General features: G+C 37.0%; 6 protein-coding genes across 11 annotated transcripts; 1 reads left to right on the top strand and 5 right to left on the bottom strand.

The window, feature by feature from the left end:
- Positions 1–5322: 5322 nt before the first annotated feature.
- Positions 5323–39260, bottom strand: LOC135693794 (uncharacterized). 3 transcript variants are annotated; one of them, XM_065212366.2, is made up of 19 exons: positions 36670–39260; positions 34906–35068; positions 32473–32578; positions 32029–32143; positions 30897–30965; positions 29616–29831; positions 28579–28690; positions 27479–27651; positions 26139–26270; positions 25819–25974; positions 24931–24957; positions 23866–24120; positions 22896–23155; positions 21256–21514; positions 20748–20996; positions 19363–19626; positions 18669–18962; positions 17146–18081; positions 5323–15675 (listed from the first exon to the last, which is right to left on the bottom strand). In XM_065212366.2, exons 1-19 carry the CDS (start codon positions 36767–36769, stop codon positions 7853–7855), a joined length of 11709 nt encoding a protein of 3902 aa, XP_065068438.2. In that variant the 5' UTR covers positions 36770–39260; the 3' UTR covers positions 5323–7852. The 3 variants fall into 3 exon arrangements, with proteins under 3 accessions (XP_065068438.2, XP_065068437.2, XP_065068439.2); XM_065212365.2 differs by having other exon boundaries at positions 5324–15675; positions 20748–20999; positions 36670–39259; XM_065212367.2 differs by having other exon boundaries at positions 5324–15675; positions 18037–18081; positions 20748–20999; positions 36670–39259.
- A 1595-nt stretch (positions 39261–40855) lies between these two features.
- On the top strand, positions 40856–41842 carry LOC135693801 (trace amine-associated receptor 9-like). The gene has a single exon (XM_065212373.2). The coding sequence runs from the start codon at positions 40856–40858 to the stop codon at positions 41840–41842; it is 987 nt and encodes a 328-aa protein (XP_065068445.2).
- A 1311-nt stretch (positions 41843–43153) lies between these two features.
- On the bottom strand, positions 43154–64481 carry LOC135693795 (DNA-directed RNA polymerase, mitochondrial). The gene is made up of 18 exons (XM_065212368.2): positions 64160–64481; positions 62181–62548; positions 61589–61840; positions 60556–60823; positions 60208–60384; positions 58765–58964; positions 57348–57509; positions 55608–55890; positions 53937–54168; positions 53209–53417; positions 52619–52809; positions 48901–49085; positions 47959–48080; positions 46928–47130; positions 46122–46460; positions 45041–45129; positions 44601–44665; positions 43154–43355 (listed from the first exon to the last, which is right to left on the bottom strand). The coding sequence occupies exons 1-18, from the start codon at positions 64320–64322 to the stop codon at positions 43306–43308; spliced, it is 3558 nt and encodes a 1185-aa protein (XP_065068440.2). The 5' UTR covers positions 64323–64481; the 3' UTR covers positions 43154–43305.
- A 3935-nt stretch (positions 64482–68416) lies between these two features.
- On the bottom strand, positions 68417–72820 carry LOC135693805 (uncharacterized). 4 transcript variants are annotated; one of them, XM_089111206.1, is made up of 3 exons: positions 72459–72820; positions 70103–70241; positions 68417–69870 (listed from the first exon to the last, which is right to left on the bottom strand). In XM_089111206.1, the coding sequence occupies exon 3, from the start codon at positions 69826–69828 to the stop codon at positions 69052–69054; it is 777 nt and encodes a 258-aa protein (XP_088967332.1). In that variant the 5' UTR covers positions 69829–69870; positions 70103–70241; positions 72459–72820; the 3' UTR covers positions 68417–69051. The 4 variants fall into 4 exon arrangements, with proteins under 4 accessions (XP_088967332.1, XP_088967331.1, XP_088967330.1 ...); XM_089111205.1 differs by having other exon boundaries at positions 70107–70241; positions 72459–72819; XM_089111204.1 differs by lacking the exon at positions 70103–70241 and having other exon boundaries at positions 72459–72819.
- Positions 72821–80511: 7691 nt separating this feature from the next.
- On the bottom strand, positions 80512–93519 carry LOC135693807 (cell division cycle 7-related protein kinase). The gene is made up of 10 exons (XM_065212379.2): positions 93005–93519; positions 90247–90339; positions 89605–89734; positions 88886–88979; positions 86688–86830; positions 86318–86379; positions 83850–84099; positions 83447–83529; positions 82480–82629; positions 80512–82033 (listed from the first exon to the last, which is right to left on the bottom strand). Exons 1-10 carry the CDS (start codon positions 93147–93149, stop codon positions 81501–81503), a joined length of 1683 nt encoding a protein of 560 aa, XP_065068451.2. The 5' UTR covers positions 93150–93519; the 3' UTR covers positions 80512–81500.
- A 3072-nt stretch (positions 93520–96591) lies between these two features.
- Positions 96592–112042, bottom strand: LOC135693764 (WD repeat-containing protein 31). Its single transcript, XM_065212335.2, has 11 exons — positions 111368–112042; positions 110299–110373; positions 108960–109101; positions 107654–107754; positions 106643–106710; positions 105465–105525; positions 104838–104918; positions 101925–102034; positions 100882–100937; positions 98821–98890; positions 96592–97524 (listed from the first exon to the last, which is right to left on the bottom strand). Exons 1-11 carry the CDS (start codon positions 111563–111565, stop codon positions 97431–97433), a joined length of 1056 nt encoding a protein of 351 aa, XP_065068407.1. The 5' UTR covers positions 111566–112042; the 3' UTR covers positions 96592–97430.
- Between the last annotated feature and the right edge of the window lie 1594 nt (positions 112043–113636).

Below are 113636 nucleotides of genomic sequence, written 5' to 3'. Positions count from 1 at the left end.
ATATTTTCTGTGGACGGATTTTGAGCTGCAAAACCTTGCGCAGTGTTGAGTTTCATGCCTTTTACTGCCCCTTGGTGCTGTACGCAGTGAAATAAAACCGACAAATTCTTTCCCCTTTAACATCAAATTTATTTTGGTCGACAACTTGTCGGTTTCTTTACTACTGTAACATTCTCGAGAAATCTTTTTTGATTTACCGCAGCTGTTGTGTAGCTGCATTTAACTTGGTCAACATTTTTTTCAAAATTAAAGACCACTTCCCCGTAAATGTTTTATAGCGACTCGCCTCTCATTTGACGATTTTGTTTCCTCAGGCATGGTCTACATTTTTTCAAACAATGATGTTTTTCCGTAAAATTTACATTTCTAACTAGGTTTTCTATGGCGTCAGCAAAATTTGCAAACTTTTCCCGCCGAAATTTGATATAAAATATGCCTATTCCACCCAATTCATACATTCAAATGTTTTGCATTGTAAAAAAGTCGACAAAAAGTGCCGCCATTTTGAGCAGGGTGGTGCAATACTTTTGATACCCTAGTGTATAATTCTTTCTCGCTGAGCCGAAATGCTAGCTATGGCGAAATGCTATCCAAAAGGTTTGGGTTGTACAAATATGTTTTTCGGCTACCAGTGGTGGTTTGGTTTAAAAACCATTATCAATTGTGTTTCGAGATTTTAAAGTTTCATCATTTTTAGTCGAGATAGAAGAAAGATACCAATAAGAAAAGGCAAAATTCTTATTTCAATCTTCATATAAGGCAATCCTCTTTCAGAGACTTATTAGAGTGAAGTGAACCTTGCTACCATGAGTACCAGTACCAGAGGCTCAGCGATTAGTCAGAGAAGAAGGCAAAATTCAAATTCAGTCTCGTAAGTGTCTTTAAACCACATATCAGTTTTCGAGGCTTGCAGTATTTAGCATGCTGCATTTTTATCACACATGAATGAACCCTAGTTTTATGCACTTTTGCGCCTAAACAGTTCTATTTTTCACTATAACGACTTGGAGCAAGAAGACATTTTTGTTTCAGAAATTCAAAAGTCTTTCGCAGGACATTGTATGGTATAGGCACGACATTCAATTTGGGTCCAAAACAGGGAAAAGTTGAATTTATGTTACTTGCCACCTCTAATAGTCTTTAAAAAATAGATACGTTTAATGAATGTTTATGCATAAATTACACCTCTTTTTGGAGGCTGCGCAAGCAGAATGGCTGGAGGAGCTTTGCCTCCTAAATGTTTTTTAGAGTGTTTGACGCTTTTCTTATCATAATGATCGTTTTTCCACCTTACATGATTTTGTTGATCTGTTAACCTATTTTTGTTTCTATGGGTCTTTAACATAAATATATAATAACCTACCTTTAAAATTGATTTGAAATAGACAAGGGAAGCTTATTTGAAAACGAGATCAAACTTTGGTAATTCATGCTCTGGCTCTATTTAATATACGATTGATGAAATTGAAATCATTACGTTGACCTTGGATAAACATTTAGCACGTACCATCAGTGTGGTGCAGAGAATGCAGGGTTTGTTGTGATGATCGTGCATACCATATCGATATCTCGCTAAGCACAAAAGGCAACATGAATAGAAATTTGCTACCCAAGCATAAGCTATGGTTCTTCTCTAACTGGCACCAAGGCACGGTGACGACAAGCAGAGATACAGTTCTACTTAGGCAGACATTTTTCGATAAAATTTTGTAAAATTTATTAACTTCGCCTCTTTCCCAGAAATTTGGCAGATCATATTATTTTTGGCAACCGTGAACCATAGTAACAAATGGCAAACAATTCAAGAAAAGGACAAACACAAATTGTCAGGTAAGTGGTAAGTATCTTTTGTAAATTACAAAAATAAGATTGATATGATATATCAAAATACAAAAATATTAGCTATATGGTTTTTCATGTCTTTGCCAAGACCGACAAATCTACAGATGCATCAATAAATAGTACCAAAAAAAGGAAATAAGACATAATACGATAGGAATTCTATTAAAAAATTCAAAGTTTACCTGATCTGGAGATTTATGGAAAAGGTCCATGAAATAGGTAGAGATGCTAGAAAAGTATTGGCATAGGGAAAATTCTTTTCCTGATTCTCTGGAAGCAACGTCTGTTTGAAATTCTTGCTTGTGGCGGTCTTTGATTTTTCAACTAACGATGTAACATGGCTTAATTAGATGCCTTAGGATTTGTATGTTTGGCTTGATAAACCTACTCTAATATAATCTACTTTTCTAAGAAAATAATACAGCAGCAGGATTTCTTTTATGGTACATTTGGGAAGATCACTATGAGCTACGAAATCGTACCTGATTCCAAAGATCATTGAAACTTCTAAGAGGCATTTTGGTATTTGACGAAAACATGTACCATATGAACGATGTTTTAAAGCGTCTGCATGCAATTAATTGTATTTAATCATATTGTCATTTATATCTGTATTGCATCAGATATAACTCAATTCGCTTGACAAAATCTATTTGCCTATCCAGATATATTTCTGGATCCCAGTTCAAGAAGATGTGGTACTGTTCATTGCCTGGTAGCGACCTGAAAAAGCGAATTTGCATTACTTTTAAAATACATAACGTCTGAATGATAATCGGAAATTCAAAGCAAAAAATTTATACACCACTACTGGGTTGAAATGACCAATCAGAATTGAGAGCGCATAAAAGATATGGATGATGCTGCACCCATATTAAATTATCACTGGAGTCCAAAAAACTGTATCTCCGTATAATTGCTTACTGTATACACAATTACTAGTTTTAGTACGTCGAAGGTTTTACATATATTTATTTGAATTATGATTTTTTTTTGCACAAAGGGAGCTAAGATTGGTTTTTTTAGCTCTTAGTTCTTCTAAAAATTAATGTAAATGTTCTGGGTAGGGATGGGTCAATATTTAGGTTAAAGGTATAATACTCTAAAATATTTTGAAACAATCTGTTCATGCTGGACAGGTTCTGCAATGCATTCATGATTGACAACTCGTTTAGAATTAGTCGCTTGTTGTCGATTGTGAAAGGTAACAATAGCATATTATATGATAAAACCAACAGGAATTTACCCGATCGCCGATACTCAACTACTCACAAAGGCATTGATCCCTATTGTAATCATTTTTGAAATGTTTACATTACTAGTTACCTGTCTATACACATAATCCCCATTTTCTGTCCTTATCGTAATTAGTGGTTGTCGAGCACCAGCTGTCCGTGGCATCTGCGAAGGTGCATTGATGATGTAAAACACCTTTATATATGAACGGGAATTTGCAGCAGTCTCCTCTCCCATTTCCTCCTAGGGTGGGTACTCCTCCGCCACAAGCTGCAATAAAAATAGCTTATACAATACACAAAAATTAAAGCACAACTTTGCTTTAGAACCATTATACTTTTGCCTTAATAACTCTCTGCAAATGTTTTGACTGAACAGTTATTGCTTCTTAAAAGGAGTGAATCATAGTTTTGCAGAAAATGTGTCCATAGAAGGCCATAACATGTGTTGGTTCATAACTTTATGAACCAGGCCTGAAATCTTTCATCAGCCATATCTCGCTCAGTTTTGAACATATCTGACTGATTTTGCCTACCAAGTAATATTTTATGCCGTTCTTTCAGATCATATGGTCAAAATTGAGTATCAAAAGTAGGTTCGCTCTAGGACACTACCTTTAAAATATTACAAGTCTTGATAAGATTCGCTGGTGTAAGAAACTACATACGCTTGAGTAAGCTTTGTCTCATCTGCGTTCTCTTGCGAAATGGCAAGCGAAGTTTAGCTCGGGCCACTTTATGCCGTTGGTATGCATATTGATTGAAGGCATTCGTTCGTGCATAATTTGAAGGATAGCCACTGCAGCAATGTGGAGGACAATTGTAAGTGCATCGGTTCATGCAGTAAGATGGACAGGGTGTGTTGATATTGTATGAATAAGAGCTGACATATGATGAAGGTCTGGCATAGCCAGAAGTAGGGTAGTAAGGACGTGCGTATGCTGGAGGAGATGCAGCTTGGTATGCAGGTGGAGGTGGCGGTGGCGGTGGCGGTGGAGGTGGAGGAGGAGGTGGTGGTGGTGGTGGTAGTGGGAATTGTGGCATGGGAGGTGGCGGTACGGGTATTGACAATACTGGAGGTGGTGGTGGTGGTGAAGCAATTGCTATATATGGTTGTGGAGGAGAAGGAGGTGGTGGCGGCGGTGGCGGTGGTGGTGGAGGAGGTGGCGGTGGTGGTGGTGGTGGTGGAGGAGGAGGTGGTGGAGGAGGTGGCGGTGGTGGAGCAGCAACATTTACTACATGAGGTGCAGGGGCCTGTGGCACAGAAACTGTTTGAGTAGATTGATCACTGCAACAACCGTCTGGGCAAATTGGCAAGCAATGGTGTGAGCACAGGGGCGGGCAGGAAGGCGCTTGATCAGGAATAGTTGATATCAACAACTCAACAGGCTGTGGAGGAGGAGGTGGTGGTGGTGCTGGCGGAGTGTACATAATTGCTGGAAAAGAAATATTCGTTTCTTAAGATCAGTTATTGTTGAATTAGGCTTAATTTGGCAGAGTAAATGGAATAAAACGGTGAAGTCAGCTTAAAAAACATTGTTTAATTCCTTTGAAAAACATCAACATAGCAAAATAGCAAAAGTAACTATCATCATATCAATACACCTTTAATATTATATCGAAAAATATTTAACAATCCTTTGCGTGGTACATTTTATCATATTCGCAACTGTACAGTAAGTATTGGATGACATCACAGAGCTTGATGCGTTGCGCTATGTTTTTTATTCCGTAGCTTGTGTTTCCGTGTTATTCCGTTGACGTTGCTCAGTATATAGCATTTCTTTAGCTTTAAAATTACAGTGTAAGTGGCTTTATGATATTTTATAGCACTCCAGTTATGTACCTTGTAAAACGTTATAACCTTTTCTATTAGATGATATCAAATGGTCATTTTGAAAAGCGATGATGAAATCAATACTTCGGATTCTGATACTCTGTCATATTAAGAATCATAAGCAAGATACCAATTTTGCGGATGATACTTACAAAGGCAATTGCCCCACTCGTTATCTAAATCATAATTGGAGGTTGTAGCACACCAATGTCTGTTACTATCATGCTTTGTGCATTTATCGTACAATGTGTCCTTGTAAATGAATGGGAAAACACAGCAAGCACCATTAGCGTTGCCGCCTGTAGTTGGGCTGTCGCAGTCTGCAAAGAAAAAGAAATAACAATTCAATATATTTCTTGCATAACCGATAATATCCGCCAGATACTCAGAAATAGGTTTTAAGCAGAAGTTGGCCTTTAAAAAGGGGGTCAAATAATCCTCCTCATCTCACGCTTATAAACAATATATTTCATTTCTAACCTTTTGAATAGGAGGGCTAGTATGCTTCAATAGGTGGCTCTCATTTCCTTAAAGCATTTCAAGCATAGCTTTCTGGTGCATTCCTGGCAAGAAATAACTTCAGTGGGGCTATGGCATCATAAACAACAAGCGGAGCCCTTGTAGTTTTCTTTGGAACCCTAACGTTCGGTTTTTTGTTCTACTGTCAGCCATTAAGAACTAAAACTGTCTTTGGGATACTAAAAATGTATAAGCTTAACAAGCCATTGTACACCTGACCGAACTTGGTCACAAGCTGCAAGGATTGATACAAAACTGTTGGGGAAAGTTCACATTGATACTTATGTGAATACCAATAGTTCCATAAAGCAACAAACATCAAAGACCTTATCATAATCATAAAGGGCTTCTAACGAGCGCTTTTGTGTGTGAAGCTCCCAGTCTTCTTCACATTGGTTGGCGAAAGACGTTAGTTGTCACTGAAATCGCCAGAGTATTAGCAAAAAGGAACAATGATTATTTCAGCATAGCTTATAGCACTAGCCACCCTTCCCCTCCCATTCTACCATTGATCGTAACAATCATCTTGTTACTCAACTCGATTAGCCTTTCGTGCGTAGCCTGCGTGCGACACAACTATCAGAAAAGTAGATTTAACGTTGGAGTCTACAGGCAGGCTTTTAGGGTGTAGCAGCTGATGGATTAACAAAGTTTGCTTTAGTAAATTTGGAAAGAGCTTTTTATCATGAGTGGAGGGAGGGGGGGATATGTTCCAAGTAGAGTACCGAATCTACTGATACACTCTGTCGGGAAAGTAATGGGATTTATTTTCCCATTTCCAGCAACCTTGAATACGTTATCAATAATGTTCGACCGTAGCTTTCAAAATCCTATCTCATTCTACAGACAAAAACATATTTAACTAATAGCTAATTTTAAGGGTAGCATCTCTGAATTTACAGCCTTTCAAAAGTTGATGTGGCAGACGCTTGGAGATTGAAAAATAAAGAACTACACAATCAACAGCTTAAACGTTTACACGAGGATTTCGAACACATTTCAGACAAGACAGTGTTATCACCTCGTGTAATCACGGTATGAATCGAATGCGGTTTAAGTATCAACTCTGGTGGTTTTTAATGCTTTTAAGTATCAACGTGGTGAAAAGGATAAAAAAATGAGACAACGATGCTAGTGCTAAGCCTAATATTTGATACAATCTCTTCTAAAGCTATCGACATTCATCACTACTAAAAGTACATATTATTTTGAATGATTAATATTACTATTAAATTGTGGGTTTAGTTAATAATCTTGTCAATTGTTAAGCCTTGCGTTTCAATGCCTACCAATGACGCAAAGGAGCTTTTACTACCCATGATGCATTGCGATATCCATAAAATTTATGATCACATTTCAAATGAAGTTAGTACGAAACGCATGAACATGTTTTTACCTACAAAACTAGGCCCAATTTTTCATGCAAGAAAAATTGTTTATCAAGTCAGACCATTAATGTTCTTCTGGAGGACACAAATTTCCCAGACTAGATTACACCGACTAGCTTATATTTGAAAACAAGAGAGGATCGATAATCGAAAATAGTCATTGCTTTTGCCAACTAAACCTAGATGCTTTGGCATTGAAGAAGTAGAAGGCATGCGGGCACTATGCTATGAAATCTTTGATGCTCTGGCAGGAAGTCACATTGGTCTATAGCAGGAAATCGATTGGTGGCTTTCGATGGTTAGATATAAAAAAGGAATAAATATTGCATCTACCGAGCTGAATCAGCATCTAGACTGGCAAATGTATCGAAGCTAAATTGTTTTGATAAAAAAATACCTATCTTTCCAAAATTTGCATTTAGAACGACGTTTTTATTCGTTCTAGGAATATTATTAACTCCAAAGATACTCATAAGATATCACCTCGAGAAGATATCACGGTCTAAAATGGTATTGGAGTGAAAATGGTCATATCACAAGCCACATGCTAAACTTTCCACCTCAAAAATCCTCTTTAAGACGTTACTTACTTCATAGACAAACAACTAGCTCTAAATCTTCTAATTTTACCTAAATATAAGGGTTTTTTTCAAAGGCAAATTACGCGTTATACTAAAGCATTAAAGCGCATGATACTCGGTGTATAACTACAAACCTGTTTTAAACATAAGAAACATGCAATGTTTAAATGTTAAACTGATTAAATCAGAAAATTATACTTCTTGCTTAGCAAAAATTAGAATAGTGCATAAATTTGATAATACCGAATCGAAACAAGAGCATTTTCAATCGATATGCAAAAGGAGGGTAATGCCATCTAATGCGAGCATCAAAATCTCAAACTTGAAATACGAGCCCCATTTGGCAGGAATTTACTAATTTTAGCTACATCATCTTTCAAGATGTGAATGAGGTGTAATGCTAACATTAGAGAAAAAAAGGTCCCTCTGTTGAAAGCCTAGTTTCACCCGTTAGTCGTCGCTGTCCGAGTCTTTTTCAGAATCTTCGTCATCGCTTGTCTCGTCATCGGGAGGTTCTTCATCGTCGTCCATGTCCTCGTCTTCCTTACCCACATCAGCCTCGTTGTTTTCCGTCATGTCTCGTATTCGCTCGTTGTCTTGCGATTCAAGTTCATTGTCATTGTCATCGGAATCCATTCGCAGACCTTCTTCTTGATCTTCATCATCCGACGCATCATCAGGCAAATCTGCACCTAATTCTGTGATGTCATCTTTCTGTACAATAACTGGGCGCGAATCGTCTTCTTCAGGACTGTTTTCGGCTTCAATCATGTTCGAAGCTTTAGGCCCATCGACTTGTTCATCGTTCAATAAGTCTGTCAGCTTACTTAATGGGATATCATTCTCTGCCTCCTTATCACTGTCGTTCTGCACAACTGACGCAGGCGCATGATCGGTTTCTTCATCGCCCGCGGATTGTGATGGGGAGTAGTAGTCTTTCTCGTACTTATCAGCTATCTTTTTTATAAAAGCTTGCTGCCTGCCCATCGACAATTTCAATATATCATTCATTGATTTTGACTGAATATCCTTGACTCTGTTAACAGCATTGTCTGCCTCGTATTTCTGCATCTGTAGCAATGCTTTCGCCTGTTTCAGTCTGTGGAAATGATCTTTCGAGTACATGTCATTAAGTACATCTGACTTCAGTTTCCTTTCTGTCAGATACGGACTCGGAAATGCCGGCCTGGGCTTCCAGTTTTGATTATTTATAGCAGTTGCGGATACTCCGGGTGTGTCAGCACCATATTCTGGGAGCAGACTTTTAAGTGTTATGGATTCAGTGGGGGACACAGTTAATGTTGATGGCTCGTTGTTCTTCAAGGGGTCTTCCGAATCGGTGATTTTTGCCAACTCTGTAGATGGCTCTTCGTTTACAACTGCAGAATCTGGTTTTGCAAGTTCCTTATCGATCTGCATTTCCATCTCATCAATCACGTTTAAAGAATCATTCAATCTCTTTATCTTCTGAGCCTTTGCTCTGCCTTTAGGATTGCTTTCCTTAAGGGCTTGCTTTATTAGCTTAGCAAGTTTTGAACCATTCGTCTTAAGATTGCGATTGGTATAGACATTTTTAGAAGATTTTTCAGATGATTTCCCAGAAGGATTACCTTTCGGTTGCTGTTGCAGCAGATTTGGAGCAATAGGTTTTCCATTAGGCTTATTTACAGGTTTGGGTTTTACATTGTTAACTTTCTTTGTAAAGCCTGTGAAGGGTTTATTTAGAAGATTCAATCTTTTATTATCCTTGACTTTGTTTGGCGATACAACACTTAGGCCGCTCTTTTGATTTACCTTCTTCATGCCATTTGCAAGGACAGCTTGCCTCGCCTTAGCTGCTTCACTTTTCAGATACTTTGGAATCGGGTTCAGGAACTCATCGCCACCATCAAAATCACTTTCCTCTACGCCAACGTGTTTGGAATCACCCGAGTGTTTTGTCGTTTGTTTACGTGCAGCTGATGGGATTGCATGCTTGACATCACCATTGCTTTCCTCGTATGACTGCTTTTCTGGATAATAGGACAAACTTTGCTCATCCTCAACCCCGTTAGCACTCTTAACTTCAGCCTCTATTTCTTCTTCTGGAAGCTTCTGTCTAAGAAAATTGGAATTTACTACATCATCTGGGAAGGAATTCTTATTCTCCACCATATTTTCCATTTTTAGCGTCTGGGCAATTTTATTCATGGTCTGTGAAGTGCTCTGTTTTACTTGATTCGCAACGTCATCTCTCTCGTCAGGAAGATCGAACAGATTCGATTCTAAGTGCTTGCTTCCAGGCTCGAACTGAACATCGTCATCACTCACCAACGCCTTATTTATAGACTTCATTTGTTCGTCATACAGCGGTTCATCGAGACTTGAAACCTGTGTTATAAAGCTTTCTTTTGCTTTTTTTACTTCCTCCGGTGCATCAGTATCCTTCCCCTGTGCATCAACATTCAGATCATCAGTATCAGAATTTCCTTCAAACATTGCTTGGCCATCTTCCGTTTCCAAATCGTAGCCCAGTCTTTCCTTTCTAGGTGGTGTGTGCTTTCCTTTAAGATGACTGCCCGCTGGTTTCTTAATAACCTTTTCAAACCAATCATTCTTACTAGAGTCTGCATCTTTTGTGAACATAATAACATCGTTAGGCTCGACTACTTCAACTGCTTGATCCGCAGCTTGACCGTCATCTACAGCCGTGACAAAGTCATCATCATTGTCATTGCTCTTCGCTTTGTTTGAATTAGAATCATCTTTTATACTCTGTGTTTCCTTTGTGGTGCCATCATTCTTGCTATGTACCTGTTTTACCTCGTTTAATCCCTTATCTGGTTTCACAGCTTTCAGTTTCCCTTTTTCTTCTTTGTCACTCAATTTTTGCTTTTTATCAGAATCAATAACCTTTCCAGCTTTCGCTATAAGTTTGTTTGTCTTCCTTTTATTGTTATTGTTATCGGTGTTGTGTTTCGGCCTAGCAGATTGGCTCTGATTTACGTTAATACCTTTCACTTGTTTTGGCTTCTTGAGATTCATTTTTAGAGCCTTTATCTGCTTTTGTCTGTTTACTCCAGCAGCCTTACTTTGCTTTGATTTACTCTGGTCAACTTCATCAGACTCCGTTTTTTTCCCTTTTTTGCCTTCTCGATTTCCAGCCTTTTTATCATCCTTCGATCTATTTGAACCTCTTTTATCATTAATCGATGAATCCTTCCCTTTCTTTCCATCATTTTCATCCTTGACAAACTTATCCACTGTCATATTCCTTGGCTTGATCGAATCGACACTCTTATCTAGATCATCCAGTATTTTTGCAAGCGAATCGAGACTCATCTCATCATTGTTCTGTTCACTAGTGTACGATTCCACGGCCTCTTTGTCGGCATCTAAACCATCCTCGGTTTCAGATAGTGCAGAGTGAACAGGTCTACCCCACAGGCGATTAGCCACTTCTTTTACTTCATCTTCTTCACTATCCGACCCAAGTTCATGCCTAGCATCTCCATTCTCTAGACCTTCCCGATTATCGCCACCTGCATCCTCACCCATAGCTTCTTGATCAACCGTCATTGTGACTATTGAACCAGTCGGATCATCCTTTTCTACCTCCACTAAGTCACCATTGCTATCAACATCTGTAAAAACATTTACTGGACTGAAGTTTGTTGTACTTTCATCTCCATCTGAAGTATCACCAGAGCCAATTTCTCTATAAGCTGACTCCAATTTCTCAGATTTATCAACTTTATTAGCCTTTTCTTTTTCTGCTGAATTCTTGCTTTCTTTGTAAGATTCCTTATTGCTTTGACTTTTTGTTTCGTTTGTTTCTTTCTTCTCTCCTTCCTTTCTATTTTTTTCTTTATCTTTTTTCTTTTCTTTCTCCTTCTTCTTTTCTTCCTCCTTCTTCTTTTCTTCCTCTTTCTTCTTTTCTTCCTCTTTCTTCTTTTCTTTTTCCTTCTTCCTTTCTTCCTCTTTCTTCCTTTCTTCCTCTTTCTTCTTTTCTTCTTCCTTCTTCTTTTCTTCCTCTTTCTTCTTTTCTTCCTTCTTTTTCGTTTCTTCCTCTTTCTTCTTTTCTTCCTCTTTTTCCGTTTCTTCCTTTTTGTCATCATCTTTAATCTTGGAGTCAGAAGTATTCGTATCAGTCTTCACTATGCTCTCTATCCCAATTCTCTGCTCCCCAGTACTTTCATCTTCCTTGCTCGTACTCTTCTCGGCATTTTCTCCAGAATGAAGTTTCTTCTCATCATCACTGATTTTATTTTGACTGCTGGACGTTACATTAAGGTCATCAACTGCAGTCATTGACTCACCATCTGCTACGTTATCATCCCTTGTTTCCCCGTTGAAAGGCGTTATTTGCTTACTTTCACCTACAAACTCCATGTTGCTGTCGTTGCTACCTCGGGGTGGTACATCATTAGAAGTTAAACCATGGTTCACTTCCATCTTATCATTTGAGCCATCATCACGAGATGTCTCATTTCCAAAATCATTCTTTTCTGGTGCTGTTGCTGTTATCACTGCACTATCCTCAGAATCTTCTACATTTTCGTGAATAGTTACTTCATCCGGTCTCTTGTCGTCAGTTTTGAAATCTTTCAAAGTTATTGGCGGCGTCGGCTGAAAGCCTTTGAAATCATTGAGCGTTTTATCATTTGCAGAAGTAGCATTCAAATTCTGTACATTTGTTAGCAATGTAGGTTCAGTTGGTTTGACGTATGTTGTATCATCTCCACTGCTACTCTGATCAGGTGACTTATCAATATTCACATCTTGTTTTCCTGTGATATTTGCCATCTTATTTGAATCCGTCACGACTTCCTTTTCTGCCATCGTTTCCTTTTCCGTTGTTTCAATCTTTTTATCCTCAGGTCGTTTCTCGGCACTTTTACCAAGATTTGCCGACTCGTGATTTGATGTCCCATCCATAAAAAACCCTGTATCTGACGTAACACCGCCTGTTTTAAAATTCTGCAAGATTGAAGTAGGTCGGGTGATTTGTTCACTATTTTTCAAAGATTTAGCTAATGCAGCGCTTGAATCGTCCCCGCGAATTGATGCGGTTTCGTTGGTAATTATTTTTTCAATAGACTTGGATTTATCATTTTCCAAAGCTCCACTTTTCTCTATCTTTTCTTCTGGATCCTTTTTAGATAAAAACTTTTTCTCATAATCACCAGTACTATCAAATGTACCAATATCAGCATAAACACTCTGCAATGATTTCTGAATACTGTCTGATGAACTACCTGGCTTTTCTTCCTTACTTGAAACACCAGATTCCTGTTTAGGAATCTGTTTGCTGTCTGTTTTCAGATTGGCTTTCTCTGATTCTTTAGCTTTTGTATGCTTAGACTTTTCCTGTGGTAATTCACTGTTGGTAGACAGTGCTTTCTGTGAAACAACATTTTTGACTGCCTGCGTGTTATTCTCTAAATTCTTTACCGGTAGAATTTTTGAAGTTGCACTATGCCATTTACTTTTGCTGCTTTTTGCCCCTTTTTGCTTGGCGTTCTCATCAGTTCTGTGTTTATTTTCATTTGCAGCAATGGATAATGGTTGCTCAACGTTGATCGAAATGAGTTCGGGTTTTTCTTTTGAACCCTCCTCCTTGTCATTGCTTGCTCCTTCACCACTGCTTGCTCCTTCACCACTGCTGGCTCCTTTATCATTACTTGTTCCTTTATCACTGCTGCTTCCTTCATCGGTTTTCTTTTCCACCTTCAATTGACTGGCATTTTCAGAATCTTTCTTGCTGTCTTGATTAGACTCTTTGTCTTTACTGTCATATTTATCATCTTCTTTGTAATCTTTATCATCGACCTTTGAATCCTTTTTATTATCTTTCGAATCTTTCTTTGTGTCTTCAAGCTCCTTATTCACGTTGTTTGAATCTTTGACAGCATTTGCCTTATTTTCCGTAGGATATGTACTCTCTTCAGTTTTGCCCTTCAAGCTGCCAATCTTAGCTTCTTCTTTTCGAGAAGACTTACTTTCTTCCTCGTGATTATTCTTATCTTCTCGACCTTTCTTCTTATTTGCTACACGAGTAACTGACTGGCCTGATTTGAAGATAAGATCATCATCTTGACTAGATTCATCTTCGGAAAAGTGTTCTGAATCTTCAATTATATCATCTTCTACCAATTTTGATTTTTCTCCATCTTCAGATTCTACATCTTTACTTTCTTTTTTACTTTTATTTGAATTAAGTTTTGAAAATTCGCTTTCCTTTTGGTCGCTGTCGTTCTCATCTCCATCAACGATCTCAACTTTTTCTTCAACACTATCTGCATTGGTAAAATTATAATGGACAGCATTATCATCTGAAGATTTGAACTCCTTTGTTTCAACTGTTTTTTCCAATGTTTTCTCGCCTTCTTTTATCGTTTCGTCGTCACTGTCATCCAGGATTTCAGCTTCCTCAAATTCTTTAAATTTTTCTTCATTCTCATTAGAACCTTTCAAAGACTTTTTATGACCTGATGTGTCGGAACCTTTCACAGAATTTAAGTTTTTCTTATACTTGTTACCATCTGAATTCTCATGTGCTTCACTATTCTTCTTGTCGTTCATAAGCTCAACTTCATGTTCTTCATCCTTAACAAGTTCTTCACCTTGTTTTTCATTCTCAGGGGCATCTTCTATCTCTTCTTCTTCATCTACCATTTTTTGGCTAAGCGAGTCGCCAAATTCAGAACTATCAATATCTTCTTTCTTCGCATCACTTTCCTCTTTTTTCTTTCCTTTCTCTAAAGATGCTCTATCACTTTGTTCCTTTGGTTTTTCTATTTTGACATTTGACCTCTCTTTCTTATCTTCCACTCTTTGGCCTCTAGCCTTTTTCATTTGACCCAGAGTAGCTTTTTTGACATCATCTTCTTTATATTCGGAAGAGGTCCTTCTGTTTGTTTCCTTTGACTTTGACGGCAAACTCTTCTTTGTGCCTGTCACATCTTTTGTCACATGATCATCATCTTCATTGACGTAATCAACGAGCTCTTCTTCTTCGTCAGCATTGTCAGTAACTGTGTCAATCAAACTATCTTCTGATACAGCTTGACGGTCAGTATTCTGTGCTAAGCTATTTTTCCGATACTTTTCATAGCCATTCGGACAGCCTACACATTTCGTCACACATCCGTCATCACCTGGGGTAGTAATGCCACTCTTTTTGCAAACTGTCTGGCATTCACAAGAGCGACGATATCGATGCTTGATCTTACCAGATTGCATTTTACGTTTTCTTTTATTGCTCGACCGGAAATTTTTCTTTGGCTTTTTGGATTTTCTTTTTGCCTTACTCTTGTATTTTCCCTTGCTTGTTCTTGTCAAGTCACTTCGTTTAATCGGTCGAGCAATAACTGTCCTCATTTTTGACAACTTTGAAGCAAATTGCTGATACCTTGAATGAAAAACTGGCTGTTTCTCGATACCTGTATTATGTCTCTTTTCCCCTACTCTAACGCTTGACAATATATGTTTTTTTACTGCCGCTAGATGTTTTTCGGACTTCCTCTTTAGTGCTACATTTGGAGAGACAATCTGGATCCTTATCTGAGCTCCTTTTTTTTTAGGCAAATGTTTCTTGGCACCCGTTACCTGTCCATTTGGATGAATCACAAAACTGCCTTGTGAAACGACAGTACCCTGATTTTGCGCATATGTTGCTTGGTGACAAGGTTCTTGCCCCTGACACAAAACTCCGGCAGCTTGCTGGGAAGGAACACCCATTTGAGTTGTTGATGCGTTCTGCGCATGTCCATAAAAGCTAACAGAATGAGACGGGCTGTTTTGCGCAGAATTAACCTGTGCTTGCGTCACTTGACAGCAAGGAGCCGGACACGTGCTCGTACAGTTGCCAATGCAAGGCCTTTGGCAAACAACTACATTGTGGTTATTGTTCTTAGCATGCTCCTGCGCCTGACAGCATTGTTGTGGGCAGTTCCCTGCGCATCGCCCAATACAAGTACCTGGACATACTAGTATGTTTATGTTATGTGGCTGTGTTGTAGACACAGAATGGTGGATCGGTTGTTTACGGTGATCGACCAGGGGCTTAGAAACTAAGTTTATGGGGGTAGCAAGAGTTGCTCCATGACTCAAGGAATGGTCAACCCGACTGCCAACATGAGCAATTTGATGCGTAGGATCTGCAATGATCATAAGTGTTTTAGATGGTGCCATCTGCAAGGCGGATGGGATTATCACTTGAGGTACGGTCTCAGGAGCTTTCAGTTGCGACAACGTCCCGTCAGTTGCTGTTACAGTTTCTGTCGTTGAGTCTGTTTGTAAGAAGAAATGTTTTTGCTTTCAGAATTTAATTTAAATATGTCAGAAGATTATCAATTTTTTAAAGTTTAATGTCTTAAGAAAGCCTTTTTAACTTTTCTATAACAAATAAGAATTTCTGTCAGCTGAAAGTATCAGATGTACTATCATGGTTACGTATGCCACTACTCGGCACCCAACAGGCAGATCTGATGAGCTACTTATACCCATAAATAGGAGAAGCGGATACGTGAAACATACCTCATGCGGAGTTTGTACTTGTGAAGACTCCAATCGTTTCTTTTGCCTTTCAGAGCGTAACTGTCATGTCGGCACTAGGTCAAGTGCTCTTGCGTCAAAAATCATGCGCAGTCTTGTAAGCGAAATGTTTTGCATCGAGGCGTTACGTGGCATTAGCACGAAAACTATCTAGTGCAGACATGACGTCATGCTCACAACATAAGAAACTTTGGAGCCTTCAAAGCAGGATTGCGCAAAGTGGCAATGTATTTAAAAGAATTAATTGTGTTCTATGCAAAAAATACGCACTGACGTCAGCACACGTAAACAGTTTTCGCGCCAATGCGTAACTTGAGCTTGAATTCGCAACGGGTCCGCATTACAGATCAGCGTCTGCTGTGGGAAACAAAACGCGAGACAATGCGCAGAAATTTCGCGGTACACTCACTAACAAGCAATCACTCTGAGCCAAGTTCTTGAATTTATGCTTTGAAAGCAAAATCAAGTTCTATAGGCCTTGGCATGGCTTTTATTTGTTGCTTGGGTGGAACGTTTACAGGGCCCACGCCTAAAATTTCAAGGTAGAGGGGCCAGGTTTTATAAGTCGAACTTGAATTTAGTGCTTCAAAACAGAGCCTCTTTGTAAATATTTTTGCTTACCAAAAAATGAGAAGGCAATGGCCCCTCCAACCCTCCTGGTGGCGTGGGCCCTGGTTTAGCCATTCACGAAACATATTTCGAAATTTTACAAACAAAGTAGTTTGTATAGAGCAAAAACTAAATTTGTTTCACGATTGAAGTAAAAACAACGCTGAGACGGGTCTAGAAAAAGCATTGAAACACTGGCTTGATGATGTTTTAAAGGCGAAAAACAGTTTTTCAAATTTAAATATGCTGAAGTGATTTAAAAACTTTATCTAATAGAATAGAAGATAAAAGTGATAAGAAAAAACGAGAATAAATCATTGATAAGCAGAATCATTAAGAAGCCTGTTATTCGCTTGGCTTTGGGACACTGTTGCTAAAGGGCTCTAGAATTAAAATGAAATGGAATGGATTTCAACGAGGCAAAATTCGATTATTCTGCATATTTTGTCAGTTTTCTGGTCAAAGAAATATCGCAAATCAAGAACTCAAAAGGCGTAAGTAGGCAAGTAAATTGATTAGCAAGTTAGGAACTTTAGAAATGTAAGTAGGCTAAAGATGCAAACACAGGCGGAGATTATAGATCGAATTGCACTGACCTGCAGCTATTTTATTAACTGTCGGTAAATGATTAGTGTTATGCAACACATGGCTTCCGACCCTGTCAATAACCTTCAACCCATCTCCAGGAAAATCGGCCGCTAAGATTGGGTTGCCAACTTCATTGACAATACGGTGAGCAGTTACTCCCAGGTTAGCGTTAAGTTTGCTGTAATCGTCAGATAGGATGAAGTCATTGCCGTCTATGGCGTTACCATTGCTAACAACATGGCCAATAGCCCCGTTTGCATCAACATTATGTACACCATTCACATCAAGAACCTTCTGGCCATGAACGTTATGAGTACCCATTACGTCATCCCCGTGAACTGCAGAAGGATGTATCCTTAGTTTTCCATTATTATCAACGTAAAATGTACCCTGTAGTCCAGTCTTCAGAGCACTCGATGTAGCACCCGTTAAAAGCACTGGCCCTGCATTGTTAGGATTAGCAAGGATGGCATCATTAGCTTGAACTAGTAGATTAGCGGGATTGGCTGGATTAGCCGGATTGGCTAGGTTAGCCGGATTTGCTGGATTAGCTGGATTTGCAGGATTGGCTGGATTAGCAGGATTGGCTGGATTAGCTGGATTAGCCGGATTGGCTGGATTAGCTGGATTAGCCGGATTGGCTGGATTAGCTGGATTAGCCGGATTAGCAGGATTGGCTGGATTGGCCGGATTAGCAGGATTGGCTGGGTTGGCGGAATTAGTTATCACTGGTTCATTTTTGTTAGGAAAAAGTTGAGTCACTCTGTCACCTTGTTGGTCCAAAAGAGGCGGCTGTTTGGTTAGCCGGTCAGTAACTATGTTAGGTTTGTTTTTTTCAGTCTCTCCAGAAGCGTCATTATCGACAACTTTAGTGTCCACGTCATAAGAAACTGCCTTACCGTTTTGTGTGACTTTAACTTTCTCTGTCTGGATAATCTTTGGTTCTGAAAGTAGATGATTAAAGTTCATTATAGAATCGAAAACTTCAGCTGTTGTGCATTTTATTCTAGGCGAATGTAAGCAATCGATTTTCAAAGTAATAGTAAATCAATGACAGTAGCCATGTGACATAACAATACACGGTATAATAATGCAGAGAGTCAAAAAAACGTCACCATCATAGGAGACAAGGGACGAAGACTTAAAAAAGACGGGGGGAAAGATAGAAAGATAAAATGTAGTGGTCTGTGTCTTTTAAATGGTCTAAGTCGAAGTATTTATTTTTTGGATAACATTAAGACACAGTTGACAATTTTTGAATTTGAAGCCAGTAATGCTGAATTGATGCACTTATGTCAATGTTCGAAGCTATTTGAAATTCGCTGTTTGTTCTATTTCTAGGGTCTAATGCTGAAATCCAGATCTTTTCTATTCATCTTTAGCAACAATGTTACTGACAAAATGCAAACTTATTGATAGCATGTCTTTTTCATATGTGATGACCATGAAACTTATCACCATTCCCAACTTTTGAACCCCCACCCCTCATCTCCCAGGAATGAATCGTACGATTCAGGAGCAATAAGCTTACCAGGAGCATCTTCTGACGTCACAAGAACACTTATGTATGTATCTCCATCTGCGACAGGTCTAAATGATATTGACTTCTGACCATCAAACTTGACAATTCTCCCAGCCCCACTGACATCAACTCCTTGGAAAGTGACCATTTGCGGTTGTTTCTTCTCGTCCTTGTGTCTGAACACGATCTTTAGTTTCAATGATTTTGCATTTAATGGGTACTCTTTTTCGTGCCCAAGAACAGAAATAATTTTGACACAGCAACGTGCATTGTTGATGAATTTAACTGCAACGTACTTTGTTACTGGAAAAGAGACATTTAGTTCAATGCGTTTGAAGACATTGCATACAAGTGTATGCATGTAGGATAGAAAGTATTTGTTTACAGAGGTGTAGCTAAAGAAGGGATGGGGTGGTGCCCCCAACATTGGATTTGACGGCAAAAAAAGAGAAATATTTAGATTCTAAGTTGATAATCCAATAGTTTAATACTTGGAATATATATGGATAGCGATAAACAAATTCATCCTTGATATGTGCTTAATTTCTGCCTAAAAATGTCTGTGCCAAGGAAATATCCTTTTGTTGGTCTTTACTGGTCTTTTATTCTAAGCATTTGTTATCAGGCACTGTTATATAAATGTTCTCTATTTTTGACATAAATACTCTCTGCACCTTAAAATGGGTGAACTATATCCACTTACTTGATGTTGCGGTTGCGGTTGCAGTTGCACTAGCGGCTGCACCTGCAGTTGCAGTTGACGTAGATGAGCTAGAAGCTCCTGCAGCAGACCCAGCGCCTGCTGTTGAAGTGCCGCTAGCTCCAGACGCAGCGCCACTGGATGCTCCTGCGCCAGTTGTTTGTGCCGCCTGCTTATTAACGTTCACATCTTGTTGGATGTTTATCTTTGCGCCAACTTTGCTGATTGTGTTAAGTGCTAATTGTGGATTAATCTGAGCTGCTAGACCTACAAGAAATGCACAACAGTAAATATAGGAAACATAAAATCAGAAAGTTGTGTATTGAGGTGCATTAACAAAATGTAGATATCTAGAAATTTCTCAGCTTTTTATTCATTTATTCATTTATTCATTTATTCATTTATTCATTTATTTATCTCTTTACTCTTATTTAAACACGATTTCCTATCAGCTATTTAACAAATTAACTAAATAAAAATGAAGCTGCTCTTCTAAGGGGTCATGTTTGCGTCGTTCTACCTCAAGAACTCCTTTAATCTTACTTTAAAGAAGCTTAATGAGGCAGAATCTCGTATTTGTTTTGGGATCTCGTTCCAGGTACTTGCTCCCTGGTATCCAAAAGACTTTTTGCTGTATTCAAGACGAAGCTGAGAAATTTCGAAATCTTCCATTTTTCTTGTGTTATATTTCGAGATATTCGACCAAGGAGTTAATTTATTTTGAGGTTCTCTGGGCAGAGTCCATTGTTTACTTTGTATATAGAAATTAGCCTGTTATATTTTATTAGATTTTGCACATTGAGCCAATCACATACCCAGCCATCTTTGTGCATTGCAGATTCAATTAGTTTGCGTGCCCTGTTTTGCAACCTCTGTAGGGATTCCATTTTAGAGTTTGACAGACTTCCCCAAATGACGCTGCAATATCTCAGATGGCTTTCAATTGATGCTCGATAAACAGTTGTCAATTGTTTCTGGGAAATGATGTTTTTGAGTTTAAATATCGCCCCTAAACCGCTTTTATCTTTCGCTTTACGCCTTTTAGTTGCTCTTCCCAATTCATGCTTTCGTCAATTATGACACCTAGATACTTTGTTTTTTTAACTCTGAATAATTTTTCATCTTCTACCTCGAGGTAAGGGAATTATTTGGCTCTGTTCAGTTGTTTTGGGTTCCCTATCAACATAAACTCAGCATTTAGGGTAAGTTTGTTTTGCCTCATCCAGGACGATACAAGGTCAAGTTCGCCCTCTAAGTCGTTAAAGAGCTCGCTGATCTCTGTGAAGGCATAAAAAATGCTTGTGTCATCTGCGGACATCATCGGATGTAAATCAACGGATATAAATCAACGGTAACCCCAATATTTTAAAATGACTCAGTTCATTTACCTGTGTTTAATCCAACAAGCTGTGGTAGAGTCAAGCCGTTTGTCATTTTTTGCCCATAGAGCCCTAACCCCATCAGGCCAGCGGCTCCTGCAGCAGCTTGAAGACCGGCCGTTGCTCCAGCACCTGCAGCACCAGCACCACCGAGGCTGCTCGCTCCAGTGGCCCCTGCCGCAGCAGCGTTCAAGCCCGCTTGGCCGAGAAGCTCTTGAATTTGTTTTGCTAAAGGTGAGTTATCATCTGGATCCTCGTCTTCTAAGAAAAAGAAAACATCAATTAGGATTTTCTCGTTTCAATTTTGATATTAGGTATGCATTAAATCTCAGATTATGAGAGCCTATCATATGGAACCCTTCTATGGAAATGCTGAACTTCATCGAACGTTATGTTTGATTTTATGACGGTTTCAGTGATACAAAGTTTAAGACTCTATTTTCTCAATTGAAACATCCAAACAACGCGAAAAATAACTTCTAAAGTCTTTCCAATGCTCAAATCTATGGTTTCTTACCACTGCCTACACCAGAGCCAGTTCCACCGCCCGCACCACCAGCTGCACCACCAGCCGCACCACCAGCAGCTCCACCAGCAGCTCCACCAGCCGCACCGCCAGCTGCACCGCCAGCCGCTACACCAGCAGCTCCACCAGCAGCCCCACCAGCAGCACCTCCGGCACCGGCACCTCCGCCAGCACCTCCACCAGCATCTCCGCCAGCATCGCCACCAGCATCGCCACCAGCGTCAGCATCTCCATCAGCTTTAGCTTTGACCTAGAAATTATTTATTGATAAACTCGCCATCGATATATGATAAAGACATTAGGCGTTCAACAAAAACGAACCAGAGTCAGGAAAGCATCAAGGCCCCACGGCCACTGGCCGGAGAAAGGTTGTAGAAAAAGATATTAAGGAAAAATATAATTGAAAACAAACTACAAATTTCTAGAAAGTTTTGAAAAAATTAATTGCAAGGAGAAGGGATCAAGACTAGTTGAGTACCCTTTCTTCTGACTACGTCCATTTAAAGCTTCAATGGCTTTGATGAAAGTTCAATGGTGAAAGTTTCATAGTAAGATTTTCTTGGCCAGAGGATAGTCGACAACTTTTCTGGACTCTGGAACGAACTAGCAACTAGCAAGTGTTCTACACCTACAATCTTTTTCTGTAGAATGATGTTTTTATAATTTCTTTTTCAATGTGAATAGAATAAAGTCTTTTCAAATATTGGAGAAGATCTTCATAATAAGCAAAGATCCATACCATCCATACGAGAACATTTGCAGTCAATAAGATAAACATAATCATAAAAAGTTAATAGTCGCATAATCCTCTCGCGTACAGTCAGATTGATCCTTTTTTACTCTCCGAATTTTCGTTAAGTCTTGATTATTTTTAATTTATTTATTATCAATCATTGAAGTTCATTGTATTTTATGGTTAGCGTGAAAGCCACAATGTTTCTGGGTATATGCATACCTCCGTGGTCTCGCTTTGTATCACTTTAATTGTTCATTTATTATTTCTGATATTTCATAATATTTCTGAAATGTAAACTTAAATGACTTTCATTTCTATTTTGGTAAAGACAGATACGCAAAAAATCTAAGAAATACTGGTGTATAATTTAACTACTCGTTCGAAGAACACAGCAAATCTTTTCAAACGACTAGCACGAACAAGGCGTTTTTTGGTTTGTTTATCATCTGGGTTTTCTAATGTCTTCTAACATCAGATTGTTCCCCCAACATCATTTTCATCCGTCATATGAACCCAGTGGCGGCTCCAGCCTTGGATAAGTGGGGGGGGGGGCAAAAGGTATGTCAAGGACAACGCTCTGTTGGACCACGCCCTTTTCCCCTGTTTGAAACTTTTTCTTCCGGAGGAAACACCTGTTGTCTCCCAAGAAATGTCATTTACATGTAACGATGTAGATAACGTAAATACCCCCCCCCCCCCCTGAAGTCTTCTCATCAGGTTTGCAAGAATCCCAAGGACCAACTTTCTGAAAAAGTGGAGGGGGACTAGTCTCCCCCATTCCCTCCGTGGCTCCGCCACTGCATGAACCCCATCCCCCCCTTACCAGTTGACACAACAAATGAACGAACTTCTATAAGCTGCAGAAGAAAGTTTTGCAAATAAAAGGCCATCTTACTTCAGATGAGGATTCTGCCGCTGCCTTTGCTTCCTCTTTCTTTTCCTCCTTTTTGCAATAATCTACACATGACTGTTGCTCGTGGTTGTGATCAAGCTCAGTGTGGACAGCCAGAAACGTGCAGTCTTTCGAGTAAGATGATACTGTAAGGTCAGCTGTACCACCAGCATGGCAAAGATAATCTGAGCCCCCGAGTTTAATCGCATAAGCATCCGGGTATGTCGATGATTTGCTTTCGAATGAAAACGATGAATACTGGGCTGAAATTGAAAACCAAATAAGTTTCAATTTGCAGAATGGCACCAGCTGTTTTCTATGGTACATGCTACAAGGCTGAATGTAAAAAAAGTTCTTGGAATTCATAACAACTTTTACATTGTTCTGAAACAGCATTTGCATTTTGGCAATGCATTTGGACCTCGAGAAGTATGCTTACTTTCCTGAAGAGATAATACAAGGAAGTCAAAAATTAAACTGGACAGAAACAATTGTTTAGAATTCTGCTAATATTCAGGAATAAAACAGGAGGTGGAATCAGGAAATTTTCAAGTAGCAAACTCTAAAACTACGCTAGTAAAGATAAAAATCTTGACCTGAGCTACTGAGAAAAGAAAAATTTGAATTGCGTTTCTATAGTTTTGGCAGAAACTACCATTTTAGCAACAGCAATCACAGCCACTGCAGGAGCATACACAGTGCAAAAACAAATTGTCTGGAGGCTGTATGATAATAAAGAAATAAAGTAGGGAAAAGTAAAGGTATTTTTTGAAAAATAATATTCACGCTCATATCCTGTTAGATTTTTTAGCTTTGGAAAGATAATATTTTAACAAAATTAAAAAGGCAAAAAAATTATCTTTATATCCCCAATTATAACAAAAATGGATAACTTGTAAAACATGATAACTTCTAAAATTAAGTAAATAAATCACTTTTCTACGCTTCACTTGAAGTAAATAGAGTCCTTTACCTACTGCTCCCTTCTGGGCCACAAACTTGACTCCATCACGCCTAACATAATATCCCCTATGCGCGTCCAGCTCCAAAGAAAGGCTATTGACACTTCCATCTAGCCCTGGCTTTCTTACGATAAATACTGTGGCGTGTTCTCTTGGTTCCAGATGCAGAGAATAGTCGTCTTCATGTATGGACAACGCGTATTTGCAGACGTGACCGTAGGGCTCAGCGCAGGGGAAATTTGCTGCGTAAAGCTTGATTTTCAACACTGCGAAAAAACCAAATAAAATTAATTGTGTTGATATGTCTGTGCCAGAAAGAAAACAGCCATAAAGGTGAAACTTTTTATGAAAGCTTATAAATTGTTATCTTTTCTCAAGTTTAGGCAATTGGAGAATAGTTGGTAATGACTGGCTGGATAAACAAAGACTGGATAAACCAAAGATTGGCATACTGTTGACAGAAGACTGCCGACCCTTACCTGTAACATACATAACTAGATATCGAATGATCTCAATAGTAATAATTATGTCCTGCAGAAGGTGTTTTTGTACCCTGGGTGTCAGAGTCACAAAATTTCGAACGGCAAAATAGAAATGAGGAGCGGAGATGCGGAGGAGCATTTATCTGAGAAACATCTATCTCAGATGCTCCTCCGCTTCTCCGCTTGGTTTTTCATTTCCGTGCTCGAAGTTTCGTGGCTCTGGCACCCAGGGTAGTGTTTTGCAGCTGCTGGCTTTAAGACTTATAAAAAACTCACTAGGATTTCACTAGGACAAACGTTTGGTGAGCGAAAATACTCCCCCTTGTCTCATTTGAATTGGTAAATCTAAACCGTAGCTTCCCCTTTCTTCCTCTCACCTCCTTCCGTCCTCCCCTCATCTCCTTTCGCATACCCCCATCTTCCTTCGCCTTCTTTCGTCTCCACTTGCCTTCTTTCATCTCCCCATGCCTCCCCTTGCCTTCCTTTGCCCAAAATAATCGCTTCATGCCTTTCATTGACGCTATTACATTTAAATGAATAAAGAAACTAATACAATAGTACCAGGCTCACAGTTTAAAGCAAATGCCTACTTACTATATTTCTTCATTTCCTCAGTTCTATCTACAACGTAAAAAATGGAATAGTTAATTCGGCAATAATATGAAACAATAGAATTTTTAAAATAAATCTCCTGGCATCAAATTATGCAACTGCAGTTAAAAATCTAGTCAATTAGTCCAAGTATGGCTTACTGCTAACAAAATAGAGCGAGGGGTGTTACCCTTTAGATTCCAGACAATTATAGAAACTAAAGTTCATGAGTCGTGAACCTGATTGGCTAATGCAAAACAATTATCACGTTTGTTTAATACAAAGCAAGGGATTGAGGTTGAATTTTTACGGCAGTAAAAATCTATGAAACAGAATGAAATGTCACGAAACAATGGGATTTCACTTTAAATGTTTTTTGTGATAGCCAACTGCTAGCGCAACATATGGCCTTTAAGTGTTGTGGAACAGTAAAATGCCTTTCACGAGTGGAAAGACATGAAAAAGAATCAATGTAAAAATGTTTGTTTCCTGCTTAACTGAGCTCTATGAAATTTAAACTCCAAATAAACTCTTAAATATTTCAATTAACTTATTTTTTACTTTCTGCATTAAAATTAAGCTGTGCTAGGAGACAGCAATGTACTTTCACTGTTTTTAAACTTGAAGCCTATTGTGCAAAAACAAACAGTGCTAGTTTAACAGAAATTTAGATTGTAAGTTGAAGCGTCGAAAATTCATCTTGAAATATAGATCCAGTTGTAGTATGAAAGATAGAATAAGAATAAATATAAGAATATATATATAAGAATATAAGAACAAAAGTCAAATGTTGATATACATGTTTCAGATCAACAAAAAGTTTAATATATACCAGCCAATTATAACAGCCACAATGCCTCTGTTCATGGAGAAATAAGTTATCTAACTTACTTTTCCTTGCTTTTAACTCGTCCAATGGAATTCCAAGAGCGTCTGCGGCAGCTTTCAGTCCAGCCTCCTTCCCAGCCTCTTCGCCGGCTTGCTGCCCAGCCTTTTTACCCGCATCCTGTCCGGCCTTTTGGCCAGCATCAGTTCCAGCCTCTTTCCCTAAAATAATTAGACCATTTCGACTCATGCTAGAATATGTTTTAACATAGTGAGAGCAATGTACTTTAACAGGTAAAAACTCAAGGCATTTCTCACAATGTAGCCAGACATCTCAATACTTAAAGCTATCAACTAATAACCTACAGTTGAATTATACAACTTACCCGCTGCTCCAGCTGCCTTTTCAGCGGCCTCTATGGGGTTTTTGGTGGGCTTGGCTTCAGCACCGGCTCCAGCCCCTGTCCCAGCCCCTGCTCCAGCAGCCGCTGCAGCAGCAGCATTTGCGGAGGCATCAGCTACAACAAAACAAGAGGTCCATCTATTAAGTGACTTGTTACACCAGAAAAACTCAAAAATACATTACAATATACTGTATCAAATGATATAACAATTAAAAGCAGAGACGGTAACTATACAGTAGGAAAAAGCTTGCGAATTCTACATATTGTCTGTCCAGGATTGTAACTAAGCTCTATTCCGATACTCAACTGGGTATTCTCCATCTTGTTCTTTCGGACCTTTATTTTGACGTTTTGTACTCTGAGGATTGTCTGACGAAAAAGCTTTCAGTAGTTTGTTGTGAAATGTTTGCTTTTTTCAAAGCCATTTTCAAGTTCTGTGTCGCCAGAAAATTGTTAACTAAGCTCTAGAGGCCTGGCCAAACAATTCAAACATCCAAACAACCTTTTGGTGGTACAAAACATGAAAATGGCTTTGGAAAAAGCAAACATTTGAGTATACTTTTTATAGTTTTACTTTTTTGCACAATCTGTGTAACAGTAAATGTTGCCCTATAGCAGAATTGCATATTCTACTTGAAAGCCCTGATTGTACAAAATTATAATGGTGACATGTTTCGGATTATTGATAAAGCCTGATCGTCGTTTCACCTAGCAGTTTTTGAATCTATCTACATAAGCACGAAAAAACCGCTATTGTGTAGACAAAAGGATTTCGTTTTTACCTTAAGAGTCCATTGGTAACATTCTCAATTAACAATTGGCACTGATTGGGCAACCTTAACAGTCATGTGCTCGCGTTTCTGATTGGCCTATTTCGATCCACAACTGGGTATATATATATTTCCTAGCGTAGAGTTTTCGATCTTGTTCTGACGTTTTGTACTTCGAAGAGTGTCAGACGAAAAGCTCAAGTATACTCAAATGTTAGCTTTTTCCAAACCCAAATTCAAACATCCGTCAAACAGAACACAACATTGTTGTACCAACATTGCTGGACGATGTTTTATGACCTGACCAAACGAATCAAATAATTGTCAAAATATATTTGTCAAAACATATAAAATATAGTTAAATGCTGCCCAACAGCTTCCTACGTTGAATGCTTTCCTTTACCGAATTTTGCATGCAAGACAAGTAAATAAGCTGGCCAAATTAACGCAATTTTGTTGATCAAACATGATAACAAGAGCGATGTTTTACGAACTGTTTGATGGAAATCAAATTCGATTGGCCAGGGCTTAAGTTCTGTCTTTAATATTTACCATTTGCTTTAGTCCAAACATATGAAGATGAAATTGGGAGTAGCTTCTGTCCACTTGGCAGCGAAACTCCAACTTTAAAATGATGGTGTCCATATAATTGTTTGTGCAAACCCATTATGTAATACATTTTTTCTTTCTTCAATGTTACAGGACTGGACTTCTGATTTGGATACCTGTGAAAAGAAATATTTTAACATACCATTTTGCGGAGAGCTGATAAAACACGGGCTCATTATTTTCATGATCATGTTTTTAGCATCAAGTTGGTGATTTTCCAACAGCAAGGTCATTCGCTGCTACCCATAAACTAGCACAGATGAAGATAACAATTCAATTCTGACTAAAGAAGTACGTTCTACGGAAATGGCAAATTACTTCGATTTTGATACTACCTAACCACGGACATTCCAACTATCTATTCGATGCCTTATTTTCAACGAATGCTTGAATCATAAATAAGCATTTACTGGTTCAAAAAACGCAACTTACGAGCATCCTCTACGAATTTTAAATAGGATTTCATGTTACACAGCCAATGAAGTAGCGAGAAAGTGGTAACAAAACGAAAGTTCTTTAAACTTCCATTATAACCAAAAATTTAAATAAAATATTGATTTTAAATACTCTCTTTAAACAAGACCAAAATCAAATTTTTTTGCTCGAAAATTATGTGAAATATAGAATAAATGATTCGTCTAACAATGAAATATGAATTTTCATCAAGTAATATTTGCAAGAAACGTAAGCAAAGTAAATAGGTAGGGAAGTAAGAATGAAGTAAAATTTAAAAGCTCCGGGTAGGAGTAAAGATGAGTTTTAGCACAAGGTTGGCACGCGAAGAGTTCCTGGTTTTTCTAGCTATGCAAAGACTATTGCTTCTAGAAACAAATGCCATTGAAACAAGAATTTATCCCCTTCAATGTTTAAGAAAGCATAATGTACCACGAAATATACTGATACCATGTAATATGGAGAGCATTGTATAATAATAGCTACTATTCTTGAAAGAAACTTCGATTGTTTTAGTATTTAGTTTCCAACGAAACGAGACTTGATGCAATAAACACAGTAGAGAAGTTGTAAGGAATATTCATTCATACTTATCATATTGGTCTTCCTTTACGATTTGTCTTCCGATGGTTTCGCACACTTTTCGCAGGTTAGATGGAGATTCGTCAGTACTGATAAAGAATTGCCCCTCGGCATTACTCGCTAAAAATCAAAACAAAAAAGCTTAAGATATACTTTAAGCACAACTTGTTAAAGAGAAAATTGAGTTCAAAATTCTCTCAAATTTGGCAGCGTAGCTCTAACGCGCTTGACATCATCATTTGACGTCTTTGCACGAGATACCATTGCTTGAACATGATAATCTGTGTTTGGCAGGTCAAATTAAAAAACAGATTATGAATTTTGCACTCAAAAGGTTGCCTCGAGATTAAATAAAATTTAAAAAAATTGCCCTCAACTGGCTCAATTTAAGAAATGTAATTTAGATACCACATCCAGAATTTGGACAACACTTTCTATATTGAAATGTCAAATTTTTTAGATTATTTTCATTTTTCCAATCTTAATGGCACCTTTCCAAGGATAATGAAAGATAAAGATTGTGTAAAAACTCTCCGGTGCGCACTTTTCATCCCAGTGTGTGCCCTTTGAGCATTATGATGCTATGATAGCTATGGAAGTTAACGTGAACCAATTATTGGGCGATAAAGCCTGCTCCAGCAAGTTTATTTTCATGGTAATATGTTTTGGCAATGATGACCAGTAAAAGTTGCAAAACAAATTCTGTCAATCTATAATGTTCTAAATGATCTAGAAGATAACAGTATTGCCAGATTATTTTATACTTTCTGAACCACTTGTTATCAAGGTTGAAGAAAACAAAAACGCTGTCTGAATCAAGGCGCAGTTTACATGATAGAAGACTTTTGAAAAACGCATATACATACTTAGGAAAAGCTTTTGCTTTTAAGAAAATACCTACTACAAACCTCTGTTATAAAAACTGTCGAACGTTTTAGAAGTTTTGAATATGACAAACGCCAAGATTCCGTGTACATCATACCATTCTTTGGAAATCCTGATACAAATAGGCAAAGAAAAGTATGTTTCGAGAAAAGCAACTTACAAAGATAGAATGTGTATGCGCCATCCTGAGGTGGTTTAAAGTAACCAAAAATCTTTGACCCATAGCTTTCATCGGGGAGGCCCTCACGTTCAGTGAAGTCGCTTAGCTGTTTGGTATCATCTGGAGAATTAGGATATTTAGAAGTGTTGAGCAGATCCTTTACCATATAACCATCAATTTTCTTGAAGACTTGCAGTGTAAGACCAGGAATGAAATCTAAAGAAAAAAATAAGCCTGGATTAAATCAAAATATTTGTTAAAAAATGAAGACACAACAAAAAGATCCTGTAAACTTTTACTAAAATTAGATCTTATCGCTTCGATTTGAATTCTTGGACTTACCTAAAACTTTGTGAAGGAATTTCCCCTGGCTAGTTTGGCATATGTTTACATTCAATATTAGCAAATGCTGTCGTCCAGATATATATTCTGACACGAACTGTGATAATTGATAAACTTTCCTTTATCAGATTGATATTTGATAAGATAACTTATGCAAATTATGCAAAATTTACGAGTGTAGTTGATAGTTTGCTGTTAGCTAAAAGTGATTTTTATACAGAATACAGAGTTTGGTACAAGTAAAGGCATAACGAAGTTTCACTGAAGCAATAGAATGGCCAAGAAATCAAATCTGACGCTTTCAGTAGTTAAATATTATTCAAAAAATATTTAAAATACATAATTTTGCAGATACTTTAAATATTTCTAGCTTTGGACTGACATTTGAACTGTAAAGTGGATCGGATGAAAAAGGTTTCATTTTGCTATGTTTCCGAGCAATCTTCTAATATTGCGGTGCCAAAAATTTAATTGGATTATGGAAGATCTGTTCTACTTTAGATGTGTTGAGAATGAAAGACATGGCTCTGAGTATAGAGCAGTATAGCTAAAAATACTAAAATAGATTCGTCAAGAAGCAAGGTAAGGAGTGAAAACACCAATTAGAAGACGTGATGGTTGGCTTTAATACGAGAGAATGGATGATATAAAGATATGACCATGTTCGATGAAGAAAAGAAGGGAATGAATTTACAGAATTTTTATGGTTTGAATTGATGGCTTGAGAGAAAGAAAACGACCAAGATAAAAATTTGATGAAAATGGTTTGAGACGTTATGCTGAGAGTTGAGTAAACAAAAGTAGCTGCTGTTACAGCTAAAATGGCAAGCATAGGTTTGAGTGGTTCAAAGTAATGTTATTTGTGACAGATCCTCTTCGTGAAATAAAGAAATGTTCGTTCCCATCCATTATACTGGGTGGAACATTTAAAACACGAACCTTCTTTTCCTCGTCTTTTTCTCACTTTAGCGTCGTCTACTGATCGCCTGCTTTGAGATCTTGCAAGACCTTGAGAAAAATATGTTATTAATTCATGCTAAACTGAAGAAGGATGATTTTTGTTTCCAGTTATACTGTAGCATATCCTAGGTTCAACGGATCACATTTCAGAAAGACAAAGCACATGTTTTACCTAAAAATACTCAATGTGCAATGACTTCGGAAAACATTGGCTGAAGGGAGAACGATGCAAAATATATTGCTCGATGATGTTCCAAAAAATTTTTATTAGGAATTTTAAGCACCTTTCTATAGCGTAAATGGTAATACAATATAGGTATTCAATAAAAAATAACTACTTTGAAATAAAATTTGACTCAGGTAAGATTAAATTTGATTAAAATCGAGGATTTTCAACGCATTTATTTTACGGAATGAAAATGATAATTTCTTTGAAGATATGATAATACATTTGAAATCCAGTGTTTAGACTTGCAGATAAAGGAATCTTTTTTTATTCGATCAAAATTTTGTTCACTTAAGCTATGTTCACATTGCTCCGTATTTTTCATATCGATCCGTTTTACCTGTTCACACTGCTCCGGATACATTTGATAACGGCGTGAAAACGATGAAGCGTTCACATTGCTCCGCCCTGGATAAAAAGGAAAACGCCACGAACTGGTTTACAGACCTTGCGACTACTAAAAAACTTTTCAAACACCTCACTGTCACTAATATTCCTCCGAGTAGTGTACTAACTTCGAGTGAATCAACCATGTTAAGAGAAGTTGTTCAAATTAGCGTGGTCTAAGCATCTTGCTGCGCCGTTGTTGTTGTTGTTGTTACCGTTTTCCAAAGCATCCGTTTTCGGTGTTCACACTGCGTTTTGCGTTTTCGAAAATCTCCGTTTTCAAAAGTCTCCGTTTTCAAAGTGCGTTTTCAAAAGTCTCCGATTTCGCAGCGGAGCAATATGAACGCAAGGTGAAAACGGATACTTTTTTATCCGTTTTCATTGGAATCCGGAGTAGTGTGAACGGGGTCTCGAAAAACTTTTCATTATCGGCTATTTAGGCGATAGTTTAAATCTATTAGGTTTCCACTTGATTAACCAAACGACGACTTTACGAACCTTTATCTGCCGCTGCTTTCAATACAACTGGCGCATTGGTTTTTGCTGTATCGATCCCGATCCAATTCCCATAGGGAAACTTAAACGTGGTATTTTTTGGGTCGATAACATCAACCTACAAATAAACGAAAAGTTCAAAATGATTCAATGCGAACTTTGCAAAGTTGATATACCACAGGAATATGGAGAATATATCGTTGCTGCGAAAATTTCTCAAGAGCCATCTTTTAAATCAGTCGTTTAAAAGTTATTTTGTTGCTGAGAATGTCTTTCAAGCCATCGAATACATCATTTTTTCTTATCTTAGAAGCTCGCAACTCATGCTAATAAGAAAAAGCTGCGGTGATCCGTAGAGTTAAGCTGCAATAATCTTATGCAAATGTTTTAAACGTTTTGATGATGTTTAATTGGATCACAAACAATAACTAAGAAAAAATAATCTACCTCTTTTAAAAGCCAGCTAGGATCTTCTCCAGTGCCATCTGTCCTAACTTGTATCTTGTTAATTTTTCCTATTTTTTCTCCAACTAGTAGTCGAAATATATCAGTTCTGAAAAGCAAAAATGAGAAATTGATAAGATTTAGTTATAAGAATAACTTGAAACCAATCTTGAATCTGTATGAAATGTGTAAGTGAAGATTTTTGAAGCTCGTGTCAGTGTAATCTTTTCATATGCTTCTTTTAAAAGTGAATATAGTCGAATATTTTCAGTGCATTGTCATTATTGTTCGATGCCTTTTTCAAGATAAGAAGAATTTTGCATCAAATGAGAAATGCGCACAATTAGGATAGCCTGGCATTAATGTACCTGTCTTGGCCTATTTAAAACGAGATCGCAAAAAAGCCAACACTGGAAATGTGCCCACAGGCCTCCTCGACATTTCTGCAAAATTGAAGCAAATTTCTCCAAGAATCCTAGCATCAGGACTTTTTTGAAGAAGGGGTGGTCAAAATTCTAAAATTTGTCATTTCTCGCAATTTGATTGGTTCAAATCGATGGGGATTCCCGCTTTGGCGATTCCTTTCGCAGCCAATCAAGATTTGACGCCTATGCTGATAGCCTGACATTAATGTACCTGTCTTGGCCTATGCCCTATGGATGAATCATGAGTCTTTTTGCAAACATTGATAGTTTTGCAGCCATGCGTATTGACGGAGGCTTTAGAACGTCTAGTAATATTTGATTAAAAATAACGTTTTTCAATGTTAAGCAACTGTGCTATGAGTCTCAAGTATGTATAATTGCGATCTAGAATGCTTAGGGTACTTGAAAAAACTATTCATTAAAAAAAAAAGGTCGTTCAAATTGACGGTAAGGTTAACAATGTACAACTTAGAAAGATGAACAAAAAAGCCTAAGCACCATTTCGGGTTCTGGAACGCCTTTTCTAAACTGACTTGTATTTTTATCTACCTGACGGTACATTTAAAAACAATTTTATTGGCTATTGAGATGAAGGAAGCATCTTACAATATATTTTATTTGCAGATTCTTTATATAAATTACTATTGCATAACATATTGTCAAGAGCCACGGAGAATATTACAGATTGAGGGGGGCTAAAAAGTTTTAGGGAGGGGGGGCTAAACATGCTAAAAACCAAGAGCAGGGATATTTTTGTATGGTTATAAGTACATTTTTGAAATACTTTGGGGGTTTAATTCCCTCAGACCCCCGCCCCTCGCTTCCTCGGTCCCTGCTCTACGTGCAGCTTGAGACGGCAGAGCGATGCAACACCAATGGCGTTTTTGAAACATTGGTCTTGCATCTTGATTTATTTGAGGCATCAGAAAAAGCTGCTATGTCGGATATGGTGCTAAAAGAAGATTCAAACTTTGATTAGAAACAACAAACCACGTTTTTAGCTGTGAAAAGGACAGGTGAATAGTATTGATACAAATAATCTGCTTTGGAGCTAAACATCATGGCACGCTGGGTGCAAGCATTATGGAATGTATGGTGTGCATTTACCGCCAAAGTTAATGATCAGAAAATTTCATCAAAGTTGTAACTTTTTATCAAAGAACGTTCACAGATGCAGTAAAGCTTGTCAAACTTTCAACTAAAACCAAGATTCTAAGAAACATTTCACTGGGTTTTCTACACAATTTCCAAGTTTTCAAATTTTCAATGAATACAAAAGAAGCACGACTTTCAGATTTTCATTGATAACTTCGAGTTGAAACTGCAAAATTGTGTAAAACACCCAGTGAAATTTTTCTTAGAATCTTGATTTAGTTGAAACTTTGACAAGCTTTGGTGCAACTGTGAGCGTTCTTTGATAAAAAGCTACAACTTTGATGAAATTTTACAATTATCAAATCTGATTTTGAAGGCACTACAAAGATTTGTCAAGGTTTATCCGTTGAAGCATCAATCTCGTGTCAAATCAAAGCGTACAATTGTTATTGTGGTAATTTATTTGCCGGAATTATTGACCAATAATTTTGTGACACAAGTTTATTTCACTGTATTTAATTCATAATCGACCTCCAGATTCACGTAGACCCTTCTTGAGAGTTCCATTATTTGTCTTCGTTTCAAGCTACGTTTTCTACCCGACCAGACTCTAATAAAGATCATAAAGGTCCACAGACCTGAAGCCCCCGAGACCTTTCCGTGCCTGTCCCTTAGCAAGGCCCTACAAGCAGCACACAAAAAATTTCATTCAGTACACTACATTCATATACGATCAAAGACCGCGGAGCATAATACGGATTAAAGGGCCTAAAACGTTGGGGAGGGGCTAAACAAGTTTAAAAGCAAGAACAGGTTGACTTTTTGTATGGTTAAAAGTACATTTTGGAAATTATTTGGGGAGACTATTTCCCCCTCAGCCCTCTCCCAGGGTCCCTGACTGTTTAATTTCACTTACTTTCCAGCAGCAAAAGCATCTTTATTGGAGCTATCAATTTGGAGTTCCTTTTCCTCCGTTTTTCCATCATCCCCATATAACACAACATAAACTTTTGACTTTGTTCCAGAATCTTTTTCTGCACCTGTGAATGTTACTACCTTGTACTCATCACCCTCGCTGCCTAAAATGCAAAAGTACGAATCTCATCTAAGTGGCGATTATTTGGTAACATCGCAAAACAGAAAAAAATTTATGCAACTTGCACACTGATGAGGTGAAGAAACATTTCCAAATTGTTCTTGCTTTTTGAGTGGTGAGAGCCAACATACTATTTTGTTACTGGCCCTATAGTAGAGGCCTAAAGTCTTGACTTAATCATAATTTCAGTTTCTTCGGAATCTAATGTTTTTTAACTGCAAAGCTGCAGTCGCAGGCGTCGAAGTCTATCCTAGTGTAGGGGAATCTTCTTGCCTCGCTTTAAAAGACACTGTGACAGAGGTCGGCTGAAAATCACCTTTGTTAGTAAGAATGTTGGAAAAATTTCTAATGATTCTGACTAAAGATTTTGACGACCTGCCCCTAAAATATTCTTAATTGCGAGTTAATCTCTAAACCGAACGAAGAACTGGTAGATTTTAATTCAAAATGTAAAATAAGCTTTAAAATAGATGTTGTATTCATGTGAAAAGCGCCTTCACAACTTTATTATGCCAAAAGGTGTAGGATAAGAAAATAATATTGGGTGTGTATGCTTTTTGTTGGTGTGGCTTTTTGTACCAATGAAGCAAAGATTTGCTAAAATAGAAGCGATTTTTCGAGAAAACCTTGATCCAAGGAAATACGATGCTCGCTCTTATTGTGTTGCGACAGTCAAAAATTTAAGGCGACTGGATAACGATAGAGAATGAGCATTCAACTAACCCGAGAAAATGTGGAGATCGTACTAGGCTAGGCTTTAGATCTTAACATAGTGGTATTATATCAGACGTACATAAAACGTAATGGTCTCAAAATCTGAGCTATTTTAAAACCGAAAGTCTAGATGGATGCGACAAAAATCCAAGTTGTGGAACGACCGTCCTACATAATCTGCATGTGCAGTCAATTTCATCCAGCTTTTAATTTCTTTCTTAAACTCATTGATAGATTGAACATTTCTTATGTGCTGAGGTAGAGAGATCCAGCCCCAACTGATATACCCAAATAAAAAAATTATATTGCAAAAGAGACTACCTCCTTTAAGACTGCCTGCAAACATGGGACCAGAAACCACTCTCAAAAAAGAAAGAACATAAGCGAGGTATGTTTGACAGCTGGTTCATATACTCTACTGAACTTGATTCGAAAAAGAATAGTCGACCAGAGCGCAAAATACCAAACAAATCGGTAAGGGGAAGGTTTGTTGAACATGTCAGAAAAAAGACATGTTTACATCTAGTAGAAGCACTGGCCTGCTCGAACAAGCCAAAGCAAGAAGAAATGTTAATAAATTCTGTCTATTTGAAGGTCGCAAACAAAGTAATAGGCTTACAGGAAGAAGCCACATGAAGGGAAATTTTTTTTGCAAATGTTTGTTTTTAACAGCCTTTATAGCCCAGGCTTAAAGTTGCACTCAGTTTACTTCTTATAGGGGAAAACACCAAAACTTTGCTGTAAAATGTACCCGCAAGCGAAAAATTAACGAAAGGAAATGATTCTTCGGAACGGTGCATCTGCAACAAATAAACTTTACACAGTAAAATGAATAACATAAACATTTGATAAGATAAAATTCAAATTCACCTGTTTTCTCTACTTGTTGCACGGCGTCATCGCAGTGGTGTGATTGAAGGAGTCCTGCAAGGATCACAGTTAGGAACAACACTGATTTTGAATTAATCATTGCTCTTCATGAAGAGCAACGGTTTTTTAGGAGATCCAGTTTTAACAATTTTGTGGACAGGAAAATTTGTAAAAACAAACTCGCGAGCAAAAAACGAACAAACTGTAGGTAACTGTGAAAGCTTATTGTGAACGGCTCATTGAGTACCGGTGGCGCGATTGAACCATTGCAGAGGTCATTCGCTTGATTAGGTATGCTGCTAATAAGATTAACGGAGCTGCGCTTTCCTATTCTACATTACAATACCTATTGTTGATAACTGGAAACAGTAATTATCCTTGTTAGACAGTTTTGCCAACCTTGCTTTGATTATCATTTTACGGAATGTTAGCCTCAAGGTAATTGAAACTGGAGGCACGCGTATATGGTCTTATCGCATTCCTTTACGACAAACTAAAGTTTTCTAAGCATTGCGGAAAATCCCCGTCACCTGCAGCTTACGATGCACGATAGATTCAAATTTTCAAGGCCTCAATCAACGAAAATCTACTCATGGGGTATATCTATCAAATAATGGTGGTAAAGTCACCCTGGGTAGATAACTCAGCTACCATTTGGTAGTAGTGTATTTTAGGAATAGTTCTGATGTACATGAAAAAAGTCTAGACGCCAGTAAATGGTCCATTGACTACAACAGGTTATCGTACGATGGTTACATGTCTTAGACAAAGGAAGCATCTCCGCTCCTGTGCAACGGAAGCTAAAATTGGCAACAGTGACTACATGCTCTGGCATTGACTGTCTTGATCTGAATGTAGATGAATAGCGGATGTGGGGAAAGAGATTGAAAAAATAACTAGGAAAACATGTTTTATAATATATCATACATTGGAACATTGGAAAATGGAGACATCGTCTCTCATTATTTGTTTCCACGCCGATAAAGAAATTAATTTTTTGAAACCAAAATCTGATTCTTCGAAAAACCATTTTTCTGCTTTCACATGTCTTGCTTTTCATCGATTTGTTTTGAACGCAAAGAGAAATGCAACATTTATGTATTTTGTGCACGCTGCAGCGATTTTAAAATTGCACAGCTTGTCATCGGGCCTTCCCATCTGGCACAAGCAGTACAGACTGCAAAAATGACCCACTGGCCCCCAAAGTAGCCCTGCAATTTTTCATTGGTAACCCAATTCTCCAAAAATTGAGTGTCATAAAAGATCTCTTTTTACACAAAAGCATAAATATAAAATGGCAGTTTGGTTTTTCTAATTTTCAAAAAATTTTGTTACGTTGCATTATCCTCGAATAAACTTTGTTGACTGTTTGAAAAATAGTCATTAAAAATTAGGCTGAACTAGTCATCGGTAGTGCGAATTTTACTACCCTAGGTACCACAAGCACAAAAATTCGAGCGCGGAAATAGATAATAGGAGTGGAGAATAGGACCTCCTAAGCTCCCCCACCTCTCCGCTTGGATTTCAATTTCCGCACTCGAAATTTTTTGGTTCTGGTACCCAGCGTAGAATGTTGTAGGACACGGAAAAAAATGTTTGAAACTTTACACATAAACAAATATTAACCTAAATCTAATCACAAAGCCTAATTAAACGCGAATATTTGACCAAATAATCTTTCTTTAATCATTTAAAATTTCAAAGTACAACCAAAGCTACTCAAATACATGCCACAAACAATAGTGAAGGACAAAAGGTCATCTAATTTCTATTATGAGTGACATTTACAATTTTCAATTACATTTAAATATAAACGCAAAAAAGGAAGAAGAAGAAAAAGAAACTTAATCAGGAAAAGTATAGTACCTCTAGAAAAACTTACACACAAATTTTTTAATTAATTCACATGTTTCAGAGGTAGATCTAGAAAAGAAAAAAATAAAGAAAGGGGTTGCTGCTGTTGTGTTTTTCAATTGAAAGAATCTCTTAGTGTTTTTGATGAATTGAAGTGTGGCCTCCATAAGAAGTCTATTGGCAAGTACATTTAATTCGGAACTTCCACAAAGTATTATTTAACAAATTTCCGTTCCGTTTGAAATTTTGAGTCCAGGAATTTCAGAAAAGCCGACCAAAGAGCTCGTTCCGCATTGCTTGGAACAAATGGCAGTGCAGAAAAAAGTGCTCGCTGTCTTCATCATCTGCACCACAAACACACAAGGGGCTCAGGTAATCGGTGTGCGTTTAAAACGGTGTGCGTTTAAAAGACTGAATCACAATCAAAGTTGGGTTTAGTATCTTGCTACCGTTACTGTAGAATTTACAAAGACCGGTTTTTTGTGGGTCTTATTAAAGACAATAATTTACGTTTAAATTCTGAAATTGATTAACCAAATAATCTAAACAAAGATAACGACTGCTTCCACCAAATATTGTATCCGCTGATCTTCTAATATACAATCCTATTCCATTGATTTTAAAAGGTCATCAACTGAAAGTCGCTAATTTTCTGGTTTTGTTAATTTTACAAATTTCGGTCACGAGAAAAATTGTCGGTTTTGCCAATAGGCGTATGATGAATCCTTATGACGGCGCTTACCAAGAAGCGACGATTACTCGGCGGTTAGTGTCCTAGACTAATATCCAACTGTCTGCGGTTCGAGTCCCTGACATGACCAAACTTTCAACCAGTTCGAGGGGAGTCACCAGCACTCTGCAACTCCAGGCGTAGAAACCATGTGTGCGTTCACATCGAGAGGAAGGATCAGTTATATTTGATATATACACTTATGCCAGTTTTGCTTAGTTATAATGCTTAGTTAAATAAATGCTTAGTTAAAAGTAGATAATAAGCCTTCGTTGCCAGCTTTTCACTTTTTGCAGACCATTAAAGGGGTTACTTAATAGCATCAATCCGTTAAAGTATTTTACAGGTCTTCGAAAGAGCAAGACCAAAGTTTGCACCAAAATCATTGAGAAACTTTGCGCCTAGTATAGAGTACCGAAGTGATGACGTCATAAAAATCTATTTTTAGAATTTTTGAAATTTGTTTCCATAACCTGAAAGAGTATCATGAAATACTTCTAAATCTGCAAAATCAGTTAAAGGTATTACAATTTGGCTGAGATATAGCCACATGAGCACAGAATCTTGCCCCATCAAACCTCTGCGATTTGGTCTGAACCAGGCTAGAATAACAGTAATCCGTTAGCAAACTTTAAACCTTCCATTGGCCATATCTCGCCCAATTTTGAGCATATCTAACTGATTTCGCATTTGCATTTCGCAAAGGTATTTTATGCCGTTCTTTCAGATTATGTGGTCAAATTTATGAAATTCTAAAAAAATATTTTTGATGACGTCACACTTCGGTACTCTATATCTTAAGCTTCTAACTTCATCTAAATATAAATCGGTGTCGAATTTTGTTGTTGCACCTTTGCCTTAAAATTAAAACTGAGAACATAAACAAGCGGTTAAATTAGCTGAATTATAAGAGGAAACTATCATGGTCAAAAAATAGCTAACATATACACCCGTCAGATCAGGAACACGAAGTGGAGAGACAAGTTTTTTCCAACAGATAACAGGATGTATAGAGAGCTTTGGATTGTTTATAAACTGGTTTAGAAAAACAGAAAAACAGGTGCTCTTTTTGCTGTTTGATTAGCGAGTTTGATATAAATCAGCGCCGATTGAAACCTGGTCATTTGAAACTCATAGAAACGCTTCAAATTTCCATTGGCTAATATCTTGAGCAATCCTTAAATTGCACTTGCTTTTTTATATTCCATTAATAATGAAGTTATATAATTATAAAAATAGTTAGAATTGTATTGCACTTGTCTTGGGTGTCTCTGCAAAACTATTCACCTCCGTCAAAGAACTTTCGAAGTCAAGTGCGCATATTCACGAAATTCGCGCTGGAAACAGCTGAAGCCGTGCAGAGCAGGTGCGCGGGATTGTGCATCACACTTCTGACTGGCTGATTCCGATAAACTTGTAATTATTTCCTCATATCGTTTCAGGTATATTATTGGGATTTTAGAGAAATTCTGATCGTGAAAGCTGTCAACAGTTATTCTGAGTACCTCTAAAACTGGAGCATCGTACATGGCGAGATCAAACAGCTTTTGACACCGAGTAAAAGAGTTAGCCTCTTTGAGAACAGAGAACATACAGACGACCATGGAGTGCTTCAAGTTCATAATACCATTAAATGGCACGTATACAACACGTATACTGTATTTCTCTGGAAATATAATTCTTGCGCTGATATCTTTCATTGGTAATGGAGTTGTCATGTACCTTGTATGGTACAACACCAAGCTTCATAGGCCAACATATTATTTTATGTCTGCTCTGGCTTTGTCCGATTTCACAACAGCGTTTTTCGGGCAACTTACATTTTGCATTGAGGTGACATTTAAACAGTTTACGAGTTGCGCTTACGACAAAGTAATTGCATTTTTCAACGCAAGCAGTTGCAGCTCAAGTCTCTTTCTCTTATGTTTAATATCACGGGACCGCTACATTCACGTGGCTAAGGGAACACTTTACCAAAGCCACATGAGTATCACATACTCCAAGCGGGCATCGGCAGCATCCTTCTTGGTTGGCATTTTCATAGCTACACTGTTCGTCATCGAGGATCGCTTCGTCCGTGTAGTTAGCACACTTGCCTTTGCAGTCGTCGCTAGCAGTTGCTTCACATTCATTGCAGTTCACAGCAAACGAATATTGAGAATCGTTGGTGATCACATACGACATATGCACGAATCAATGCCGCAAGAAGCGACCGTAAGGCAGGCAGGAAATGTTCAAACATCGGAGGCGATGGAGAGGGCAATCAACAGATCAATATTCTCCGTTATAGCCTTATACTTATTCGCTTGGACGCCGGTGATAATACTTATGTTAATATTTGCATACCACAACATCAAAGGTAAGCACATAGCTGACGAGTACCGCTATGCATTCGCGTGGTGTTCCTTTGTATCATACTTTAACGGTGCTCTCAATCCAGTGGTATACTCGTTCAGATGCGACGCAATAGGGCAAGAAATGCGCAAATTGGTCCGTCGCTTTTTCTGCCTAAAGAGTTTCATGGCGGTGGAAAACTCCGAAACGATCCCATCATCCGGAAAAAGAAGGCCATCGGTCATCCGTCAATGAAAAATAGTTTACACCCTTTACCAAAAGGGACATCATGTGCAGTTTGTCGGGTTGAAGTATTTTTTGCAGGTCTTCTAATAATTTTGCGCGGCGTACCGTGTCGAAGGCCTTACTCATGTCTAGCAGTAAAAGGTAGAGCTACAATGTCATGATTCTTTGAGACAAAAACCACAAAGAAACCGTGGGAGACATTTTTACTAATAGCCATTTAACGTCCAACCTGGATTGTATGATATTCATTGAATATAGAATATTGAATAGTGATTTTTTTACATCTTTCTATGGCAGATTATGACTAAATGATTTCAGTTTGACGAAGAAGTGGAAGGAATATCCCATCTGAACTTGATTAACTGAAGCACCAATAAAAGTTCGTCGTACTATCAAACGATAAATAAAACGAAAAGCAAAATGGTCCTCAACTTAATATCGTTTCATATTCGCATCAAAGCCTGAGGGCCAAAATTTTTCGTGATTTCTGCTTGGAATACAAATTCTTAACTAGTTTGGTTCCAATAACTATATTGAGAACTCATAGAATATTATCATTATTCGCCTTCTATTTCAGGGCTCCTGCTATTTTCTGCCAAAACGTAAATAACATTTTCTTATAAGAGAATTGAAGGTACATGATGTCTCGGGTAAAAAGCTAGGATATGGGGAGCTGGTCTATAGGACCTCTGTTGGTCTACGATCATGTCAATTTCTAAGCCAACTATGATGAAATTTTTTTGACCAAAAAGTACCCATATTTTTGACGATATGACAGAAGTTCAGACAAACCTGTTCATATCCGAGATTGCTCAACGAAAATTGAAGACTCGGTGTTCGTTTTTTCGTAATTTCAGATCGTCAATTGCAGCAAAAGAAAGCGATTAGGGTAGCAATCGCAAATTGTACAAAGAAAGCATTCGAAAAGTGGATATTTTTGTGGGAACTTTGATCACACCTTTTTTCCAATTAGGAGTATCTTCGTCAGAACAATCTTCTACAATAGGGATACCTTCTGCTGACAATAAATAATTCATGTGACAAAACAATAACTTTTTTTAGATATAGCATTTAAGAAATGACTTGTCTTTTAAGAATAACAAAGTATGGGTTTTTGAAAGTAAGGAGGGCACATATTTAACAGAAGAATTTTCGCATGTTTTCTGAGACGTTGAAGGGCAAGTGCTGGCGGGTTACCTGCAAATGATATCTCTAACTGAAGGTTTACCATGCATAAATGAAGCAAAATTAATTTGAATTGAGTTAAATTCAAGATTTTTAAAAAGTAGACAATTTGAACAAGGCATTCAAAATCAAAAGTTAATTTCCATAGAGGTTAATATGATAATTTGAAAATAAAAATTCTTTTTCACCTAAACAACTTGCAAAATACAGAGCAAAAAATGCATAATATTGTCAAACGTTGTACATTACAGTTTTTATCCATGTATTTCCACTGGGCACAGAATGTTTCAACTAAAGAAATACACTGATTCCAAAACCTGATTCAAGTCAAAAGTCCCTGCAAAGAAAAAACTGTCTTAATTTAGGATTTTCACCAAATTGAAAACAATTCTGTTTTACGGATAACGTTCTATCGAATTTTTATAAGATATCAAAAGTTAAGTTAATATCATTTATTGCAGCGACAATATCATGATGTGAGCATTTACAACAAAACCTCTATGAGTCGTATTTTTGTGTTCTCTGGAAATTGTGATACAACGAGCTTAATAGCAAAGGTTTTGTTCCATCAGCCATATCTGTTGTGATTAAGAGGACGACTAGAAACATCTGTTTATTCCAGTGAGAGCATTTAAAGGTTTTTAGCAACAAAAGCAAAAGGAACAAGTTAAAAAGATGCTGAGAGCTTGGGTTACAAACTGGACTGACTGTTTCTGCCTGAAGGTAACCAATTTTCAATCCTTAACAAAACACTTCAACTTAGACAAAAATGCCAAATTCAACGACAGTAACATGTGATACGAGAGAGAGATCAAAACGAACCAGCCAATGTTTATAACAATTTAATCCTAAGGTAAAAGTTCTAAAAATAATCTAAACGGTCAAAATAAAACCTATTGGGTTTCAAAGTTTTGCATGCGAGGATTGTTGGGATACTAACTAATTTTTCAGGCAGGATACAAAGTACTTTTGTCTTAGCAGGGATTTGACACAACACGTTCTTATCCAAAAAAGTATTTTCCTTGCAAATTTGTTCCATACAAGTTTATCAAAGCAATTTTTTGTCGTAGAATGTTCTATCCTAGCAAGATTCTGCCCCAGCAAGTTCTCATTTATAATTATGAAAAGAGATTCGCGGCATTGTGCAATGTATATATAAAGCTGACATTCTCTGCAGAGGATAAGATCCATCCATGCACCTGCCATCATTTGCAGAAAACAAAGATAAATAAATGCCTTGACAAGTCTGCCACCTACGTGTATACGCAACCAATCGCTGCATTTACTCTTTTGCACCTGAATCACAGAAAGTCACAAAAATCGACGAAAGCATATTTTTAGAGCTTATTTCTAATCTTTTAACTTCAATACTTGTGAAATTCTCGTTGTCAACAGTTTCACCTGTTTCGCTGTGTTTGATTAAAAAACAATGTCAAGCCCCTGGCCACTTTTCAACCTAACATATTAGAGTTTGATAACCATCTAGCACATGAAAGTAATAAAAAAAGTTCACTGGCGAACATCAAAGATTTTAAGGGAAAATAATCATGATAAAATCTCAAATAAAATGAACTTCACGTACCAATCTCTGGCAATTTTTCGAACCTTGAAACTGCTTTGTAATGCCCTTTTAGAGGTCTAGACATTCTGAAATACAACCACAGAAGACAATTTATCAACAGGTCTGCAAAAAAATTTCCAGTGCTCTTTGGATACTATCAAAATACCAAAGATTTGCTAAGCTTCTTGCTTCATTCAACAAAAATACCCCCGAAACAAATAAGCCCCTCTTTTTAAGGAGATCCTTGCGCCTAGCATAAACAATTACTGCAAATCCTTTTACAGACATTTTCAATCTTCAGCTATACAAGCGAACAATCCAGTTAAATGAAATTCGAAATCACCAAAGGCTGTTGAAAGGCAAACTAAAGTAGCAGGTTGCCATTGCTGAATTCAAATTACTTGTTGATCATGCCTTTTCCCAAACGTTTCCATAAAGAAACCTATAAAAAGTCTACTTACTTAAGGTTTCCAAATTTTGCTTCAAAATGGCTTCGTAGGTCTTCAAGAATTGGTTCATTGTGTAGTGAAAGAAACTGCTCTCTGCAAATCTGAAACAGAATTGAGGGGGCGCATGTTACATTGGCTTGATGCAACCAAAATATCTATATAATGAAAAAAACAAAACTTTCCACAATCGACCTCAATGCCTCCAACAAACTTCGTTCAAACATTCTGCTAATTTTTGGAAACATCCTTAAGAGCCTCCTCCAAACTTCCAACAAGCTTCCTTTAAACTAGCCGTAAATTTCCTTCGATCTTAGGCCAATTTTTTATCAAACTCTTGCCAATTTTCTCCTAACATCCTGTCAACTTTCTTCGAACATGCTTCAAACCTTCAACAGACTACCTTTAAGCTCCCAAAAAACGTTCTTAAAACTCACTGCAAACGTCCTTTAAATCTCAGGCAAATTGCATTCATAGCAGCATATTTACTTTTAGAAGTCAGATTCACAACACGATTCCTGTGGTTTTTGAGCTCATTATCCATTTTCATCGCATCACTGAAGTGAAGAGTATAAAGATGACGCAAACGTCGCATCAATGACGCAAACATTGAACTTACAACTTAATAACTTGCGTTAAACCATACTGTTTATGCCAGAAACCGTGTGCAAAGAATCATTAAGAAATGACATAGAAAGCGGGAAAATTATTTTGCTTGTGACAAAAACTTGTTTTATTATGAAGCAATAGTCAAAGACAAAAAGGTGATCCTATGAAAGTCACAGCACAACATTAAGATGTTACGTGAAAATCGCTGCTTCATTTTTGAGTAATGCCTCCCCATTTTGCATGCCATTTTTCAATTTTAATAAGAATTAAGTTGTTGGAAAAATTTATCTTTCGACAGATACAAGCAATCAGAGCAATAGCAATAAAAGACTGATACAAAAGACATTCAAGTTATTTGCTATCAAAATAGAGTATGTGCATTCTTGAGAACCTGGAACTTGATAAGAAAACTATTAAAAAATATTGAAGCAAAAGGGATCGAGTAAGAAGCCTTGCGCTAACCTGCGAAAAAAGATCTTTTACATACCTTGTTCATCATAGGTACTGTTTGTGGGTGTGTCCAGAAGCTATCATGAACTGAAGCAAAAGTCAGCCTCGCTCTTTGACAAAATAACGATGTCAGCATCATGTGACACGAGTCCAAAGAGTGAATAAAATTTGGTGCAAAGCCTCCTTTCTGTTTTGATAAATTTGGCTTTTTAGTCGGATCAAACATGGTAGTTAGAGCAACGTTTTGCACCGGAGTCTGCACTTCCTCTGTAGTCTCTTTGTGGTATGGCTGAGTGATAGGTAGTCCAAGTGGAGTCACCCAACTGACGCAGTGCCCGGTAAGGGAAATTTGCGTCGCAGCCACATTCAGCCAGTCCTTCAATGATAAACAGTGTAATCACAGTAATAATACCCTGAGCATTGGAAGCAAGGAAAGATTTAGCATAAAAATTTAGGGCCAATTCTTTTCAAAGGCAGCTTGTAAAAGAGAGAGGGAGGGCTGTTGTAAAGAGGGAGGGGGGAGGCTGTTGCAGAAGATAGAAATCCTTGGAATAAAAAAAATTAAAAAAGACTTGGTGCAAGATATATGGATGGAGACTGAGAAAAAGTAAGTGGTTGGAGATAATTTTGGGAGTTAATTTAATGTCAGGTGTGTTGCTAAAAAGCTCTTGTGAGTAACGATCATTGCAGTGTGAGTAACGGCAGTAATTTAACGGTCATTTCATTCAATGTCACGTGTCAGGTAGGTAGCATCGTGTCATCAAATTACCGTTATCAGAATGTCACGTGTACGAGCTGCTACGTTCAGTAGCCGTAAACACTGAATACAAAGCCATTACATACCTGTATTTTTCGTGCAGATTTGAACAATTCTCCAATACTCCTGAAAACCTGATGGACCAAATATGACGACCCTTTGAATAGTATTTCGTCCGGTACGTCCAGCTCTTTAAGTTGCTTCTCGATCTGCAGTCGTCCACCAACAAATGTCACGCCGTAGACAATCGTCATCACCGTTTGTTTTACAACTTTTCTGTTAACTTTACCTGCAAAAGGATTTCAAGAAATCATCGTAAATTCCCTCAGTTAAACATAAAGTTCGCTGCTGTACACATTTATGCTTGACTTATTCTATAAACGAAAGGGTAGAAATTCTAATACAGTTTAACCCGTTAGGTTGGACCTTCAAGTTGGGGCAAGAAAACTAACCGACGTAGTGAAAGTTCAAGTTACCGGATGTATGACTTGAATGAGGAAGGAAAATCGAAGAAAATTGAAAATAACTCGGACTAAGTGAAAGTTTGGGTAATCAAGGGTAAATGGGATTCGATTGTAATTGTTATTTGTACACCGTTCATAAAAGAATGCAAAGAGGAGGAGGCTGGCCTACCTTCGCTACTTGCCGTCAGGAGCATGGTTCTCTGGGTAGCACGGGCGTAGAAAGTAGAGAAATACTACACAAATGTGTGTTAACGTTTCTCCGTTGTTCTGCTCATTTTTCAACGAAGTAAATAAAAATACCTTAATGACAATATGAACAAGCTATGCGATGCTCGTAATAGTAAAAGAGAAAGCTGTATAACAAAAATGCCTTGTTAATTTGCTTTGCTGACAACCTTTTGGCCTGTTAGAGACATAAGTCCCATCAAAAAACTCAGTCTAGGTGTGCTGATGAGCCGTGATATAGGGTGAGACCGGTTTATAGCCTACAGTTTTGAGGTGTCAGTGGATCTTCTACTTTGATCACTAGAGTAATTGGTGGCACGAAGGATTAAGACTTCTCTAGGCATTGTATACATCACTTGCTACATTCGCAAAAAGAACATCGGCTGTTTTGCTAGGGTGATTCGGTACAGATAACGAACAATGTATACCTTCTAACTGCTTGGCAAGTGCATTTCCTTCAGCAGCATCTGCAGCTCTTTTCTTTTCAACTAAATTGGCCACCTCTCCATACAAATCTTGGGGTTTCTCGCACGGTTTCACATTAACATGTCTACAAGCAAATATATAGATATAACACACATGCTTCATGATTCATACTGATGTTCAATACATTTACAAATTTGCAACACAATTGTCAGGAATATCAATCAAGTATGCCAGATGTATGTATGTTGTACAATATACCAAATAGCAACAGGAATATCGCTAACAAGAACACTACCGTGAAATGAGAGGAATTCTAAATTCTCAATTACAAATAGAAAATTTAAGATTGTCAAAGTTATTATTAAAGAAAAAAGATAATATTTCCTTACAGACTTTCTAGTGATAATTCTTATAAGATCGTAGTTGGAAGTTCCAGGAAAAATACTTTCTTGCAAGGCGAAACTTTGCGTAATAATACGTAATATATGTACAATATATTTTATTATCACAAGAACTTTATGTAAAAATAAGAACCCAACGAAATTTTTCTTTAAATCCATTGATAACTAAAGCTCATTCTACCACTTTATATTGCAAAAACTTCTGCTAGCGAAAAAGAAATAAGGATTACAATTATTTTGAATAAAACTTAATGATAAAACTTGCTGTCGTGATAAACCAATATCAAAATGGTAACCAAATTAAATTGACAACTTACTTTTTAGCCAATCTACAGAATAAACTAACTACCTACTACACCTAACTGCCTACTAACAAAATATCCAAATACAGAACAATCGACTTACAAACTGACAAAATATTACACTAATCAACAAATTAGCCTAACAGAAGCTCTGAAATGGCATGTTTGAGAAAGGAAAAGCCTTTTGGTTTCAGAAAAGCTAATCAGACAAATGTTCACAAAAAATGCCTGAAGAACTTACATAGCGCCATATTCGTCGTGTCCCATTGATGCATAATGCTGCATGCCATTGCAAGAGCCATCTTGGTGCACTGGCAAGTAGGAAACGTACTTCGTTGGATCTGATGACCTGATCGCATTAGTTATCTCCATGCAGATGGCAAGACATTGCCAAGGCTCGTCTCCCGCTTGCCACCATTTCCGACCCTATAAGAATTAATATCTAAAATCAATTTCATAAGTATCAATTTGATATCATTCCCTGATGTAGAAGAGTCAAAGTGAAAAATAAACTCTCTCTGCCTACAAAAATTTAGAATTCTTCGCTCTACTCGAGCGCGTTTAAATGAAAATATGACCTTCCTTAATTTTGAAATTCACGTCCCTGTATGATTTGGGGTACCCAAAATCAAACACTTTCCAATTACTGATAATATTTGTTAAAGTCTTCCTAAATTATATCACTCTTCAAGACTACCATACTAACATTATAGTCAAGTACACAGTTGAAAATTAATACGACAACGAAAACCAAGTCATATCACTTCTCCAATATTCCTACCATTATGAATCATGAGGGGTTCGCTGAATTCTATTGTCATAATAGCAATAAAATTATCGGAAAAGTCGAATATTTAACAAGATATACAGCATTTCATTATTTCGAAAACACAAAAATAAAGTCTCCAATTTCATGGTCCCATGAGGTATTTAAGGTCCCATGAGGTACCTTAAGGTCCCATGAGGTACCTTAAGGTCCCATGAGATACTTTGAGGTCCCATGAGATACTTTAAGGTCCCATGAGGTACTTTAAGGTCCCATGAGGTACTTTAAGGTCCCATGAGGTACTTTAAGGTCCCATGAGATACTTTAAGGTCCCATGAGGTACTTTAAGGTCCCATGAGGTACTTTAAGGTCCCATGAGGCACTTTAAGGTCCCATGAGGTACTTCAAGGTCCCGTGAGGTACTTTAAGGTCCCATGAGGTACTTTAAGGTCCCATGAGGTACTTTAAGGTCCCATGAGGTACTTTAAGGTCCCATGAGGTACTTTAAGGTCACCTGAGGTACTTAAAGGTCCCATGAGGTACTTTAAGGTCCCATGAGGTACTTTAAGGTCCCATGAGGTACTTTAAGGTCCCATGAGGTACTTTAAGGTCCCATGAGGTACTTTAAGGTCCCATGAGGTACATTAAGGCCCCATGAACGTATGTACAGAAATATTCAAGATTTAACCCATTCTCAAACAACATTCACGTTTTCATATTAACGACACTTGTACAACCTCATGTACACAAGGTAGCGATCTTTCTGAAGCAGCTGTCGGCTTTTAAAAACAATTATCTATTGATGTGCAGGTAATAAATCTCAAAGCTTAAAAGCAAATCGAAAAGTAGCGTAATTTATTTATGTTACTTTTAATTAGTACAAGGCCAAACTCAATGTGTGGGTGGATGAGCAAAACAGTGAAAGTTTTGCTTTTTGACGAGCAGAAATGGATACTGTTATTTTTTGATAATCTTCAAGATCTAAAAGACGAGGGTTAAGTGTACTTTTGTAACTGAAACACTATTCCATCTACTTAGTCGTGACATGAAAGCAACGTTTTTCAGAAGAAGTCCTCCTAAAAGCCATGACAAAACAAATACAAAACGCTACGTTATTAACTCCAAAACCTTGGAAACTAGTCTGTCTGACTTCCATGTTAAAGCGAAAGTAAGGTTAGCACTTTCAGATTTCATACAGAACATACATCAGAGCATTTTTAAAAAAGACTTTAAGACTGTGAAGACATATTAAGACTGTGATGAATTTCAAAGCCTAACAAATGCACCGACAATTATGCACCTATAAAAGAGAAAATAGTAAGACCTAACAGTACACTTTTCATAAACAAAAAGACAAGTAAATTGATTTTGTTAATGTAGACATTTGTTGTAGAAATTTCAAACAAAAGGATGCATAACTTTCCCTAATAGCATTAAAGCGATCTCGTAAAACTCAACAAAAGCAAGTTTGACCGTAAAATCTACTACTATAAGCCAAAGGAATTAATGGGAAAAAAATATCATACAGATGATATACCTAAAGTAACCAAGCTATGGGCAAAGCAGAAACCTCTAATTCAAATAAAGACCATCTGTGGTGTGGAAGTAGATTCTAAGATAGATTTTGGCTAACACGTAAATGCAGAAAACCCATTAGTTTGCCTTGATAGCAATATTTTAAATAAACATTTGCACAGGCAAAGATATCATTAGGATTTTTGGAAGATGTTTAATCATCGCATCACATTAAAACTAAAGTTGACAGACAAGAACTTTATTTATTTGATTCACCACAGCAGTACAGTGGATCACAATCACTATAAAGTGACTAAAAGCCAAGAATGTTGGGCTCATTGATATCGCAGACAGGTCAAAGTGCCAACAGGTTTGCATTTAAGGCTGGTTTCCAATTGCACGAAAGCTTCAGCGAATTCGTCAGCGATTTAAATGTCTCTTTTTCCTTCCGGCCATGGGCGAATTCGCTAGCGAAATGTGAAAGTTGAAGGTAGTTCAACTTCCAGCAAAATACAGTTTCCCTCTGAACGGAAACACTCGCGGAAACACACTCGGCGAATTCGCTGAAGAATTCGCTGAAGAATTCGCTGAAGAATTCGCTGAAGAATTCGCTAAAGAATTCGCTGAAGAATTCGCTGAAGAATTCGCTAAAGAATTCGCTAAAGAATTCGCTTTAGAATTCGCTGAAGAATTCGCTGAAGAATTCGCTGAAGAATTCGCTAAAGAATTCGCTTAAGAATTCGCTGAAGAATTCGCTATAGATCCATTACCTATCTTTATAAACACAGGTCTTGAAAAACCTCTGCTTACATTTCTTCTTTTGATTTCTGCTTACATTTAATCGATTATCCACTACTCAGAGTCCAGAAAAGTCTTCAACCTCACTCTGGTCAAATTTTCCCCCGCCAAAACCTTCCTCCAACTTTTCAAGCAATCACCTTGGATAGTGCGTGGCTAGGGAATGACTACGGTACGAGTGGTGTCAGGCGCAATAAATCGAGAAAAAATTATGTATTTGGGTCAATTGGAATTATTGCAAACGATAAAACTTTGCTAAAATACCAATCACATTACAGCTCAAGAATAACATTTCTTTTTAAATGTCGAATAAAAAAATCGATGGAAACATGATATAATAACAAATTCAAAACCCTGGAACACGAACAGCATTCTCTTTTCAGATTTGTTTTCTGACAGTAAAAGGACGTGGCCTAGATATTTGCGTCAGATTCAACGTGTGTTTTAAAAGCGCAAAAAAGAAACAAATGCAAAATAAGTTGTCTCGATTATTTTTCAAAATTATATTTTACCAAAACTTTCAAATTTCTAATGTTTCTCAAACCTTCCTCCTGTCAATGACCGTGCGACCATAATGTTTTCTGGACTATGCCACTGCCCATCTTTATTCTACGCCTATTGAAAGACCCCCCTCCCCCCTCTCCGAGTGAACCATGCTTACATTTAATGGGTTATCCACTACCCATCTCTATTCAAAAGTCCATCAAAAGACCCCGGAGCGACCCCCTACTTACATTTAATGGGTTATCCACTACCCATCTCTATTCAAAAGTCCATCAAAAGACCCCGGAGCGACCCCCTACTTACATTTAATGGGTTATCCACTACCCATCTCTATTCAAAAGTCCATCAAAATACCCCCGAGCGACCCCCTACTTACATCTAATGGGTTATCCGCCGAATCCGTTATTTCGTCAATCTTTTCATCGGCAAAATCAATACGCTCCTTCAACGAGGCTTTTTTCAACGATCCATGCAGGTTCACTAGATGAACTTTTAGCCAATCCAATCCTTCTTCTCCAAGTGGTCGTCCCCGTCCAAACAATAGCATTCCCCTCGCAACATCGTTTCCTAAAGTAGTTCGAAAACAGGTATCAACATAGAGGTTTATACTTGAATATTTTAGACAAAACTTCTTGACACCTTTTTTGACCGAAGGGAACTTCAAAATGTCAAAAAGGGTCATTTCAATATCTATATCATTTTTCTACAATCAGCAAGGTTTTACGAAAATATCTAATTTTGAGAGGTGGGAATTACATTTAAACATAGAACTGCAATGTGAACAGACAATGAACTCTAGACGAAAGGACAGCATGTTCAAAAAATGAATAGACATGTATTTAGGCGAACTATATATTAACTAAATTGCTAGATTCAGTGTCATAATACTTGATAATCAAAGTCTTTTGAGCTTTAGAAAGCGAGACAGAAAGGGGGATTTTACATCTTACAAGCTTATTTACATACCCATATGAGCACAGTGAGGTGGCACAGGGTAGACTCTTCCTCGGAAATCAACATTGCCTGGCAACCAAAAAACCTTCTCTCTTAAATGATTTGCAACTGACAGTTTATAAAGAAGATCCATTCGAAGGGCAAAAATTTCGTGGTTACTCTTCTTTACAGCTCTTCTCTCGCGCATCACTGCTTGGCGCTCCTCATCTGTCATATCCTTGCTGAAAAGCAAATCGAACTTCGCTTAAATCTCAGCACAGATCTAAACAGAAAAAACCGACTTTTTTAAATATTTTGTTTTTGTGAAGGTTGTCATTATTAACTACACAAATGATGGAAATTTTTTGTTCCAGTTAACTACCATTTTTGCATACAGGATGTTGAAATTTTTCACTACCATCCGAACCCCAATGTCGTATTTATGTCTGCAGGTAAAATTAGTTAACCATGACTTTGGATTAGGGGAAAAGGTTGCATATTCTCCTTTATACGGAGCATAACAACTTTGGGTCTAGACGATAGCTGAGTTTAGGCATTTTGTTTTGAGATAGCGAAAACAAATTGGAGAAAAAGCACAAAGTTGGTTAAAAAGTCCTACGCCTTAAATGTCCATACAAATTAATATAGAATTAAAACACAACTTTGTGAATGGAAAAGTAAAATACTGTTACTTCATTGATTATAATTTCTAATTATCATTTGGCATTGTTAGGACATATTAAAATAACAGAAATATCAACCTTGACTTTATCTTTGGGACAGGCGGAAGATCAGGTCCAAAGATTTCCAAATGCCTATCTCCTTTGTCGTTGAAAATAGCGATCATCATGTCCAATATCTTTGTATTGATTCTCCAACACGTGGTACCTAAAAAGTTGAGGCAATCGAAGATTGCATTGAGCTCCCCTTGATCGTCTCTATCATTCAGATCTTTGAGTTGGTATCTTTCCATGATGGTTCTCACAAACGGAACTAGAAGTATAAATAGATAGCATATCAATAGATGAATAATAATAGAGGATAAAAGGAGATGAATTTTATTGGAGACCAAGGCACCGGGTGTTTAAAGAACAAATCTCAAAACCAACGCGTTAAGTATTAATCAGGGAGCCCTGAAGAATCTGATATGTTGGAGCTGTTAAATTGAAGAATTCAAACGCTCTTCACACGTCTAAAATTTACTGGGATTTGCACCACATCAGATGAAACAAGCAGTGCAATCAACTGAATGGGTAGAGTCTCAACCGGCTAGGTTGCCTTTACACAAGAAATAAATCAACCATGTTTATCGTCAGTCACTAAACCGGCGCTGAAACTGATTCAACTAGCAAAATGTTAACATAACTTGAATCTTTATTACTGCCAAAAGCCTATCAATTGTTGACATTTCTCCCATGCAACTTTCTAAGAAAATCTAAGAATTTCTTCCATGCGCCTTTCGTGGTGTGAGATAAGTAAAGCATTTTCATTTGAATCCTTTTTTGCTGACATAAAGGAAGCGTTAAATGAACATTTTTATTCATTTTCGCAAACTGACCTGTCGGTATTTGGCATTTACTTTCAAAAGTTCTGTATTCTGTATTCTTTACTTTCAAAAATATTCTTTTCTAAAGTATATACTTCTATAAAATACTTTAACGAAAATTGTTTAAGGATCATTTCTAAAAAATAATATTACGAAATTTTGCAGTTAAGGGAAAAGGGCCTAATAATAACGCTTCAAAGCAGTTGAAATTATGCATGAAATCAGCTTACCTTTAATCTATACACTTATAAAACACACATCTTAACGCACCTCTGCTTTTCTCTACCTCATTATGATAGTTCAAAGGAGAATTTGATATTCAAACAAAGGAAACTGAAGATGCAATTCTGAATATAGCTTGTAATATCTTGACAGAAGAGCAAAACCAACTTGACAATGAAACTTAAAGTGCCTGTGACATGATTTTCGTACTTTTGGGTTTATATATCTGTTCTTATGTAAAAAGGCCTGTTATTTTCATTTTTGAGGTTAGTGTTTACGTTTCGTGAGAAATGAAGGCGTTATTGGCGATCTTCTATGCCAAAATTCGCCATATTGGTTTTCAGAATGAGTAGACAATGACGTCACGGGAGGGACCCGATCGCCTCCTCCTTCGAGTTTTTGTATCGTAGTCAATGAGGGAAATCTTACAGGTCCAAGATGAGCGATATTTCCAGAGAAAGTAGTGGCAGCGAGGATGAGATTTTTGAAGGTAGCGCTTACATTGTTATAATAACGAGTTCCTCCCATGACGTCACAAGAGAATAAAGAAAATCATGTCACAGGCACTTTAAGAAGTTGTGACGAAATTATGTCAAAGTCAAAAGTACTCACCTTTTGCCTGAATGCAGCTTGAATGTTATTAATTATTGCAATAATTACAAACCTGGGTAAACAAGAAAAGCCCCCTCTTTGATCGAAGTCCAAGGGCGTGGTGGCACTAGCATTGGTACTTTTTCTGTCTCCATGACAATGTTGCCTTGATTTGATAAATAACTTTTGTAGATCCTTGCTACAGCTGGGTGCATTTTCAAGATACCGAATCTTCGTCCTTCGAACGAGCTATACCCGTGTGTCAGTGCAGAGACGATCTCAGACGTTCTGCCATTGAATACTTCTGTGTTTACTTTGGCAACTTTTATTAGAAGGTCGATCAGCACACCAGCAACCTACAAAAGAAGGTCTAATGCATTTTGGAAGATATTATGTAAAGGATAATGTTATAATGTCATAGTAATTCTAAATAAAGATAGTCATGATGTGATTACTAAAACGAGGCTGGTGCGTGTAATAAAAAAGATCAGCTAACTATTTTTTGGCAGTACAAAATTTGAAAATGGCTTTGAAAAAAGTAAACATTTTACAACATGCTTAAGGCTTTATCGTCTAAGTATCATCTTGTTTTTTTGGACCCTTATTCTGAAGTTCTATACTCTGAGGAGTGTCGGAAAAAAGCTTTCGTATTCAAAACGGTCCGGGTTCACAAAAGTATGACAATTTTTGTTAGGCAAAAAAATACCCAAGCACTTAACCAATAGGGTACCAAAACGAATGGTGGAATTTCAGCATGCAAAACGGTCCGGGTACACAAACGTATGACAATTTTGGCTACACAATAACGTACCCCAGCATTTAAACAATAGGGTACCAAAACAAATAGTGGAATTCAGCATGCGAACCGGTCCGGGTACACAAATGTTCTGGCTCACATTGTTCAGAATGTAAAGAACAATCGAATTGTTCATAAAAAGGGGGTGCTAATAAGAAGCGGTGCTGTACTTTCCGTTGTTAAGTTTATGCAAAACAAGTACAACATAAATGGTGACTACAAACTTTGCGTGGTTGACTAGTGTGAAATTTAAACTCTAAAAATGTGTCAAAAAATCGCACAAAGATGAAATCACACGATCTGAAACACATTGCGTTTCACAATGTTGCACTTTTGCATAGGGTACCAAAATGCATATTACACCGGCAAAACCTTTTATGAGTAGAGTGAAGGATAAAATGAATGCCTGATGAAGGATTATGCGCGAAGCGTCTAATCAATTTATTCAAGGTTATAAAAAAAAGTATTTTAGTACAGTTGGTATTTTAGTAATTATATTATCATATGATCAGCTCTTAAAACATTATAATGTTTGTAAACATTTTATGCACATTTGTGTTATTACGGTCTGGGTTTATATCATTATGGTTTAGCAAATAAATGCCCGTAGATTTTATAAACATTGGAAGCAAATTTTCGCCACTATACATTTGACAGACGCAGGACACTTGAACAAGGTTCACCAATATCCGAATCTTGTATAGGAATCTTCACCTCTACAAATACGGCTAAGCTAATTTCTTTTCCGGAGCTCTTATTCCCTGATTTTTGCAGGAAATGCTGTTTGATTCTATGAACTAAGGTTGAAAAGTACATTCGACATATTAATACAAAAATTCTAAAATAACTGAAAATTTCTATTACTAGCAGCCCTGCTCATCAGAAAAGGTGTATAGTTGAATAGCCTGAGTACTATATGTTTGCCTAGCACCATCCCAATAAAAAGGTAGGCAATACAGATTAAAAGCCAGTTATACCCTCTGGTATTATTCAAAAAAGTTACTTTGACGATCTTACCAAAACTTTCACTGTATACGGCCAAATTGGAGCATTGACTTTCAGTGATGCGAGATTTTCGGCCTTTCGCTCAATCTCATACCATTTTGACCTTGGAAGATCTTTGGAAACCTTGTCAATATCAACAGCGTATTCACCATACTCTTTGTATATTTCTCGCACCTGTTAATCCAACAAAATCAAATAAAAGAATAATCAATAATGGCTTAGAAAAAAGAACAAATATTTTGAAATAAACCGCAGCTTTTCGCCTGATACTCCACGGGAAAAAATGTCAAAACATAAATCGAAAACTCTACGCTAGGAAATATATATACCCAGTTGTGGATCGAAATGGGCCAATCAGAAACGCGAGCACATGACTGTAAAGGTTGACCAATCAGTGCCGCTTGCCTATTGAAAATGTTACCAATGGAGTCCTAAGGTTAAAACGAACTCCTTTTGTCTACACAATCGCGGTTTTTTCATGTTAATGTAGACAGAATCCAAAACTGCTAGATGGAACGACGACCGGGCGACCGGGCTTTACCAATAATCCGAAACATGTCGCCATTATAGTTTTTTGCACAATCTGTGTTTTCCAGTAAATGTTGGAAAATGGCAGAATCACATGTTTTAGATGCAGTTTTAGATAGCCGTTATACAGAAAGATATTTCCTACCTGATTCAATTCCAAGTCGAATTTAGACTTCGAATACATTCAAGCACAGTAACAGAATACAAACTTCTCTGGGGTCGGTTTAGAAACAGCAAAACACAAGCAAATATTTTAATCATATAAGTTTTTGGTGCCACAAAATGGCACGAAATGGCGGAAACATATCACGTACTGAGGTACGTTTTGCTCACATATCCAGAGTATGCCAAAAACGTAAAGTTACAAAAAATTTCAAAATCAGCGCGGACAAGCAAGGTCGTTGTTTCATTTAGGAGTTTTAGATTCTGTTTACGTGAAAAAAGATTCCGACTTGTGTAGACAAAAAGAGTTCATTTTATTTCTTGGACTCAACAATAAGATGAGAGGTTAGCTTTAGCTGATTGGCAATAACAAGATAACCAATCAAATATGGCTTTCTTCCTTTCACGTTGCTTTCGATCCACACCTGGATACAAATTTTCAGATTACTTTTGGTCATCATCCGACGTTTATACTCTGAAGAGTATTTGACCAAAGTACTTTAGTATGCTATGTTTCCACTAGTTCGTGTCATCTTCAGATTTTTAACATACTCTTTCCTCGTTGTTTTTCAGAAATTTCTCAGGTAAAAAAAAGTACATTAAATAGTAATGATGGCTACCGACAACGTCTTTTTTTAAGCTTACAAGCTGCATTTCTTTATTCCATGCACTCTATGAAAGCATGCTCTAACTACACAACTGAAATAGCTAATTGGGAATCTAAGAAGGCGTGGCTTACCTTTTCAACAACTCCTGCCTCTATTTTGCATTTCATTGCGTATCGCGAATGAATCAGTCCGCCCAGATGTCGGCAAATGAAATTGACAGACACGCCTTGAGGTTGTGAGCACAGAATCGGCAAGATTTCATTAACAACAATTTCGCTTAGATCTTTTGGATCAAGAAGACTTAAGTAAGGAATGAACTTGTGCTGGAGAGCTAGAAATGAAGAAAAACAGCTATTCAATTCAACAACATAAGTATGAATTAAATTATCAGAAATTATCAATTATGAAATTTCATAGCGATTCCTTTATCAGTAAAATTGAGCCACGTGGAAACTTGAAACTTCTAGAAGTACCAAAAAGATATATTTTTACTGTTGTTAGCATGAAATGAAGCAAACATTTGATTCAAAGAATAAAAGAATAGGTGAAAGAAGATAGAAACGCAGGATAGTTTGTCCGCCGGATTCTGTGAATCTTGCAATAAGTAATAGTACGAAAAATAGTCAGGAACAAAACAATACGACGAAGAGAATCCAATGTAGAAAAACAGAAGTTTAGAATAAATTAAATTTAATGAATACTTATATGCCGCCCCGGCATACAGGGCTTTATCAGAGTAAATGTGCTTCATAATATAATAAAATAATATGTACATAATTTTGAGAATGGAATCGTGCAATTTATTCATCTATCTAGCCACTTGTAACGCTAGATGTTGGTTAGATTGTGTTTGGTTATGATGTCATATAAACCCTGTATGCATAAATTGATAGAACCACAAAGAAGCTAAAAAAGCCTTTCTGTTAAGACAACTTAGCTGAGTATCAAAACACAATAGTAAAAACCGTAGTATAGTAAAAACAAAAAGTTCTAACAATTAAATAATCTGGATGTTAGTTTATGCTTATAAGACCAAACAAAGTACAGTTTTGTTTGTACAGCTACCAAACAAAAAAGTAAGCTCACATAATGAGCGCAAGCGATGAAGATTTAAAATAGTTAAGAAATTTGCGGTGGTGCCAACAAGGGGGCCTGACCGCTTGACCAATCTTAAACAGCTTTTTTGAACCACTCAATTTGGGATTATGAGAACGTGATTAAAGTCTCATTGTTCTTTGAGAAAAAATCAATAACCCTTGGCTTACTAGGAACATATAGATATAATAATATCAATTTATTCTATTGATAGAAGGACTTGTTCAAATGAAGTACATGATTACCTATTATGTAGTTGAAATTTCAAAACAGTCTAGATCCTAAAAATATTTTGGACTAGAAAATTATGGAGGTCAAAACAAAAATATTTGGGACACTTAATTTTAATTTTTTCCAAACCAGGAGAAAATTCTTAAAGATGTCTGTAATTATTGATGCTCAAAATGATCTTACTACTCTTTGATATATTTTTCTGCCATTAATGTAATAGTAAAACTGATGAACTAAATGCAACAAACTTTTTCCACTTGAATATTTAATGTCTTTTCCAAGCATTCCATTAGCAATTTCCTTTTCAATCGTCTCTTGCAATGACTTTCTCCAATCCTCACTGATGTCTATGTATAGCTGTTTCCTCTTTCCATCCTTCTCGGATACTGCCCCTTTTCTCTCGATTGAAGGAATAGTAACAAAACCTAAAATTTATAATGAAAAATGTACAACCATAAGCAGTATTGTAAGAAAAGGTCCAAAACATTATTGATACACTGGAGGGGAATTTATTAAGATTGATAATGATATTAATCTAACATAATGGTGCTGGTCAGGTTGATAAATATAAACTTATTAAGAAAAGAGTTTCCAACCTTTGATTTCATTCTGCAGTTGCTGCTCAAAAAGGTCATGCAGATTATCCTGCCATGAATCTGGAAAAACTGAATTGTCCTCCACTTGCTCGGTTATTGGTTCCATCATTGGATTCAGTAGCCGATTATTTGGCAACTTGGTTCTTGCTGGTGCATCAGGTGGCACAGGTTTGAAATCTGGATCAACACTTTTCAATGCAGACGTTATTGCACTTACTTGGCCTTTGGTCAGCACACATTTATGAAATATATGCTCTTTACACAGACCCTAGAAGAAGAGATTTGATAGATTATAACAAGATTTGCACAAGGTATGAGCATGGGATTTCCATGGTGGAGTCTACAGGTCCAGCATCAGCTTTGAGAAAGTGTTACTTAAGATAAATGAAATGCAACAATATAATTTTTCAATTAAGTTGCTTTTGTAGAAGAAGCAAAAAGCAAAAAGAAATGTTATCGATGGAGATCTGTATGACAAATGATAGTTACTAAATACAGCACTTCGCCAGTGTTAGAATAAATTTAGAGATTTGATATATCCTCGAGTTGGTTTGGATAGCGATGAAAAGCCAATTTCTAGTTGTGGCAAACTGAAGATAAAATGAGCCTATGAATTAGCATTAATCCAAAACTTTCTTTTTGTAATTTCAGGGAATCAATAATCCCACTAGTTTTAGGATGACATCCTCTCTGCATAAGGCAATCTCCCTGAACTTCTATCTCACAGATATCTCACAGATGATACAAACTTCTTTTTAATATATTTTGCAAAACAGAGGTAACTTTATTCAAAAACACATTTTGCATTTTGTGAAAAATAATTTTTTCCAGACATCTTTGAAGATAACTTAGAATGTATCATTTCAACTGAAAACGTTTTTTGGATGTCAATAACTGCCAATGAAAAAACATATATTAGACAAACAGTTTGTGATATCAGTCTATCGTGAGTGTCTAGATTACATTTGATGTCCTTAAAATTAATTGCAGATTATCTTTAACCACAGCAATGCCTGAGATTGGGAAAACTTACATCTTTTCCCATCTGTTTTACAAACTGTTCAAGTTTTGTGGTCTCTCCCATCTTCCAACATGCTTCTATGACAGCAGCATATGTTTGAATATCTGGTTTCACTCCTTGGGAGACCATACTATGCAACAAGATGTCCACTTGAAGCCATGTTCCACAATTTGCAAAGCAGTGCAGTAGCTGGTTGTAGTTTTCAACTGAAAATTTATGGCCTCTTCTTCTGTGTTTGTTAAATAGCTGGAATGCTTCTGCTGCCTATCAAAGAGTGTAAACATAAATATATTTTCTAACAATTTTCTGAGAATCTTCACTGGCAGGGAGTAAAGAAACTTGACAAATATCAAAATTTTACTGCAAATTTACCAATGCAAAGATCCTCAAAATCATTAAAAGTACATTTTCCTTACTTATCAAGGGCAGGAAGGAAGCAATTTCACAAAAAGATTCATGTTTTGACCTGATAGTGACTAAAGCTTCAAAACAACAATTTAGAAATTTCTACAAGAACATAACTCTAATTTTCTACTCAAACAATATTTCCAATGACAATAACATCTTGTTCAAATGAATTTAACATGGTATAAAAAATACTTACTCTATTATGCTTCATTAACACATCAACTTCAGCAGTTACTTTGGTCTCTTCAACAAAAGTAAGTTGTCTGCCATCTAGTGTTAACGAAGGTAGTGGGTTTTTGGTTCTTTTTTTCTGCTTCCTTTCTGGAGCTTTGACTTCCTCTACTTCACTCTTAACCCCAATCTCATCTATATCTTCTTCTTCAAAGTGTTCTTCACCGTATTTTGTGTTATTATAAGATTTTGAGCCATCTGACAAGTCTAATGTCTCAATCTCACTACTTCTTAAGCCACTTTGCAATGAGACATGAGAACTACTTGCAGATGCTGTATAGGATAGATGCAGCCTCCTTCTCAAGGATATATATCTCCAATTATTCACACCAACTTTAAAGATAAGAGAAATCAGCAGAAGGTAGACAAGATCTTAACCATACCAAATCACATTTCAATTAAAAACAATGTCTATTTCACTGGAAGTCAGACAGTCAAAATTAGTGTGACCAATGATCAGATCTATTTGTGTATTCATAATTCTTTGGCTCACATTGCATTTTCAGTATACAAGTGTCACATACCCTTAACATAAAAAGGAACAGACTTTATGAAACTGTCTTCAAAATAATTTTTACAATGGATTCAAATGCGACTGCTTCACATGTTGTGTTTTCCTGAATTTTCCATAGTCAAATAGTCATCAAGCAAGGATTCTATCATCATAACTTCATTGATGGGATCGCTTACATATAGTTTTTTAAGTGTGAATTCATGCCTTTCCAAAAATTTGAACGTGAAAGTGTGGTAGGAGTCCCTACATAATATTTGAAACAAAAATCTTTCCTTTGCACAAATATGTTTATACAAACATAAAAAAGTCTGAGATACTTACTGTGTGCTTGGCTGGTCAAGACTGATATTTTTCTTTAATGTTATTAGACAGTATATATTGTAAATTTGCATGCACAAATCTTGTTATGAATGGGCTATCAACTAGTTTGTTGCTTTATAAAATGCTAATGAATGGGGATTTTTTTGGTTGCATAAATAAACACTATCAGAACCATCTGGCAGCCACAAGATGAACAAACTTTTTTCAAAATAGTGTTTGTAGCAGAAATCTGGTCTTTGTTATAGTAATGGTATATGTTAACCAAGTTATAAATCATATATCACTTTGGCTTTGTGTAGTTGTGAGCAGAATGAGTTTTTCCAGATTCTACTCCCCTTCCTCCAGTTTTATTTTGGGGAAATGAAAATAACATGCAGGCCACATATTTTCAGGGGTGGAACCAGAAAAATATCTGAGGTATGTAAGGTTCTGAGGTATAAAACTCTCACAGCCAGTCTGAATTCCTTAAATTCTGTGTAGGGAAGTCCAGTAAACAGTCAAATCTAGCTTGTCTGCAGTGTGGGTCTCAAGAAAAATTCTGAATCAAACATGAGGAGAGGCTAGGGGCTACTTAGGGGGTGTGGCTAGAAGCTGATAAGGTGGCACAGGGAACATCTTTCCCACACATAACAAGGAGTGCAGACTGGTCCTACAGTAGAAATTTTTAAGGCCACATCCTTTATATTACAGTAGACTGGCCTAGGAATAATTTCATATCTCAATGTTTTATTTGATATTTGAAATGCTTATGTGACCCAATGCATAATCATAAAATGAAGTCCAAATTTTGCATAATGCCCAAAACAAAGCACTTTTGCAGAAAAAAATGTGTGGTGCACACATACACGTGTACACTGTGAGAGTCATTCTTAGGTTGCATTTTGCTGGACGCTTTCTGTACACATTCAACTAAAACATTGCACACTTTATCAACATTCTAGCTTACATGCACATATTTTTATTTGCTCTTGCACGCACAGGATCTTGTCTTGAACTGCCATGCTCTGGACAGAGTACGAAGCCGAGCATGAAGTGAAAAGCGCACAAATGCCTAAACATCATATAAAGTGCAGTTTATAGAGTAAATTAAAATTTCCTTGAATAATTACCGTTTCTCAAAGAGGCTCCTCTTACTTGAACGACTGATTCTCGTCTGAGTGCACTACATTTTCGACATGAGCCAGTAAATGAAATCAAACTGAACGGCCTACTTGCGAAAGTCCGGTTTGTTAAACCAAATTTTGACGCTACTTTCCATTGAATATTATGCATTTTCTGAATCAAAATGCTAAAATTTCAAATAACTTATTATTTAGTGCTTGATTTTGTGCACACATTCCTAATTTCAATCTACACGAAAATTAAAAATCTTCTAGCCTTGGCCTTCCACGAGATACATCTTTGGCATTTCGGCGGCATCTTCATTCAACCTCTTGTTCATGTTGTAACGAGATTGGAAATTGAAAATTTGCACAAATTTCGGAAGATCGTCAAAAATTAGTGGCGTAAATTGACCTTCCAGACTAGATGAGGGGGCCTTCCAGACAAGTGAAATCTAGGTGCTTTTTCATCTACCGATAGAGGACGTTACCGAAAAACCAAGGATTTTTGGACCAACTGAAGATTTACCGACAAACTCATCAAGAATTGGGGGTGTATCATGCCCAAATCTATGCGAAAAGTTCTTTATTCACTGCTTCCTAGCAAAGAGATTAAAAACCAAGATTTTTTAAAGAAAAGACATAATACTTGTAAAACATTTTAGCTTTTAACAAAAAACATAATTTAGCAGCACAATCTAAAACATCCTGTGACAAATAAAAAGGGATAAAAAGGTCACGATTCCATTCGGAAGAAAAAATGTTACTGCATTTGTAATGCATCAAAACTCACGTTGAATCACTTCTTAGCATGATATTAGCAAAATACTGGATGTATATTAGCTGAGTTTCAATTCTATAACAAAACTCTACGTAAAAACTGCATTATTGTGCCATCATGTAGCAAAACAGTCATCGGAGCCTTTGCAGTGACTTTAAGATAGAGGCAAAGAGCGCGGAGGCAAGGATTCAATTTCTCCCACTGCGTTTTGTGTCTTGCCTCCATCCCCTGGGATCTGGGATGAGTTCAGTTCTATAGCACTCCATACATAATTTTAAGACAATTTAATCACTGCACATTTTGATGAAAAAGGAAGTTTCTTGGTGGGCCCTCAATAAATTTTGGATATCACGCATTTAATTTTTTCCAATCAGGTAAATTCAGATTATCAAATATCTTGATAATCTGATATCAAATATTGTCATTGCTCATAATATTTTGAAATTTGTAGAAAATGCATAAAACTTGCCTACCATGACTTTAAATACTCAGCTCCTCGTTAATCTTTCTTACAAGTTGTTTCTTCTCCCATTCCAGTTGCTTAACCTTCATCTGTAGATTTGTTTGCTTCAGAATTATTCTTTATCAGCGCTTTTTGCACCGATTTAGACATGTAGAACATTTCATCCGCCATGTTTTAGTCCATTAATGAAATTCCATTCAATTAAAATTTTCTCACAAATGATGACGTGCTGTTTAACCACGCACGAAAGTCCCTGTCTAGAAATTATAACACATTGAGTGTGTTCGAAGGTTCCAGGATGAGCATTTCAACTCTTTTGCTAATTGTTTTGCAATAGGTCACACTTTTGTGAGCGTGGCATGTAGCAATTAAAGCCTCGCTTTTCAGTCGTTATTTTGTCATGTAATATTTGAATCTCTTAAGAATCCTGCTCATTCATTTACGACATAAAATTTTGTAGCTGGAGAAAAACGTGACTAGATTGTGCAAAAGATTGATTTTATTGTTGATAAGAGTGCTAGTTCATTCCAAAATGACAGTTCTAGTAATGGTCGTAGCTCTTGACAATTTCTTGATACCATAATTTTGTAGAAGCGCCCACCAGGGGCGGATCCAGAGCAAACTTGAAGGAGGGGCAGTTGGTAGGGGGGGGGCGTTGAAAAATTTTCAAAATTTGATGATGTGAGAACACTGTTTGAACAACTTCAGATCCATTTTCGGAATAAACAACATAACTTTGAAGTAAGCCATTAACCTATTGGTCTCATAAACTTTCTCATCCAATTCTCATTCTTCAAAAGGGGCGCACAATTTCCAAAAAAGGGCGCCATACTTGCTTCAACTCGTGGAGGGAGAGGCAACTGCCCCTAGATCCGCCACTGGCGCCCACTTTTGCATAATTTCAACGCTAAACCCTTTTGAAAGTGCTGTTCTCAAAAGACATAAATAAAAATATGTCCTACCCTTCTTAATTAATTTCTTTGAGCAAATTAGGTAGACAAAATTGGGTTGAGAGGTAATGACCATCTAAACCCCGCTTGGCGCCGCCACTACAGAAGAAAATTTGACTTGCATACACCTTCGTCTAAAAGTAGGATGAATTTGATTGAAAAATTGGTGACATATTTTCTTAAAACAATAGTATACAATTCAAAATACATTTGATAAATAACACCACTTTCAACTATTGGCAGGGCCAGCTACTGTAGGTGGCAGGGTAATAGGCGTAGCCATGGAGACCACACCCCTTTCCCCTCGTGCTTTGTACCAGGTTAGCTTTCCTTAGGAAACATGAACTACCCCTACCTAGCGCTTTTAGTCCATTTTTAAAAGAAATTTGTAGAACATGTTTTGAAAAAAGGGGGGGTAATTACCCCTCCTATACCCCCCTTGGCACCGTCACTGCTTTCAACAGTTTTCGTTGATTTCCATACAGGGTGGTGTACCTTTATACAATATATTTGCTAGACGTTTGTACGGTAAAGAGAGAAGTTTGAAAAAGCACTGTAAAGTGAATTGACGTTGAAAGCAGGATTTAAGATAATCAAGTATCAACTTTCGTTTTTCTTTTTCTTAACTAAAATCATTTTTATTCCTTAAGAATTAAATTATTTTGACCCAAGACTAGAGGCTAAAACTTCAAAGTATGCCGTTAATCGCAAAGGTTCTAGATAACCTTTGTTTCTATTTGTATAGCAAAGCGGATCTGTGACGGCCTTGCTGGAAGATATTGATGTATCAAACTTTATTCCTTTTAAAATTCATTTTAAAATCCAAGGCTAATTAATCGAAAAGCCAAGGATGTTCATGTCAGCATTGCAAACCATTGAAAAAGTCGATTAATTTAATTTTGAACAATGTGAAGGGATGGGTCTTTTGGAGAGCTATCCACACAAGCACAGGCTTAGGCTCTGTATAAGCAAGTTACGTTAGAGTTGGACATTTAGGTCAGTTCAGAGTATCGGGGATAATAAATTCGAATTGATATAATCGCTCTGCGCTGACTTTTTTGATACGGGATAACGAGGAGAACAATTCATAGAGATGTACAACCATACACTCTCTAGCCCTGGAAACCCGAAGTAACTGAAACAACTCCAGGGTATTTTTTTTAAGCATACCAAATGACGAAGAAAGTCCCCAACAGCTCGGGGGGGGGGTACCTTAACATGTTTGAAGGTACGAGGATGAGCCATTATTTAGGGGTACTTTTTTCCTGAGAAGTGTGGAAGTATCGGTATCACTTTTTGAAATTTGTGCAGAATTATGGGTATCATTTTGGGAAAATATTGCAAAGTTATTAGGAGGAAGATGAAGCATTAACAAAATAAATGTCCAGTTAGAAATAAAAGTAGTATGAAACATGTGTAATTTTGAGATTTTGGGGCATAGGACATGTCAAATTTGGTTGATGATTTTTTATGTGCTTTAAAATTTTTATTTGTTTTGCGGAATTATGGGTATAGTTTTTGGCATGTTTGCAGAAGTATTGGTCACATTTTTGCAGACATTTTCGGAATTATGGGTCCAAAATTTAAACCAGAATGGCACGTCCCCGTAGCTGGTGGCTTGTTTTCTTTCCTAATATCTCTCCCCCCTCTAAAAAAATTCTTTAGTCTCCAAAACTCTTTAGCAATCCCCTCAATCAATAATATGCTCCGCAAACCCTTTCTGCAAAAGTCCCGCAAAGGTGACTCGGACGCCACAGGTTCAATGCTTCAATAAAGAAATGCACGGGATGAAAGCTCTGGATTGTGTTATACACCAAAGAACACCATGCAACGTAAATACCACGAGAAATGCATTATCTTTAAGGAAACTGAGAGAAAAAATAAAATTTCTATAAACAAAATCATTATGTACATTGCAAAAATTTAAACAACTCGTTTACTTTTTTCACCTTATAAAAAAGCTTGCGTAACGAATTATCAAACTACTTGCATGACTCTTCATAAAAATTATACACTTTTGAATTGTGCACCCTTTAACCATTTTGATGAGACTTGATGAGATTATGAGCAAATGAATATAAAACCATGTAACCTAAAATCATATTTTTTGTTCTTCAAGCAACCGTTTCTTTTTACAAGCAGGTTCAGGCTTTATGCAGCAAATTCACAAAATTTATTTGAATCAAAATTCAATTCTGAGCAGCTACACGTAATGTGCACACGTAAGCCTGATTGCTCCGAGGGGGGAAGGGGAGTGGGCAACTAAGCCTAATTGTGGACGGAGACGTGCTATTTTGGGTAAAAAATTTGGACCCATAATTCTGCACATGTCTGAAAATGTGACCCGTAATCCCGCAAATATGATGAAAACCATACCCAAACTTCCGCTAAGCAAGTAACATTTTTAAAGCACAAAAAATCACCAAGCAAATTTTGCATGTCCTTTGCCCAAAAATCTCAATATTACACATGTATTTCATACTTTCATTTCTAACTGGACATTCATTTTGGTAATGCTAAATCTCTAATCTAATAACTTTGCAATATTTTTCCAAAATGGTACCTATAATTCTGCATGTTTATTCAAATGGTACCCAAAGTTCTACACATATTTCAGAAAATTCGGCAAATTTCAGAAAAAAGGTACCCCTAAATAATGCCCCCCCCCCCGAGCCTGATTGACGAATAATTCTAAAGTTTATGTTCTTTATAGGCTAGTCTTAAAGAAAGATCCTTCTTCAGCTTTCTCATTTGATGTTTGCGAAGTAAAATGAGACGGCCTATGGAGTAAATCGACTGAGTGTTTTCTTTTCAAGCGATTGCTTTCGTCTCGTTTCACTGACGACGCAAAAGTCGATAGATCAGCTTCGTAAGAGACCGAATGATGCAGCTTTCTTGGTGGAAACGAGGAGTTCAAATTCAGTCCACGATTTGACGGTCGCCTTTCAATATTTTTGCTGGATGTTAACCCAAAGTTGTTCCCTCTCGATTGTACCCTGGAATCAGTGACAGCCCTATCGCGTTTGAGCGGTGAATCCTTCCCTACAAATTTCGGCAAAAACCTCCCAAAAAACGATCGGTTTTCCGGCTTTTGGTCATCAGATTTTTTACTTTGGCTACCAAACCGTGCAGGAAATCTTTTTCTTTCCTCTTTCGTATCGATATGAGGTAAGTGATTCTCTGAAAATTTTTCAGCCTCTGGAGAGTCGTCAGTGCTTTCAAAAATTGTATTCTTCTTTCCAGTTTCAGCTAATGTTGTTGGATGTTTTCGCAAATTTAATTTTCGCATCAAATAAGTCTGTTCACGTTTAAGATTTTTCAAAACTTGCTGGTGCTCTTTTGAGAACTGTTCAATTGACTTTTTCATATTTTTGTTTTCATTGCTGTTGCGAATTTCCGCTTTTCGTATCGCCACAGTAAACTGCGTGTCTCTTTGACTGAGCTTCGCTCCAAGCGCTCCTTTGCTTGTCTTTCTCAAATCCATTTGGACAACTGACGTTAAGATAAACCTTTAGTAAACTTTGACCTTCAAAGGAACACGAATAGTCTTTATGAAGTTGACAAAGCAATCAAAATAAAAAAACTTGTATACCTGTTGTTTAGATAAACAAACAGCTCTTCCTAAATTGGGGGGGGGGGGGGTGGGCAGGGTATTTGTACAAAGTGATATGCTTTGTCCTTTCAGACTGGGGGTGGAGAGTCGTTAGAATAAAATTTGCAGACAAAGAATAGGTAAAAAGAATTTTTTTCTATTCTACCTACCACCAGGCGATTTTACCGACCATGTGAAAGTATTCCTGACAAAATCTTGAAAATGGGGCGGTATCACAGCTCCTACACCCCAAAAAAGCTCCTGCTTGTGCCAGATATTCAGAAGTCTTTCTTTTGCCTATAAAGCTAACATCAAAATTCACTTTATTACTAAGATTAAAAATTGCAAGTCATTGATTGCATCTTCTTTTCAAATTGTTGTACTAAATAAGTTTTCTTATGTGTCTTTGGCAAACAAATACAAAAGCTACAATAATGACACCAGCCACATGATAGGAGCCCATCTCTTTTCGAATCAACCCACTGTGTTACAACGTTCTTTTGGAAAGCCCGTTTTCATTGCATTTTTTAAAACATTCAATGACGCCTCTGTATAGCAAAACAAGGCGTATTTGCATATTGAAGAAATCCAGAGGCAAACAACGAGGCTTTGCGGCTTTAAGTTTAATGCAATCTCGATTGGCAGTGCTTACACTGGGCAAAGATGGTGAATAGGGGAACAGGCTGTTAAAAGTCATGAAATTCTTGCATTTCATAAAATTTCTTAGATATGACATAGCACAGAAGTGACTTTTAAGGTTTTTTCTTGAAAATGGCCGTGCTTTTACTGTTAAAGAATTTAAAAGGAAGCAATTATCATGTCTGTTGTTTGCTTGGATTTGATTTATGTATCTTTACATCTAACAACAACAACAACGTCAGTCAATAATTTCTTTGGGTATTTTGTAACCCCTTTCTAGACTTACTCCATGAGCCTCTGTTTCGCTACTGCCTTACTTGACGGGTCAAGCGCAATGAGGTATAAGAATATTCTTATACCTCATTGGTCAAGCGATGCATTAGCGAAACAGAGGCTCATGGAGTAAGTCTAACCCCTTTCCACCTATTTCAGTGTCGTACATGAGGATCCGTTAGCATTTAAAAACATGCAACAGAAGGGTAGATTCAAAATCCACGATTAAAGACTGGTGTGTATTGATTTTGCCCATCACCAGGGCATACTCTCAATGATTCTTTCGAATTAAATAACATTCTCATAAAAGGTTCAAATTCAATAGAAATAGACAAAATCGCATTTACAATTTTTTCAAGTAACCAGGCGACCACATTAAAGAATTTTTAATTTCAGCATGTATGGACTTTAGAACTCAATAAGCGAAAAATCAATAAGACCAAACTTAAAAGAACTGTAATATTTTCCACGTGAAGACCATTGCAAGAAATTCAGATTACATTACTTAAGAGTGCAAGCTCACATTAAAGAACGCGTTATTTTGCATGTCAATCTCTGTAGCTTATTAATCTGTGTTTCTTCTTGACGTACATAAGTCATATCTCAAAATTTTGTAGCTCACATAATACGGCATCTTTCAATAGGCTTTCAATATACGGCATCTTTAACTTTCAAAGCCAATGTAATCACCAGGCAGCTGTGTATACAGGTCTATCTATACATCATCAAGCACTGTACAACAGGGCATTAAGTGGTATCTTCATTGAGATTATAATGCCACATTTTATTGGAGATTTTGCCAAGGCAGGGAGTTTCAAGAGTAGATGGGTATTGATCCCCTTACACCCTTAAGGATGGTACAATACGAAAAGATATAAGATTGAGATTCTTTGGCCTTCAAAGAAATGAGACGATTTTGCATTTCGAGTCCTACTTCGTGTTTTGTTTACATATATAATCATGTTTGATGTAAATATGGCTTGGTACCGTTTGAGTAGAATACAGTCGCAACAAATCTCAATGGCCAGATTAATATTGAAATATTGTGTCTACCTTTCAAAGTTTTGTCTCCTCTGCTCAAATTCGAGAGCTTCGATATGTCCAAAATCAAAGAATGAATTTCTCGCAGCTACTAGACACTGCCCATTGTCCACAAGACAACGAGTCATATGCACACTAGCTTATTTCCTGCAAATGTTATACAATGTTCTCCTTCTTTAATTGTGTGCGATAGCCAATGAGACCCTCACGAGGAGGCAGAAAAAGCAGTGGATCCCTTTGCCTTTCCACAATTTAGCAATTTACTTCATTTTGTTATTGTTTTGCCCTTTTTCCTGGCGCTTCGCCTCCGTGCCCTCCTTGCGAGCTGGCTTCCCTGGTAGCAATGCTAACAATTTCCTAATCTCTTTGAAAATATTTTTTAGCAAAGAGTATAGAGATTTAAATACGTTCGATGAAATGATTTCTTCACTGCGTAATAAAATGTTAAAATATGAACACACTATAAACCACAAAATCAGATGGAATGTTACTGGATCCTGCCTGAAATCATATCAAATTTCTGACAGCGATGACGATAAGTGAAATAATAATAAAGTACAAATACTAACCTTTATCTAATGGCATCAATGCTCTAGATCATGTATATGCGATAAGGTCCCTGGAACGTAAACGCTTGAAGCATGAGATTGAAAAGAGACTGGGTATTGCAGTTGTGGGGTGCCAGCCGATTGGATCGCACTGGAGTGAGGCTTTTTATTATTCGCTTCTTTCCTATTTGGCAATAATAATCCGGTTAATCTTGTTTGGAATTCATCAGTTTATTAAAAAAGGAAAACTGTGACCTGTAGGTGGTTGCAATCCACCCTCAAAAAACGATTATCTCTTTTTGCTTGAAACAATAAAAGAGAGCAAGATGCGAAAATATTTTTCCAAGCAAAGTTTTTAAAAACATGACAATAATGCGTAGCGTATAACTGTTTGAAGACACTGACGTCCTTATATTTCACGATTATTTAGGATTCAGACAGACTTAATCCTGAAATTGATTTGTTCAAGAATAAAATTGAATGCCTATGTAAACGGATAAGTGCTTGTTACCATGGTTGCAAGGAAGGCCACAAAGGTATTATGACCTTGATTGTCGACACTATTGTTAATGGATTTAAGGGGGTAATTGGGGGCCTGTCACGAATTCAAATATCATAGATAGCGAAGTCTATATCTTATCTAAATTAGTTGATAAGATCATAATAGGGGAAAGGATAAAGGATCCCGAAGAAAAACGAAAACAAAGGCATCAGAGAAAGCACAACATAACATAACATTATAAAATACATGGCAAAAGCCTTTGAACGCTCTTGAGTGTTACTTTAAAAAAAGTTGTTGCTAGAGGGCAAAACTGACACTGCACCTCCCAAAAAGCATTGTTGGCCGTGGAGATATAATCGAATTTTTCTGACCGAAGTCGATTTGACCCCACCGAACCACCCCACTTGACATTACATGAAACAAGTGAATAGCGCGTTCAGTAGGGAATTCAAAAATTTAGTGTAAGTCCTACTCGATAGCAGCATAGTTAATAGAGACTCATAGGAGCATTTTTTCGTAAGAATGATAGCCATAGATACAGACTTTAATTTTTCCAAGGTGTACCTCCACATAAGAAAATATTGTTACGTCATTGTTCACTGTTTCTGCAATTCTGTGCATATGCTGCCTTTATTGCTTGTTTCTGGACGTTTTTATGCTTTAAAACATACCATGGATGGCAGAAAACCCTTTAAAATTGCAAAGGGGAGGCTCAAGCTCCCAAGCCCCAAAGCTCCACGTAGTTGACCCCTATCATGACAGAAGAGGGCACATTTGTATGGAGACTAGACACATTCCCAACAAAGCACTGCCAGCGTCAAGATATACCTTTTCATTGAAAAGAAAAAATGCCTCTTGAGAACTGAAAGCCAAAAGCTGCATACTTTATTTCTTCCAATGAATGTCCCAGGCGTTTATTTAACCTATGAGGATTTTGAGGCAGTGTCTGATAAGGGGCGTTTAAAAGGAGACATTTTTTGAAGTTACCATATAAATGATTCTGACAATTGATGAAGCTTTGCTCGCATAACATTTGATAACAACATTTCATTATTGCCTATCAGCTGCAAACACAAATCTTGAAATTTCTTGGTGACTTTTATTATAATGAAACTTGCACAGTGAATATACTATAAAGAGCTAAAAAATACTGAGCTTATTTTCTGTAGGGGATTCGTGCAGGATTTTGGTGCCCATTTTAATACTCTAATAGGTAATAAACCCCATGGGGTCACTTGATAATTTTTATATCCATCCAATAGCTAATTATGGGTAAGAAATTTCTTTGTTATCTGATACTTTTGGGTACCTGATTTTGATAAACCGTTTTGATAAATATGGGTCCAACGAACACACAAGAATTTAAAAAACAGGAATTTATTTGAACTAATTGATTAGTGGTGGTATCTTATGTGCTCAACAGCAAGCTCATATTTCGATTTTTTATTGGGTCTGATCAGCACTTTGTGGTTGATACTTTAAGGTCTGTAAAATTTGTTTTCGACATTTTTTGGTGAATTTTTGATGATTGCGAATGGACCTACCTGTATATAAAATGCCTTGGCCCTTACGTTTGCTAGCCTTCCCCCCTCTCCCCACTTTCAAATTCGTGGCGTAGGCCCTGGATAAGGGAGTAAAGTGATACAGGTTACTCTTGGCCCTAAATGAAACAGGACTCTCAGAAAACTGCGTACAGCATTCAGCTTGCTCTTGATTTCCAGGTATTGACTTCCAGAGTCCCTTCTCAGAAAGCAAGGCAGTGTCATGACGGTGAACGTGCTCTGAATTTGAATACAGTATTAGAACAAAAGCTGTTTAAATGACTACAGATTATAATAAAAAACGAGTTAATGAATTTCAAAACTTCACCAAGTCGCCTCAAAACAACAGGAGAGATAGGGTTAAGGTAAGGTAGCTATTTGAGCCCCCCTGGATGCTAACCAACCAAGATGAATTCTTAATTACATAGAATTCTTAATCGCGCAGGTCTTTTGATTGAAAAAAGTGACTTCACTTACTGAACAAATCAACCTGCATTAATATGAAAGATAATTATTACTTTATTGATACTATATAGCGATGCTCCTTAAAGGGAGCGATCTTATAAGCAAGATAAAGTTCTATGATGGGACCACTTCAGTGAGTCCTATTCAGATACTGGAATAACTTGTCGCTTAAAAGAGACTTTATGCGAACTTAACAATACGCAAATCATTGTATTTTAGTAACGTCATCTGGAACCATTAACAGTTCTGGGCTACTAGCTTGCCGTCCAATTAAAATTCGTTTCTTTTCATAAACTGCCGAGCAACTTCTAATTGGCCCCGTGTTTGGAAGGCTTGAGGTAAAAGGCAGGGATTTAACGCTATCCTCAGTAGAGTGACTGCAGGCGCTGGTCTTTCGCCTTATGTCAAAAACTTTTTCCATTTCTGCTATTGGTTTACCTCCTTCCAGTAGTGGTTGAGAACTGTTGAGCGTATATGGATTGTTTACACAGAAACCCACTCTAACAGGCTGGTCGCATGCATTGATCATCTGAGTTTTTCTTGTCGCGTTCAGTGGTTCTCCTTTACTCCCTTCTAAATGTGTCACTCTATCTGGCGCAACTAAATCAACTGTAAATTCTGACGAGTTACTAAATGCGTGTGAATTGACTGGCCTAACACAGGTACCCATCTTCCGAGTTCTTCTTGTCACACTAAGTACTTCTTCTTTGTATCCACCTATTTGCTCCACATTTGGAGCACTTGAATTAGCTGGCGATTCACACGAGTCACTAGATTGATGCAAATTGATAGGCCTGTGACAAGCACTGATCTTTCGAGTTTTTCGTGTGACTTTCAAAGGTTCTCTCGTGTTTCGTTCTATTTGTTCCAATTTATTTAGTCCACTTGACTGAGCTGTCATTTCTGTGGGATCACTAAATGCATCCAAAATGATAGGCCTGTCACAAGCACTGATCTTTCGAGTTTCTCCTGTCACATTCAAGGGTTCAACAATGGGTCTACGAAGTTGTTCAATTCTGTCATGTAGATTTAAGTCAGCAGTCATGGAAGTTAGCTTTCCACCTGCGCTTATTCTTCGCATCTTTTCTTGCCTCTTTGGAGCCAGCTTTCCTTCATCAAAAGATTGGCTCTGGGGCGCTTTCTTTTCTGACGTGTAAGATGACAGCAAACCGACTCTTCCAATGTCGCTGTTCATAACACCAGTAGATAAACTCCTTTGGATAAACCTTGAATGGGTATTACTATTCATCGTCAAATTCGACCCTGAAGTAAACGATTGGTGCGACTTACACTTTGGAGGATCTAAATTAATTTTCGGTAGAACAAAACCCTTGTCGTCTTTCCAGGACTGTGAGACACTTGATTGGATGGTAGCACTGTCATCTGGCAAGAGATTCCTTAAATCTTGTTCACTTCTAGAGTATGAGCGTGGCCTTAGTCCTGTATGTTCTTGTTCAAGCGCATCAGCACCTGAATATGCCGCTACAGAGAAACTCTTATCATGTTTATATTGCTCCTGTTTTGAGAATCGGGGGCCTAATTTACTGCCAATCGACGCAAGATCTTCTGCAGATCGAGACAACGCTTTTAGGCGCGACGTGGACTTTTTCCGTGCTTTTTCAAGTACTTTCTCGCGCTTAAGCTGGTTGTCCATGAGTTTCGTCTTTAGCACATTTTGTTGCTGAAGGAAAGTTTTATACGCTCTCTCAGATTCCTTGCTCACTTTTTTCAAATCGATGTCAACATTTTTCTGTCGCACAGACAGCGCACGTATCCATGACTTCGACAGGGCGTGCACTTCGTCCTCAACCATCTTGAAATTCATCTGAAACAACTTTAGCAACGACGTAACAACTGATTACTTTATTAGCATTTGATAGTTTTAGCACATTACCTTCGCCGAGGTTATTGCTAATATAAGCAAATTTTGATTGAGAAATGTATCCCCTTCCTTTAATGTGACGGTATCAACACCTTTTAGTGAGCTTCTTTCCCCTTTCAATTAGATCCAATGATTCAACCAAAAGAAATGCAACCAACATAACCAAATTGTACATATATAATCTAACATAACACATATAAACATATATTCACGCTTTAAAAAAGGACGACGTGAGAAGCTTTAAAACAATTTATTTCCCAGCCGACAAGCAAAGTACCTCTTTGGGAATATGTTTTTGATGGGGCACGAAACTCTTTGCTTACAATGCCAGTTAGAAGTAATTGGCCTTCAGAGAGCCAAATTTCAAAAGCAGTGCTTTCTAAAGGAGTAGCAAAAGGAGTTTATAGTTCAGTGCTGATGCGGAAAACAGGTTACTGGCATCTTTGGTGATGCTTGGAACAAGGAAAAGAAACATATAGGGCATCAACAGTAAAAACAAAACAGAGCCAGGAAAACCCACCATAACTCCTTCTCAGTTATGGTCTGTGATGCAGGCTAGGAAAACCCTGACAAAATCTCCATATGTCTGGTGTTTTGCTTATTGGATTATATGTTTCTCAGGGGCAAGAGGCCAAACAAATCCAACAATTCGCTAAACAATACTTATCATCACCTATAACAATGTATTTTTTGTATGGTACTCTGAACGTTTTTGACTGTGAACGCTATCAATCCATGTTGCATTATGTTTGATTGAGTTCAAGCAAGATAAAATAATAGAACTATTGAGTTAGACCCTGTTTACACGGGAGAAACGGAGAAACGGGATAGATCGATCCCAAACTGGATCGATCCGTAAATTTCGCTTGCGTTTACACGGGATCCATCCCAAAACATTACATGTTTACACGGGATCGATCCCAGATCGGCCCTTAGGGAGGAACGCACATGCGTATTGCTTATGTCATTAGCAACACAAAGAAGATAGAGTTGATAGCGCCAAATTTGTAGGAAGATTGACAACAAAATGGCTTAGAATTCGAAAAATAATAAATGGCCCTACTCCTGAAGATCACGCTGGAGTACAAAATTTCGAAGTTAACCGATGGCCAGAACTGGGAGGCTATTCGTTCTAAGTATGAGGACATCTATAAAAACTTTATAGCGGCCTACCCAAATGAGGAGGAAGAGGGTGAAGCGTTTCTAACAGGCGACGCTGCCTCAATCTATGTCGAGAATGAATCATTCCCATAAGTTGAAGCATGTTTGCTAAATTTGTCAATAAAGTTGTAAAAAAATTCCTCCATGTTGTTTCGTTCTTCTCTTCTGGTGGGCGAGAAACGAGAATGCACGCAAAATCTGATAGAAAAAAGCTCAAAGCACCATGTTCAAAGCACCTCCAATTGGATAATTTATTAGCCTCGTTTCCTATCCGTGCTAATTTGGGATCGATCCCACCTTTTCGAGGGTTTACACCAGACGGGATCGATCCCAAACTGGATCGATCCCAAACTGGTAGGCTTTCCAAAGCATTCCCAAATTAGCACGGATAGCGGATCGATCCCGAGCGTTCCCGTGTAAACGGAATGCCGATCTGTACCAGTTTGGGATCGATCCCGGCCTGGATCGATCCCGTGTAAACGGGGTCTAAGACTAGTCTAGGGGAAATTCCTTGTGACAAATTGATTCATGTACACGTTTTTAAATTATAAGAAACTGGTTTTTAAGAAACAAGTACTTGGATGGCTGAAAATATGATGTATAATAAAGATATTTTAGTACAAGGCTCAAGAAAAGGAGTCAATGATAAATACCGAATTCTATTTTTATACGGCTCCGTATTAAATGCTAAGATTTAACAACTCTTAATGATTAATCGTGTAGAGACCGTTTTACTATATATAACATTAACTGACTTTTTTGCCCATATTTTTTTTAAGTTTTTTGTGGATTTTGATCTGCATGGGTTTTCTCGTGAAAATTTGCGTTTATATTCTTCCAAAAATGCTCAACTTCAAAACATCAAGGAAATTTTAGGTCCCGAAAATAAGAAAACAACTAAGAAACTTCTAGTGCTAAGACGCCAAAACTTAGATGCCAAGATAGGAAACTTTTAGTAATCGATGCTGATTCATTTTTTTTAAAAAAATGGTTTAAGAAGAAAGTCGAAAGATTTTCAATGTAAAATCACCATGAGCTGCCAAAAGAATCAATGTTACGGGCACTGAATAAAACGCAAGAAGATTTTGATAAAAGAGTTGTATAAAATCACGCTTCGTGGAGAACAAGGAAAGAGTATGCAGTGGCATCGCTTGACCTTCAAGACGAAGGAGGTGGAGGGTCATCAATAGAAAAAATTACCAACGAAGACATAGATGGAGAAGAATTTAGGCGCTATTTCGCCTACTGATCGATGATTTACCCACAAACTAAGGATTTTGTAGACAAACTGGAGATTTACCGACGAATTCATGAGGTATTTGGGGGGGGGGGTGTTACCACCCCACTAGCTACGCCCCTGATAATATTTCTATGTCAGTTATCTAAAAACAAACAATTGAGAGCTTGCAAGAATGTATACTCTGAAATCTGGGCTGTTCATATAACCGTTTAAGGAAGTGCTCCCATATACATTGCAAATGCATCAAAAGTAACGGTAACATCTCCATTATTTTTGCTTGCGTGCACAGTTATTACAACTGCTGAAAAAACTATCATGATTTCGACTGCTCTGTGATTTGATTGGTTAAGACGGGTTTAGACCGACCAACTTGTATTTTGGTTGGTTTAGAGCAAGCTATTTCATCCTTGTACATATATTCCTTATGTTCGTCCTCGCCAGAAGTAAAGATAAACACGTGGTTAAAAAACCAGAAAAAATTCAGTAAGGGTCAAAGGGAGGGTCACATTCAATTTCATCTCTATTTTTACTGTCCTTGAAAGATTGCGAAGACCAATGGCGGACTGGCTACTATTCTACTCACCAGGAAAAGTAACCAAAAGGGCGCCAATAGGTGCGAAAGTTGCTTAACTTTGGGGTTTGTAAAACGGGTCCAGAAAAACTTTGTGTAGCTGAGAATCAGTTTTTTGAAAACGTTGTCATAATTCATTCTAAAAACCCTTCGCAATGGGCAACAGAATGGGGAAACTAGGATGCAAACGAAACGGGGGCTTGGAGGTCATCTTGCTCTTTCGGACCCTTTATTCTGACGTTTTATGCTCTGAGGAGTGTCAGACGAAAAAGCTTTTAGTATGTTGTAAAATGTTTAGGTTTTTAAGCTGTTTTCAAAACAAAGTATGTTCTTTTCAAGGATTTCTGAAAGTCTAGCAGAATTTGCTGATGAAATAAATCTTACAAAAACAGGAATTGAGAAACTTCGCAATCAATCTCAATATTGCTCAACTTAAAGGTGAAGCTAAGCTTTTTATGCAAACGTATTTTGGACGGTAGGTCAATTGATGATTGTAATCAATTTTAGTTCGCCTTTTGAAATTTTGAAAAAAAACTTGAGGCAAAGAGCGCACCGGGAAATTTCCCGGTGTCCCGGTGGGCCAGTCCGCTTCTGGCGAAGACAACTAAGAATCAATTTTTGAGGAAAGTTTAGTGGAATTTCCAAGTCTGCCCCTTTAAGTTTCTTCTCAAAATCAATAAAACAAAGACAAAAATCAAGAATAACTACTCAGTTTAATTCAATAATATTCATCAACAAAGCATTCATCTTTATTTTCTTTAAATTTGAAAAAAGAAAATTTAAGCTATTTACATAATGAAAAACATAATGAGGATTATAAGATTTTATCTGCTGCGGCAAAAAGATCTACTCGTAAATGGCTACACCGATTTGCGGTTCAAGAAAGATAACCAGTATTGAAACCATTGTAGAAATGATAGTTCTAAAACCAAATTTTACCAAAAATGCTAAAAATCAAAAGGAATTTCATCCATAATGAGGACGGATGTCCCTTGCAAAGTGGATCGGTTTCATTTCTATCCAGGAAATCTCGTAACAGAAGGATAAACCTAGATGATCCCTGGTTGAAAAAGATTGGCTTCAAAGAATCAGGATGTGACAGGCTTTATGCCATACAGAACAACGTGGTATAATCATAGATCGTTAATACAGATACAAATTGAAAATATGAAATTGTAATGGAGAAATAAAACAGCATATTTTGTTCAGCAGCCTGCGAGGCTTATATGCAAATTTCTTTTATTTGTAAACATATATGGGACCAGAGAATAAATATTACAAACAGGCACTGGTATAAGATTCTGAAGTAGAGAGCTTGGGATAGATACCCAAAATAATGTCACAAACATTTTCAATATTCAGTTGACCCTTGGAAACGTCATAATTGTTAAAAACGGGATATCATTGCTTATACAACGGTTAAGGATGATGCAAGATTTGGGAAAGAACGCGGCGTCACTTTGACGTGAAGACGAACTATGGTGTCAGTTTGCAGGCTTTTGAACGGAAGAGAATGAAGCTAGAGTAAGAGGGTTCGGAGGGAATATTTGCTTCTAATTGATAAGTGTGCGTTGCGTGTAAAAGTTTGTTACGCGTGCGTGCTGTTCAATCACATACACGGGTATTGCGTAACCAAAATTGAACTTTCTTAATAAAACTTCTATAAAGATGGAACATTAATTCAAAAATAATATCACTGCACTAGCTAGTTAAAAATCTATGATTTAACGCATCTGAAGCGGTAATGCGTTGAGCCGGATCAAGTTTTAAGCACTTTGATAGCAGATCATACGCGCTATCCGGTATGCAGTAACAATCGCCGTACGAAAACGTCCGCGTTCGTGTTTCTGTGTCACTGACACGTCGATACTGTGGCGAATCTTCTAATGGTTGTATTTTGTCATTAGAAATAGGAGTCGAAGTATTTTCCAAGTTATCGTACCCACGTAAACCTTGCCGCTTTCTCGGACTTCGTCGAGGTTCTATTTTCGTAGAAGTCTCTCGCCTGTCATCTGCGCTGTTTCGATTCGGGGACACACTTGTATTAATTCGTTCCTCGCTTTCGTTTGATTCAAAACTTTCGATTCTCGGACGCTTCGATACTGCATCGCGAGACGAGTATTTTCGCTTGGTGCTAGTTAGTCTTTGGCAGGTACAAGTCTTTTGCCGTAGCCTCTCACACAATGACTTTAGCTCAAAAGGAGGCATAGTTTGAGAACAGGTCAAGTCTTTGCCTAAAAACACATGAATGAATAATGTAGTGGTAGGTTACGTCCTAATATTACCAGGGCCATTATCTAACACTTCTCGATTGTATTCTATTTAAAATACGACCCTTTCTTTTAATAAGGAAGATATAATTTGAATAATCAACCCTCGCTTTAGAACTGGAGCGCTCAATCGTATAGGCCATCTTTTAGAAAGCACACTAATATAAAGGACATCCACTTACAGATTGGTATCTAGTAAACACTGAAGGCTATCTTTTAAACAGCTTTGAATTCAGAAGCCTGTGAATACCACCTAAGGCCTAGGCAAGATACCAGGTACGGGGATCAAGCCTCCATTCCTAGATTTCTTCAGCAGGGGCGAAAATACAGCAAAAAGTAAGGACATAGGTAAATATCAGAATATGGAAATAAAATACAGGTAAACAATTTATATAATTGTAATCACTTACCTATTAGATTACTAGCAGAAGCAACTTCTTTGCTACCAAATACAGTTATAATTTGTGCCAGGGAAGACAAATCGTCCTTGGCTTTGAAGAATGGATAACGGCCGCTTAGAAATGACAGCAAGATGATGCCTGCAGACCATATGTCGACAGCTAAAAGGGAAAGTTTGGAAAGTTGCAAATAGTTCTTGTTCTCATAAGATCATAAAATTGTTGGTTAGAGTCAATGAGAACACTTCCTTGCGATCGTTACGACTGCGCCGACTGTGAATCACAAGGGTCGGGAGAAATGAAATGATATGACTTTCTGGATTCTTGCGACTCTTCCGATCAGTAAAAACACTAATGGAAACACGGGTTTCCTACGTCACCGATATATTATTGTTTAAAAAAATTGTAACTCTAATTAAATTAACCGATCATAGGAAAGTTATTTGGCGTTTGCTGTTGCTTTGTTGACAGAAAATATTTCCCCGATGAATGGGAACACTTTTTCGTTGATTGTTATGGAAGATGAAAGAAAGGATCGGTAAGGGACCATTCCTGACTCTTGCGATTTCATGGGAACCAGGCTAAAATAAAGAACAATAGCATATCGCAAAATGCTAACGCAACGAGATTGCTCTTTTAAAAACAAAGTCAAATGCTCTTTTAATGTAGTGCTGGAATAAGAGAGTATCCTTTGAACCTTTAAACACGCAGGACCCAAACAGGACTCCTTGGCAGAGCAGCAATTTTATTTTTTCTAGACACCTTTTTAATAAGCTATCAACTTTTTAATTTGTTTTTCTCTTTCTTTAAGCCTATTGATAAATGATAAAAAAACAACTGTTTTTGTCGCGTTGAAAAAACATTTTCCCATCTGCCTTTTCTCTTTTCAGTGGCAATGAAATAAATTACAATTGAAGTAAATTACTCGATCTATACTGTTCTCGCTAAGACATGTGATAAAAAAGAAAAAGTTGCAAACCTGTCGTTTGATTGGGTAATTTCATCAAAATTTCCGGCGATCTAAATCCTGGTGTGCCAGCGCGAGGAGCATTTTGTCCAGATCTAACAAAAGCAATTCAAAAACAAGATGAAATGGAACCACAGAAAAGTTTACAGCAAAAATGTAAAAAATAATTATTCAGAATTTAATTGCTGGTGAATAACAAATATAAGAAACACTGTAAACGTAGCAAGAAATCATATGAGGATAAATGGAAGGAGTTCAAATTGATACTGTGGTGGGTAAACAATTACATTCGAAAGAAATAACACCCTCAGAGCAACCGAACGTAACCCAAATAGCACTGGCTTTAGAAAGAAGGGATCCTGTATGTTGTCTTGATATAGAAAATGCATTTTATTCAATCACAACGGAATAATACCTGGAACAGCAGAATGAACAAACAGACGTGTGTGAATGGCCTGGATGGTGACCTATTTTACAAAGGACACCAGTCCTCAAATTAGACTCCGGTCGCAGTCTCGTGTTCTTGGCCGAATACTTGTCTCCTCGTGCTATACTGTTTTTGGCAGCGATCTTTGAGGCCTCGTTCTGAGAACTACGCTCTGTATTTAGCTTAACTTTGGCATGGGTCCTTGCCCTAGTGTTGGCTGATGCTGGACTATTATCTTCTATAAAAAGATAAATCAGAGACTATTATGGATTCATATCTATCAATATTTATATATATATATATACAGTTCTTAGTTTCTGGCTGTCTGATGATTGTGTTGCAATAGTTCAGCGAGTAAAAAGTTTGGTACAATTCCAAGCCGATCTTAAATCGGAAAAAATTAACGTAGGAATCGATCACAAGAAAGTCAAATTCGATTTTTAAACGTTGGATGTTTGCTATTTTAATATATTTTTGAACCACAAATTTTTGAGCCACAAATTTTTGAGCCACAAATTTTTGAGCCACATATTTTTGAGCCACATATTTTTGAGCCACAGATTTTTGGACCACATATTTTGAGCCATAAATATTGGAGCCATATATTCTTGAGCCATATATTTTTTAGCCATATACTTCTAGTTATATATTTCTAGCCATATCACGATGCCTGGTAATGAAAAAATCTTATTCTGCCAATAAACAAATATAATGTGACTTTTTGTTCTTATGTACCACATACAAAGATTCAGAAGTTGTTCCAACGAGAATGCAGCCTCCTTTTTTGGAAAAAGCAAAGCAACTTCCATTTTGGAACAAGGCCACGATGCATTGACAAGAGCACCCCTAAAATCATTGTGGAAACTTCTCGTGCCTTTTTCCGTTTGTAGTACGAATTTCCAGTTTAAGGGGCTTCAAGTTTCAAATTTCGTTTTTTAATTAAGAATTTTCACGCAGGTTAAAAGAGACAGTCACGGGATGAAGATTTGTTCGATTAAGTATCCGTCATATTAAATATTTTAAAACAAAAATGAATTTCGGCAAAACATTTAACAAATGGTAATGCGCCCTTGTCACAACACTCTTGCCACAGTTTGTAAATTTGGAGTTATATATGAAGTTATATGTCACAAATGAACGGTATTTCAAAAAATAAGCTTCGTCAAGTCGTTTAGATCCTGAAAAGGAATGCGGCTAACTTCGCGATAATAGAGCATAGGAGTTTGTCCCATAAATCAAATATTTTTGGACAATAAAGGTTGAATATCAATATCAAATATCAGTGCCAAGAACTCGAGGTGTAGAATAGAAAAGTTCTCGTTCTCGAATCCAAGACGGCATCAAAACAACAGGTCACGGTAAATAGGCGTCCTCTTCAATGAGTTATCAGCTTTAGGCAACCATGGTTTGCAACTTGCCTTTGATGGGACCCGTGTTCCAATCAGTACAAGGTTACTTTCGTGAGTCGATGCATTTGGGCAAGCCGTAAATACTAGAATCATCCCATGGGGGATTAGCAATTTATTTTACTTAATTGGTTGGCGCTTATTGGAAGGGGGGAGTTTAAAATCTTCCCCATGTTGCCATAAAACGCACCCTTTCCAGCTTTTTCAGAATGTTTTTCAGAAGTGAATCAAAACGTTACGACCAATGCAACTGCTGTTGTGACCGGTAAAAAGTGTCAATTTGGCTTGGTTGCTTTTAATTGCAAGCACGTTCTGTTATTGGCATCTGCATCCAACCTGAGCTACGCAGCATCTACGTAATTTGCAACAACATTCTTCTCCTTTCCATTTTTTTGATCTGAGTTTTAAACTGGGCAAAACTTGATGACTCTTTTATTTCTGTGGATAACTTATGCCATAATTTCTTCCTAGATATGAAATGGTTCTTATTCCAAAGGTGGTAATTCTGACCTTTGGAAAATGCATGTGGTCTGCGTTCCTTTGGCTGTATTATTCCTTTGAAGGTGGGCTAAAACAAGGGGGTCAACTCGAAGATTTACGTTTTACTTCCACTTAATTGTGACTAATGTCTTTGATTTTTCTTTTCATGCGGAAATTGTTGGCAGAGAAAAAACAAATTCACTTTTCTACGTCCCGGAAGTTTCGATTCTAAGGGTATGAATTCGAGGATGGCTCAGTTGTTAGAGGCGCTGACTACAGACCCAAGGGTCCGTGGTTCGAGTTCCTGGCATGACCAAACTTTCACCCAGAGTGAGGAGAGTCGCCAGCTCTCTGTAATTCCAGGCGTAGGAATCACGAGGTGTGGTCACATCGAGAGGAAGGACCAGGACACTGCTCGATAAGCATAGCTTCTCAGTGTCCTAAAAACTACCTCCGGATGCTCGGTAGCAACAAATACAAACACAAATAGAATTCAAATGCAAAAAACATTCATTGTGTCACTTTGATTAAAAAAACCTACATTTCATGAAGACAAAGAAATAAACAAACCTGATAACATTCCATGTGTCCCAGGAACTTGCATTGCAAGTCCGAAATCGACAAGTGAATACCTATGAACGAAATACCAGCCTAATATTAATCAATTTTTTTGGTGAAATAAACCCTACTGATGTGTACTGTGCAATAGGCGGTGAACATCATATAACAGTTATTTATCAAAGAAAAAACATTTATTTCATCGCTTTTGATAATATTCCAAACTTAACGACAATAATAATAATTTAAATTCTTTGAAGACGGTAGACCTTCAGTCTTAGCTGACTGTGAAAAGGCTGAGCAAAAAATATTGCCAAAATACTTAATTATATACTAAATACAATTAGCAAAATATCGAAAAACTCTGAAAGTCAATTTTCACCTTTTAGTCGTTCTTGAATGAAGGAAATTACTCGGTTTGACATCTCTATGAATGATGTTGTAACTATGAACATGCGCAAGTGCTGCAAATAAGTTCTTCATGTAATCTCTTATTTCATTGGTATTCAACCGTCTGAAAAAGGTCTGCAAAAAATGAAAATACTTCTTACTTAAAATGACAAAAAAACATTGGCGCTATCTGGCAGGCCTTGAAAAAAAAATTTTCTTCCTAGAAGCAAAATAAAAAAATTCAAGATTTCCTGTGAAGCTTCGAGAAAGTTTCCAGCCACTGAAATTGATATTTCAATTGCTTGATTTGTTTGAAAATTTGTCCTAAAAACAAACTGTCACACTACAAAGAACTAATTGTTGGTCTTGCAGTCTTGATCATAGCTATTCGAAACAGGAATCATTTTGTTTATACTGTATTAGATGATCAAGAAGAACATGATCAAGCACGATACTCATAGTTTGTTTTCAAGGTTAAAGAAAGTAGATCTGAAAATCTATAATAACTTTGATTAAATTTCATATCAGTACTAGCAAACTAGATACTTTATAAGTATTGATATATCTATACATCTTGCTCTAGTTGGGTTGATCATCAAAGCTAGTAGTTCATACAACATGTAAGAATACTATTTTATTTTTTAATGGTTAAAATAAATGTTTTAAATCAGGGGTGGTGCTAGAGGCAAAGATTTGAGACCAAAACGCTTACATTTTATAAAGCAAGTGATGAAAAATATATGTGAATGCCAGTAGAAAAAAAATAATAATAATGGACACATCCACACAGGTTTTGGGGCATGTTCACCTTCAAAACAATTGACGTAACAAGATTGTCTGTCTTTAAGTCTTTTTACATAAATAGAATGGCTAAGGTAAAAAAAAGGAATGAACTTTGTTTTAGCTTGCTGGAATTAAATTAATAGCTGAAAATTATGCACGGAAATTTGGCATAACAGATGCTTACAATACAGATGATTGAAAGCTAATCTTTGTTTTTTGTTGGTAGTGCAGAACAAAAATTATACAGTATGTATATCACAAGAAAACAGTATTCCGTAGAAATATTGTAACATTAAATCAAGCAATGGAGATTTCACGTTAAAAATTTCCTGGCAAACATCAACAATTTCCTGCAGTTAATTTGATCCAAAGGTTCATTGTTGAAAAGGCTATTTTACATAAACACCGTATTTTCTCGAATGAACCCCGCCCTCAGATAAACGCCGCCCTATATTGAACACTGCGCCCTCTGATACCATTTGTGAAAAGTCAACCATTTGTAATAAACGCCGCCCTCTTTCAAACTCCATACCAAAACAGAAATAGCGATAGCTTATACGCCTACTATTCGAAAGCAATGAAAGTTGTTGTGTCATAGAGACGAGGACTCTGACGAGAGACATTCCTTGACATTTCCATAACGTGAACAAATCTTTTGTGAACTACTTCTTACGTGCTTTTGTGAAAAGAGGACATTGCTTAAAGTCTGTTTTTTTATTTTTTCATCGCACTTTTGTTGCCATTTTTCATTTGAAAAATTTAAATTTTTATAAACATCGCCCCCTGATAAACGCCACCCTCTATTTAAGGCTACAATTAATTCCAATTAAAAGTTAGATTTTGTCTTACGCCCCCCAGCGTTTTTTTTAGAGGAAATACGGTAACGTACCATTATAATAGTTGAGGTTAGAAACTTTAAACCAGTGGCGGACACTTTGGGGGGGGGGGCAATACTTTAGAAGACAATGGTCTTTTGTTCTAAAACAAGGGGAAATGTGACGTCATCTTATTAAAACAATAGGCTTGCCCCCCAATATTTGATCAAGTGTCCGACCTTGCTTTAAATAAGAAATATCCTATAACTGATGCAAAAAGATGAATGTAGCCATATGAAAAATAATCCAAGAAGAAAAGCCATGATAAAAAATAATTCTGTATGAGAGCCATGATAAAAAACACGATTTTCCTTTTAAAAAAAGAATGTGAAAGTGATTTGTGAAAATGTTGATTACCACACAAGATTGTCTTTTTTGAAAAAGATGTAAATTGGACCACTCAGAAAAGCAGCTTGGGCTCTGGTCGCATGGTAATTACCGCGTTTTATTCCATTTGGTTCAATGTGAGAAAGAAGAATGGCATGGTAGTGGTGATAGCATAGGATTGAATAAAGTCATTAAATCTGTTTACCTGAAACTTGTCATGTTTGAAATATGGCAGGATAAAAGCGATGTGATCATTATTTCTCAAAGTTGTCTTGACTCCAATGATGTTATGCTTCCCTCTAAAAACAATTATAAAATGACAGATTCAGTTGGACAAAATTTTAACTTGACTAATTTTGGTCACATGCAGCTGAAAACAAAAAAGGTTTGCAATATGCAGATGCTAGCTAGATGGGTTTTGACACCAGGTTGCATTTTACCAATTGAAACACTTTCATGCCTCTCATGGAAAGGGGCCCTGTCACACATGATAACTCTAAGCTGAATGAACAGAGCCCCAAAATGGCTCTTAATCAATAACTGACAAAAAATGTCAGCAAGAAGCAATTGAAAAAACAAAGCACATTTGTAATTTCAAATTGTGGGGTGGCTACAGAGTAAAAACGCTATTATTAGCAATGTAGTAGACAAGAGGGCCCTCTATGCTCATATTTTTGTGTGGCATTGGCCCTCTTTGCTAAGAAGACAAGGATAAAATTCTAGGAGATCAGTCAAACACTCTGCTTCTATGAGTGGCTTTATAATGTCCTCCCATAATTGCTTTCTGGTGTCTGGCCCAGCTTTCTACTGCTAGCATTTCCACAAAACTTTTTCAGGTATGTTCTTATCAAATTGACTAGAAAAGAAAACTTTTACACTGAGATTCACTATCGCTTTACTAAATTAGTCCTGTGAAAGACATACCCCAGTTTCTGCAAACATGACAGCTCATTCCTCACTCTTACAGGTGAACTTGTTGGCACTATATGCTTTATGGCCACTATTTCATCTGGATATGACTTTAATTGTGCTAGATAAACTTTGCTGAATGTTCCTGCAGTCAGAGGAGAAGACAAATGAGTTTTGTAAAATTAACCTACGTTAACAGAAAAATAAAATAAAAGTTCACAAGATTTTCAAGCCAGGGAGTTACTTTCTAGGTTTGTGGCTATGCTATGTGGTCCATCTATTATGATTGACAAGAAGCCATCCAGAAGCTCCCAGTTCAGAGCAGGGGGTAGCAAGAGAGGGGCAGGGAGCAGGGGGCATGTGTGCCTGGGCCCTCCCAATATTCTAGAGGGTCCCTAAACCAAAACTTTTGCAGATGGTATTGAATTTGAAAATGTGCATATGTTATAATAAATTGGGAAATGATTGATTATCAGCTTCTTTTAAAATCAGGAAATACAAAATATATATAAAATATTTCAACTTTCCAGAAATCTAAGATGAGTGTTACTTTTGTATGAAAATTAAAATTTAAAAACCAATAAAGGTAGCACCACAACATGAAACAGGTCAATTAATTAATTCTATATGGCCTAAAGTAAGATTGGAGAAAATTACCTTCTCCAACTTTGGAAAGAATGTCAAAATTTTCTTTGATAACAGGGAACTTTTCTATAAGGTCCCCAGACACCTCACTGATGTATGCTTCACCTGGAAAGAAAAAAAAATGATTAGAATACAGAACTTTTTTTGGATCAGTTTTCAAATCCACAATTTGTAATTACAGTAGAATCCCGTTATAACATACTCGGTTATTACATACTTTTGGATATAAATTACTGGTGTGCTTGGTCCCGGCAAAAGGTGTGCTTGGTTTTAGTCAACTTTTACTTACCCTCGTTACAATGTACTTCGGATATAACATACTTAATACGCTGGTCCCTTAAAGTATGTTATAACCGGATTATACTGTAGTTTGAAGCCTTTAAATTATTGGAATTAAACTGAAGATAACTGTGGACATGTTCCATGTGATAACAGTGTCACATGTTCCTTATGGCTTAAAAGTCTTACTTTTCTTTCATGTTCAGGTCGATACATAAACAACTTAGTACAAAAGGGAGAAGATTCTCCACTCCCCTTTCCCTTAATACAACATTTTGCAATCAACAAGCAATAGCATCATATGATTTTTGTGATGAACAGAAAATTTAACAAACAAACCACATATATAATTGGGCATTTAATCTTTCTTGAAGAGCATCAACAATCATCAATAAAGTTTGTTTTTATTTGATGTTACCTTAACACCAAATTATCTTAAAACTTGGTTATCAATACCTGGAGTCATCGCTTGTGTATGAGAGAACAAGCAAGAACTTGGCCACTTGCGTGAGCTATTTCTTCTGAAAAGACCTGTTACTGTGTAAATTTAAACTGAGGAAACCTTCTTATACAATTTTTAGGTCTTCTCTTTTGTAGGTCTTTGCTCTCCCATTTCAAATGGCAAAAATGTAAACCTCTGAGGCAAATATTACAAATTATACGGAGTACCCCAAAAACTCTGCAAACTTTCTGCAACAGCATACCAAAAAACAATAGAAAAGCTGCCAATCAAGGACCCCTGTAGAAACTCTAATGTTTTCTTGCTCAACCATGGCTAGAAATTGTTTTAAAATGGCTGGCAATGGAACTTGCACATCCTTGAACATGGCCTGCAGTCTTTTAGAAGCATGACAGCACATCTAAATGCTAGTCCAAAATTTCTGATAAACATTGAGACAGAATCAGACCCCTTACATCACAGGTTTGTGGCCTAAACAGTCACATTAAGCAATATAAACAAAAATTGGTGTGAAGTGTGGTAAAAGGTGCACAGCAATAATGGCACTTTGACCAAGCCAATTCTCAAAGTAAAGGCTGACCAGATCATTTTAAAATTTACTGCTGAAACCTGATTTAATGTGTAACAGCACAACTTAGTGACTGACACCAAAAGATGCAAAAAGTCTTCATGCTTTTCATAGACGTAAACTGAGGCAGCTAGTAATAGGAAAAATATGCCCTGACAAACTTTATACAAAACTTGTTCCAAGAATGCAAGAGCAACCAATATCAATAGATGTCCTGATAGGTAGATGGAAGTTGTTTGGTCACATTTTTATCTGAAGACTCGAGCAGTAAAGGCAATGAAATCATAAATGTAGGAACCAGGAGGGCATGTGCCACCTATTCCACTTTTCAGAAACAGTGGTAAGAAACAGTGGAGGTGCCCCATTTTCTCTACATGTGCCCCCACTTTTGAAATGCTTTTCAAGTCAATGTATGTAAATCTACTATGAAAAAACAGAATAGGGGCAGAGGCATCATCATCAAAATCAGTCTTCTTAAGTCATCTGGACACTTCCTAGAGGCAGATCTCTACTAGGTAATTTTTCAGACGATCGTCAGAAAACTTCGCAACAGCTCATATGCAGTATGCAAAAGTGAATTGTTGCGGCAAAAATTTTCTCTTGAGAAAAAGTAGAACTGAGTTTGACTTTTTGTTCAGTCTTTTGATGATTGTTGTAATATTGGCCAATAGAATCCAATTAATTTTCAGACTGCATGGCTCAATCTGTCTCCAAAAGAATTGGATTCACAGTACAGAGAAAAAGGGAAAAAGTCCTTTCCTAGAACAGCATTACACTTATACTGTTTATTTGGAAGCTTAGGATCTCAGTAAAATACATAAAGGGATAATATCATCAAGGTTGCAAAGTCAGGACCCCATAAAAAAGGAATAATTTAACAGGGCCTGAACAATTAGTAGGGAAAGTTTACTTGATAGTTAAATTTACAAATAGATAAAGGAAGAAAATAAAAAGGGAGAAACGTTATCAGAAGTAAATGCTGTCTCAAGGATGCATGATTTTCAGCAAAATGGAAATACCAGAGATTGATAAAAAGTGTGATTTATGAAAAGGGTCTTTCTGATGATATTACTGAAGAAAAGGGATCATTTTAAACTGATAAGATCATCAAAGATCTCAAAGAATGGAGAAAAGACTCAGAAATACCTTGCACAGCAGAAGAAGCAGAAACTGTATATGTTATATATTTATATAGAAACCAGCAAGTTGCATATGATGAAAATCACCAACTATTGAGGTCATTTCATGAATTTAAAAAGGCATGTCATTGATGTAAAGTTTTGCATTAAAATTTAAAGTTTTAAAGTATTAAAGTTAAAGACCAGGAAAAATTCATATAAATACAAAATCTATTTTTTACAGCAACAACAAACACATCCTTGATACAATCTTTGCAAGCATTGTAAAGAGAAAAACACTAACTGAATGTCAATTACTTTTAGAAATTGAATCCCAGTACGTACCTTGTCCAATAACTCTTCTCTTTCTTGCAGAAGATTTTCCAGATGATTTTGACGAGCTTTTCTTCCTTTCGCTTATCTTCTTATTTGAACTTGACAAACTCTTTCTTGTACATCTTTCTGTTTCAACAGCATCCATCACGGTCATTGTTTCAAAGTTAAAATGGGTGCACACTCTTTCTAGTAAACTTTGTAGCGCTATAATTCAGGTACAATTTCACATCATGAAATGAATGCTAGTTAGACAATCCAGTAGGCCTATCTGAGAAATGCTGTGACGGCTACTTTCCCAAGATAATTCTCCGTTGTCTTAGTGACCAAAAACGACTGCAAAAACATCAACTCGTGCAGTAAACCAGAATTGGTGCTGGAGATTATAAGCTTCTACATATCCTTAGTCAAATTCAGTTCCTTTGTATGCCTTGCTTTTCCATTTAAAAAACAAAAATTGGCACTGCGGAACGTGACAGTCTATCCACCTGACTTGTATCCTGTTTAGGCCCGATTTTAAGCGCAGATGCCAAAATTCAACCAATCAGCGACCTGTAAATTTTCCCGCCATTGGTGCACAACCGTCAGTTGCTCCTTCGCAGACAAAATTATTAGGTTAAAAACGGGTTTCATGCGAAAGTAAATCGCAAAGTAACCCTATAAGAAGAGGTACCCCATCCCTGTTAACCTTATCTGGACCAAGCTGTTCTGAGCAAGCCCTAATTTAGCCTCCCTTCTCTTAGCTCCTAATTGGTAGGCTGTAGAAGAAGGTAAGATTCGGACACAATAATGTTGTCAACTGATGACGTCACAAAAATATGTTTTTTGAATTGTTGAAATTTTTCCCATAACCTGAAAAAAGCATCATGAAATACCTCTAAATCTGCAAAATTAGTTAAACGAACTGGGTGAGTGTGACCAAATGAGCGCAAGCTCTGGCCCCATCAAACCTCCGTAATTTGGTCCCAGCTCATAACTTTATGAACTGAGCCATAATATCAGTAATCTGTAACTGATTTTGCATATACCCTAAATTCTCTTTTTAGCCGCCCTTCGGGGGGGACTTGTTGTTTTTCAGCACTTTAAAGTGGAGCTTATAAGAGAGAGGGGGTTAAATTGAGAGAGGGGGCTTTATAAACATTCTGTAACAAAAAACCATTTATAGTGATAAACTATTTTTTTATTATTTGCGAAATAAAAAACATCAGTTATTAATTCTAAAACATCTTGCTGGGCCATATCTGGAAGCACTTCTTGGTGTTCTTTTGTGTTCGTCACATTTAAGAACTTCATTGTCACTAATTCTGTAATGAAGGCATAATGACATCATCCATTTTTTTAATTTTTCCAATTTTCATTTTTCCAGTTTCATTTTAAAAAGCACAGAAACGTAGTTTAATACAGATTTAAATAAAATTACGCTTTACAAAAACATCTCATATTAACCTATGACATCATTAAATAATTTTGCGCCTGCGCAGTAAAAAAAATATTTTTGGTCCAATATGGAATATGGTCATATTCTAGCTACAGGTCTCGTTTCTTCTAAAGTCGTACTCAGAAACACAGGATGTAACAAAACAAACACAGAATTTAGTGAGGAAGGGCAAATTTTGCTGACGGTGGTAATTTCTAAAAAGAGTTTTGAAATTATATTTAACAACTGCAAAATGTGTCTTATGATTTTCATTATATATTGAAGAATTTTCATAAAAAAGTTACTTTTGAGAAGGAAAATAAAGACATTTTATATTGTCTAAACTCTTTCAAAAGCTAGTTGGGACGTGTACGCCATCAAGAAGATTAATACCTGTATTTGTATTTGCTCCTACCTTGCATCCGAAGGTAACTCTAAGGACACCGAGAGGTATTGGCTACTTTTTACATACCAGCTTTTTAATTTTGACCTCTAAGCCTAAAAGATTCAGATTGCTGATAAAGAAGTGTTGGTTACAGAAAGAAGTGATTCTTACTTAAGGTCCTCTAGAAATGTTGATGGAAATTTGGAGGAACGTTTCCTTTAGATATATTTCGAAAAAGAGTGATAACTTTTCAAATCATTGCTTTTAATTCAATAACCATTCTACATAAATTCAAAATATTATCTAACAAATGAAGTGCATCAAAGGATTTAGAAAAACACCAAAACGGAAATTTTACTTTAAAAAAATTCGGGAGACAACACAAAATTGACAACAAATTGGTTTACAACATCTTCAAAAAAACTGAATACTGACAACTGAAAACAGAGGACTGAAAAAGTTGTACTATTACAATAAAAACCCATCCGCCGCCCAGATCTGCCGCCCAGATCCGCCGCCCAGATCCGCCGCCCAGATCTGCCGCCCAGATCCGTCGCCCAGATCTGCCGCCCAGATCCGCCGCCTAGATCCGCCGCCCAGATCCGCCGCCTAGATCCGCCGCCCAGATCTGCCGCCCAGATCCGCCGCCCAGATCTGTCGCCCAAATCCGCCGCCCAGGACCGCAATAAAAACGCAAGACTCATGCGGGTCTTTACTGTTCACGCCTCATTTTAAAAGATCATAAGTTTAATATGGTTGCAAAAAACCCTAAACAAAGCGTGAAAAGAAACAACAAACTGGTAAAAGTTTAAAAAGTGTAGAATAAAATCAAAAAAGTTACCAGTTAATCGAAAAACGTTGTGTACCTAAATTCCTTTGTTTTGCAAACTATTAAGGACTTAACAAATAAAACCCTAACACCCCTTAGTCGCAGACCGAGGGGGTTTTAAATTTCGCTGAGCCAAATTGTTTCAAATCCCGTGATGGCATAAATATAGTACAAAAAGTTCACAGCATGATTGACAACCTTCTATACCGTAAAAATTCGAATTACATCCCTGAGGGCTTTTTTTTATTTTTGATATTTTTGACCTCTTTGGATGGGGGTTATTCGAAGGGGGCTTATACGAAGGGGGGTTATACGAGGGTGGCTTATAAAATTACAGTAGACATTAAGAAGACACTATTAAAAGACCTCGTATATTTTAGTAGGGATTTCTTTATAGACATTAAATCAATTATTAACAAAAGTATGAATGTTTGTAGTAATTCAATAAAACGTCAAAGGCAACCTCAGCTGGAAAAAATTAACAAATCGAAAGTGGGTAAATTCGAGGGTTTATGGTAGCAGTGGGGGCTTATTCAAGGGGGTGGGGCCTATTGACAATTTGTAGTTCTAGGGTGAGGGCTTATTCGAGGGTGGGGCTTTTTCGAGGGGGGGGGGGCAATTCGAGGATAAATCCGTAAACGGTAATAATGCAAAACCAATATGAAACCAGACTCGATCCCTTGGCCTTCAGGTTTCTAATTAGAATTTCGACTACAAGAATCAAAATAGCTCTAAAAACCTGATGTGAACAGTCTCAATTGAAATCCGATTTCTGAGACCTAGTAAACGAGAATATGTTTATTTTTGGGAAAGCAACTGAAAGCAGAGAAGTTCTACAAATGGGAGCTCAACGATAGCTCTAACAGTTACTTGCCATTAGGTTTAATCTAAATGTTAACGAAGCAGGGTGGTTCTGCCGGTCTTCAAAGATCCAACTTTATCAAGTCTTGCGGGAAACTCAAAGCTTGCAAGCTCAAACTTTCAATGCTCTCTTAAAATCTAATTAATTTAAAAACTGGAAAAACCGAAAAAGGATGTAAACATCATACGCCAGGCATGATGAAAGGGGAGAACGTTGATTGGCGCTTTCTCTTGAAGGTACACGACGAATATAAAAGGACTTCTGTGACAGGGGTCGGGGCAAGCTAAAAATAACAGCCAAAATATTTGTTGTTAGATTTTGCATGTAATTGCTTGTTCATTTTTGCGTCATTCTTATTGTCAAACGACAAAACCATTCGTGGGACGATAGTAAGCCATCGGAAGGTTTGATACACTCCGCAACAGAATGGGGTAGCATTATTTGGGAGCTCGCAATTTCACGGGAGCAGTGTTCCTAAGACGTTTCAATAATTAAGCTCCATTTGAAAATTTTGAATTTGAACAGCTTGAGCTTATAGCCACCGTGTGTCTTTAAGATTAACTTCCACTTCAGACTTTCTATTAGCTTGTGCGCGCGCCGTGCAACCTTCTGATGAGACTTGCTTCTCGCAGCTTATTTGCACAAATTGCTTTGGGAGTAGGCAAGCGAAATTTGTTCTCTGCGGCTGAAGCGATCTCAAATACGCATGCGTAGGCTTTGGCGCAACGCACGCGCGAACAAAAACATTGAAATGGAAGTTTGCCTTCACGCGAGGTAAGCAAAGATCTGTCAACGTACGAAACACATCTTTGCACAATTGGTACAAAGAGAGAGCAATGTGCTCCAAAACGGTATAGTTAGTACAACTACCAATACCTTATTTCTGGAGACCAGATTAGTTTGTTACCGATTAGGGTTCTGAAATATTACTAGAGATTCATAATATCAAAATCTTAAAACACGATTAATCTTTAGACCATCCTCTTCTTCGACCACTTTGCAATAATGAATCCCATACTCGTATGTTCCAATGACAAACCTAAAGATAGAAAGAAATGATAGTAATCACCATCTGCATCAAGCTTATATCAAGCTGCCAGTGACAAAATAAAGGTTAAAGAGATATGAAAAGCCAAAATAATGCAAGTTGTATAAAGTAAAGAAAAGTAACGTAAAATAAAGCAAAGCAAAGTATGAAAATTTGTTTGGCGGTATAAAACTTGAAAATGGCTTCGAAAACATTTCACAACATACAAGCTTCTTTGTCTGACACTCCTCAAAGTAAACTATAAAACGTCAGAATAAAGGTCTGAAACGTCTGAAAGAACGAGATGGAAAATATATACCCAGTTGTGGATCGAAATAGGCCAATCAGAAAAACGCAAGCACATGACCGGCAAAGTTCGCCAATCAGTGCCGCGTGCCTATAGAAAGATTACCACTAGAGACTAAGAGAGAAAACGAACTCCTTCTGTCTACACAATGGCGGCTTTTTCGTTTGTATGTAGATCGATTCCAAAACTGTTACATGGAAAGACGACCAATTATCTGAAACATTTCGTCATTATAGTGTTTTGTACAATCTGGGTTGTCTAAAAGGTGCTGGCCGAGTCACTAGTTTTTACTGTGTTTTTAGTCCTACAAGATCGAGCAGGCTGTTCTCTTTGAGAGGCAGTTTTGTTTTTACCCCAGACTATATAGCCAGATTATAGCCAGGTTAAAGGCTACTCCAACAACTCTACACAAAACTTTCTGGTCCTTTTGCTATGAAGACGGTGCTTATAACTATGGGGCAGGTACCGAATTCCTGGATGTAGAGAGGCACAATTAGTGTATAAAAATCAAAGGTGCTGTCTTCACAATTGGTAAAGCCCAGTTTTCACTTAAACAGAAGCGGTGGAATCAAGGACCTTTGGATAGAAAGCCCTACCACTTCGCTTTGTCGCAGAGGCCACAAATTGTGGAAAGCATTGTGGAAAGATTGAAGGATCTAAGTATTTGAATGCGTATTGCCTTTGAGAAAGAAAAAAACATCTAAAACTGTCTATAAAAATATGTAAAAATGTAGAACTGCCTTTTGCCTATATGCTGATAGTCTATATGGTTTACTGCAGCCATCAATATTTAACAGCTTCAATAGTTGAGATTATCTGTACATAGACCAGAACATTTGTGTCAAATTTGTCAATTTAAGAAATTCTATCGAAATCCAATTTTGATGGAAAAACTTTTTTCCGAAGAACCATGCTAGAAAAATTTTTACAGTTTGGTTTTTTCAAACAAATATTTCAAAAGCATATCGATAAAGATTGATTAAGGTACATCGGCTCTTTACCTGCCATCTTGAAATGAAGAAACGGCCGTGAGTTCTTTAGCTGTTGGTACGACTTCAGAGACAAGAGCATCTAAAAGATAACGTGTACTCCGGTATTGGGAAGACAAAAAAGAAACAGGAATCAGAATTATTCCAACCTCTTCGTTAAATCTTGATTTTTCAGCGTTTTCTATGATATCATACGAATACTTCTACTTATAAGCAAAACTTTACATTGAATTTTTGTTGAACTCTGCTGAAATGATCACAACAACATAAGAATAAATCCGACACAAAACTAAATAAAAAGGAGTTTAATAAAGCAGCAATTGATCGTGTCAGATATTCTAAACCTTCTCAAACAAAATAATTTGTACATAGATTATTGATGATTCACAATATAAAAATGGTTTTGAAAATAGGAAACAGTTAATGTCTGTTTAAAAGTGACTTGCAGTTTATAGTTTATAAAGGAACACTGCGTGATTGTGGCAACCTTGTGCTACAAGAAATGCAGTGAATGAGAGACTCATTTACCACAGTAAACCTGCTTTCCGAGGATGATATTTCAATGCAGTACACTCTTTTTTCTAAGAACCAGGTAATTTCGGTCGAGGTTGATGTTTCATTGTATGAGGCGCGAGTGTTTAAAATATTGTTCATATTTCAACATTGATTCCTCTACAATTCCATACCAAAAGTTGATTCTCAGGCCCCTAAATAACTGTTTTGTTTTGTTTACATATTGTTTCTTCTATTTATCATCAATTGGAGACGGGTCGTGTTCTTAAGTTTTCTTATTTTTGGCAACTCGAGCCTCGGTGTTCTTATGAAATAGGGACGAGTCTATTATAAAGAAAAGAGTGTATGCTGACGCTAACAATTACAGATTTGAGACCAGACAATCTCTTTTTGACATTCTTGAGGAATGCATCTATGTTCATGTCCCCTAAGGAGCATGCATTTCCCCCAATCGATCTGTGCATATGAGTTTCTTTACAGAGTGATGAAAACAACTGGGGTTTTGGGAACAACTGACAGCCCCCCATTTTCGATATAGCTTGAGAAATGTATCATGAACACCGGATACTTGGACATCGGTAGTAAACATATATATGGTTCCGCAAACAAGAAATTTGAAACGTTAACTGCACTGGCCCTAACACTCAAAAGTTTTCTCAACCGCTAGTGCTTGAGTATTGCTCAGCCATCATTGGTAAGGAGCTTGTTTACCTCATACTGGCATTAAGGATTCACCAAGTAGCAAAAAGAAGCTTACTTATGTCGGGTACTTGCATATTTGACAAATGATTCTTAGTATATTTGGACGAAGAGAGATTATTAAATGTTGTTTTGAGTGGGTCGCATAATGAGAAAGAGAAGCGTTTATTAAAAATCATGATGATTATTCTGTGTATATTATTATGTTTTTTTAATAATTTAATTACTTAAAGTAATATTTTTTTTATAATTTTCAGATGTTTTCTGACCAATCTATGATGTTCTTATTATTGTGATCTTTTAATATTTTAGTTTAATATAATATGCGGTTTTTTAACATTTTTAATTTCATTTCGCCGATTATATTCTGATTATTCTTATTTCATGACAATTAGATTGTTGGTCAATTTTTATTCGAGAACTGTATGCGATGATCATCATTATGATCAAGAACGGATGCGTCAGCGCTGACCCGCCGTGGCACACGCAACGGTCGTTCGCCAACAGTCTCTATTTCGTGCACATCGGAGTAGTCCAGCCGTTGTCATTCCTAAAACCTCTTGCACATCGTTTTTGAGCTTCCGCCGCGGTCTTTCTCTTCTTCGATCATGCCAGACAGGATATCATTTGCCCAGCCTTCACATCTCGCAAAATGGCCAATAAAAAACAATTTTCTTTTTTTGACGTTGTTTTGATTGACGATAACGAGTGAATTGTAAAGGACAGTTTGCATTTGACGATTACGAGTGAATTTTCTTTGTGCCTTGAGTACACTTGTTACTGGATGACAAAAGAAATTGGTGACTGAAAATCGAGCTTGCAAGAATCTCGAATTGAAAGTCAATGGAAAATTATACGTACTGCTAACATCGGGGCTCCAGATTTTCACGTTGCAGTCAAGTGAGACACTGACCAGGCTAGAATTGAAGAGAGTATGATTACAAAGCCACGACTACGATAAAAACCAAAGACGAGCAGATAAATAAGGAGATTAGAAACAAATCAGCAACAAGCGGCAAACTTTCAATGAGCGTGACAAATAGACGCACCCATTTTAATGGACGATGATTACAACTATGGAAATGTGGTTTCTGAGAAGGATGTTAAGGATTTTATTGACTGAACACACAAATAATGAGGAAGTTTTGAGAAGAGCGGGTACAAAAAGAGGACTACTAACATCAATCAGCAAAAGGCAGATGGAGCTTCTTGGGCACGTGATGAGAAGGGAAGGCTTGGGACACCTAGCGGTTACTGGAAAGATAGAGGGAAAGAAAGGAAGAGGAAGACCAAGAATTGGATATGTGAAGGCTTTGAGCACGTGGGCAAATGTAGAAGCTAAAGAATTGATTAAGACAGCTAGAGCAGGGTAGAGTGGAAGGCCATGACAGTCAACGCTCTGAAGGAGCACGACACATGGGAAACCGCTTCCAGGCTGATGCATCTGCCCGCAAGACGACTGTCTCCGGGGGAAAGCTGGAAAGCAGAGTTTTGAAACGAAACAAAGCCAAGAAAAGAAAGATAAAGAAAGGAGTGGGTGGGTGGAGAAAAACCTGAGATGCGTGCATATCAGTCCCTTACAGCATGCAGAATGATGGTACACTAATAAATAGGTGTCAACCACAACCATGTGGGGAAAGTACCAGGATAGGAAAAACTATTGTCCAAGAACAATTAGTAATAAAGTCACGTGTGGCATTTTTACTAGTAGATTAACTCTGTTTAAACAAGTCTAAACAACATATATCAGACGGATTGCTGCCAAAGCTCCAAAACCTGGCTTTTATCTAGTGGTGTGAAATACACTGTTTTTATCAGATAATTGTGTCTTGCATACAAATTTCGAAAGAAGGTCACAAAAAGGTTGCGTGCCACATAATGCTTCATTGATTCATTCCACTTACAGGGATCCAGGGGCATGATCAGACATATTCGTGATATAGCGACAATCAGATACTTTTTGGGCGTGTCCTTTCAGCTCATTAACAACTTTACCTTCACGAACATCCCATACCTGCAAAACAGTGAAGCTTGTTTATGATAAAAGAAAAACAAAACAATACGAAATGAAAGGCTGCAAACTCAATGTTACTAGAAAATGCCTGATTATATCTTTATTGAAAGTTCTTTTGCCATGAAAACTGTAGTTTGCTTAAAAATCAATACATCTCTATGATGAAAACTGATATTGCAAATTAGAGCTGTTGTCAGAAGCGAAAAAGCGAGACAGGAACAACAAAATTCGATTTCAAAGTAACCATCTAGAAAAAAGATGATGTCAGATTTCGCCTTCTTTCTCAAAATATGAGTGCCGCTTCAAATCCTTAAAATATGGATCATACAGTTGCCAGCAATGTCCTCACTAGAAGAAATAAGGCGAATGTTGCAATAGAAACTCAGATGACAATTGTTTTTGTCTCAAAAAAGCTATCAAGATTTTGATCAATCATTTGTGAAGAATTGAAAGCTTCTGGCCAACAATTATCGTTTAAATACTTGATGAATCTAAAATACATATCTCCGGTTAAAGATAACGACTCTTCATGTCGTTAAATATGGCTGTCTAGATCTAATCTTGCAAAAGAACCTCAAAAAGTCTTGCGAAATCGCAGAAACTATGTCTATTTGCCACCTGTTCTCCCTCTATGCTATGATGCCTCGCTGACAAACTTACGTCTGATTGCACTCGAAAAAGCCTGGACAGCAAGTAAAAGGCCATCAAACTTTATACGTCTTTCTTTTATAGTGAGAAAAATACACTTTGTGGCGGTTGGTGCAATACTTTTCGAACGTTAGAAACATTTTCAACCATACAGAAAAGATGATTATGTTGACTTAAAGAAAAAGCCTTCGGAACTGTGAGAAAACTGTGAATAAAATCGCTCTTCACAGAGAAAGGGCATTTGGTATTTGCGCAGGCGATCCAACAACAGTTGATGGTATTAATTGTTGGTCTTAAAGCGTATTACTATGCTAATACAGATAAGATAAACGTGGAATTTTACTGAGGAAATCAAGAGCTAGAGCTACAAGTATGAATGATGGGTAGGAACAGCACAAACAACGAAAAGCAATCCACTACAAATGAATCCAATATGATAAACCTAAATTTAGCAATAAATTATAATTTTGATAGGGTTTAATGTACTTAATTGTCTTTCTTGATTTGTAAGGTAAAGAACTTGTCTTTTAAAGTCAGCAACTGAAATAGTTTGCATTTTTTCTTTTTCATACAGTGGACGGATTATTGTAGAATGAGACTCATCTGCGACATACAGTGACGTCGGAGAGGGGGGCGTGGGGGGTCAACCACCCCTGTTGCCATTTGATAGAAGGAGCAAGGGTGGCCAAAATGCCCTTTTCATAGATGTTTCTGACGGTACTGCCTTATTCATGACGAAATATCTAAGATTTCTTATGCCAAAAGTTAGCCGATTTTCATGATACGGAAAATAGATTGAGATCGAAACAAAACGATAGACTTTCGGGTTTTCTATAAGTTTGGACACGAATCTGTCTAAACTTTCTATAAAATATATTTTGGTAACTATGTCCCAGATGAATTTCATTCTACAATGATCCGTCCACTGTATGCTAAAGAAAAACACAGCTATTTCAGTTAAAATAAAATAAAAGCTTTTTACCTTACAAAACAAAATACTGTATTAGCATAGTAATACTCTTATAAGACCAATTAATATTATCAATGTAGGTTGACAAAAACGACAAAAAGTCCCTTTTTATTGTTTGAGTACCACGACAGTCCCTTCTTAAAGTTTTGATAGTCAATTGCGTGCTAAAATGAATTTCCGATGTCAAAGGATGATGTTGCTTTTCCCATTTTTAATAAGATATCCATATAAGGACATGGGGATAATTAGACGTCACGTGGCAAATTAAAGCTCATTTACTACTTTAAACGTATTTCTACCAAAAAAGATAAACTATTCTCCATATTCCACTGCTTAGACAAGATTTATCTTGTTAAAAACGTCATTCCAGCCACGTTATTCCTCCGCAGAGGATAAGCAGGAACTTCTCCTGGCTTAACCCCCATTTTACCCCCAAAAAACAGCGGCAACTCCCCTTTTACAATCACAATTCAATATCACCAGTTTATTAAGAACTCGAAACTGGTGATCAAAATTTCCCCGCCCCAAAGTAGTACTCCCCGCCATTTCCGTCTGGTCTAATAGTTTCTGCAATTTTATGAAACAGACTTCATAAAATATCCAAGGTTTGCATCATTTATTTATGCAGGCTCTTCCCGCGCGATAGTTGATGCTGTTATACTATTGGTCGGAACCGTCCTGGGCCAAACATTGAAAGAAAACATTTCTCAATCAAGCTGCTAAATGGCACCTGCTTTGCCAAAACAGAAACAGGTCATGTTTTGCTGTTGACAGTTGGGAAGGTGAGCCAAACATGCTTTATTTGCAAATATCATAGCGACTTTCCATCAATTATTTCTATGCCATAACGTTGCCAAAATGTGTTTTGCAAAATACGATTTGCTCCATATAGTTCCATTTGGGCGATCACGGAAACTTCGAGTCTGTCAAACATCATATTGATTATGGGCAGACTTGTATCGCACTTGAAAGAATTAGCCCCTGTTCGTTTTTGCATCAAAATGCATTTAAAAATCGACAAATCTAACTGAAAAGGGGTGTTTTAGTCGATACTTCAACGTGAGAACATGGCGTGGCTCAGGCGATCAATATTTCAAACTTTATTAATAATTAAAATAAAACTATGCATACGCTAGGTTGAACTATGTTAGACTAATAAAGATCTCTGCTATTGAGTAAACTCACAGTGACGTCACAGCCATTGCCATTAAACCCGGTGGCTCCCGTTACTATATACGAACCACCAGCCGATACGTCGCAGCACGTCTAAAAGGGAAATGGCGTCTACAATTAAAGGCTGTAAAGAATCGTGCAAAGCACAGAATATTACTTTAAGAATTGATTTATCTATGGCCCCCACGCAAAATAAATAAAACATAGCTCTAAGCATTGCCACATAAGTATTGTCACATATTTACCGGAGAGCCGTAACTACTTTTGATCTTAATGAAGACTGTGCCCCTCAAACAAAATTTTGTTTCTAATAAACAATGCTTTTTGCTTGGGCATCACCGAAGAATTCTAGGGATAAGTTTTATCATAAACGGCAAATCGAAACATTTTACATATTCCATGGACAGTTTGGGCTCCAATTTCAAACTAGCAGCTCAAACGATTTGCCACAAACCTACCACATGCCCGCCTCTGCTAGGATTATCTCCCATTCGAAAACTGTTATTTCTTTTGTTGCTTCCTTCTTATTGTAAAACGAAATACCGGTAGAATCATGGTTTTGGACGATTTAGGCCAGGCAAACTCCTAATTTAATCATGCCAAATAGCTCCACATAAATTAAACTCAAGTAACATTCACCTGAAAATATTGCTTCATTGGAAATGTTCTGGCCACTTGCAAACTCCTTGTATCCCATATTCTGAAGTAAAGAACGGTAGACAAATTTTTCCCAAAAATGTTCTTCTTACTCCAAATTCAAAGAATAAGCAAAAATTCCGTATCTCCTCTCCAGCAGATTTAAAAAAATCCCAGACACTACTCTATGTATTCATAATGAAGAACGAGATCATGGGAAATGTAAGTGAGGAGAAATAGCCACGATTTAATAAAAAGGGCTTGATAGCAAAGTTAACAACAACACAAGGCGGAAGTTTCATCCGCAACTAGCTAATGCTGCTGTAACAAAATTCTGTGTAAAGATCTCGTGTGTCTTTATTCCTATGAGTTAAATTCACATTCTGCGAGTATCCAAATTTCTGTAGACTGGTACACGTTTGCACAGGGGCGGATACAGAATAAAAGTTGACGGTCGCACAGGCGGTCTAGGAGGTTTGCAGGCCTTGCAGTATAGTTTTGAGAGTGGAGACGGGACTGGGGCCCTGAAACGTTCAAATCTTTCAGTCAAACATTTTTCCCTTGAAAAGATTTCCAAATTTTCCAGCAAATCCAACACGCAGTTGAAACAAAATATCTTGAGATTCAGAAGTGTACACTACTTATGCACCTCTTCTGTATAAATAAAGAAAATTGGGATTCTTTTCTTTTACAACTTCCAACCGCATCAACTTTCTTCCCTTGCCAGCAGTTGTGCGGCACAGTAATCTAGCATAGTGTTTACAGACTTTTCGTGCCGCACAAATATGTGAAAACTTGAATTTTGATTGGCGAGATTTGGTAAAATATTTGCATAACAAAGAGCCCTGTATATTTGTGCGGCACGGGCGACATGCCTAAAAATCATACTTTTTACGGTCTAGGATGGTCTTTGAATTTCTTCTATATTGAATCAAATCGCAGCATTGTGTGTGAGATCGACCAAGTTCGGTCCTATGTTTATTGTGTAAAGAGAGGTAAATGTATTATCTGTAGGGAGGAAAATAAAAGATTGTGGTAAACACAATTGCCTTATTTCAATGACTGAAGACTAAAACTAAATTCTGAAAATCTGACGGTCTTTCGTGCGACCTGTGCGACACCCTGAATCCGCCCCTGCGTTTGCATGCAATGGAAATCGAAATCCAGCGCGCTGAACTTACTTCATTATTTTGTCCTCTCCAGTCTGGACGACCTGTTCCGTTCCATCAATCCATTTAACATCCGTAACCTACAAAGATGGAGCATGAAACAGATGGAAAATTCAGCTTTTTGAATGTTTGGAGAAGTGCAGTCCATTTTCCAAGTCACATACTTGAGCTGTCCTTCCTCAACTCAGTTTTCGGAATAAATTTTAAGAAATGTTGTAGAACTGGAGGTCGGGTTGTTCCCTTCACTGCAAATAACCTCACACAATAAAAGACATTTATTGGCAACAGAGCGATGTACAGCTAGCCATCACAACCACTGAAGTAATGAAACAGTTTTCGAAAACTTGGAGCAAATAATATAATTGCTTCAACACTTCCACACTCAGAGCATATTAATTATTTCTCAAAAACCAACAGGGAAACATAAATCTATACAAAGTTGCAGATGGAGATTGACATGACCCCGGCTACTACGAAAGTAAAAAAAGTTTCCTGGGCAAAACTATTTTTTGTTAAATTTATTGCTGTTGCCATGATCAATCTTGTTTTGAAATAACCCTATATTTTGTTAGATTCCACTGAACTGTTGGCTTTTGAATTTTTAATGAAGGAGGAATCTCCTGCTTCTGTATCTCAATCTTTTAAGAGACAAAATGCAAGCCATGACAGTGAACATCCCAAAACACATTACCTACTGTGTGATAAAATTATGTTGATAACCACCAAGAATAATTTATGAGAACAATACATAAATTATTAATCCTCTGCAATGGCTAAATCAATCTTTTTTACTTTGTGATAGATTCTCTCTTAATTTATCAATGTGTTTGGAATTTTATTGAGGTATATTTTTTCAAGTGGAAGTGAATGCAACTATACAGGATATACAATAACATATGCCAATTTCCTTTCTTATCGTTTTCATATCAGAAAATAACTACCTTTTGAAAAGATTCAACATGTAAAAAGTTCACTATTATACACTGTGATATAACATGCTGAAATAAATGGGTGCAAACCTACCATATTCCGTGGCTGTGTCATATGCCTAATGCAAGTACCAACCTTCATGTCCCACAACCTAACTGTATTGTCACGAGAACCAGACACCAGCTGACAACCATCTAGAACAGAGTTAACTGTGTTTTAGTCAAAGACCTTAAGCAGCTTTCTTAATGAAAAATGTTTTACAAACACAAAGAAAAATATTTCATCATTAGAATATCTGATTGTTTCTGATTGATATTAGCTTGCATGCAGACTTTAATTTCCGTTGTGAAGGAGAGCCAAGACGGAACAGCTAAGTTGGTATAAGGCGACAGTTAGAATCTTCTACATACATAAAAAAATATACTTTCAACTATGATTAGTCTTTTTATTTGATGAATTAAAATAAAAACTATAAAAATAAGCTTGAATCTAACTGCTGAATGATCATTAAAAGTAAACTGCTTAAATTAGTGGAAGGCTATTCTGAAGTTAGGAAACAAGCCATTTAGATCTTAAATCATTCACATTAAGGAGAGAAGTGCTGGGAAGGGGGAAGAATGAATGAATGAATGAATGAATGAATGAATAAATGAATGAATGAATGAGTGAATGGATAAATGAATGAATGAATGAATGAATGAATGAATGAATTGATGAATGAATGGATGAATGAATGGATGAATGGATGAAAGAATGAATAATATATAGAAATAATGTCCTTGCATTATTTATCTTAAATTCAATAAGAAAGGGTTTAAAGAGGAAGGGGATAATAGAAGTTTTTTCAAAGTTCTCTTTTGAAAAATTTCCTAAGATGTGAAAGGATGATTGGACATAAGGGGTGGGGGACTTTGTTGATGTATTCTCAATTGGTGATGTGACTGTGTATCTTTTAAAGAAATCAAATATTTGTCGATATTGGACATTTGACCAGTATTATAGGCATAGAGGTAGCTCACTTTTAAATGCATGCTATAAACATTTTTTTTTGCTTATCTTGTTTGGTTGGTTTTCTATTTATAAGAGGGCAATTTTAATTAGAGGAAATGCGGTATATTAAAAATAATGTAAAGAGGTGTATAAACATGTACAAACCAACATAGTCATGGGAGAGAGAACTGAGAGGCAATATGTGCACATTTTCAAACAGTACCATCTGCAAAATTTGGTTTGGGGACCCTCAAGAATATTGGGAGCCTCCCTGCCCCCTCCTACTACCCCTCTGGTGTTTGTAAACAAGACCATATGATAGCATTTTGCTTTATCTGAGAATTCTTGCCCATCCAAAATATATTCATGCTTGCCCACTTATGAAATAAAACTCCTAGCTTGCCTTTACCTTTGTTGGTTGTAATTGCAGTGACTCCAAGCGTGTGACCACTAAGTACATGAGCTGGTTCATCTGAGTTATTTTTCCACACCCTAATTGACTTGTCTCTTGAGGCACTGTAAACAGACTGCTCAACTCCAGCTGGGATTACCTAAATAAGGCAATTCCAGTCACTCATGTACAAGAAACAGGACAGAATATAGTGGTCTCAAAATCACAACACAGATTTTTCTAAGCAGAAGATATTTATAAACACAAAAATGAAATTGAAACTAGATTTCATGCTTTATTTGATTTTTGGTCATGTGGTATGAATTTAGGACACTCTACTTCAAAAAGTAGCTCTACTTCAAAAAGTCAAAATTGATTTATTTTCATAACAAACAAGATCAAATTTTCTGTCTTAGTTAAAATCAGAAAAATATTTTGCATCGCTATAATCTAAATTGCCCCCTAATCTCTGAGGAAATTTTTAAAAAGCTTATCACAAGTGACACCAGAGGTGTTGAATTCAGTTTCAATAACCAAATGTATCAACAGTTTGATAGCGTTGCTATGGGTAGCCCCTTAGGTTCAGGCACTAGCAAACATCTTTATCGTCTTTCAAGAAAACAGATTTTTTGATCAAATCCAAAAACCAGTGGTCTACTTTTGGTATGAAGATAAATTTGTTATATCCTGCTCTTAAAAATAAATCATCAAAAAGAAGATCAAGAACTCCTTGAGATTCCTTGAAATTTCAGTGCAAAAAGAAAGAACTGGATTTCTAACCAGTGTACAAAAGGAAGCCAAAAGTTTTCTGGGCAAAACATTCGTTGAAATTCCATTAATCCAAAAGACAGGAAAACTGATATAATCAAAACCCTCACACACAGGACACTGTCGATTCGTTCCAAATCTAAATTTGGTCCCAAGCTTGATAAAATCGAGAAAATTCTTCTGAAGAACGGTTACCCAGAGTATGTCGTTTCAACTTGTATAAGACAAAAACTGCTTATTTCTCAGCTGAAAAAAGTTTGGTCCAGAAAAGTGACCTGTACATTCAAAGATGCCCTGGATTGGCAAAGTTTCATTGAAATTCAAAAGTCAAATAAAAAGGCTATAACCAATTGTTTTCAACTGTGGAGCCTCATGTGGTATATTGTACTAAGGTAATATTTATGCTATGTTTCTGCCATTTTGTTCCATCTTCAAAATATTTTATACAGCCACAATCTCTCACTTTTTAAAACAAATTCAAGCCCAGACTCTCCAACACTAGAAATATCAATTTCATAATAAATTGTAGCACTACATCAAAACAGTTTTGGCTAAAAGGAATCAAGGAGCACAAATAAGATAGGAAAACCTTTGTGATTTCTTTTTCATGGGCATCCCATCTGGCCATCAGTTTCCTTGCACCAACATCAAATAATCCTATTTTCTGCAAAAAATGTTAATCAAAAATGATTTTCTGCAAAACATGAGCACAAAGCAAAGATGCAAAAAACACAGGTAAAGAAAAGACTTGATTTTGAAAAGAAGAATTATTTTATCAATTAGCTTTCTTTTCTTAGCTAAAGGTTAAAATCATCAATGATGTGCATACTAGCCTTTGCATGTGCTAAGCATGGACCTAAATTTCTTACCTTTTTCAGGAATTGGTAGTAAAAGTTTCTTAATGGGTTGTAATTAAAAGCATTGAGTGATGGTAAATAGACTTTCTTTATAGGGGTCATTTGGTTTCGGCATGATCGCTGTAGCTTCATGCAATATCAGCATCTTTTTTGACAACATGCTATTGATGTAAGCTCTTTTTTAATCAGAAGGAGATGAGTTCATATGACCAGTTTCAGGTAAACCAATAGCATTGCAGCACAAAATCATGACTCAGTGGACTTGATTATGTTTGGGTATATGGTCTCCTTTTATCAATGACTCAATGCCTTTAAGAAATAGAAAACAAATTTAAAGTGTTGTATGCCTACATTTAGACTTGCTACAAAAAAATGAAAAAATGACTTTGTATAATGCCTTGTCTGATACAATGTCTCAATAAACAAGATAAAAAATAATAATAAGTAATAATAAAGTCATGGTAATGTTTATTACCAACATTGAATGAATTTAGACATGGAAAAATTCAAAATATTCAATGATAAAAAAGTCATATGCATACAATGAAGCGTTTCAAATTACAAACAAACTAGAAAAATAGAAATGGGAGCAGGTATCTTTATCAAATGTATCTTAAATTAGTTTGCTTCAAAGAATTTTTTTTAATCAGAATTATAAAAAGATGAACAATCGTGTAACTGCACACATTTTGTTTAACAACTTATTTTTTTCTACTTGGGACAAACATCCTATATAATTCAAATTATTTTTAATGAGTTACTTATACCTTATTGTTGTGAAAAATAGCTCAAAATATTTACCCCTCCAGAGCCTCCAGAGATGCAAATCGACGTCCCATTTATGCAGGATACTGCAGTAACACTGTTTGTGCCATGAACTCTAGGAAAATCGCGTACATCATTCGACGTGTGACCTTCTAACCCTCTAGGACTATATTCGTTTTCTTTATAGCTGCTTTTGTTAAATTTTTGTCGTGATTGTCCTTGACCCATTGTCATAAAGTTTGACTTAAGCCATGATAAAGTACCTCTGAAATCTTCTTTACCTGTCACTTAAAAATACTTGCGTTCTTTCCAACCCCGTTTAGCGTACAGTTAACTTCTTTTGTTCGTTTTAGCCACAAATACAGCGCATTTAGCCAAGCCAGCAATAAAGCAGTTCCAATTGTTGGCTTGCGAACAGTTCGCGAACATCTGCTATAGTACATCCGGTATTAAGACGTTACGAAATTTCTTCCCCAACATTACACATTAAATTTCATCCATCCAACTTGAAGATGCATCCAATGAATAAACAGCAACAGCTTTTAGGTGAAATTTCTTTGATAAGATATGTCAAAATATATAGCAATATCTGTACATTTAACCTATCATTATCTTTGAATGGAACACTTAATCTATCATGTTCTTCAGACTTCCTCCCAGAACGATGTATCCATCTTCCCTGGAACTGGAGCCTGTTTTTTCCAATCTCGTATTCATGAAGAGTCATTATAGCATAAAAGGCGTCACCATAGAAACTCGATTGAAGGCTTTTTCACGGCTAACGTATCCACTCTGTCTACATGGTCTTAGGCATTCTATCGGACAAAATTAAGGTTTTCCTACAGTCAAAGGGGCCAGTCTGCACAGTTTGGGTAAGCGCGGGGAACGCGTTTTTTCGTCAAATCCCGTCCACACAATTTTACAAATTTAGATTAATTTGCACAGTTGCAGCAGGCTTTCTCATGGGAATCCAGCACACTGCATCACCACTAGGCTTGATAAACCTGCTACATTGCAACAAAAATTTCTCCCGCGCAATCAAAAGCGGGAGAAATAATTACTTGAGCACGAAAAATACTTTGCAGTCTGGCAAAGAGGCATGACTTAATTTTTTTTTATTTTGCTCCCCTCCCTAAGCAATAACAAAAAATATATTTGAGAAAGGGCACTTTCTGGCGTTCAAAAGGATATGGACACTCAATTTTGCTCAACTTGCTTTCGTCGGAGATTATCAATCAGATGGCATTATTTTGGGATAACTGTGAAAAATGTACGAGAATATAATCAGGGATTTGCCCCTCAGTTCAGCTTACTTCTCATAAACATCAACCTGGAGAGAAAGAATCAGAAGCGTTGATAAAACAGCTACAAGCTTTTAAAGAAGTTGGTGAATATTGAATACATCAATCTTTGAAAATTCTTACAATCACAGCTTCAACCACTTATTTTCTTGAGAACCAAACGAGTCCTTTAAAAGAACTATAGAATAATCAATTATTAATATCCTTAAAGTTCTTATGTCTTCTCGATGAATTCTACTAGGTAACCCTAGGCCCCCCTCCTTGTCTTGAAGATCAAGTATTGTACCACCTTGAAAGAGGAGAAATGGCGCAAGAATGATCGAAAGCTACTGTTATGCAAATTAATTCTGTTTTTAAGTGGCGACTGGCAATTGGTCGAAAGCAAAACAACGACCAATCAAAACGTCAATCTATTTAGAGCATTTGTTTTAAAAATGACAGTAGAAAACGTTCTTTAACAGTTTCAAATTTCAAAAATTTGACGTAGCCGCAAACTTTTTGAACTGCAAAAAGCCTCCTTGAAATTTCCCTCCCAAAAGTATTCGAACGATCGGGCAAAACTTTGGGCCTAATTTTTGCAAACGCCATGTTAGTGAAAAAGCACGATCAAATTTTGGCGACAAAATAAAACGATGGCGTCAGGAAATAAGCGAAATAAAATTCACAAACAAGCAAAAATTTTGTTTGGAGAAAGTTTACTGGAAAAATTTTTCTCAATAGCGCAAAAAATGCTCATCTTTGGGCACTGGTAAAAACACAAAATATGGATGAAGCTAAGCAAATGGTCATATAGTTTTTACGCCAGGCAGGTCATTCATATGATGAAATTGCAAAGCAAGTGGACTGCACGAAGTCTTCTACCTAAAGAATTTGAAACTTATGTAAAAAAGCAGTTTACTGGAGAAAAATTTGATAACAGGCAGGTCAAAAAAAGTTTTAATATAGGAACCAAAGAACAGTAGCAGGTTTTGCGAAGAAACTTGTTTGTCAATTTTAAAGGAGTA

The sequence above is a fragment of the Rhopilema esculentum genome, chromosome 11 (genome assembly GCF_057945365.1).
Source record: "Rhopilema esculentum isolate cy_ngs chromosome 11, ASM5794536v1, whole genome shotgun sequence".
Taxonomy (NCBI): domain Eukaryota; kingdom Metazoa; phylum Cnidaria; class Scyphozoa; order Rhizostomeae; family Rhizostomatidae; genus Rhopilema; species Rhopilema esculentum.
This window is presented reverse-complemented; position numbering and strand designations above follow the sequence as displayed.

What these genes read in the sequence shown, in the direction of transcription:
- LOC135693794 (XM_065212365.2), bottom strand. Translation starts at nt 36,769, where the DNA reads ATGATTAATTCAAAATCAGTGTTGTTCCTAACTGTGATCCTTGCAGGA. An exon ending in GAAAGCAGCGGCAGATAAAG is followed by an intron (nt 30,966 to 32,028) that starts GTTCGTAAAGTC and finishes ATTTTTCTCAAG; the next exon opens with GTCTTGCAAGATCTCAAAGC. An exon ending in TGTTTGGACTAAAGCAAATG is followed by an intron (nt 26,271 to 27,478) that starts GTAAATATTAAA and finishes GTTTTGTTGTAG; the next exon opens with CTGATGCCTCCGCAAATGCT.
- LOC135693801 (XM_065212373.2), top strand. Translation starts at nt 40,856, where the DNA reads ATGGAGTGCTTCAAGTTCATAATACCATTAAATGGCACGTATACAACA.
- LOC135693795 (XM_065212368.2), bottom strand. Translation starts at nt 64,322, where the DNA reads ATGCATAATATTCAATGGAAAGTAGCGTCAAAATTTGGTTTAACAAAC. An exon ending in GTCCCAAAGATAAAGTCAAG is followed by an intron (nt 53,418 to 53,936) that starts GTTGATATTTCT and finishes TTTGCTTTTCAG; the next exon opens with CAAGGATATGACAGATGAGG. An exon ending in CGAAAAATTGCCAGAGATTG is followed by an intron (nt 43,356 to 44,600) that starts GTACGTGAAGTT and finishes TTTTCTTTGCAG; the next exon opens with GGACTTTTGACTTGAATCAG.
- LOC135693805 (XM_089111206.1), bottom strand. Translation starts at nt 69,828, where the DNA reads ATGGATTTGAGAAAGACAAGCAAAGGAGCGCTTGGAGCGAAGCTCAGT.
- LOC135693807 (XM_065212379.2), bottom strand. Translation starts at nt 93,149, where the DNA reads ATGACCGTGATGGATGCTGTTGAAACAGAAAGATGTACAAGAAAGAGT. An exon ending in GAGAAGAGTTATTGGACAAG is followed by an intron (nt 90,340 to 93,004) that starts GTACGTACTGGG and finishes TTTTCTTTCCAG; the next exon opens with GTGAAGCATACATCAGTGAG. An exon ending in TGTTCATTCTGCTGTTCCAG is followed by an intron (nt 83,530 to 83,849) that starts GTATTATTCCGT and finishes TGCTTTTGTTAG; the next exon opens with ATCTGGACAAAATGCTCCTC.
- LOC135693764 (XM_065212335.2), bottom strand. Translation starts at nt 111,565, where the DNA reads ATGACAATGGGTCAAGGACAATCACGACAAAAATTTAACAAAAGCAGC. An exon ending in GGAGAGGACAAAATAATGAA is followed by an intron (nt 105,526 to 106,642) that starts GTAAGTTCAGCG and finishes TCTTTACTTCAG; the next exon opens with AATATGGGATACAAGGAGTT. An exon ending in CTGGAGCCCCGATGTTAGCA is followed by an intron (nt 98,891 to 100,881) that starts GTACGTATAATT and finishes GTTATCTTTTAG; the next exon opens with ATGCTCTTGTCTCTGAAGTC.